The sequence below is a fragment of the Apis florea genome, unplaced genomic scaffold (genome assembly GCF_048593485.1).
Source record: "Apis florea isolate Af1SG1 unplaced genomic scaffold, ASM4859348v1 contig_2293_pilon, whole genome shotgun sequence".
Classification (NCBI taxonomy): Eukaryota; Metazoa; Arthropoda; class Insecta; order Hymenoptera; family Apidae; genus Apis; species Apis florea.
This window is the reverse complement of record NW_028256554.1, coordinates 5,327,034-5,471,212: the sequence shown is the minus strand read 5'-3', so window position 1 is coordinate 5,471,212 and position 144,179 is coordinate 5,327,034. Positions and strand designations below refer to the sequence as shown.

The 144,179-nt window shown below is 33.1% G+C and overlaps 7 protein-coding genes and 4 long non-coding RNA genes across 13 annotated transcripts in view; 6 read left to right on the top strand and 5 right to left on the bottom strand.

Moving 5' to 3' along the window:
• Window positions 1-25,561, top strand: part of LOC100872459 (uncharacterized) — a 147,582-nt gene extending 122,021 nt beyond the window's left edge. For both annotated transcript variants that reach the window (XM_086903938.1, XM_086903939.1), the window contains 8 exons: window positions 18,085-18,278; window positions 19,066-19,245; window positions 20,117-20,442; window positions 20,645-20,805; window positions 21,216-21,785; window positions 23,243-23,415; window positions 23,723-23,872; window positions 24,131-25,561. In XM_086903938.1, coding sequence (XP_086760064.1) covers window positions 18,085-18,278; window positions 19,066-19,245; window positions 20,117-20,442; window positions 20,645-20,805; window positions 21,216-21,785; window positions 23,243-23,415; window positions 23,723-23,872; window positions 24,131-24,250 — 1,874 coding nt within the window. In that variant the 3' untranslated portion in view covers window positions 24,251-25,561. The remainder of the gene's footprint in view (window positions 1-18,084; window positions 18,279-19,065; window positions 19,246-20,116; window positions 20,443-20,644; window positions 20,806-21,215; window positions 21,786-23,242; window positions 23,416-23,722; window positions 23,873-24,130) is intronic.
• Window positions 25,562-27,943: 2,382 nt separating this feature from the next.
• LOC100867571 (uncharacterized) lies at window positions 27,944-31,421 on the bottom strand. The gene is made up of 7 exons (XM_012487989.3): window positions 30,942-31,421; window positions 30,783-30,861; window positions 30,165-30,708; window positions 29,725-29,980; window positions 29,588-29,648; window positions 28,785-29,516; window positions 27,944-28,569 (listed from the first exon to the last, which is right to left on the bottom strand). The coding sequence occupies exons 1-7, from the start codon at window positions 30,969-30,971 to the stop codon at window positions 28,196-28,198; spliced, it is 2,076 nt and encodes a 691-aa protein (XP_012343443.2). The 5' UTR covers window positions 30,972-31,421; the 3' UTR covers window positions 27,944-28,195.
• On the top strand, window positions 31,325-32,334 carry LOC100864313 (MICOS complex subunit MIC13 homolog QIL1). The gene is made up of 3 exons (XM_003694663.4): window positions 31,325-31,463; window positions 31,572-31,731; window positions 31,962-32,334. Exons 1-3 carry the CDS (start codon window positions 31,450-31,452, stop codon window positions 32,130-32,132), a joined length of 345 nt encoding a protein of 114 aa, XP_003694711.1. The 5' UTR covers window positions 31,325-31,449; the 3' UTR covers window positions 32,133-32,334.
• Window positions 32,335-32,522: 188 nt separating this feature from the next.
• Sf3a1 (splicing factor 3A subunit 1) lies at window positions 32,523-36,678 on the top strand. Its single transcript, XM_003694670.3, has 11 exons — window positions 32,523-32,780; window positions 33,330-33,660; window positions 33,735-33,894; window positions 33,974-34,255; window positions 34,340-34,450; window positions 34,518-34,689; window positions 34,816-35,499; window positions 35,800-35,861; window positions 35,994-36,101; window positions 36,175-36,348; window positions 36,460-36,678. The coding sequence occupies exons 1-11, from the start codon at window positions 32,666-32,668 to the stop codon at window positions 36,559-36,561; spliced, it is 2,301 nt and encodes a 766-aa protein (XP_003694718.2). The 5' UTR covers window positions 32,523-32,665; the 3' UTR covers window positions 36,562-36,678.
• LOC100867694 (xylulose kinase) lies at window positions 36,571-46,210 on the bottom strand. The gene is made up of 12 exons (XM_003694612.4): window positions 45,719-46,210; window positions 43,550-43,632; window positions 43,165-43,318; window positions 42,410-42,589; window positions 41,218-41,319; window positions 40,167-40,298; window positions 39,445-39,598; window positions 38,481-38,625; window positions 37,998-38,287; window positions 37,746-37,843; window positions 37,443-37,583; window positions 36,571-37,361 (listed from the first exon to the last, which is right to left on the bottom strand). The coding sequence occupies exons 1-12, from the start codon at window positions 45,770-45,772 to the stop codon at window positions 37,290-37,292; spliced, it is 1,605 nt and encodes a 534-aa protein (XP_003694660.1). The 5' UTR covers window positions 45,773-46,210; the 3' UTR covers window positions 36,571-37,289.
• LOC116414554 (uncharacterized) lies at window positions 41,464-43,530 on the top strand. The gene is made up of 4 exons (XR_015290870.1): window positions 41,464-41,752; window positions 42,086-42,363; window positions 42,457-42,620; window positions 43,027-43,530. It is a non-coding gene; the product is annotated as an uncharacterized LOC116414554 (long non-coding RNA).
• LOC116414553 (uncharacterized) lies at window positions 45,374-48,818 on the top strand. Of its 2 annotated transcripts, XR_015290872.1 has the most exons (3): window positions 45,400-45,617; window positions 46,665-46,754; window positions 46,995-48,818. It is a non-coding gene; the product is annotated as an uncharacterized LOC116414553 (long non-coding RNA). The 2 variants fall into 2 exon arrangements; XR_015290871.1 differs by lacking the exon at window positions 46,665-46,754 and having other exon boundaries at window positions 45,374-45,617.
• An 11,863-nt stretch (window positions 48,819-60,681) lies between these two features.
• LOC147658267 (uncharacterized) lies at window positions 60,682-61,733 on the bottom strand. The gene is made up of 2 exons (XR_015290874.1): window positions 61,564-61,733; window positions 60,682-61,276 (listed from the first exon to the last, which is right to left on the bottom strand). It is a non-coding gene; the product is annotated as an uncharacterized LOC147658267 (long non-coding RNA).
• Window positions 61,734-63,291: 1,558 nt separating this feature from the next.
• On the top strand, window positions 63,292-128,998 carry Dad (Daughters against dpp). Its single transcript, XM_003694672.4, has 5 exons — window positions 63,292-64,321; window positions 76,294-76,344; window positions 89,394-89,480; window positions 126,762-126,962; window positions 127,120-128,998. Exons 1-5 carry the CDS (start codon window positions 63,430-63,432, stop codon window positions 127,467-127,469), a joined length of 1,581 nt encoding a protein of 526 aa, XP_003694720.3. The 5' UTR covers window positions 63,292-63,429; the 3' UTR covers window positions 127,470-128,998.
• Window positions 124,351-125,703, bottom strand: LOC116414555 (uncharacterized). The gene is made up of 2 exons (XR_015290873.1): window positions 124,758-125,703; window positions 124,351-124,652 (listed from the first exon to the last, which is right to left on the bottom strand). It is a non-coding gene; the product is annotated as an uncharacterized LOC116414555 (long non-coding RNA).
• Window positions 128,999-134,954: 5,956 nt separating the features above from the next.
• LOC100867813 (synaptic vesicle glycoprotein 2C) lies at window positions 134,955-143,948 on the bottom strand. Its single transcript, XM_086903943.1, has 10 exons — window positions 143,561-143,948; window positions 139,396-139,452; window positions 138,736-138,897; window positions 137,964-138,126; window positions 137,741-137,862; window positions 137,265-137,503; window positions 136,860-137,041; window positions 136,367-136,647; window positions 135,999-136,286; window positions 134,955-135,853 (listed from the first exon to the last, which is right to left on the bottom strand). Exons 1-10 carry the CDS (start codon window positions 143,592-143,594, stop codon window positions 135,810-135,812), a joined length of 1,572 nt encoding a protein of 523 aa, XP_086760069.1. The 5' UTR covers window positions 143,595-143,948; the 3' UTR covers window positions 134,955-135,809.
• Between the last annotated feature and the right edge of the window lie 231 nt (window positions 143,949-144,179).

Below are 144,179 nucleotides of genomic sequence, written 5' to 3'. Positions count from 1 at the left end.
GCCTTGGAAAATATCACGATTAAGGTATTGCTTTCCAATCGATGACAAGATGAAGTATAATTATAAGCATTTTTATTTGTTTTTAAAGTTCTGTTTCTCGATAAAAAGAAACATTTGAATCGAAAAAGCGACGAATAAAAAGAATTTTTTTTCGTGAAATCGATATTACGTGTTTCTCTTGCGAAATATCAGATAAATTAATAATCACATCGTGAATTTATTTTTTCTTTCTATTTATTCAGAAAATTGTTGAAGTTATCTCTTGGATTCCTATTATCGTGTAAAAATTTATCTTAAGTTCTTTAAAGATGAGCGATATCTCTTGAACGTCCACTTTCGCGCTAGTTTTATTTCTCGTTTCTTTGATCGATCGACGTGATCGATCAGAAATAAGAAATTTCTCGTTGAGGGAATTCTGGAAGAGTTTGAAAGTTATTCCACTGAATAATCGGAAATAAACTTTTATGAGATAATTATTTTTAAAGATAGATATTAAAAATATTTTTCTTTCAAGCGTTTAAATCAAGTATGAAAAATGGACCAAGAGAAATTGTCAGTCCAATAATTTTTGTCGTCACAAATCCCTTTTAACTCCATTTTCAAAAATTCAACTAATCTGCCAAACAAACGAACCCTTCAGTCCCTTAACCCACTCCAAACCCACTCTTCAAGATTCTGCATAACCAAGAATGTGAGAATACCAACGAGGAATTTTCGGCTGCTTTCCCGCATTTCGCGCACGCCTCGACAAACCCGAAGCACGTACGTGTGCATTGCTGCGTTCCCAAACTTTTCAAAAACGTTCAAATCGCAATCTTCGAACCTCGCCTTTCATTAAAAATGAAAACTATTCGAAAAAAAAAATCAAAGTTAAATTTCAATTTTTAATTTTCAATAAGTCATATAAAAATAAGAATTAACTCAACAATTCTGATTTGGATAAATCTTTCGTCCACTTTTCGTAACGTGATAATCACAATCTCTGTCGAGCTCAAGATGGTAAGAACGTCGAGGCGAATTTCAATTGGAACAGGATCGAAAATGCATAAACGCAATCCACTTTGCGGATAGCAATCTTTGGGGGATAGAAACGAGTGGAGGACGATCTTCACGGGCCGACTTTCATATCGAAACACGCGAACTCGAAATACTCGGATCATCTTCCCTGCTTTTATCCATTTGGCAACGTGTTATCACTTTGGCGCGTTAACACGCGACAAGGAATAGCGTTGAAAGATATTTCGCAATGTTATAAATTCCTGTGTCGATCGATTCTTAAACGTGTTTTATTAATTTTTGTATTGATATTTTTCTTTTGAATCCGAAAAATTATCCCTTGTAAATTATTTATTAATTAATTAAGACTTTTAATACTAAGGGATTATTAATTAATTAATAACATAATTATGAAGAAAATAGAATAGATTCGATTGCACAAGATAAATAGAATAGGTCAATCATACTGTCAATATTATATCTCTGAATCTTTCGGAACGAAAACAAAAATTGTCCAATAAACGCCACTCTCCACAAAACCCAAAATTTTCGCAACAAAAATTCTAGAGAAGAAATACGTAATAAAATCCTTTGATAATAATAAAAAATTATACGTATAAATAATACATATAAATTAATTTTCTCGTATATTCATGTAGATTTGTTTCTTATTTCTACATATCGTTTATAATAAAGAATTGTGAAGTATATTTTTCACCACAATCGACGAGACAGAAACGCCTCGCCCATCGTTTTATCTCCCTATCTCGGCTACCCCGGCCGATAGAACAGAGGAGTGACAAGTGTCTTCTCAGCATGCCGGTCGACAACCGAGCCAAACCACGAGGAGTAGCTTACCCTCGCGATGGCTCCCTTTACCCACTCGAGACACCCACTCGCCACACAAACTTCTCCCGCTGACATTGTAAATTTTCTGAGTCAAGAATTCCCTATCGATCCGTGCTTCTTACCTACCTGCCTTACCTACCCGAGGAGCAAGAACTCGGCCAGTTCGACGTGTTCCACGTTCTGCACGCGCTTTCCTCCCCTCCCCTCGCCCATTGACCCATTTATCCCGTCAGCAACATTGTTGCTAGAAATCCTGTTACCTCCCCCGAAAAGGGGGTACAAGTAATGAAAGTCATTCCTCGGATTCCGTGATAACCAGATCGAGATCGAGGTCGATCAAATTTTTCCTCCCCCTGCCCTCCTTTCCTCGTCTCGGTTTAATTATCAACCGCACCGCCCCTGGATTTATTATGAGGCAATTATTGCTTCGTGCGCCGCGAGGTTGTTGATGTAATTGAACCAGCTTCGTGCAGAGCGTGTGTAAAGGGAATGGATTAAATGGTGGAACGATTAACACTTTGAGCCCCTGTTTATCTGGGTTTTTTATTATGCGTGTTGAACCCCTTTCGTTTTATGCAATTTGAGTAATTTTCGATTGAGTACGTGAATTATCTTTTTCTTTTTTTCTTTTTTTTTTTTTTTTTCGTATGACATCTCAATCTTTTTAATAAAATTCCGTTGAAACAGAGTTGGAATTCTATTGGAGTAAGTGTGAATGGAATGGATTAAATGGTGGAACGATTAAGACTTTGAGCCCTCGTTCATCTCGGTTTTTTATTATGCGTTTTGAATGTCGTTTAATTTAAAGAATTTTCAAATTATAAAATTGTGAATTTCACGATTGAGATTAAGAACGTGACTTATCTTTTTTGTATGACATCGCAATTTTTCTAATAAAATTCCGTTGAAACAGAGTTAGAATTCTATTGGAATAAGCGCAGTGTGAATGGAATGGATTAAAATGGTGGAACGATTAAGGCTTTGAACCCTCGTTTATCTCGGTTTTTTATTATGCGCTTTAAATTAGTTTCGAGTGTTGTTTTATGCGATTTCCGTGAATAATTTTTAATCAAATTATAAAGTTATGAATTTTATAATTGAAATTGAGAACGTGAATTGCTTTTTTTTTTTTTTTTTTGTATGCGTGATATCGCAATTTTTTTCAATAACTCCATTGGAATAGGAGAACTAGGCGCAATACAAAGAAAATGGATTAAATAATGGAACGATTAACACTTTGAGGACTCGTTCAATTTATTGAGTATGATCGATAAATATATATTGGATTTTTTTATCATTCCAAGTTTTATTGTGCAATTTGAACGAATAATCAAATTTTAATAAAGTTTCCATGTATCTTGCTGATTGAGATTGAACGTGAGTTTTTTTTATAACGTCAATTTTAACAGCAATAATCCCATAAAATTTATATCGTGTAAATGTAATGGAGATCCATATACTAGAATAATTATTTCTGTTCAATTTCGTTTATGAAACATACAATTTTATGATCTGATTAAATAATATTTACTTAGTTATTTGCAATTGCAATTGATAATAATGTACAATGGATATTTTATTAAAGGGAATTTAATTTATCGAGTAAAAGTTAACGTGTTAAATTATGATTATGAAAATGATAAATATCGATTCTCTAATGAATTTAAAAAAAATATTTATTTAAAGTATTCATGAATTTTATTTATTGTTCTCGATAAATGTGAAATATCTATTAACATAATGTACAAAATATTACAACCGACAAGTAATAATAACGTGTAATGATTATTCCAATAATTATTTACAATAATTACAGGATTGGTATTGCATTACGAAGTAAAACAATCTCGAACGAAAGCTTGATAATATACGAATAATATACATCATTGGGAAAAAAATTACTTCATTTGTAACACGTCGATTCACATATTTTAAACACTCAGAAATAAAAGTGACATTCCCAATAAAATGTCATTATTCGATATCAATCGATGAAATATTACATTACGTTCTCAAAAATTGATTACCCCATTCACACTCGTGTAAAGAGAGAATCGTTGAAACGTTTCGGGCCACTTAGAATATCCGGGAAATATACGATTTCATTGGAATTTATAGTTAACGATCCACTCTGTAAATTTGATTCTTTAATTTGCAAAAAGAAATATCTCTCTGAAGAGAAGAAAAGAAGACAGAAACAAGGAGTTAGGAATCAGAGTTAACAATTTCACAGTTCACGATCATCGAGTAATCAAGATTGTTTGGAAGCAATTAGCCTTCTCCAGTTAACTAGAATCGGAACGATCAAACATCGACCGATCGTCGGTTAACTCGGTCGTTTCTACTTATTACTCTCGTAGAATCTGCAGTTTCAACTTTATCCACAATTGGACATATCCGAATAAATATTTAAATATAAATCAAATCAAGTAACGCAGTTGTTATATACTTGATATATATTATAACTCGATTATATTATATCCAAATTATTATTATACATATCTACTGCATCGCGTTATTAACAGAATCAAAATACTCATCAAACGAGATAAAGTATTTTCTATTCTCGCCGAATACAGAATCCGGCACGAATGGCACGTATCCAAGTGGAAACCGATCAAAAACATATTGGACGACGCACGATCGCCGATTTAAATCCAACTTTGCCTCTCCCATACCCTGAATTCCAGGAAATTGCGACATTTGATTTCCATATTTCGAATTGGCAAAGATCGATGGATCCCCAGTTCGTCGATCGTGAAACAAGCCGTGAAATGAGAAAGAGAGGGGGAGAGACGTAGGCCAAAAAGGATTAGTGGGTGGCGAGCGGGAAGTGTATAAATCGCTCTGCGGGCCGATTCGACCGAGAAAAACGTTTCGCGATCTCCGGCCGACAAACGAAACCGTTCCATTAAAATTTTTTCCACGCGTTCACCACGAGAACGAGAACCGCGTTTGTGATCGTGCTCGATTATTCGCGAGTTGTGAAATGGAAATGAAGAATGATCGTGGCGAAGACGAGTTCGCGGATCTCTTTTTTTTTTTCGTCATTTACGATCTCGTTATTTCTTGAATTTTTTTTTTTTTTTGTTCCTTTTTTCGTTTCGCGATTGTTTAAACGATAGTTTGAGCGTTTGAGATATTTCGAGAGATTTAACAGAGATGAAAATTTTAGAATGATAGAAAGATTAAGTTTTTCGATTAATTTTCAAAAAAGTATTTGAGCAATCAAAGTTAATTTCACTTTTTAATGTGTTATCGTTATGTACTAAAATGATCCATGTTGATAAATTTGATGAGTTTTTACACAATTTTGATCCACTGATTATGTTTTATCAATTAAATTTCCAATTTGAATCGTCAGGTTTATTCTAGTTTTATTAGTACGATTAAATAAATATAAACGTTGCTTTGTCAAAAGGAAACGATCGTAAGAATGGTTATTAGTGGCGGAAACTAACGATTCGTTTCTCGTTCGCGTGATTTTTCGTGTTTACTTCCTTTGAGCACGAAATCAATTTAACTTCGATCCGGTGGCGGCTATCGAAAACTTTTAAACTTGTCCCTTCGTGAAGTGACACTGCTCTCTTTTGCGGGAATCCTCTAATTTTCCCTGATTTTTTCGATCAACCCCTCTGTTTTTCCACTCCGCTTAACCATGTTTCTTCTGATTTACCTCGTTCGATCGAAATAAATCAATAATCTAATTGACACGAGCGAGTAATTTTTAAAATATCTATTTTATTCTTTGCGAGTGAAATACGTATATTCGCAATGAAATTTTTTTCATTATTTTTTTCAAATTCTAAAAGTATCGCACGCTTTGAGCACAAAAGTGGAGCACAAAAGAGAACAACTAAAAAAAAAAAAAAAAAATGACACTATGCACGATCATTAAAATTAAAATTGTCAAGTAATAAGTTCTTGCGAGATAATTCATGAATAGCTACGTTCGAGTGGATATAGAAATTTCCTGAGTTTGATTGGCTCTGCATGAATTATAGCCACGGGTTGGTGCACGAAATGGGTCAGTAATTAAGCATGAGAGAGAAGATCTAAATTCGGCTAAAGCGATAGTCGAGGAATCGTTCGGCCGCGATAATTGAATTAGAAATGCGATTCGATCGAGCTTTCCTTCTTCCCTTCCCGCGGTTTTCGTGCTCGAAGTGGCCGCTGAGTTTTCATCAGACAATTCGAGCCGTGTCGAAGAAACGAAGATGAATTAAAAATTGTCTTGATATCTCTTATTATTGTATCTTCTCTCTTCTTCTGTTAAGTTCAAATCGAAATTGACTGGAAAATCAACGCGATTGAAAATCGTGTTAAAACAATTTTTCTTACCAATAAGTATTCTTATTAGAATTAGATAGAAATCTATCTTCCATTTTTTTTTTTAAATCTAAATATTTTCCCATCCGTAAAAAATCAAAGACGAATACAAACTTAAGATTGGATGAAAACGAGCGTTGAATTTTTAACGTTGAGATGAACGTTTTGCGAAGGCGAGCAGAAAGTTTTAAAAAATTTAATTTTTCTAGCAAATTTTCTCGTTTAATTTGATAACGGATAATGGAATCCATCCACGCACGCAGATTCCTCCAGTTTCGCATTTCCTTCAAACTTCCGCTCGACTATCTTCAGGATAATCGCGAAGGGGTGCAAAGGCTTTGGACGAGGCAGCGGAATCGAGAATAATCGGTTCCATCCCCGAACCGTTCTTCGAGTTTCTGCCTCCAATTAACTATAATTTCCGGTTTACAACCCCCTGCAGCGCGAGTGAGCAATAGCGCAAGGTAGAGAATTTCCTAAACTTCGGTCGTGCATATTGGTCAAAGTCAGTTACCACAGCCTTGATTGCCAATAACCCCGATGACAAATATTCTATCTCCAATCTTCATAATATTCTCCGATATTATTTTCCGTAAAAATATTTGAAACGGTGAAAACTTCGTCAAAATTGGTTCGCGTTTTCAATATAGGTTACTATATCATATGATGACATATTATTAGAAGCGAGGTAACAGTCCTACAATTCTCTGCGGCATGCTAATCTATAATTTTCGGTCAACGTCCGCTCGCATTGCATGTCAGAAACCTCGAAACAGTTCTAATTTACAATCGTATACCATGAAACCCGCCACCACCGCGTAATAAAACCACGCGAACTTCTAAATCCGAGAGAGGAAACTATCGATTGGTATCGCTGGGGACTAATCGCGAAATACCGTCGTGAAAAGAATTCAACCCTTTTATAAATTAAACAAAAATTTGCAATAAAACATCTAATCGAACGGACAAAAATTATAATCCTAATTTCATAGAACATAACAATATATTTCGATTCCAACTTATCTCACTCTTTTTGAAAGACATAAAACCGTCCTTCAATTTAAAAAGAAAACCAAAAACCATTTCTGTCGATCAACCATCCTCCCCTTCCAGAACCGTCTAGCACAGGAACTCGTGTTCGCCGGCGATAGACCAATCGCAAGGGTGGCATAAATAATTTTACTATTCCGCCTGCGGGCTAATTTACCCCCTTTAGGCAGGGTTCCGTACGTGGAGGAATTTCGGACGGTTGGATGGCGTGGCTGGCGGTGCACGCCATTCTGGTAATTCCGAGCAGGTTGTTATCGGGATCCTACGTCGACGGAATAGCCAAACGGACATCCGGTCGGCCACGACAGGGTTCCAGGTACCGAGCAATCCTCGAGCCAGGGGGGTAATTCATGGCCCCGGTGTAATGGGGGATCGCGTTATCATGGCTTAATGCCCTTTTCCCTGGAATTCCCCGCTTTTCCCTCCTCCCCTCTTTTCCACGATGATTGTTGGCTTCCATCACGGAAACGGATGATTGAGCGAGCCGGTCGAACGAAACGGGGGGAAATGGAGATGATGATTCGTGCGTTTGACACTAAAACTACCACGGCGCGGTCAAATGATCGAATTTTTAAAATTTCGTTTAGAATTTCTTGTATACAAAGTTGTATACTGTATCGCCGTATATGATTTATTGATTTTTTCTATAATGTAGATACAACCCATTTTTCAATATTCAACAACTTTCTGTATTGTTTACTTTACGAATCCAATTAGCTAAAATCTCTTTCTATATTAAGATACAAATGTTTTTTGTCATTTGGTGGGTTTAGTGTTAAACGGGTGGAATGGGAAAAAATGACGTGCTAATTTGAGGTTGAATTTTCATGGAATAATGTGATGTAGGTGTGTCAATTGTTTGAATAAAATGTTATCACGTTTGGTATATTTAAAACTTGCGGTGATGTCGTTATTGGGATACCAATATTTATATCTCATCGCTGGTGTATCTAATTAACCCGTTGCTTTGTTAAAGTGTTAATTTTCGGTAATGATCATAATGTCCAGGGACCATTTTCCAAATGTGATTAATATATTCGGAATAAACGGATTAATGCTCAGTTTTGTAAAGGAAATAAATAATTTAATACTGTGTTTTCGTCTCATTTTTCATTTCCTTAAAGTGGTGACAGAATTTTTAGTTAGAAGTAGCGGAAAGGATCCGAAAAATAGTTCAATTTAAACCGATTTCTGTAACAAGCTAGATAGATAACAATTACTCTCGTCTTCTATTCTAATCGCAAGAGGTTGAACTGATAGCAACCTACGCAACAACGCGTACTTATGATATTTAATATCCCATTGAGAATAATAGCACCGTTGACAATTGCAGTTTGAACCAAATTTACGATATTATAATTTTATTTAAGAATCTATATATACAAAACATAAGATATAAGAAAATTATTTTTAAACGATTTCATTCACGAGATCCTCCTTGATTTTAATAATATATGAAAAAGGAGATTCACGAAACGAATGAAACTCTTAGAATAAGAGAAAGATAAGATAACAATTTTACGAAGGAAACGAGCTGTTTTTTAAGCCTCGAAAGTGAACTGTGCCATCCAAGAGAATTGGTCGATTCTTTTTTCGCGAATCGAATACGTACGTGCAGAATGGAGTCAAAAATTGAATGAAGTTAATTAGGCGAAAAAGTAGTTGACTTTGAACGATCGTCCGTGTAATAAAAATTCTCGCTTTATTGGTTTTCAAGTATCGTTGCCGGCTTAATGGGTTTGATTAATTGCATAAAGAAAGGGATATCATTAATCACAAATCGCGATGCGTAGCCACGCTCGCAGCCGTGTTATCATTACGAAATTGATAACCGATCGCATATTCGATCGATCATCCGCAAGTTACATGTATAAATCATGACGTAAAATGGGGAAAGATTCGAACAGTGTGACGTGTACCGTATAAATATTTAAACCTACCACATATTGCTAATCAAATTCTTTATTTTTTTACAACGAAAATCATTTCTCTGAGCAAAACAAAAAAATATATATGTAATCAAAGATTTAACTTAATGATAATTTTCATTAAAGAATGGATATCGTAATAAAATGTAATAATACAATATCATTTTGAATAAATAAATCATTAAATGATGTTTGGAAGAACGTTATGAAGCATACTATGGATTGTTGATGAGACACATATTTCCAAGTCATTTACCTCACGCTGTAAATTCCTTTAGATCGCAAGTCGATCCCTTAAGGATCGTGCATCATTAATCACCGACTTGAGCGTGATACCTACTTACGTCGCTCGCGATGTGTTATCGATGGTATTGGATCGATGGTTTAGTGAACCAAATGTCGGTCGACGACCCTTTTCTTTTTTTTTTTTTTTTTGAACCTCGTCGTTTCAGCGAAATTTTTTCCAATTGTTGAGCAATTGACGTTCGACGTGTGCGTAGATAGGAGAAAAAAAGGTAAAAATAAAAGATTGATATTTACCTGGTGTAAAACCTTTTATAATTTTGTAACACGAGCGATTGAACGATTTTTATCGTTTGTTCGCCTCATTTTTGCTCGAAAATAATAACGCGTATAACGATCGCGTGTTCAAGAGGCGTTCACCGAATCGAAATATAAATTCAGATGGATTTATTAATACGATGGTTAATTTAATCCGCCATTGGAGCGGAATATAATCAGAAAACTGGAAAATTGCAGCTCGTTTAATCCACAGACTTTTTCTCCATAAGATTATCTCCTTCCTCCTGGAAAAAATTCATCGAGTATTGCGCGTTAACAACGGATCATATTTAAGGGATATTTTGATGAATTAATATTATTAATAATGTAATGCATAAATTAAGATTTTTCGATCAAATTGGTAATTAATTACAGAATATAAATAATTTTCGATCTAAACAAAATATTGCGATTAATTATGATCCAAATGGAAACATTTTGCTCAAAGACGAAAATGTGACGTGAAAAGTTTAAATTGGTCGCATGGAAACTAATATCGAACTATTGAATTAAGTCGTAAGGTATTTCGAGTACGGTTTTCACTGAACAACTCATAATTCGGTTACAGAGTGTTATCGGACTTTAACACCCCCGCGTTCTTTTTCATATCCCAGAACTTGGAACGAATGGACCAACTTGTGCAGAAAAACCCTCGCCACTTTAACAACAGTTTCTTGTTGTGTAACGTAATGTATCGACTAGATGGAATTACGCGGACGATGGTGAAAAGCGACCGGTTTCTTTACCTACTTGGGAAAAGAGATCTTTTTGAAAAGAGAAGTTCTCGATCGAGGATAATAGAAATCGACAAGTTTAATTTTCTCAATGAATGGATACACGATAATAATAGTTGCTTTATTAAACGAAATTTTTAAAAAAAAAATTGGTAAATATTAATATTTCTAATATCGAGAGTACAAATTCTGATTTACGTATGGTCGTAAGCAATACTTTGCTTGATTTTATACTCGTATTATTCTCAACCGGGAGAAAAGAGAAAATGATTATTTCTAGTATTATCCAGAGATTAACGTGTTCACGAAGAATATAATTTAATCTGGCTCCACTTAAAACGAAAATTTTAATTACGTTTCACACAAGTTCCATTAAAAATAAATTTCACGAATTACAAGATTTCCCGGACCAAGATAAATTTTTATCCCTTCTAATTTCCACGTCTACGATTTATTTTTCACAAAAGACAAAGTTTCCGCCACGAACTTCGAAATTACTTACTTCATTATATTAGTTTCCAATCTCCGATTAATTTTCCAATTAATGCAAAGTTAATATTCCTACAGGCATTACTTGAAAATTGTTCCTCCAAGTTTTCACTTCCGTTCCTTAATTCCTTAATTCCTTCCTGATATTAAACTAAAAATTCTTATAAATCCATTCGTAAAATTGTTCCTACTCCTTACAATCCGATATCCAGTTCACATTTTTCGCTTTCTTAAAAATTCCACGTAGTCCTTGTACAAAAATTATCGAATATTTCCTCTCGAAAATATTTTCTATGAAAAACCGAACGTTTCATATCATCGTTCGACAAATCGCTCGATATCAAAGATCAAACGAAAACAATGTATTCTATATACCTTTAAAAATATATCTTTAAAATAATACCTTTAAAATATCACACATACACACACACACACATATATATAGACACATAATTTTAAAATAATACCAATCCGCGACTCGAATATTCACACAGCTTCGACAGTTGATTTTACTTTTACTCGCATCGTAAATTATTTATCACCGTTCGACGGCCATCACAGCTTTCGAAATTACTTTGAAAATAACTCGATGCCGTCCACTTCTGCCCATATTTACGATCGCACGTCCAATCGAATCTGTTGTGCCCTGCTGGATAAATAGAAAAACGTCTCGTTGCCAGTTTCGTCACGATAAGCAAGTGCACCGGAGGATTACGCAATAAATCGAGGGCGAGATAAATTCGTGGGACGAGGGGAGACATGCATCTTCGTTTCCGGAAAACGGGAAAAGCAACAGCGGCCAGGCTTATCGCCAGATATACGTACGTAATTCTGCTCGAACTCGACGGCAACTTTCGATACAGGCGGATAAAATCTTTTTACTTGCGAAAAGATATTTTGCGAGTTGTGAAAACAGGAGTTGCGAGACAGGAATATTAAAAGTCTCTCTTTGCATTATATTTGAAAGATACTTTAGACACTTTTATTGGCTGATAATTCATTAATTATTTTCCAGATGTATGAATTTAAAAAAGATTCTGATTAAAAATTTAAAAAATGAAAAAATTTTGTAGGTTAATTTTATCGAACGATACTTTATTATATAAATACGTAACACATTTATAAGATATTTGCCCGATCCATCTATCTATTAATAATATATTAAATCAAAATTACGGTCAAAGGCGCGAGAGACAGAGAACTAATGAATATCAGGATTACGCTAATAAGATTAAAATCCAATCGAACCAAGCACGAAACATTATTTATACAACATAAATCTGGAACACACCTTCTAACTATTGATTCGAACGCTTAGAGATAAACGATATTCTCAATTAATCACAACAACAGGTGTATCGATTCGCTGGAAGCCCAGATGATGCCAAGATACCAGTTTAGTCGGTATCGCGTTATAATCCCGTTATCAAAGTGTCGAAACTATGGACAATCGACAAACTCTATATTCCATACTCGACACGGTATAGTAAAGCGCAAGATCCGCCACCCATCCACGCGACGCAAATCAATCTTTCAAAGAGCTCCGTTTAATTATCCGTTGATCGACGAGTAAAACACGGAGGATCTTCGAGGAGGATCTTCGACTGTCATCGATAGTTGTTCATACATGATCTGCAAACAGAACGGATCTAATCTCGAAACTAAATCGAAACGTCTGTCGAGTGGAACGGTATCAAAGCAAGGAGGAGCTAATAACCACTTTGCACGAGATTCGAGCTATCACGGATATTGCCAACACTTGAAATCACAGGAAATAGGAGCGCGATCGTTCCTCGTGTCGCGTCGTGGTCGCGATCTTTCGAATAATTGACCGCTGCCAACGAAATGAATTCGAGCGAGGTTATGTTTGTGGATTATTGTTGTTTGCCGAATTGTTGTAGGTGAGATTGAAGTGGAAAAAGGGAATATACGTATAAAAGTATAAGCAGTATAAAAAAATATTTGAAGTTATATTAAAATAGAAGAGCGGAATGAATTCGAGTGAGGTTATGTTTATGACCTGGATTATGATCGTTCGTCGAATTGTGATATTGGGATAGATGGATAGAATTGAAGAGGAAAATGTAGAAATACACGCGCGTATGAAAAGTGTATAATCTAGGATCAATGTTTGATTTGATAAGAAAGAATGAGTTAGTAGAATAAATCGATATGCGGAAATATGGGTCACAAGAAAAAAAAAGAGGAGAGAATTTTCTGTTAAATCTTATCTAAGCCGCCGTGGGAAGTATCAAGTGGACTTCATTGTAAAACAGTTAAAATGATTATTAAATATGCAAGAAAGCTATATTTAAAAAAAAAAAGAAGAAGAAAAAAGATGAAGGATTTAAATAAATCTTGAAAAAAATTTCACTGCAATAAGGAAACTTGTATAAAAATGGACATAAAAAGTTTTGAATAAGATTTAGTATTATTTTAATAACTTTTTCTTTTTAACAATGAAATATTAACATATCATTATGGGTAGAAGATATATTTTCGGGTAAAATATGAATTAATAAATATCACGGAAAACATCGCCCGCCATATTAAATGCGCGCATCATTTTTTTTTTTTTTATTAAAATGTTATATTCATTAACGCGGGAAAATTTGATTTTTCATGTAATGAAATACATTTATGCACACGAGTCTCAAATAAATACTTCAGAGAGCGAATATTTTCGTTGTATATAACATTATACATATTAATGAATTTCCTCGCTTTTAGCCAAGTGCATTCAAAGTACAATAAAACTGTGATTAAACGAGCAATAGTGATATAAATATTAATAAACGAATAATAAAAATAATATCCGTGAATTAATGAATAACTCTGAAACGAAATCGGGGGGAAAAAAAAAAAATATTGCGCGAAATAAAATTAGCAAACGATTAAAAGGGGTAATTAATATAATCGTCTAATTAAAATTGATCGATTGACAAACAAAGAGAAAATGAATGGGATTGAAAAACGGATACTCTTCGATTCCTCTCATCAAAGGTGAATAAAAAATTAAATTAATACGAGTTCAACCATACCTCTCAAACTCATGGATCATAAATTTTGACCGGATACTTTATGCTATTTCGTTTTTGGCTCTGGGTTTTTCTATTTAACGGTTGAGCCTTGGATTTCTCTTTAACTGCAGATAGGATTGCTTAAATTAGTACTCACGCTTTACCAGAATTTCGAGAGCTTGCTGGAATTAGCAATTTGGCAATTGCATGCATATATAGATTGCGTTACATTCAGTCCATTTGTGTATTTTTATTACACGGTATGTTCACGCTATTTCACGTATCGGTAAGTTTTTTTTTTTTTTCTTATTATCAAAATTGTAAAGTAGATATATAAGAAAATATTTTGTGGCATAAGTCATGGCCATTAATTATAATTTTTCAAAAGAATAAAATAAATAATAATTAATGATCGTGAAGAAAAAATTTTAAACCTTTGAATCTTTCGCTAAATTGTTTTTGTTTTGAACGTTAAATGGTTTTGCAAATATGCAAATTAAACGTATTCGATAACGCACACATGCTCACCATGCCCAATTTAAGTATAAAATTATTATTAAATAATTGGGGTAATTACCGTTGATGCAAAAGATGCGATATTATTAATTTCGCAGATATGAAATTCTGATAACGTATATAGTTCGGTATAATACAATGTTTCATGCCTAAGTTACCTATAAAATTCTTTTTTTCTTTTTTTTCAAAGTATAAAATTGCAAAATAAAATGCAAATTAATATTTTTAAGCAATATCTATTATTTTGCATATAATATCGATGTAATTTGAGATCGATCGTCTTAAAATTATATATCTTCGAGCATTCTTATTTAAAATTTTTCTTCTAATAAAGTTTAAAAAAATTCTCCAACAGGAAATTCATTAGGGGAGTTAAGTTACCGCGAATAATAAATTCAAAAGTGAAAAGGAAAAAAAAGAACATTAATCTTCTTGAACTGGACTTACGCGTTCTCTTCTTCGTCCGTTTCCATTCCATTAATATTACACGTTGTTCCTTTAAGCGTGGACGAACATTGGATGTTTTTCATTCTACCTGACAAATTTCTTAACACGAGTCACGATCGTGTTTTTTACGATATGAAACAACCGATTATCAATTACATGAGTATAAATTACAAATTCGTTTTCTTCTTTTTTAAAGAATAAAATTTCATAATCCAAAAAAAAAAAAAAAAATTAATTTCGAATAAAATCATGTAGCGCGATTCAACGAATGATCACGATTGTCCAGCCCACGCTACGTTATCAAGCAGCCAAGTTTCTATTTAAACGATATTAGCAATGATATTAGCAGCAATAACGATGCAACGTGCGGGATACCACGGTTGAATTTTACGAGGCGTTTATCAAACGCCGACAAAACCATCCACTCCATTACTTCCAAACAATCTAGCCGGCGATAAAACGAACGTTTTCGGCCGAAATTCTGAAACTACGAAAATCCGTGGTATTAAAATGAGATAGTTCACCGGAATAAAACGCAATTTGACGTTACGTGCGGATTCTTCACGCTTGAGGATTTCCCACCCGATTAAATTCCCGCAAATCTGTTAAATTTTCGAACGACGATGCACATATTATCGAACACAATTTTCCCACGTTTTCATTTAACGTGTTATCCGCGACAGAGGGAAATCAAAAAAATTTGTTTGCACTCGCTTCTTCAAAAAGCTTCGTCGCTATCGTTATCGATACGTACAAATCTCCTTCGTTCCTTTTTTTTTTTTTTTTTTTTTATAAAATAACGTCGAATCAATCGAATCGTTATATCACCACTTTCTTTACCATCGTTTAAACACAAATGTAAAATATCGTAATAACGAGGATCATTGAGTTATAATTTTATTGATTAAAAAGGCTTTTCATTCGTTCATCACGATTGCGTATATTTAAAAAGGAAACGATACACAAACGTCGTTTAATAAACTTTTATCACCGTGAAATACCTTTACTTTTCCCATTCTCTCCGATTCTACCCTCTTCCTATTTCAATACAATTCCAATTTCTGCAAGCTCGAGAACCCGAGACCAATTCTAATTTTTATCTTTTTTTTCCTTTCCTTTCCACGAACACGCGATTAAACCGGTCCAAATGTTCCGCATTCGAATTTTCTCTCACTCCCCTCTCCCCTCCGTAACCGGCGATAATGACAGATGGCGAGCCGTAAATCGTTCGGATATCGATTTCTTAAACTTGGCCGCTGTGAAACGTTTCGAGAGGATGATCAGTCGTTCGGGATATCCACGATTTCGAAACGATGGGCGAACAATGGCCGATGCTCTTTCGGTGGGGGATCGTCACTGCGCGATCCCGGACAATAAACGTGACAAACGTAAATTACCCGTTGAGAGGGGAACCGATCTGAATGGGGAACAAAGTGAACAATACGCGCGATATGTCGTCCGGATCGGGTCAATATCCGGTAAAAGGCGAGTCATTTCGAACTGGTGCTAAGTTTATGGTCGGAAAAAAAAAAAAAAAGGGAAAAAAAGGAGGGAAAAAGAGAGATCGAAAGCGGTTGAAAGCCGCGATCAATTTTATCGATCTGTCTTTCACGAAAGTAAAAGATGATGGATGTTCATGAGACGATAATTATCGGTATCGGTTGGGTTTGCGGATCGAAGATGGAAAATGTATTTATTTTGATGATGATATATAGATATTTTTATTTGGGAATCGAATAAAATTGTTTTGTTAAAAATGTCGTATCATCATATTTGTCATTGTGTTTTTCAAGTTTACTCAGTTTGATTTTTGTTTCCTGTTCTGTTCTAGAGGGGAAAAAAAAAGAGAGGCGTGGTAGGTAAATAAAAATCTATTAGAATGTATGCGTTACATAGATCTCTGTTAACAAAAACTTCTATATATAGGAAAAATTGAAGCGAGCTATTTCATGATATACGGTATATATATTTGACGAATACAATCTTTTTCGAAGATACACTTTTTTCAATACTCAATACCAGATATATTTACACAAGTTCAAAAACAACGTTTGCAAAAATATTTGCGTATCACATTCGTATCTTTATATAATATCTCCATTTTTTTTTTTTCTTTAGCCCCAAATTCTTATAAATTTTAAAATCTTTCTTTAAAAAAATTATAAATCTCTATCCCGAACCTAAAATTTTCCTCGACGAGAAAATTTACATCAGAAAGATGTAAAATAATCATTGCTTCTTTCTAGATACTTGAAAAATTTCAAATGGATTTCAAAATTTTCATATTTCATGGTGGAAATTATGACCAATCGGGCCTTCGTAAAAGTCGTTATAACAAGTGAAATATTCAAGGCTCGGTGCATAGAAGCGAGATTGCACGGACGAGAGAGATGGAAAATAATTGTTCGAGTTCCAGGCCAATTCCAAATATTAGGTCATGCGTCAGAGAGGCTAGAGGATCGTAAATTACAAACGGACTACAATTTTGGGGAATGTAGACCGGGCACAGGTAAAAAAGAACCGGTGTGCTCCTTCCTCTTGTTCGCGATATAAATATTTACGGAACGGCATGCTCTGTCTTTGCAGTGTAAACGAACGATTCATTCGCTTTTTCGTTTGCTCTCTTTGTACCCATTCGATGGAAATAAACTGGTCGAAGTATGGTGTAGCGCGAAACGAAACGTTCGATCCGTGTTTTTCGTGAATTTGTTCCAGGTGAAATCGTTCAAAAATTGACATATGTCCTCTCCGTTTAAGAAGAATATCGAAGGTATTTAAGCATATTGATAAATATATTTTGATTAAATTTGATTATACGTGAATATTGAGGACGGTGTTTAAATCGGTAATTAACCAAAAATTATTATTATTTAAATCATTCGTTTAAAAATTTTGGAATAATTAACAAAATTGAATTTAAATTAATCGCGATATTTGTTCAGGTTAGAAATTTACTTTATTTTAGACTACGATGAAATGCATAAACTGTATTTCATTCAAATCTAAGGATACATCCATCCGTTCGAAAGACAGCAATTATAACTTCGTTATAATCCTGGTCGTTAATTCGAAGCAGATTTTCTCCTCGGACATTTTAAAAAAGAAGAAAAAAAGCAGTTTGAAGCAGTTGCTTTGGAATTAAACGGCACTTTGTATGATTTTCAGAGAGCACGTTCCGAGTGACATTGCAGAAAAGCAGCCGAGGACTTGGCTTAAGCGTTTCCGGCGGTGGGACTGCCGGCCCTGTTAGGGTAAAAAGACTGTTTCCTCAACAACCTGCAGCCTTATCCAACAAACTTCAACCTGGCGATATACTTTTGGCTGCCAATGGGATTCCTTTAACCGGTCTCACCAACTACGTAAGCAAATCACCATATATACAGCGTTAACGAATTTCTCTACTTTTTTTTGAATTTTTCCTAAATCAATTAAATTAAAAAAAGTTGTCGAACAATGGCGTGGTGTCGAAACTCATATTCGTCCTTATATCGTGCATTCCATTTCGAATCGAATTATTAAATTGTCGAACACAAGTTCGTGCATAAGATTTCGAGGTTAATAATTAATGGGTTATCTCACGCGTCCGAGGGCCGCAATATTAAACTGATATCGCATCTCGGGGGAGCAACTGCGCGTAAGATAGGCAACTCGATCTTTACTCCGGACGTAGCTGCATTATGCTAATCAAATGCAAATCTCGTAAGAGCTACGAGAAGACAAACCCGTGGCTCCCATCTAAAGCTATAGTAATCGCTATTTTGTCGCAGCCAGCTCATCGCGTTAAGCGGTGAGAATAAGTGGGATGGGCCGTGCCACGTGCAAAGCTCATCATATTCTATACGCTACTAAAAAACAGAGAATTCTTAGGTATTATATTGTATGTTTGAATGTATCACGTTTCTAGGAAACGTGAGGCGTTTAAAAAAAGATGGTATTAAAATTACGTAATTTTCATCTTTTCGTCTAAAAGTAAAAAAAAGAGAGAGAAATTAAGAAAAGAAATTGTTGTTGAAAGATTATTATTAAATTTTGATAATTTATTATCGTAGCGAAGTTATATAAATATAAATATCTTTTTCATGTTGTGGTTATGAATCTGGGCGGAGATAGGAGAAAATTGTTAATTTTATCTGCAACTTGTTGCAGGAGGCCCTCGAAGTTCTACGAACGACGCCCAGCACTGTCGAGTTAGTGGTGTCCCGACTTCCGGGTGATATGAGCGTCACACCACCGGGTGCACCACCGCCACCCCCAGCAAGGCGTGAACCACCACCACCATTGCGAATACTCAATCCTCTGCCACCCCTTCAAATCGAACCCTGCGGCGTAAGTAACTTTTATCAGGAAATCCTAGATAGCCGAATTTCCTGCACCAGTGAATCATGCACCACAATTTTCCACTCCTTTTAAAACGAGAGATTGAAATCGATGCGCGATATCTTATATCGTTAAAATATCACCGCCGTTATTATTATCAAACGAGAATAATAACAACATAATTCAATTTATTCTCCCTTTTGCAAGATTCTCCCTCTTTCTTCTCGTGCCTCTTTCCAATGTTTCAAACGTATTCGACGATTAGCGAAAAATTCTCTGTTCATTCCTGTCATCCATGTCGTACAAAATGAACAAAACGAATATGCTATCTGTTACTAGAAACTTCCCCTCTCTCCCTAAGAGGAATACGAAATTCGATCAAAGTTCGTTTACAATTTAGATTTCGAGGTATTTCCGAGGGGTATACACGGTTTTCCGATGCATTTATAATAAATCCCTCGTGTTCCTACATCGAACACACGAACGAATATGAATCGGACGAAAAATCGTATTACGAAGCAATTTATATATAACTTTTTTTCTCGTTACACGTATTTAATCATAATAATGTAAAATATACCATTTTTCCTTTAATTTCCCAAATCCAAATTTAATAATTTTCCATTTCAACCAAGCACGCGCAAAAATATGCACGCGTCCAATTGTATTTTAAACGCGCAATTTTAATTTCGTTTCTTTTCCAAATATTGGAAAATAAGGAAATCCTTGTCGGGAAAGTTTCAACAAAATTCTCATTTCCGAATTTCCATACCTTGCTCTTTCATTTCCGCACGAGGGAAGCGCTAATCCCGAACGATTCGCCACAGAAGGGGGGATTAAACGAACTAAACTCTCTTTCGTTAAACCCTCTCCCTGCCAGGAATTCGACATAGAAATGACAAAGGTCGGTGGCAGTCTGGGTTTCACTCTGAGGAAGGCGGATAGCAGCGCGCTTGGCCATTACGTGAGGGCGTTGGTGCGCGAGCCGGCGTTGAGCGACGGACGAATCCGGCCCGGGGACAAGATAGTGGCCGTGGACGGTGCACCGTTGTCGCCCATGAGCCACGAAGAGGCTGTCCAATTGCTGCGACAATGTGGCCCGACCGTGAGATTACGACTGTACAGGGATCTCGCGCAAACCCCTGTCTCCGCTCTTTCACCGACCGAGCCCGATCACCCACTCCGTCCACCACGTACCAGTTTGAGGTATACACTTAACTTACTTGAACCTTCGTTGGGAGGAGGAAATTTGTCTCGTCAATTCGATTCTTGCCTCGCTCTTTCTTCGAACAATTTCGAAGAATTTTCGACAAATTGATTTTTCGAAATTCTTGATAAATTCTTTCTACTCGCTGAATCTTCATCTCGTTAAAATTGTTGATAAATAAGATTGGTGAACGATTTGCAGACAAGAGGCCGTAGACATGCTGTGCGATCTGGCGGTTCGAAAATTGTCACCGGGTACATCGAGCGGGTCTAGTTGCAAACAATCGTCCGGAACATCTTGCAACTCTCCGAGAAGGCTACGTCGTCTCGCTACGCGCACTCCTACTGCCGATCATGATCAAGGTAATACGTTATTTTTGGAGGAAAGGATGGGACGAACGAAATTATTGTTAACGAAAATTCTTATCATCAATTAAAATATTCGAGTTTTTTAATCGTCTCTCATACTTTGTTTCCTTTCGTTGAACGAAGATTATTATTAAAACTCTTTTTCAAGTATCGAATGGTGCACGTCTCTCCGGGGCAAAAATTCATCGTAAAATAATCTCAATCCGGTAAAACTAAAAGCCATGTCAAAGCTCGTCCCGCTTCGAATAAACGAAAGCTAAATATACCTTGTGCAAAGGCGGTGTTCATCAGCATAAAAAAAAAAAAAGGAAAAAAATAGAGAAAAGAGAGGTCGGTCCATCTGATCGACTCCATCCAATAACTGAAAAAACATGGTCTAAGAGAGACGATATCCATCGTTGCAGAAACTGTGGAGAAGCATCCGAGCGTGCACACGACATCGACGGCCAGCCAGGCGGAGACATCCGATTCCGACCAGTGCTCGATCAGGACTCAGATAACGAATTCCCAGCCAAATACACCTGGAACTGACATAATCGATCCGCCACCCCTGTACGACGTCTGCGACTCGAGCGATTCCTCCAAGACACCGGCACGGCCGAGCTTCCTCGACTTGTCCGCGCCCCAGGGGAAGCCTCACTTTCAGTTCTGCAACCTGGACTCCGATCTCGATTATCCCGGTGTCGGTGACGCGATCATCATCGAGGACGAGCTACGCACCAGCACCGCGTCGGACGGCGATTACGAGAGGATCGAGCCCTCGTCCGTGTTGTCCAGCAACGAGCACGACAACGATCTACCCTCGGAGCCGGCCTCGATGCCGCCGCTCCTCTCCTCGACGAGCAGCTCGAGCAACGCCGCGTTCAGTTACAAGAATCCCGCTTATCAAAGCGCCAATCCAGCCTGCGGCGCCGGCATAGACGCAGCCGTGACGAAAAACAAGGCCACCCACTCGAGCGACCAGGACATACCAGGTTCATCGATATTTCACTACTTCGGCGAATTTCTAGTGGCTTCACTTTTAGTGGCGCGAACGTTGATGCCTTGAATCCTGACCACTCAGGGGACCCGTGGTCATAGGGGATTATTGAAATTGCGGAGACAGAGTCTGTATGGGGAATTGCTTCGATGCAAGAGGAATAATGCGCAAGGCGAAATTTCGGTCGGGATACGAGGCATTATCGTGGTGGTATTTTGTTTTTTCGGGAGGAGGGGGGTTTAATTTCGTTAGAGTTGGCTGGAAGAAAAGTTGTTACGCTTCGGTTTGTTAAGGGGAATTTGTTTCGGGTTAAAAGGATTAGGGTTAGAATTGATTCGATTTGGAATGGGGAGTCAGTGATATTGATTTCTGGGATATTGGATTGATTTTCGTTCGAAATGTACGTTAAGTTTAAATTAAGACGAGATTGGCGAGGGATGAATATTTTCTGATGAGAGCAAGTAGTCTTTCTTCATAATCTTCAAATTAATATAATAGTCCATTTAAATTTTTGGGTAATTTTTCTCTACAAACAAATTATTACGCGAACAAAATTTATCCTGTAGTTTTAGTTTTTTAATACAGATGAATGAATTGATACATTTAACTAGCTAGTTAAATGAAAAATTGTCTGTTATTTAAATATCGATATAAATTTTTTAATAGGTATAACTCGCGCACGTATTAATTTTTTCTTATTATATTTTTAATTATACTTCTACGAATTTATTCCGAAACATTCACCAAATAACGATAACTTGATTAAATTTAATATTTAAGAATATCGAATTTGATAAGAATGAAGAAGAAAGTAAATCACGCTACTTTAAACGAAAAAAAAAAAAAAATATATCAACGTGAAACGAGTAACATTTCGTTATCTTATCTTTTTGTAGCGTGCGAACGTGTATATCTTGTTACCATTATGCATATCGAGTTGTCACCTTGATTTTGCGCACAACAGTCAGTTAAGTTTCTTGTACACGACCAGTTCATTAAATAATATATAATACCTTTATTCGATCTCAAAATATATCGCAATAAAATAAATCTTATTATCTAATCTTTTTTATCGTATATAAAAATAATCAATAACTCTTAATACATACGTTATAATTCTACTCGTGATAAAAACTGGCGTGAAATTATATCGTATATTATAATTAACGTAAAAACTATACGTCTCTGTTATATAATTTGTCTTTATTTATTTGTATTGTGAATTGTTGCCGCGAATATATTTACATATTTTTTTCATATATTATTTTTCACAATTGTCGAGATAAAAATTCTGTAAAAAAAATAGATAAATAGAATAACGATCGATTAATTTCATATTCATAACTAAAATAATTAAATAATAGTTTGCGCAATCATAACCGATACTGAAAATGAACTGCCTGATACAAACTTTATATCATACATTGTGATTTAATTTTATGTACCGCACAGGGAAAATCTTAGGAGTAGAAGATCCGGGTGGTAGCAAGGGTTTGTTGAAGTGGAAAGGCGTGATGTTCGCCCCAGATGATGGAATAGATAAAACTAAAAATGGAGAGGAGAAGACCGGGAAAGACACCACAGATTCAGCTGCCCTTAATAAAAATCTTGAACAAGGAATCGAGGTGAGATTTTCGTTTAACGAATTATAGTTTAATTCCTAATTCCAATCATTTGAATATCATTTGAAAAGCAATTGTTGGATAAATAAGGAATTCAAGAAAAATAATTAAATAAAATACGAATGATAAAAACGCTTTGATTTGAGAATGTTATTATTAATAGAAAAAAAATTAAAATTACTATTACTCTTTAATGTGTAAAGAAAAGATTGAAGAATTTGTGAAATTTTTCAAATGATAAACATTCGAATTAATAAATTTCTATTTGTAACAAAAGTTGGAAAAACTTAATAAATTATTATTATAAAAGGTGTTCATGGTAGAGCTGACACGTGGTTGGAATAGTCGATTGGGATTCAGCTTACAACCCGAAGGAAACCGTACAGTTATATCGGTGGTACATCCTGATAGTGTTGCAGCTAAGGATGGAAGACTAAAACAAGGAGATGTGCTTATGATGGTAATTCCATTCCTAATTGTCATTTCTTTTCCTATTTTAATTTTTCTTCTTTCAAATGTAAGAATACGCACACATAGAGATCATAGAGTGTCTTGTTCTTATTACTTTTTATGAAATATTTTTATAAAATGTAATTTCGAAATTATTTCAATTAAATTAGAATAAAAAAAAAAGAAAATAACATGGTTAAAAATTTTTAAATAAAAAACTGTTCTTAAAATATTCTTAAAATATCATTATTTATTATTTTTGTTTCAGGTAAATGATGAAAGTGTTGAGCACATGACGACAGCTGATATAATAGATCTGTTACGAAAAATAAGAGGTTCAATAGGTATTACAGTGATGAGACGAAGCAAACGAGAAAACGTAACGTGACGTTAATCAGGTTAATTGAAGAACTTGATTATTGAACAAAAATGAAAAAAAAAAACTTTCACGTCCATCACGATATCATGTTTCTTCAAAACTAACATCCAATTTACGAACGAAATGTTACGATATAGGTCAATTCTTCGTTCTTCGTTTTCAATATGAATTTTATTAGCTTATTAAAAGACAATTTATGCGTTAACTATTTATAAATGGAATCGATATGTTGATCGAGTGCAATATACATATATAAATGTTGCTGCTGTGAATACAATTGTAAATATAATATACGAGAATCGAAGCCTTAGACATGATTACTTTTTCAAAAAGAATGCAATTCATGCGATTAGCGCATAATTAATCAATGTAATTGCATTCGTTATAACACTCCATCTAATACTTAAATTTAATTATTGTATATTTCAAAAATTACATTATTGATGTAGATAAGATAAAAATATCCAATGCGGTTTATTGAAACGAGCTTTTTTAGAGTTCGTTTGAAGTAAAGTAATAAGACTGCTTTAAAAAATAGAAAATGGCGAAGGTATATATGAATGATAGTTGTTTGCCATATAGATATTTATTCAATAAATGCGGAAATATGATGCTCTTTATTTTTACGTAATTTCTTAAAAATTATAAATCTCATATTTGAGTATACATAGATATATTATCGGTTGTAAAAACATTAATATTTTTATAAATTTTCCCTCTGAGCAAACCTCTCTATCTTTTAGAGGATTTGAAACCATAAAACATTCAATGTATAATTGTAAAAAGTTTATATTATATCTAACTTGTATGAATATCTCAAAGATACTATTTACAAATATTTTAAATTTTAATCAAAGGTATTTTAATATCATGAAGAATATCTATGTTGAAATTTGATTGTAGAAATTAGACTGAATTAAATTTATAATGAGAAATTCTTGTTGCTATCAATTTCCTAGGCAAAATAAATATATGTTTTTAAAATTCGTTAGGGGAAAGCCTTTAAATATAAATTTTTAAATGAGTAAAATTGAAATTCGAAAGTCTTGTGATTTAAAAATTTAGTATGATAATTAAAATTTCACTGAAAAGATTAAAATGCACGGTTTCGAATCCTACATCCATTAAAAGTTAACAAATTCGTCAACACGACATAAATTGCTTCTTGACAATCCAACGATTGTCCGCTGTAATTGAATGAAAACTTTCTTGAATTTCAAGAAAAGTGTTTACAATGTGATTCATCGTGATAATCTTTTTGAAAAAAAAAAAAAAAAAAAAAAAAACAATAAATGTGTTAATAAAATAAAATTCTATAAATAAGTATTCCAATTAATAACAAAATATTCCTTTAATTGTATATAAAATTTCTTCAATCAATGTCTACATATTTACATATAATGTCTAATAAAACAAAAGTGATTAAAATTTTTCAAAATTTTAATGAAAGCAATAAAACAAAAAAAAATAATAAATCGAATTTGATAATCAAAGAATTAATCAAAAAAACATAGAAAATATAATACCATATAGGAAAATTAATAAAAAAAATTCTTTATCACATCACTGCACTATGTAAATAACTGTAACATAATTTTATTTTATTATTATATTTTTAAAATTAGAAGACAAGATATAATTCGAATACTTCGAACATATCGTTGCAGATTATATTACATACTGCACGTATTTGCGAAGTGTAATGTGAAATATGCTTGCAATCACAAATATGCTCATAAAATTAATATATCACATTTTCTTTCGAATAACATGTTCTTGATAATTTTTGTAAATATAACATTTTAAATGTTGTGTAATATAAATAAAAATGATGTATTGTTTGAAAGAAAGTGTGATAATTATTATGCAAAATCTTTTATTGCAATAATATTGTTAACTAATATTTCTCGAAACAAAATTATTCGTGTATTATCTATAAGAAAACGATAAAGAAAAATTGTATGAAATAAAATCATAATCGTATTATATTAAAGTCCTGTGTCATAGAAATGACTTAAGGCTATTTGAATTTTAGCGTCATTCTTTAGAATGTTCACATGTAGTAAAATATTTTCGCTTTGCGCGGAAAAAAGACACATAAACTACCTAGATTAATTATAAATCTTTACTTTCTATAATTTCATAATTTTAAATAATCAAAAACCTTTTATCTATACGCTATTTTTTCTTAATTATAAATAATGTTTATTAAATATTGTTTGATACTAAATTATTGAACAATGAAAATAATAGCACGAATTTAAAATTATCAGTTCTTAAAAAGAGCGTAATTCATTAGGAATAAATTTATAAATATTACATTAGATTCTAATTTAATTTTACTTTTTAAATCGATCTTTATGTTTCAATTTCAATTTCAAAAAACTGATTTATTATTAAATGAAAAAAAAATGAAAATAGGTTATATTCAAATATTTTAGATATTTATAATAGATATTTCAAATTTTGAAATTTAAAATATTACTTTTATGTCTTTTTTTTTTTTTTTTTTTTTAATATTCTTTAAAATTATCATGGATCTCTATACACAGGAAAAATTGCTTAATATATTTAGGAGTACAATAAACGTTGAGTAACTACCTCGCGTGATGCCATACTATGCAACAGTGGTTCTCAAACTTTTTATGCGTAACCATTCAAATAAAAAATAAAAAGTAATTATATAAATCAATCAATTATTCAATAGTTAATAGAATAAAATATTACAAAAAATTCTAACAATTTTTTATCAAAAAAATAGTAAAACAAGAAACATATTTTTAACAATAAATTTATTTTTGAAATGTAAACATTAAAAAGATTATAAAACAGAATAAATTATTTATATAAAAAAAAGATATAATATATAATCATTTAAAATGGAAATAAAACAATATACGATATAACAATTTAATCAAAATAATAATTTAATTGTTAGAAAAACGTAATATTAAATAATAAAGAAATTTTTTTCAGATACATTTATAAAAATGAAATTTATGGTTATATAAATTTTTAGAATATATTGGTTTCGCAAAGAAAAAAAGTTTCAGAAACATTGTCACTAAATATTTAACATCAAAAAATTATTAGCGCAACTCAATTAGAAAAAAATCATTAAAGATTTTATTCCTATTAATATATGTTCCGCTTATATTTATTCAAAAATAATATACGAGAATATGATAAATCATTATAATTATAATAGTATATTTAAAAAAGAATAAAGTATATTTAAAAAAAAATAAAATGTTTTTCATAAATGTGATAGTCCATTAAAATGTTAGAAGCTTTTAAAGTTCTATATTAGAAAAAAAATATTAGAAAATATAATTAGAAAAAATAAAATGTATATAAAATTAAGTATATAAATGATACCAAAGTGTATAAAAAACAATATATAGAATAAAGACACATATTTTATGCCTAAATAATGTCAAAGACAACTATTTTAGTGTTAAGTAAATCAAGCTTCTTATATTATTATTATTATCAATATGAAGCTTATATTATTGTTAATATCTACATGAAGGTGAAATGTAAAATTTTGTGTTTGTCATCATTTTACCATTGTTGATCTTTTTCAGATCAAAACATTACAATAAAATTTGGTGTCTTTGATAAACAGTTTTGTATTTTTTTCTTCTTTATAATAAATATATTTTATTAATATATTTTATTAGAAGGAGAAGGAGAATAAAATTGTAGATATATAATTGTATATATATTAAAAAAATTAAAGTATAATTATTTTTTTTATATTTAATGTAAAATAAATATATATACTTATTTATTAAATATTTAATAAAAAATATATAATAAAGTCAAATATAAAATATAAATTAATACAAATAGTTATTTTTTTACATCATTATATTTCAAAATTTCAAAATTAAATTTCAAACAAAATAAATCAAAACCAGAAAATCAAAATATTTAATTTAAAGTTTAATTTTATGAATTATTATCTTTTATTTTTCTTCTAGTAGATTTTCTTAAAACAGATATATCTTCTGTAATATTTCGCTCTCGTTTTCTTAATCGTGATTTACTTCGTAAACATTTAATTGTTTCATCATTAGAGGTACATAAAGATTCTTCGATATTTGATTCTTTAGTCTCAGGAGAATAATTATGAGATGATTTTTTAATTTTTTTTTGTATATTTGACATCATTTTATTATCAGTTTGTATTAAATCGCGTGTTCTCTTTTGAAGAAATTGAATTCTATTACATTCAGGAGAAGAACTTATATTTTCTTTTTCCAAATTTGAAAAATTGATTACACTATTATTTAAAAATCCATAATTAGTAGAATGTAATTCTCCTGTAAGATTATTTTAAAATAATAATTAATTCAAAAATATATGATTTTTATAATAAATCAAATTTTTTTATGGTCAAATCGAAATTATATAATTTTTTTATTTCAAGAATGCTTATATTGAACCATATGGATCACTCAATAGAAGATATTATATAATATCCATAAAAAATATAGAATAAAATTTGATTAACTTTTAATAAAATCTTATTACATACCACAATTAAATTTACTGTCAGTGCTATCATTACTTGATAAATCACATGCAATATCTTGCAAGATAGATTTTGATTTCTCATCTTGTCTTTTTTCTTGATCTAGAGTTCTATCAGAATCAAGATCTTTTATGTTTGAAGTAACAGAATTTATCTGTTTTATTTCATTTTTTGAAGATAATTCTTTGTTTCTTCGTAACTTCTTATACTTGGAAGTATTAGATAGATCTTTAGAATTATTTGATACATTTTCACAAATTGTTGATTGTATCAATGGATCATAAGTAGAAATATCATTAAATGCATTTGAATTATCATTTTTTTCCGTTTTATTTATAGGTGAATGATTAGATAACATTGATTGTTCTTGATCAATATTTTTCTGATCACTTGTCTCAGATTTATTTTGTAAAACAGTATTATTAGAAGGAGATAATTCTACATTAAAAAATTTGTTTGGCTCAGAACTAGAATACATTTGTAAGGGACAAGTAGAATCTGAATCAGAATCCTCAATATATACATCAGATTTTAAGGAATTAAAATCATTTTGTTCAGTATAAATCATTGAATCATCTAAATTTTCTGTTGTTTGACATTTATCTGGGACATCCTCATTAATCTCTCTTTCTATATTTTCCTTCAATAAACTACGTCTTACTGATGGTCGTTTTGTAGTATCAATACGTTTAATATTTTTAATTAAATTGTCAAAACTATCTTTATGTGCTTCCACTAATAAAAAAAAAATAATTATCAAAATATTATATACATTATATAAAAAAAACTTAAAAATTTAAACTTACAATATTTTTTTCTTTCATTTTCTATAACATTTTGTTCTGTATTTCTAGTAAAATGTAGTTTCTGAAATTTAATAATTTTAATTAAAATATCAAAACATTTAGAAAATTTAAATTAACATAATATAATGAGTATTTACATTTAGAAATGTTTTATTAATTTTTTTTTCTAAATTTTCTTCATCTTCACATTGTTTTACTAATTCTGAAATTGATCGTGGATTTGATTTATCACATTCTGCATTATAAAGAATAATGTATCTTTGTAATCTATTCTCCATAGTCCTTCGATCTCCTTGTAATGATAAACCAAATTCTTTTAATTTTTTTCTTAATATAGCATCTTTCATTAAATTAAATACTAACTTTGGTAATGGTTTACGTATTGATTCTTTTCTGTAAAAATAAATAATCCTTTTATGTATATATATATATATATATATATATATATATATATATATATATCATATATATATATCTGATATAACAGAATGTATATATTTCAAATTTTTGTTATTATGTAAAAAAAAAAAAGATTATAAAAATAAATGCAAAGAAATTTAAATTTGATCGCTCTTACATTTGAGGTTTTTCTTTCATTGATTCTCTTTTTAAACAATCATCAAGATGTCTATTTATTTTTATTTCTGAAATAGTAACTTTACATACTGGACATATAACAACCTTAGTTTTTTCTATATTTGTTACTGCTGAACGTTTATGACTTTTAGGTGTAAACATTAAAGGTATTCTAGGTGTTCCACTTGTACTGGGACTAAATATATTGTTTTGTACATTTATAGATGGTGATATGTTATTTTCAGAAGTAGAAATATTAGTAATAATCTGATTACACATAATCTTATTTTCTTGTTCAGTTATATTTGTATCATTACTTTGATGCAATAATTTTGGTATAGTAGAAACCTGATTGTTTTCATCAAATTTTGTAAATTGAATATGAATTTGTAAAACTCTTTTTAACTTATCTTTAATTTGTGAAAAATGTGTTATTATTTCATCTAAGATTTTATTTTTTCTCAAGTCCTTCTCAAAAGTTTCTGCAAAACATGCAGGACATTGTGTTTTATAATGTAAATACTTTCTAATACATAGAGAACAATCTAAAAATTTAAAAGAGAAATAATAAAATACATAATTTTGTTAATTTATAAAAAACAAATATTTTTTATCTTACAATTGTGAGAACATAATGTCATAACAGATGTATCCATAAATTCATAACATATTCCACAAATTAATAAATTTTCTATATCCTGTAAGGAAAATCACTTAACGTAATTATTTGCATTATAAATTATAAATAAATAAATTTTCATGATATAACAACTTTTACCTTTAATGCTATATATTCTTGAGGCCACATTATATTATGATATATAATAAATATACAAAACAATTTTAAGGTTAATTTTAATAATTTTTTTATAATTATAATAAATACATTTTTTAAAATAACAAATAAACAAATTTAGTATTATATATCATCTGTTAAAAATATAAATATAAAATATAAAGACATAAAAGATGAAATAGAAATTAGTTTATTATTATATTAGTATTTTTTTTCAATTGTATATACATTGTATGCATTTACTACGTAAACCATAATAATTATATGAAATTATATAGTTTTCAGATATAAAGTATCTTACAATTAAAAAATATTTTACATATTTGTGTAATTGTTTAATATATACATAAAAAAAGATAAAGTAATTAATATTTATAAATACTTTAGATCAAACCGGAAATTGTTAAAAGGTTTTACGTAATTTTCATGTTTCTATATAATAAGCGAAGGTGCAGCAAAACTATTGTGTCAAAATAATTTATTTTATACAATGAGTTTAATTCGGTTAGTAAATTTCTAAATCTATGAAGAATTTTTTATTATAATATTTAAATATAAATATATAGAAATATATAAAGAATTTAAATTTTAAATTGAAGGTTATGTTCTTAGGTTTGCCATAAAATCCAGTATTGTTGGTGGTATCGTATATTATACTTATAAAGAAAGATTATGGTCAAAATCAGAAGAAACTGCTGCATTGTATAGAAAATTAAACGTAAAAATTGCTCCATATGTTAAAAAAAATGTACCTGAAAAAATTACAAAAGAGGTAATTTTATTTAATGTCATCATTTATTATTCAATATTTTAAAAAAATTAAAATTAATATCTTTTATTTTTTATATAAAATGGTATAATGTTATGTCTAATAAATATTTAAATTTTTAACTTTATTATTATAGAATTTAATATTTGATATATTTTGCAAAGAATTAACATATTTAAAATGATTAAAAATTTATGAAATATTTGTTTTCTGAATAAGATGTTTTTATTTAGATAGCTCAACTACCAAGTGTGACAGATATTACAAATTTTATTAAAGTAACTTGGAACAAAGGTGTTATGTCCAGCATGGGATTTGTCTCTAATTTACCAACATATGCTTTTAATAGTGCTACTAGTTTATATGAAACTACACAGAACTACATAAAAGAACTTAATGTATAAAAACAAACATAATTTTTATGTAATATTGTTAGTATTTTCTTCTACATATTTTAGATAAATATTATATATAATTAATTTATAAATAAGAAATTTATTATTTATTTTATTTTTGAAATTGTTTTTATTTATGAATATACCTATGAAATTGCATCAGTATAAATAATAAATATGAATAAAGAAAATAATTAATATATATAAAAAATCTGTTTATTTTTTTTAAGCAATTAAATATTTAAACATATTCATTATTATTATTTTAATCCAAATTTTGTTTAAATCTTATATTTAAGTTTAAAGAAATTATTTTGTGAATTATCTAGGAACATTTTCTATTTTTTCTATTGCATTGTTGGATGCATTGATTAAACTTTCTTGTGTTCATAAAAATTCAGCTTTAGTAAATGAAATGTCAGTGAAAATCATCCTAAATCGACACCATTGTATCATATTTCAGAAGTATGTATATGTGATAAATAACGTAAAATATTGGCTTACCTATTAAAATTAAGTGAATAAAAAAAATATTAAGCAATATGCCTGCACAAGAAGTTGCTGTTGTACAACCACCGGCGACTGAAAATGAAGAAAATACTGCACCATCATCTCAGCCCATTGTAGGCATTATTTATCCTCCACCGGAGGTTAGAAGTATCCTTTGGCAATATATATTTTGAAAAGAAAACAATGTTTATATCTTTATTAATTGATTTTTTCAATGGTTTTGATTTTTCTAATGAAAATATATTTTTTATATGTACAAATATTATAAATTAGAGTAATAATTAAAATAATTATAACATACAATATTGGTTGTGTATATTGATTTATATATTGTTATTAATAAATCATTACATTATTTCTTTTATTTTTATTATATAATTTAATTTCTTTATATTTTACTTTTGTATATTTCTTTTTAAATAAAATTTGAAAATTTATATTATAATGCTTTATTATATTTTAATTATTTATAAATATCTCTAAAAATCAAATTATAATAGTATATTACATTAAATACAATGAGAATATTATTATAATTATTATATATATAATATTATTATAATTATATATAATTATTAAATATACTAAAAATAAGATGATGCTCAGAATAAATTTATATATGCATTTTTGTTTTGCAAAAATTATTTATCTATTGACATTTATTTGTATTGTAATTCTCCTTATGTAAAAATTTAGATATTGTTGACAAGACTGCCAGTTTTGTGGCTAGAAATGGACCAGAGTTTGAATCAAGAATTAGACAAAACGAATTGGGAAATCCGAAATTTAATTTCTTAAATTTTGGTGATCCATACCATGCATATTATCAGCATAAAGTGAAAGAATTTAAAGAAGGAAAAGGTCAAGAGCCTACTATAGGATCAGGACCTGGAAAAACAATTAATCTTAGTGCTCATCAAAAACAGCAAGAAATTTTGAAACAAGTTGAACAACCATTTATTCCAAGAGACACTCCTGCAGAATTTGAATTTATTGCTGATCCACCTTCTATTTCAGCTTTAGATTTGTATATATTTTAATTAAATTTTGTATTTTTTATATATAATAGTTTACATAAAAAAATGACTTGTTTTATTTTAGGGATATTGTAAAACTTACAGCACAATTTGTAGCTCGTAATGGTCGTCAATTCTTAACAAACTTAATGAATAGAGAACAAAGAAATTTTCAATTTGATTTTTTACGTCCACAACATTCCTTGTTTCAGTATTTTACAAAACTTTTGGAACAATATACTAAGGTAATATAAAATTATATTCTTATTTTTATGATTAGATATTAATTCTGAACTTTTTATTTAAATTAATATAAATTTATAGGTATTGATTCCACCTAAAGATTTATTACCTCGTTTACGTGAAGAAGCTTCTAATATGGATAAAATTTTAGAACAAGTTAAATATCGTGCTGAATGGTTAAAGTATCAAGAAGCTCAAAGACGTAAAGAAGAAGAGGAATTAGAACGCGAAAGAGTTGCATATGCACAAATTGATTGGCATGATTTTGTTGTAGTCGAGACCGTTGATTATCAACAATTTGAAGTTGGTAATTTTCCAGCTCCAACAACGCCTGACGAAGTTGGTGCTCGAGTACTTATGCAAGTAATAAAATTTTACAAATTCTATTTTATTTTAAAATATTCCAATAAAATTTATTGTTTCTTTGTTAACTTCTTAAATTTTTAGGAAAGAATAGAAGAAGGTGAAGATGTAGAAATGCAGATTGATAGTGAAGGAGAAGATGAAATGCAAAGTCGTACAGAAGGTGAAAAAGATCGTGCAAAAGATAATAACCAAGTAAGTATTTCATATATTTAAATAAGATATTGATGTTTTGGTATCAATAACGTATTTATATTATAAGGTACAAGATATGGAAGAGGATTCAAGTGATGAAGATGATGTATCACCTCCAGGTGATACTCATAAATTGAAAGAACCGAAACCACGTGATAGTAATAACATGCAACCTCCACCATTGCCACCTACTCCAGGAAATGTTGTAGTAAAGAAGGGATATGATCCTAAACAACATGGTAAATGTATTTATAATAACAACATAAAAACGTGATAAATAATGATAAAGATAAACGAAAACTGTTTATATATGTGAATTAAAAAAAAATTAAAACGTATATATATATACATATATATTTTTACAGCGAACAAAACTGCACGTCCTGCTGCTCCCGACGAATACTTGATATCTCCAATCACTGGAGAACGTATACCTGCAAGTAAAGTCCAAGAACACATGCGAATTGGATTATTGGATCCACGTTGGGTGGAACAAAGAGATAAACATCTTGATAAGTTGGCTCAAGAAACAGTATTTGCACCTGGTACAGCGATTGAAGCCAGTTTGAAACAACTTGCTGAAAGGCGTACCGATATTTTCGGTGTCGGTGATGAAGAAACTGCTATTGGTAAAAAGATCGGAGAAGAAGATAAAAAGAAAGATGACAAAGTTACATGGGATGGACATACATCAAGTGTTGAAGCAGCAACTAGAGCAGCTAGAGCAAATATTACTTTGGAAGAACAAATTCATCAAATACATAAAGTTAAAGGACTTCTTCCAGATGAAGAAAAAGAAAAGATTGGTCCAAAACCTGCTAATCGTGCAGCTGAGCTGTCGCACATGGCAGCAGCTGCTTCAAAACCTCAAGCTACATTAAAGGCACCTCCAAAACCACCAGCTCCAAAACCAGTACCTGTTCCCACACAACCACCACCACCTCCTACTATGAGTATGCCTACTATGGGAATCCCTCAACCAATGATGCCGCAAGCACCGATGATGATGATGGCTCCTATGCCTCCGATTCGACCACCACCGCTTATGAGTAATTTTATTATTAATTAATTTTTAATGAAATGTTAGAAATCTCATAATCAAAGTTAATAATATCTTCTTTATCCTTTTTTGCATAATATTATTCTTGTTTTTTGTAACATAATGAATATCTTCTTATCATATATTCTGCTATATTAGTAGCAAGTCTGAGCGTTCAAGTACAAAATGTATTTGTAAATGTTATTAGTATTAAATTTTTCAATTTTTTTTTAATTATAAGTTATAAACATATATAATATATATATTAAATATCATCAATTTATTGTAAATTAAATGTTTTTATTTTTAGCACCAGCAATGTCGCCATTTATGCCAACACCACCACCTATGCAACCACCAATGACATCTGCTGTAACTATCTGCGAATTATAATTTTTAATTAATTAATATTTTAATTGTTTTAAAGTAGATTTTTGTGTGACATTTATTTTAATTGTTTTAAAGTAGATTTTTGTGTGACATTTATTTTAATTGTTTTTTAAGATTGGATTAAAACATGCTACTGAACCTATGGAGGAAGAACCTCAAACTAAGAAACTTAGAACTGAAGATTCATTGATACCAGAACAACAATTTTTGGCTAGAAACAAGGTATATATCAATGATTAAAATTAAAAAAAATATTATATACAAACATACATAAAATATATATTTTATTTTTCAGGGTCCTGTACAATTAAATATTGCTGCACCAATGATGACAGAAAAAGCAGAATGGAAATTAAATGGTCAAACATTAAATATTACTTTGCAATTAAGTGATACTGTGGCAACAATGAAAGCTCTTATTCATGAACAAACTGGCATGCCTCCTGGCAAACAAAAATTACAATATGAGGTATAATATAAGTGAAATTTAATAGTATAAATTATATTCAAATATTTATTCGAATTATATTTTTCTAATATTTTTAATTTCATATATAATGGTTATTAATTTTTTTTATAGGGAATGTTCTTTAAGGATAGCAATACTCTTGCATATTACAATTTAACATCTGGCAATATAATTAATCTTTTACCAAAAGAGAGAGGTGGTAGAAAAAAATAAAACAGAAAATTTTTAAATGTAATTATATATTTACTTAAAAGATTAAAAAAATCGATATATTAATAAAAATATTACAATTGCTTTTAATGAATAAAAAACATCTATAATATTAATAAATTTTCTTTTATTACATTTCTTTTAATTCCATAATTATAATAAGTTATGATTGTAATAAATTAATAATATATAATAAAATTTATGAATATATAAATATAAAATTATTTTTATTTATATATTTAGTTTTCATTTAAAAAATTGCACTTAGATCATCTTGTACTTTCATTAATAAGGCATTAGCAATATAACTAGCTATATTATTTAATAAAATATTAAAACAGCATTTGCAAATTATTTAAAATATTTATATATATTTTTTTATATTTATATTTTTATTTTAATAATATATAATTTCTTTAAAAAAGCATTGCTTTTTTATTTTATATAAGAGATTCACGATAATATATTCGATTCGAATATTTCTAATTAATATCTTCGATTCGTTATAATCGAAATATTTATAATTCCAATATTTGAAATTTAAAAGCAAATTTTTTAAAATTACACAAAAAATATTATATACAATTTTTTCAGAATAGAATTTTGTCAATATTTTAAGTTATAAAATATTCTAAATGTGACAATTGCTTTTATATTTTAAGCTAATATTATGCATTATTATGCATTATTAAACTTTTTGCTTTTGCTTTATTTTATGCATGTGTAACCTTTCATTTTGTACTTATTTTGTTTTTAATTTGTTCTATAATTTTCCGATAACGTACAACCATTGTTTTATATATCTAAAAATAATACAAGAAAAAAAATAATTAAATATATATTATTTGGAAAAATATAAAATTGAATTTTAATATATCACTTACTGATTCTGCATCATCATAAGGTCGACATATAAGTGTTGGTTCTGGTAAACATCGAGTTATTTCGTCAAAATTGCATTCATTTCGTAGCAAAGCATATTTCGCTTGATAGGCTGCACCTATCACAGCTGAATTAACAACTTCCTATTAAATAGAAATATTAAATAGAACAAAAATATTGAAAAAAAAATTAAATAAAAATATAATTATTTTTTGAAATATTATTTTTGAAATAAGAAAATATTAATTGAAAGATGATACTTTATTATATTAATATAAAAATAAAAATAATTAAAATAGAATTACCGATATATATACAGGTGAATTAAAAACATCAGCAAGTACTTGTAATATAGCTTTGTTCGTAGATGCACCTCCAGTCGCAATAATACGTGTATTTGGTCCTATAAATAAAAGAATTATTATTACTCTGATTTTCTATTATAGAAAATACTATTTATTTCTAATAATTTATAATATTTTTAATTATTATATAAAAGAAATTGGAAAATTGTAGATATTATTTTATTATATTATTATATTATTATATTATTTTACCGATAACAAAACCAAAATCTTCAGCGTGAGCTCTTTTCGCAACGAATTGACCTTCGATTAAGGCTCTTACTTCGACTTCTTTTGAACTATAGCGCGAAATCTCATTATTCGCTTTATTGAATCTATGATCGCCAATAACAAATGGCAATATTTCTTGTGTGTCAAAGTATAAACCTAAATTTCCAAAATTACCACGTGGAGTACTTTCCAGCAATTCGTTGAAAATTTGCCAAGAGCTTTGTGCTGCGCTGTCACGTATTCTTTCGCGAGTTAGAGATCCATTTTTAAAGCTGAAAATTTAATAATCAATATAACAAATTTATTATAAATTCTTATTTTTTCAACTAAATCATATATACACATTTATATATACATATTTTATATATATTATATACATATTTCTACTTATCTACTATAATTTTTTCTCCAATTATATTAAAAAAATCTTATTTTATTGTTAAAATAATATTAAAAAAATATTACCAAAGTAATGCCATATAAGCTTTATCGTCAAGAGGATTGCAAAAAGTATGTCCTTCCAAAGCAGTTTTCGGTTTATTTAACCATAAAAATAAAGTATCACTTGTTCCCAAGCTGCAAGCAATATCTCCTTCTTTCAATCTCATTCCTACATAATAATAAATATATATACATCTATTATTTGTATATTATTTAATTATTAACTTATTTATTTATATGATGGATATTCTTAATTTACAACTTATCACAATAAAATCACAATAAATTTTACAATAATATATTTAAATGTATTCTTGTTCAAATTGAATTATAGCATATTTTACAGTTCATTAAACTTGTTGCAATTTGTTGAAATATTTTAATATACTGTATTCGAATATAAAAAAAAAACTGGTCGAAAGAAATTTGCATTTATGTATATTCTTGCGTAAAATGTAATCTCTCAAAAATCTCATTTAAATATAGAACTAATTTTAAATGATGTCATTTAAAATTGTACTTTAAAATGTAATTATCGAATTTTTAAGAAAAATATTAAACATATTACATATTTAAACATAACAAAATTATCTAAATAATTAACATTTTAATATATCACAGTTCTAATCAAATATAAATATAAAAATTATAAAAAAGAAAAAGAATAGAAATAAAAATTTAAAAAGATATATTGATAAATCAATTAAATCAAACGATTCAGAATTCATTCAACAGTTTCCTTAACAGTAAATTGCAAATTATAATTGACTCGAAAAATCTCATTAATCATTCCGTACGGGGAGCGAAAGTTTATACGTATCTATATACATCAATTGGATATGTATCTACATGAATATTCATGAGGGTATTCGGTACTCAAAGAATCGAGACTTGTTGTCAAAAGACGAAGTAGCGCGTATAAATTAATACTGTCGGTCAAATAAAAAAAAAATTATTCATGCCAGATTAGCGATCTTGTTATGCTTACCTATTAGAGAACTGGAATTGTCGCCTGTGAACGCAATTATCCGACATGTCTTGTCGAAGCCAAATCTTTCGACGAAATAGGACGAAATTGGCCCGATATCGGTGCCCGGAGAAACTGGTTTCCCAAGTTTTTTTCGTAAATCAAAACCGCAAGCCTGAAATAACGATTCGATGAATATCGAAAAAATAAAGCGAATATTGTGATTTGTATTAAAGAAATAAATTGTAATTAATATTGAGATTATTGAATTTTATGTGTTTTGTATTTTTGAAAATGAACTTATTATTAAGTTGATAATAATTTTGTAAATTAGAGAAGAATTATAAAAAATTATAAAGATAATATTTTAATATACAATATTTCCACGATAAATATAAAAAAAATTTTCCAATGTATGAATTTTGTTTAATATATATAAGCAAATGCTTCTTCATTAATTATTCTTGCATTAATTATAAAATTTTCTAACTTTCTATTTTAGAATCTCAATAAATTTTCCAACCGCAAATGTATTGAAAATTAAATTGAAATGGAATCCATAAAATTCAGATTTATAAATGATTACGAAATATTTTCGTGTAATATCACAGTTTTCCACGAAATTATCTTTGAAATGTTGAAGGAATGTTTATTTTTATTCTCAAATAAAAATATTTTATTATATTATATTATATTTTAATATATTTAAAGGTAATCTAATAACCATCAATAATATCATCTACCTCTAACAAGACGTCATCCCAATCTTTCGTATGAATATTTAATAAATTCATTCCAGAGCCATCGGACCAATCAATGGGCGCAAAATCTCCCAAAAACAAGGAAGCAAGAAAACTGCTAATCAAAGAGATTCTCTGAAAGAAATATTTAGAAACGATTTAATATAAAAAAAAAAAATGGTTACAGAATTTTATTTAAATTTTACTTCATAATGTAGAATGCGTATTAGTGACGTATATATTATCTCATTCTCATTGACATTATTAATATTAGATATCTTTGTAAATAGAAATTTTAGCAGCATTAAAAGGAATATTCTAAATATTCTAAACAAGCAATGCTTGATACAATTTTTATTAAAAATATCAAGACTGATCGAAATAAATAAAAGTAGTCAAAGTCATTGATATTGCGATCATAGAAAATAGTTGATATTAATAATTTATTTATTTTGTTTCTGTTTTTAAATAATATTTTAAATAATTTTCAAATAACAATTTTATTATATTTATTATTTTAATGTAATAAATTAAATATTTAATACACAAACTTAATCCTTAATTAGTAGTTTCTATCTTATTATCAATTATTTAAGAATTATAAGTCTATTTAATAAAGATTTTAAAAAACAGTCTCAAATATTCAACCACGATACGATTTACAAAAAATTTTTCCATTTATTTTATAACAAACAATTATTAATGACAATTCTAAGATTTATATCTTTGTTAGCGTTATAGCTTTTAATGTCACTAATTTTTTTATAATCGCAATAAAACGACCTAAATAGAAATGACATCGAGCTAGACGTTATATCTATTAAAAAAGAACAATTCAAACAGGTGAGTAATCATTGTTATCAGACTACCGTTAGTATTATGCATCTCTACAAAAGCTACGGATCACCAAACCATCATTCATCATCACACAAGTATAAAAATCTGAAATAAATGTAATGCACGTGTATGTGGAATAGATCCACACTTATCGAATACCTCGATCAATCGGCGTCCCGAAATTTGTTCAACGAAGCCGTAAGTGTAGTGGATATACCTTAGTAGAATTGTAGGCTTCCGGTTTGGTGCGTGCTATTTTCGCTATCTGAGGTCCTGAGAATCTTTCGTACGCTCGTGATCCCGTTATCTCTGCTAATTTCTGCAATAAGCCATTATGACAAATTGTATAAGAATAATTGATTAGCATATTAAATTAGCGTATCGATTAATTATGAATCAATTTGATTTTCGCCATTTTTACTAACGACACCTTCTGTCGGCATTATAATTTATGTAATGTTATAACATCGACGCTAGATGTCACGTCGACATGTTCTATTTAGACATCTATTATCGAGCAATAATTTTGTTCAGACATTTTGTTCAGAAAATGAATGGATAAAAGTCAATAAAATATTATTTAATTAATCATTAAAAATCGGTCGACGTCGACTTTTTAATGAATATCTTGTGAAACAATATTAGGATCTCTTTTCTATTATATTTTTCTGTTTAAAACATTTGGTGAATATCAAGAAACATCGAGAAAAAATATATGAATATATTGTTTATTTTTTCTACCATAAACCAAGGTAATCTTTTATCGAAAAAAATATTTTTTAGCAATTTTAGCAATTGCCAATTGATTCAAAACTTATTAATTTTTGTTTGAAATATTTTTTTTTATTATATTATCATTTGTTCGAAAAATTATGTACATAAATTTGCTAAAGATTCTATATATATATATATATATTGAATGGATATGATCGAGAACTTGCAAAATATGCAAATTGCCAATTAATTTTTTGATTTGAATGAATATTCATAGAAATTCGCAATCGAAAATTTCTAGAGAATGATATGCATTTTAAAAAGTTTTTGAAAGAATGCTTATTTTTAATAAATAAAATAAATCTTTCTAGGTTAGGCTTATAGATGGAAAGATTAAAATAAAAAAGAAATCTTGGCTTCTTGATTGAATACGAAAGAAATTAAAACTAAAATCTGGATATTATTTTCTTCAGTATTTTCGCATTGTTAATTTTATGATACATTTTTTTTTAACATATCCTAAGCTTTATTATAATCAATTACGAAATAGTAAATTATGATACTGATAAAAAAACTTGTAAAGATATGTAAGAACAAAATGCAGAATTTTATGTAGAATGAAATTCTCGTGGTTCTACCTTTTAAAAAGGTAAAATTTCTATATTATTCATAAAACAAAAAAAAAAAAAACATACTTCAGGACCGCCTATGGCTTCTTCTAATATTTTACATTCTTCGGTAGTGCTGGAATCCATCCACACAGGTGATCGTGTGACCGAAAAAGCGACTATTAATTGTATGGATAAGAATTGCGCAGGATCCAATTGCTGCAAATATTTTTGACTGTCCTTGCTCCAGTAAACTGTGCCATGTTGCTATGTCACAATAAATAAAGATAACATTATCGTTTGTATATGTTTTTACAACAGTAAAATGTTTATGAGAATTTATAAGAATTATATATTGCAAAATTTCATTTTTGAACAATTGAAAACATAAATGTTTGAATTATTGAATTTTTAATATGAAGCTTGAATTAAAATTTTATAATTTAACAATATCGAAGATATTACGAAAGTTTAATAAATAAACGATTTATTTGTGTCAAGCAAAGAAAAAATATTACATATAAGACTAATTAAATCTTGATTTTATGTTAATCGATTTTTTTTATAATCATTTATGTCAGTGATTCTTTTTGTTGCATCTAAAAATAACAAATTTACTCATCTATTAAGTCTTAAAATGATAATATATGAATATTTCATAAAGAATGAATATTAAATATATATATATTTTTTTTAATTTATAGCTTTAATAATGTTACATCTTGTGGCAAAACTTAATTGACGTGAAAATAATTAGATCGATAGATTTACTACATGTATTATATAATTTATAAATCGTCATTTTAAAACATTTTTGTCTCAATGTTTGGATATTATTTTACCTGTGCGCATCCAGAAATGGCTGCCACTTTGCTAAAATCAACGCCACACACACGCAATTTATCAAGAATCATATCCAGAGCATTGATCCACATTACAACAGGAGCTACGACTACATTTGGCTCATCTTTTTTGTGAATGACGCCTCCATATGTTCTACAATCATCGAATTAATAATTAAAATAATTAAATGAAAAAGAAAGAGAATTGAATTTTTACAAAAAATGAAAGATTGACATGAAAATGAATAATTTAAATTTTATTTAAAAATTTATGTAATATATCAATGCTCTAATTCAAAAAAAATATGAAATGTTAAAACTAAAAATGTGTGAAAAAATATAATTAAAAAATATAATACATAAAAACATAATGAATGAAACATACCTAAATCCTGGCAAATCAGTATCGAATTGTACACTGGTTTCATGAAGAACAGCGAGATTGTTATCAACGACAACTGCTTTCAACTACAAATACCAAAAAATACTTGTTAATTGTTTTTTTCTTTTTTTTTTTTATATTTATTTTCATACTGTTTTTCGATTTCTTATCTTTGGTATCAAAACTATCAAATAAGTCACGTGTAACACTATGTGAGAATAATAAGATTAGAAAATATATCTCCTTACGACACGGTCAATTAGTTACGCTATGTTAGAACGTAATACGAAATTTATTGCGTATTCTGAAATTCAAAATTTGTTCGTCTATCGAATGAATAAATATACGCATAATATTTAATATATACTTTTGATCATATAATCAAATGAAAAATCATTTAATTAAATAAAAAACGTTTGAATATAATATCACCTGTGAGTTTAAACATACATACAAAAATTGTGAAACATGTAAGATCAGGATAAAATTATGTGGTTAAATAAATATTATTATTATGAAAAGAGATTGTGAAATGAGATACAGCAAGAATTATAAATTAGGACACATATTACAGAAAAAAAATATCAAAAAATTAAGAAGAAGAATTTTATAATTACAATATAAAGTTAAATTCAAAAATTTTGAAAAGTTTTTATTTACAAATTTAATTAAAAATTTCTTCAAATAGGTAATTTAAATAAATAAATAAATTTTAATCGCTTTTAAATTTAAACAATAATTTATAATAAATATTATATAAAATCTTTTAATTTTAAAAAATGATATATAGCAAATAAAAATGATGTCTCATAGAATTAATTACAATATATCATTTATAATAGTATATCATTCATAATTCAGTTCTTTCTTCCTTTTTGAAGGATGACTAATATTGCATAAATAAAAATCGTATTCGTTGCGAATTGATCATAACGTCTAGGTATGATTAATGAATTTTCAAGCAATAGTATTTTGCTGAGACGCTTTAGAATTTCAATTATCATTTCGTTCCTAATGTTCCGCGTTTTTCATTGCAAACAGAGAGATACACTTTTCTTTCGCCCGTATCGTTCCAATGCTTAATGTTATCATTACGTTAGATAATAGTGACCCATTGGACGAGCATCATGCTATGAACTGCTTATATATTAATCAACGAAGACGAATTTTCATGTCACTTTGGTAAACTGATCATAATATTTTTCTAAATGTAAATATTTTAATATAAATTGTAAAAATATAATTCAATACATAAAATTATTTTTAAGTTAATTGTAACAATTTAAGTTGATTAATATTATCAATTATTGTTCTGAAAATATTCAGAATTTTAATTATTATATTTTTTATACAAAAAGAGTTACATAATTAATCTAATTATTATATAATTAGAAACTTGAAAATACGATTTCAAATATTTACCAATAAAAATAATGTAAAGTATTTTATAATAAATATTTCAAATTTAAAAAACTAAAATAGATTAGACATTTGAATTCGATATTATAAAATCAGAGTTTGACTTAAAAAAATTATGATTCATATTATGATTTTTTAAAATACCATAAAAAATGAGATAATTAGTACTGAGAATGTATGTTTTATTTAATTCGATTCTTTGGATTTTAATTCGATAATTGGATATTTTTAATTATTATATCCTTATATTTCTTCCTTTCATTAAATCTATTAATTATACTTATGAAAAATAACTATTCATTATTAATTTATGTACGTAATTAATTTATTATTTTCTTCTAATATGACATTTTTATAAATATCTAATTTTTATAGATTTAAAGAAAACGCGCGTTAACATGAGCATGCGCAATAGATGATGCGCATAGAAAGCCAGTAAGTGAGCGTCGTTACGTGAGCATGAAAAAATAAATTATACTTCAAAGTAACAAATGTCGATTTGTGATTTATTATATAATTATAGTGACTGTTTTTGCGTGAAAAAGAATATATAAAATCGAGAGCAAATAGTAAAAGGAAGAAAAGATAAAAAAATTAACCTTAATTAACAAGATTGTCATTTGTGTTTCGTGTCGACAAGTACTTTCATATGGTGAGAAAACATGTCATTCGTCGATAAGTATACAATCTTAGCAGATGTTCATCGTATGATAAAAAACATGCTGTGAATTATGCAATTTTTTAAGAGTTTACCTGTTGTGTACTGAGATCAAATCCTAAATATGTTGCGTTCGAAGTAGCACTCATATTCTCAATTGTAACTGCGTCAAAATCGCGGAATAAATTCAATATAACAAAGATGCACTAGAATAATCAAGTCTTAAAAAAAACTAATACACTTCACTATAAATTCATACGTTTTTTTAAAACACAAGAAACTAATGTTTAAATGATCTAGTCTGTACGTGGTCTACACTCGTTCTTAGTAAAAGCCGTTACGCGCTGTTTCGCGTTCATTACGCGTCTCAAAGTGACTAAATGGGAGTAATCTTATCGTTATTATTAATAATAATAATGCTATTCGTTACGTAAGGCAGATTAATGCACAGTAAAAGTTCCTCGAATTGAATTTATTTATCTTTTATAACATTTTCATAATATTTCGAATGCAACTGACAATGAATCGTTGTTGTACTGCGATGAAGAGGTTAAGTTTCCGTCGATACTGATTTTCTCTCTGAGTATACCGAATTTCTTTACCGGCTGATCTATTGCATAGGTATATAGGATAAATTCACACTTGTATTTCACTTGCTGAGAATTTCTCACAAGATAATTAAATAAGTATTAGCCATTGTTTAAATTATGTACAAATTAATGGGATCTAATATTTTTTCACATACATCTATCTTGTTGAATATAATACATATTACATTCTATAAAATATCGTTGAATTATAATATTATTTTATATTATAAAATAAAAAGTATATATGACAAAAACATGAAGAAGAATGTTATTATTATTATTATTATATTATTTATGATGATACTATACGAAAAATTATAAAATAAAAGTGTTACATAAAGTTATATGTTGTATGTATCATGAAAATTTAAAATTATTAAAAAAAGTAGTATATGTATTTTGATATTTTTTTAAGAATTTGAAATAAAAGTAAAATTCTTTATATTAATAGGATTCGCGATACTGGTTTTTAAACCGGTTTGGCTCGTTACTGCGCAAACTACATAGACGCGTCTACAACATTCTACTAACATGAAAAAAAGTAAATAACAAAATGATTTAATTTTTAATTTGAATTTTTATACAAATACTATAATTTAAGTACATACTAATACTTAATTAATAATTCAATACATTGTAAATTAAATTCAAATATTGTAAGTTAAAAAATTAAAAATTTTTTTAAAGATAAAGAAACAAAATATTAGCATTATAAAATTTCATCAATAAATGAGACAAAATTTAATAAGAAATTACAAATTTTTATGTTTTTATTTTTTAGTCGTTATCAATGTTTTCACGGATTTAAAAAATATGGGAGATCAAGCAATTATTCTAAAAGTAACTCTAACACAAACTATCCGACAAGAACATAAAATATAGTTTGAAGTATTCTTTCGTTCCATCGACGGTGGACAGGCGGCGTATGGTTGTCAGAAAGCAACGCGGGATAATCGCATTGCGCAGACCGAAACTAGCAAAAATAAACATTTTGCTGCGAGGCCATGAACCATTATACTATGTATAGTTCGTTCAGAGACGTATCGAAGTCATAAATTATTATATCAATCGGTTGTACGATTGTCGCTATAATGATATTTCTTATATCGTCGGAACATTTTTCTAAATTGATTTCATAACCTCTCTATGTCTTTAACAGATATTAGTGTATATACGTATATTGGAATATAAAGTTTGCCCAAAAAACAATTATCAAGAGTCAGCATATATAATATTTTACGGCAGCATTACAATAATTTACGAAAAATATCGTAACATCGTTGTAGTATCATTTTCTTCAAAAGACGAAAACGAGCGAAGGCGAGCGTGCATTGACGCCGCCCGATACTGGGTGGTAAGTCCATCGGTGCATCGTGGTGCAATCAGTTGTAGCAACAACGATATTATATTGGTAGTGGTGCATCGTTTACGGTAGAGGGGGCGAAAGTATGACGAGAAGAGCAACGAAATGGTTGAAGGGTGGGAGGAAGAAGGAGATTGTTAAGTTATGTTAGTCGATATACGGGTTTGTTTGCGTAGTCAGTGACGGTGTAGGAGAGCGCGCAGCAACTGGGAGAGTAAAACGGCGCATGAAAAGAGAAAAAGAAGAAGAGGGAGGCGAAGTTGCGACTAGGGTGCCAGGGGGTCTGGCCCAAGCCTGTTTGTCGGTCCCGTTGCCCTATAATCGTGGTATACGGATAATGGTTTGGGTTAAGGGGACGTCAGGATGGGCCGTGCTAGAGGGGAACACGAGAGGAAAGGGATCAGAGTAAAGAACGTGTATAGAAGAGCCGGCAGCAGCGGCGTCGAGACAGAGTAGTCTCGAACGTCCTGTACTTTCGTAGACGAAAAGGACGAGCCGACGCACACCCAATCGAGCGAAACTTTCGCTGGCTCGGCTTACCCGTCGTTTGGCAAAGCTTTTCTTTCGATCTTGTCCTGTCCAGAGAACCAAGCGATGATTTCTGGCCCAGCTATGGTAGCTTGAAAATGTAATTACCGAGAAAGCCCAGTGGAGAATATTCTGCTGATGCTGGAACACTTGAGGAATAGCTGTTGAAAAATATAATATTTTGCTCGTATTTGGCTGATTCAAATACATTTTTATAAAATTTGAATGATGTATAGTTTTATTATACTGGAAATTAATTAATTCGGTGAAGGATGAATGAGATAATAGATGAAATAATTTTCGTGATTTACATGCTTGCATAAAATTGATTCAGAATCTGGTATGTTATAAGAACAAGATATATTTGATTCAAGATATTAAACATGTTGGTTAATTTCTATAAAAAAGATTCATAAATTCTCTAGAATTTTGTTTTTAGAAAGTTATGACAGTTATAAAATATGAATCTATTAATTTCAATTTAATTGTTCGAATTGCGTCATAATAAATAATTATATATTATTTTTAAGTTTATCAAAAAAATAATGTACGTATGAATCAATTATTATATCATTTATTATATTCAATATATTAGATTAATTTCAATTTATTATTTCATTTCCATTTATAAGTACATTTAATCAATGTACATATAATTATATGAAGAAATAATAAATAATTCAATAAAATGATTAATATTATTAGAATAAAAAACTGCTTTTTATTTAATATCTTTATTAAAGTTGCTTTCTGATTCATGAAAATTGTAACAATCATTACCATAAATAATCCATATTACTATTAGTTTTCAGGAAACTAAAGCCACGAGGAAACTTTTTTTACAATTATAATTTTTCCATACATCAATACAAAGTTTTATATTACGAATAAGGCACAAGATGAAAACAACCATGTATGAAAGATAACATCAGAAGAAGTTGTAGCATTGTCCATCATTGTCCAACAGTGAGTTGAATGCTTGTTTAACGCGTGTACGATACGCGAAAGAATTTGCCGCGAGTTGAGAGGGGATTTGCTCGATTGGCTCGATGTTTTCTACATTGACAAACACGGTGCTAGCGCGGGAAGAGGGTTGGATTCGATCGTGAAATTTTTTGGAAGAGTAGAGTTTCATTATCTAAACACATCGTCGTCGAATATATTGACAGGGAGGCGGGAAAAAAAGGGAGGAGGAAAGGGATGATGGGGATGGTGGAGAAGCGGCGGATGGCGTCGGCGACAGCCGGCAGAGCCACGTCGTCGCCGTTGAACGGACGACGACGAAACGACGGGCAGGCTCTCTCGTGCAGACGAAACGTGTGGAGTGAGAGACGGAAAGGGAGAAAGAGACAGCCGGGCGCCGATTCCAGCGACCGGCCGGCGCTAACCTCGACGCCAACCGTGGAACGTCGCCGACACCGTCGCCGCCGCTGGCCGACCCACGACACCACGACGAAGACGACGATGACGACGAGCACGACGACCACGACGACGATGTCGACGACGACCACGACGTCGACCAATGCAAGAATACTTCTTCTGTTGGCATCGTGGCATCGTCACGACGGGGGTGGGACAGTGTGCGTCGGTCGCCAAGCAGGAGGGCGCCCTTCCCTACTCCCAGCCTCCATTCGCATCTCCTTTTGCACACCGACGCACATGTTTGCTTTGGTATTGTCAGCTGAATTTCCCGATCCCGGGATACGTCAATAGCGTGATGTTTTGTTCGGGAATAATTATGAATCCGTGGACTTACGTGGCGAGCGGTGCCAGCGCGTCTTTACTATCTCTAACGGGGGTTCCCTTCGTTCGCCCTCCTCTTTAGAAAAACGGAACGACGATCCCCCATCCTTCCCTTTCGCTCGATCGTAAGAATCGTTTGTTCTGGGGGAATGGCGTTTGGTTTTATGGTTCTTACGGAATTCATGTAATATCGATCAAGCTACGAAAGAAATGTTTTCAAAACCTGTTTACTTCGAAAAGTTTTCCTCCTCGAATCCGTTTACTCGCGATTCCTGGGATAATCGTAAAATAGATCAACGATCGAAATTAAGGCCGTGTCTGTCTGGACGCGTGAAAGGTTATTAGTTTTTTTCGTTTTATTAATCAAAGAAATGCAATAGTGTGATGTATACTGTGATTCATATATGAGGTATTGTTTTTTTGTCCATCTAATGATATTACTATTAGATAAATCTGAAAAGAATTTATTTCTCATTGAAGTGCATATCTTTTATTAAAGTAATTTCTTATGCATTCTGTATGCATTGAACATGATAAGTAACTTCGTTATAAAAGATAAGAAAAAAAACGTAATATAATCGAGACATAATTTGTTAAAAAGAATATAAAACTTGAACAAATGGCGATTCGAACGGTTGAATTGCCATGAGTACTCCTAGATCCAGCACGATAACTCATTTTTTCGGCGGATAGAGACGGCGCCTGTGTGTATAGAGGATGTTCCCTCCCGGTACCCATGTTTTAACCCATGCCAGCGCCTACCCCCCGGCATATCCACGAAAAGTAGAAGCGAGCCATTGGGGCGGAAGATGACTACGACGGCTCCAGCGAGGGGCGCCAAGTGTTTTGATGCTTGTTATGCGAAGGGGAGCTTGATAAACAACGAGTTGGAGAACGAAGCCGGACCTAGATCGTCACCATCACCTCTTCCACCCACACTCGAAACCGACATCCGACTGACTGGCTACGATTGTGTCATTACAAGAGAATTGATATCACGATACTATAACCGTCCCTTCTTGCTTTTTCCTCTATCGTATATACACGGGAGGAGGGTACGACTCGTAAAGTGGAATCGCTAACGCGCGTTGATTGCTTGGCAACAAATTGAAATCGCCCGGTACCGTTACAAATGTGCAATAATCCGTGGAATCTAAAAGTATCCGGTAGACCTTGTTTCGATTTTCTAAATAAATATTCGATATTATGGATATTGATGAAAATTGATTGAAGGATTATAGGTGACCGTAACAGTTGCAAGAACTAACTAGTAGTTTTGAATAATCGAATTTTTTTAGAAATCTAAAAAATTTAATAAACCATGGAAAAAGATTAAAACATTTTAGCTTTAATCAATTGGATAAATTCTTGAACATCGTGTATATTAATAAGTTTAATATTTTCAATAAAACAAATTTGAAAAGATCAATATTTGCCAGAAAAAGAATAAAAAGTATTAATTATTCTAATTATCAAAAAAAAAAATAGTATGAAATATGAATTTAACATGTAATAAATTATTAATAAGATAAATTTTGAAATTTTGTTTAATTGAATTTCTTTAAAGTTTGTGTGAAAAACTGTTTAATAATTTAATTTTAAAGAGTATGTTAAATATCTAGCACATCAAATAAGAAATAAACGATGAGTTAAGTGAATGATGTTCGAAAATACTTGGATTTTTGGATTATCAAGATTCGTTGGATAATTTATAATGTTGCATTCCAACGCTACGGAATTAGATGCACTAATGATCCTTCCCACACACACACACATACGCATCATTCCGTTTCACCCCATCGCTATCATTATCCGCGTTCCGTTCTTGCGGCCCGCCCAAAACGAAGCATGTATTTAAATGCATGTGCTCGCTAGAAATAGTATTTGACTTTTAACGAAACAAGCAAACATACGTTTAGCATTTATCTGCGTACCTACTTAGCACCAGGAAAAATACGAATACGTAGATTATAGGTTGGTTAACTTGCTCTGTCCGAAAATATAATTCACTTGTCGTTTTAGTAACGAAATAGATGCAAAATGATATGATTTATTTCTAGAAATTCTTTCTTGAATAATTAAAATTATAATTAAAATTATTATGTACATTTTTCAATAATTAAAATTATTGCGATAGTGTATAATTATATGTTTTAATAAGTTTAGCCTTTCCTATTAAAATAAATTGAAATTTATTCTTATTGCTCAATACATTTACATATTTCCTACATATTTTGAATAATAAAATGCAATAATAATAAACAAATAGAAGAAGATATAAAAAATAAACAAGATATAAATTATATGAAAATATATAGGTTATGTAACCTCTCAATAACACGATGTTATATAGGATTAAAAACCAAACATGTTTACTTCATTCTAATGTAAACAAAACATTGAAATACATACACAAATACACACATTTGATTCTTACATGAATTGCTAATAACATCAGTAGTAAAAAATCTTTCATCAGCTAAATAGCATAAACAATTTAAGAGAGGAAACCGGTCATGTTTACGACAACGAAGACTGTCGATTTAACCATGCTTTACGTTTGCGAGGGAAAGAACCCCGATTCGGATACGAGTAGAGGAACGGGGGAGGGGGAGGGGAATACTAGCACAAATGACATTGTTTATCTCCAGCTCGGGGCAAGAAAAGTCTCCGTATACGGTTAGTCGTTCGACTTCACTCGGTCAAGCACCTTCGTGTGTACGATTGCCAGCGTGTTCTCCTCGTTGGCCATGCATGCACGTACATCTCCCTCTTATCTAACTATCTCTCTTTTTCTCCGTCTGTCTCCGCCACCCTCGTCTATGCGCCAATAGTACGGTCTCGTACGAACACAAACGAATCGAGAGGGTAGAACACGTATAGGGACGCATACGTGTTCACGGAATGGCGTCAAGATCCGCGTCGCCACGTTACTGGCGCGCCACTGCTGTGTCGCCGCGAATTCGCGCCGGACGAGGCCGCCCTTAGGCAACAGACAGCCACAGGGGTGAGCAGACAGGCTCCAGTCGTCCTCTCTACACTACGCTACATATTGCGCGGTCGTCGGGCTTGCGGCCAGTCGACGTTCGACGATCGACGCAGTCGGTCTTCGATTGTTAATTTCTTGTCTTCGAATCATCCATCATTCTGAACGAATTTCGTTTCACGGATTGTAATTGCGAGAAAAATATTACAGGATGTTGACAAATTCCGGCGGTACGCGCCATTCGAATTTCCCGCGCTACGCGAGAACGCGATATCGTAGTTTGAAGTGCCGATACATGCCAATCCGTTATCGTGGCCTGTTTTGAACAAACTTGGAAAATTTTTACGGCTACGGAGATTCTCTGCAAAGATTCATGGGAGACTTATATTGTTCGGTAATTGATTGAAAGATTAGTTAATATGCTTATTATATGCGATTGATAATTGCTTATTTGAATTTGCTAAAGCGATTCGAGTGCTATCCGACGGCTTCAATTTATGTTACTTTCATGATTTCTTTTCGTTAATTTATCCGTTGATATATAAAAGTAGAAATTAATTTTGTTTCAAAAGATTATTTAAAATATGAAAGATATTGTATAAAAATCTACAAAAGATATGAATTTCATTTTTAAGAAAATTTATTCTATATTTGAAAAATTTTAGAATAAAAATATGAAAAATGAATTAAATAATATTAGATTAAATACCGTATTATTTATAAAGAATAATAAAATAAAAGTCAAATAATATGAATTAAATTAATGAGTTATGTGTATGTATTTCATTTATAAATTAAAATCAAATTGCATTATGTTTTACATTTGGCGCATTGAACTTTAGATTACGGAAGTTGCTCATATAAATTCTAACTTAAATTCTGACACAGCGCATGTGCAACAGTTAACCAATAGCAGAAGGTTATCGTTGCAACAGGTAAGAAATAATGCGTGTAACAACCACGTGGTTATATCTGTCGGAAATATTGTATTTAAAAAAAAAAATACAAAAATTATATTAAAAATATATATATTTCAATCGTATCTTTAACTTTTAATCATTTTCATGTAATATAATTAATATATAATATAATTTCTGCATATAATTTTTATTTAATTTATTTTTTATTTCTTAGAATTTAATTTGGTTTCTTATTTTTTTTTTTTTAATAAAAAATAATCTGTATAAAAGTAAATTAAGAAAAATTAATTATAATCCAATCTAATCGTATTTTTATCTATTCTTCTTCTTTCCTCAAATTTAAAGTTCAATCATTTCTTTTTCTTTTCTTTAAATATTACGTTATTTATATTTCGCATTATGTTATTTATATCCATGATCTACACATGAACGTATACAGATACGTATCAGAACCTTCGACATTATCGTCACGGTAACATTGGCATTGAGCTTCTCTCATCTTGTGTATACAAGGCAAATTCTGATAAATAACGTTGAGAGAAAGCGATTTGTTTTATATAAAACAAATAGTACTTTATGTTTATATGCTTATATTTATTAGACTAACAATGAATTACAACGTCGTGTCGATAAAATTTATTATTGGACGTTAAATTGCACACAATCCAGTCAATAAAGTTCAGGAGTTGTTCGTTTCTAAAAGCTGTACACGTTTGGGAACTCTGATTTGTAACACGACCTTTTCCGCTCGAGCTTTCATTTTGCAAAAGGTCTCCATTGAACAAAGCACCGTTAACATAAAGGAATATGCAAATATTGCATACAGTACACGAAGGATGCGTTACAGTTCGCGAGATATCGCATTGAAAATCGGCTTACCATAGATTTAAATAATTCCAACGGCATCGCGACTTCAAACGTAGCCGATGAGTCCTCCTTTCAAATATTAAATTCCCCACTGTCGATGGTGCATTTTTGCAATTTGGTATGCATGCACCTCGGCCATACATGCTTACTACGTGCTCTCTACGGCATCTCGCCTCCCGTCAACTACCCAGTGTGCATGAATAAAGATGGTGCAGGTTTTGCTAGTAACATCGTATGCTTGTTTGAGAAGTGGCGAGGACACGTAAGAAGAGTGGAATATAGCGATGGGATCAATCCTGTATTCGAAACGTTCAAACAATTTCTGCGGCATACGAGTTAGTAGCGTTCGAAGTGAAAATAAGTATTTCCGGAAGAAATTTAATGCACCGGAAAACGAAAATTAGAGATATAAATATTTCCTATCTAATTATTCTCTAACACTTTTTCCCATCACAAGTGAATCCTTCGTACGTTTTCGAACCTTATCGAAGCTCAATTCCTTCGATTTATTTTAATTCATCCAATCCTTCGAGAAGACTTCAAACCTCCAATAATCCGATAAACCCGAAATCTACAATTTCTAATTCCCGCCCCGCAATTTCTTCCACGTGTCAATCGCGATTTCGGGCGCGTTGGTCCCATCGCTAGCCGGGAAGGCATTCGTACGCGTTATGGCAAAGAGAAATGATGGACGAAGCGGGATGAGAGGGAGAAAGAGAGAGAAGTGGAAAGTGGCGAGGGTGCACCACTCGAGCGGGGGGAAGGGGAGAGGTACGGGACGGACAGGCGCCTATGGCGTGGATCCGAGTGGCGCCACCGCTAACGTAAGCGTCAGCGTTAGCGCCGGTCGCGCGTCCGGACCGGCCGATATTATCCAGGAAGTTACGAGCCGCACCTGTCCCATCATACCTCTCCCACCAATCGGATCCCCACGTCGTCCTCGTCGTTGTGCTTTTACACAGGGCCGTCGCAACGCGCTCGAGTGCACAGCTGCTCCACGTGCGTATCGCTAACTCGTCTATCGCATCGCCGATTTTCGTGTATCGAGGCAAAGTGGGATCTTCCGGTCTCAACGTGTAACCGGAAGATGGTCTCGCATCCGGTTGAAAAAAAAAAAAAGGAAAAAAAGGCGGCGGATGTAAGGTCGAGTTCGGCCGGATTCCTCGAATCTTCGCAAAATGGGGGGAGAAACGCGAGGTTGGTCGAAATAATGGGCCACGAAGCGAGGAGCGAGCGTGACGAGGCTCCTCGCCGCGGCTCGGTCGAGCGATCACCGAAATAGAAACGAAATAGATGCTTTTATTTCGCGCGAAACCTGCCCATATCCCGGACTCGGGTTTCAGGTGTACGAATTATTCCGATTCCGATCAAACTTTGCAAAGTCTCTGGCGCCTTGGTTATCAATGGGGATCAAAATTTCTCGTTTCGAACCGATTATGACAATGAAAAGTTTTGTACAGCACTTTCGAAGCTGAGTCATCCGTGTAACTTGGAGACCAAGTTAAAAGTATTTCTTTCTTTACTAAGTACATGTTCACGAGGCGTTCGAAACTTTCAAGTCGCTTTTTAAATCTATATTCTCGATAGGGAAGTTGTTAATGTTGTGGTCGTATTATATTAGCAGTGCATACAAGGATAGACGTTTTTTTTCTTCTAAAAACAGCGCCAACCGGAAAAATAAATGTCGCACCTTGTTTTACGACAAAGAATCGAGTAGGGATAGGCGCCAGCGATGTAGACGATTACGCACGGTCCGGCGAGCATGTCTCCCACGGCGGACAACCAGCTTTTTCCATTCGCGAACGGATGTCGTTAATGCTTTCGAATTTCCATAAACGCCTGCGAACGAGCCACGATGACAGGTTAGATTAGATATCTCATCCTGCGAGTACACAGAAGATCTATTAATTATTCTATATACGATCGGACCGTTATTCGAAATTTCCTACGATCACGATCACGTATTATTCGATAATATTTTTCATATCAAAAAGAAAAAATGATCAGAAGTTCGAGATAAAATCATTAATAATTAAAATGACACCGTGTAATTAAATTAGTTATTAATCGGTGTTCAGATAACTGACGATAGAATAATACGAGGCGAATAGATACACGCGTACACTTTCGTACAGTTACGTTACCGTTATAAACGATTTCGAACCTGTTCCAAACGGACCGGTTCGAGTTGTTCGAGAAAATGGGGAGAAATTTTGACGATCGGTCATTTCGACACTCGACGCCCAGGTTGATCGGGGGAGGGTAGAACGAAAATCAGCCACCAACGGGGGCCAAGAATAGCTTGAAACTGTACGGTTCGCGGAAGATGAATTACAGTGGAATCATGAGTAGCCGGTTCGAAGAACGAAGGCGATCGCTCTGGTCGTCGTCGTGGTAGGAATTTGGAGCGTTGACAGCGGCGCCGTCGGGGGGTTGGATCGCGTCATCCAAAGAAAAGTATCATGTCCTTACTTTGTACGGCATGCCCGGACAAATCCAATGAGAAATATTCGCACGCGTGTTCCGCCATGCGCCTGTCACGACTGCCTTTGTCGCGTTCATTCTTCCTTTTCGTTTTCCCTACACATCGTCATGCGAATCTATTGATCTACTCTACTCGAACGATATTGACAATGATTCTGGGATCATATACTCTGTTAATTCCTTTCGAAAGAGATCGATTGCGAAAAAGATAGACTAATTTTCGCAACTTTAATTCTCATTAATCTTCTTACTAATTATACGTAAATTGCACACGTAAGTAATGGATAAAAGAAGAAAAAAACACGTGTCTCTCTTTTCTTCGTTGCTAACATTTGATACATTCAACAAGTGCAAAAGTGGGAAATAAAGACTTGAAACTCGAGACTCGTAAATATCCCAGGTGAGATCACCGGATCTCCATATTCCGTTTTCTCACGCGTGACGTTCCTCTCTGTATTGTTCCACGAGGCGCCAATGTTTATGTTAGACCGGTCGTCGTCCGGTTCATTCTCGCGGCCGTTTCGCGTGCATTACCGCAGTCCGTTCAGGCGAGTGGCATCAGCCGTGATACGTCAGGAACGGCGCCATACTCCATACTGGCCGGTACGTGAATAATTCTCGTGTTTGGAAATAGAACGAAGCAAAAGTGCGCTCGACCTGTTCCGCCGTTGCCTACGCTAGTGCCGACCCGTTACGAAATGCCTATCTGCGGCGGCTTATAATTTTGTACCTTGACTCTCTGGGCTCGAGGCGAACGTATAATCTGACCGGTCGAAGGGAGAGTCGGGAGGGATCCCGCATTTTGTTTGTTTAGCAATTCGTTAATAATATCGTGAAGTCCAGTGCGCCTCGATTTTTATTTTTTTTCGTTCAGGAATTCACACGATCGTCGTATAATCGATCTATTAAGAGTACTTGTACGCGTTCTGTTCCTTGGAATTCTTGGACGTTGTATTTTATTTGCTTAGGAATGTTAATAATATCGTGGAACGATATCCAATTTTGTCACGCACGAAGTTGGACAAGCACGGTTTAGTTAATGACGAGCCGTGATCGTGTCCGATTTTTATCTTTTTTGGCCAAGATGTTATTACATGGTTGTATAATAAACATTAACTACCTAGAAACGATGTTTCCTCCCGATCCTTGATGCCTATGTATCGCTCGGCTAGGAATGTTAATAATATCATAAAGCGCATCCAATTTTGTCACACACGAATCCCGAACACGATTTAATTAATGAAATCCTGTTCGAGTTTTATTCTTCGATTTGGATTACCATGTTTTTATACGTGATCGTATAGAAGATGATTCCGTATACGATTTTTCACTCTCGCTAAGAGTTCTTTTGAGAATGAATGAATATTTGGTATTCGGATTAATTTTTTTCGATTTTATATATTTTTGATATTGTATAGCGTGCATTAATTTAATTATTCGTCGCCAATGCATTTTAGAGTAGAAAAGTCATTGCGTGTATCATATATCGAGCGAATGACTGATAATGCAAATGTGACGAAGGAGGGAAGTATTTAATGATAGGATAAGAAATGAAGGTTGAATAGTTTGTAATATTGGTTTTAAAAGATAATTAGATAAGCAATTTTGTAATTATTAACGATGAACATGGAGGAATTTTTTACATATATTTTTTGATTTCTTTTAAACAAATTTTCATTTTAAATTGTAAGAAAAAAATATTTACGATCGAGAAAATTAAAATAATGTATGGGGTGTAAAGTATACGCGAATAAAATCAAGACGAGAGCAAAATTTCTCAATGCCATCGGGTAATTGGTTCATCGTTCGTACGCACGAAACAGCTTTTATCCTCCACGATGTAATCTTAAGGGATACAAGTTAGAAATATACACTCGTTTTGTGTGATATGGAAGTTGAAGCGAAGGGCACCTTGATCAACACTTTAATTGGACCAAGACACCGAGGCACCGAGAACGTGGACGGCCCTGGAGAATTTACCAGGCTTTACCGAATGAACGCACGATAAAGCGAGACAAAATCAGAACAAGAGGAAAGAAGAAAAAGAAGGGAAGGAGAAGAGGGGAGGGGGGAGGGGGAGATGGTGAGTGGCGGCAGGCGAAAGAAAGAAAGAGAAAGGAAAAGAGAGAGAAGAAGAAAGAGCGAGGGACAGTTTGCGGAGGCCAGGCGCCTGATTACTAGCCAGCTCAGGACGCCAGACATACATAACTAAATAACTTCCTAAATTCTATATCATTTCGGAGCGGGTTCCAACGGTGAAATAACGCGTCTAGACGTTGCTGAAGAAAACGAACAACGGACGGCGGCAAAAAAAGAGCGAGCTTTAATGCGTCAAGACGCTGATTTATCCTTCGAAGTCATTCTCAATATGGGCTCCGTGAAATAAATTAATGGCGCCTCCGTTAGCTTGCAGGGGGACGGTCGATTCAGATTTTCTTATCTTTCCAGAAAACGATGACAAATACGGACGAATAATTCGAATGAATGAAATTTAATACTGATTTTTCATTCCTCTTTAGAACACAATTTATCCTTAATTTATAAATGATAATGTACGGATGATAATTAGTATCGTTATTAATAAAAATGTAAACAATTAAAAAATTGATAGAAGAAACATTAAATATTTAGTACGAGAAAGTGTGAAGTTTATACAAATATTTTGTAGTATCATAATATCTGATTCTTTTGTGAATTTTTATCAATCAAGCGTTACTTTCAAAATATTAATCGGTATTATTAATATTAATGAGTAAAAAAAATTTGACTAATAACAATAACTAGGTTATATATATAAAAGAGTTTTAACAATAAAAATCACGTTAACTCGCTTTAACCTTCGATATTAACAGTTTTCATAACCCACATACTTTCATTTCAACCAAAGAATACAAACGAAGTATTACCGAGTACAAATTCAAAATTCTGTTGTAGATCCACCGATGAACTCGCAAGCATTCGTTCCTGTGGACTGAATCTAAAATCGCGTGAGTATATAGCAAAGAAATATATCGGTATTATTCAGATCGAGAAGCGTTCATCTAGAAAGCGACTCGATGAGGCGAATTCTTTCCTGTCTGACCGATAACCGTTCTTCTTTAACATTCTTTCATCATTCGATGACGATGACACGTTGAAACGGATGTCTCCTTTACGAGAAATATCATGACTGAAATTCATCGTGGAATGTTGACCCTCAGGGTGGAGTACTTGTCGGTGACTGGCGCTGGCGCTAGGCAGAGGCGCTGGCGTCAGTCTGCTCGAGTAACCGCGACCGGCTGACGCCCCCCGTCTTCAGACGAGTCCACCTTGCGTTTTGCCCCCCTTCTTGCCTCGGATAACCTCCCTTCCTCCTGCCCTTGCTCGCTTCTTTCCCTCACCCTCCGTCATCACCACCTTTCCCTTCCGCCGCTTATTCTGCTTCACAACGTGTTCCAGTTGCATGGATCGCGAGCTAGAAGGAGATTTATGATCGATTGATTATCATTCTCAAAGTTTCCCGAAAATTCATCTGTTTGGATATGAATTCATCGAATAACGATTATTCGTTTTCTGTGCAAAAAGAAGAAGCTCTTGGTTAGTTGAAAGAAATATTTTTAATCTTTTTTTCGCCTGTTATAATATTTACAGAATTTTTTATTTCATTCGTCGATTCATCGAATTCGAAGATTCTCGTAGCTGATGTTCCTCGTAGCAAATATATTAAATAATACTTTCAATTATTTGTACATAAATGTGTGAATATTTCTATTCCATTGATAATATGTGTGCAATATCGATCAAAATATACGAAAGGAGAGAAAATGAAGATACGTAGTATGATTTTCAAAAGTACATTTGCGGTGTATTTGTAATACACGTACGAGTGGCGCCTCTTGCGGCGAACGCGACAAATAATGGCGCGGCGGCGACGGCCATGTTTAACAATCTCCCTTGTGTGTTTAGTATGCTGCGGTCGGTGTATCGGCGCGCCGAGACGAGACGGACGGGACGAGACGAGCGACGGCGGCGACGAGGAGGTGGAGGAAGAGGCGGTGGAAATCGGTGTGTGCGCTCATGACGGAGACCTCGTGCGTACCAGTCGCGTCGTCGAGCGGAGCCGAGTCGAGTCGTGTTACGGCCGTAATCGTGGTTATTCCTCGCAACAGTTTGCTCCGTGACGACGTCAGTATCTGTGCGCGAAGACAAGAAACGATTACCAGTAGAAGAATTTAAAATAGTTAAAAATCAAGTGTAACAAGTCGCGGTGAAACTGAATGCAATTCTTTTCCCTACTACACCCTAACTTTTTTTATCCGAGTACGTATCGAAGTTTTAAACGTGCAACCGAAGCGCTACTCTCGTTCGACCTCTCTCGCCCTCCGCGAGTTATATATCCGATCTACGTGCGCTAGTCCTCCCTACTCTCTTTTTCTCGGTGTATATTTTGCTCTCTCTTCTATCTGTCCGTCTTACTCACGCGTTATCCCTCCTTATTAGTATCTCACTCGTTCTCGCTGGCTCTCCGAGCAGCGATTTCAAGAATGTGACAGTGCGCGTCCTCGCGGTCGCCTCGCGCGAATAAGCCCGCAGGCCGGCGACGGCGATGGGTGACGAGCGACAAGTGTTACGGTGAATAGTGAGAACAGTGAAGAAGTAGGGGGAAAAGGACAGACGATGCAAGCGGAAAATGTCACTCGGTGATACGCGTATACGGATGACGGGGAGTGATCGACGCGACAATCTCGAATTTGAGGTTAAAGTGTCGTGGTCGTCGTCGTCGTTGTTCTTGTTGTTGTTATGTGGTGCCGGTGCGCCGGCATTGGCGACGGCACGGGCAAAGGAGTATCAAGAACGAAAACGGCACTATCGTATTCTACAGGGCTTAGCAGCCCGAGATTCGAGGGACATTGATCAAGCGCCGTGGTATATTGTTTCCAGACTCATCTCGTAAACGAAGGAAGCGAAAAAAAAGAAAGATTCGCAACGATACAAAACTTTTCGTAAGGCGATTGTGCCAATGTACGTATTATATACGGGCGCGCGTGTGTGTTTGTGCTTATGTGCCGGGTCGTGAGGTTAAGGCACCACATCGCCTGTCGATATACAACGTTGAGGAAAGTCAAGAACCGGTGTCGTGTGTGCGCGCGCGACCGATTCGTGCTGCTACATCTAACGGATAAGAAGTGTATCGTGATACTAATAGTGCGCGTCCGTAACCCCGCCGGCGACCGTTGCACCGTGCACATCTACGGACAACCAAAGCTGACGTTCGCGAACTGTCGAGACATCGACAAGTAGACAATCCTCGTGCCTTTTCACTTATATATTATGCGCTACGTTTTTTCGTTCTCGAAAAAATCCTCGAGCACTTTTTGTCTCCGACGACAGCAGCTCCCCTTGGACACCAACTTATCCAACGCAACACATTTTCTTCAATGTTGTCACTTTGTTATTCAGACGCGAAGAACATAAGATAACGTTTCAACGTTCGGTCGACGAAAGCAAAAACAGTCATTTCAAGGAAATAAAGTGACGCTTTAGCTGATATCGTGGCATATAGGTAAATGAAGATTCAAGGTTAATAGACAATATTTGTCTCAACCTCGTTTACAACGTTTCGTATGAAAAAATTATTGTCACAAAGGTAATATCATTATTATATCTGTTGATCCGTCCCATCACTTGTTACGCGTCACCTTTAGTTGGAAATATTTTCGTTTTCTGGAAAGAAAAACAAGAACGAACGACATTCACGAAAACTAGAGTGTCGCGCGTATCGGATCTGAGCATTTGAACCAGTTTTAGCGCGAAACGAACGCCATCGTTCTGCCACAAGGGGACTGTCATACTATTTCGGGACCGTGATCCAAAGTGCACGAGATACGTAGAGAGCATAAATAAATATACGCGCGTGTTCTGGCCCCGTCAGAAGTCTCGAGCTGGGGACCGTCATTCGTCTGTGATTTCCTTCGGTCGTATGTGTGTTGGCATAAGGCGGCGTTGTTTGTTTTTTTTTCTTGACAGTGTATAACCGCCCGGTGTATATACTTCTCGTGTTCCGTTTTTTCGTCGTCGTCGTCACGTTGGCGAAAGAGGAGCGGCAACGGGGAAACTCAGCACTGCGTAAGGGAGAGAAACGAGGCGCGGGTAGAGGAAATTTGTGGAGGAAGAAGAGCGAGAGGGGACGGTGGAGGTGGTGGAGGGGGTGGTGGAAAGTGGCGTGTCCAGTGCGCGGTGGTGTGACGGTGTCGCGTCAGGCACCGATTCCAAATATTTCACATTTTCCGCGCGGCTACGTTGAAAAGTACTGGCCCCCAAATGCACGTACCGCAAATCCTGTTTCATGTTCATGTTCTGGAGCAAACGGACGGCGCTCACTAGACGTCTCCTAAAGGCCAAGGTCCGTGGAGAGCATGAAACCGAGTGTGAAGCTCAAGAGGATTCGTCACGTATTCATCGCGCAAACAACACGAGTGGCACCGACAACGACACGACGAGCAACGTGACGGCAACGACGGGCCAAACAACCAGAGGAGCGCGTGGAGCGTCGTCAGGAGGTGCAGTCGGCGGCGGGAGAGGGGGAGGCGGTGGAGGAGGAGGAGGAGGAGGAGGTAGCCGTATCTCGTCGAGTAGACTACATCAAGGTTGTTGCGGCGGTGATCAGAGCCAGGATGATGACGAGGATCCCGTTCGTTTGTTGAGGTGCAAGGAGCTCCTCAAATCGCTCAAGGAAAATCAACTAGAGATGTTACTCACCGCCGTCGAAAGTTGTGGTGCCGATCTCGGCTCGTGCATCCTCGTGCCACGCCAGCATACCGAGGACGGTTACGATACCGAGCAACAATCGCAACAACAACAACAGCAACAATGTTATCGTCATCATCGTTACCACCATTGTCATTACTATTATCATCATCCAACGCATCATCATCACTATCATCATCGGCATCATCGAAGACATCATCGTTCCTCGTCCTTGGAGAAGGACGACGATCAAAACTCTGAATCAGAGGATTCGTGCGCGTCGCCAATAAGACCAGATCGATGCAGAGTACCTGTTCGTGGCTCGCTCGACAATATGCCAATCGATCCTCACCTGCTCTGCTGCCAGATCTGGCGGTGGCCGGATCTCGCTCATTCGTCGGAGCTCAAGAGACTTCCTGTCTGTCATTCCGCTAAAGACCCTGTATACATATGCTGCAACCCTTACCATTGGAGCCGGCTCTGCAAACCCGGTAAGTAGTTTTTCTCCTATTTTTTTTTCTCATTTTTTTAAAATGTTTTTTAACGCGTAATTATTTAAAATTAGCAAAGTTGTGTTATTTTATGTACACACATACATACTACATATATATATATATATATATATATATATATATATATATATATATATACTATATACATGTTATTGATTTTTATGAGTAAATAAAAATACAGATGATTTTCTGATAAGTTTGGAAATTATTATGCTTTATAAGCATAATAATTTAATTATAGAAATGAAATAATGCTCTAGCTAATAGATTTTATTTGTTTTGATTCATGCATAGATTGTAAATTATCATCATGCTCGCGCCATTATTTTTAGAATAATTACATCGATCTTAACCTTTCGTGCACTTTCAATTCTATTATATCGTTTCTTGAACTATATTAAATTAAAATAAGTAGCATAAATATCGAATAGAATACAAAGAAAAATAAAAAAGAGAAAGAAATTAAAATGCAAAATAAACGTATAATTCTTTAAAATTCTTCGTAATTGAATTTGTGATTGATATAGGATAGTTTTCGCGTTTTATTACGAAATATTGAACTCGTGTAAAATTAGATGTGAAAGAAAACGTTCTCATTTAATTATTTCATTTAATTTTCAATTAATTTTTTGACATTGATTGCACGATAAATCCAATGTTCGAACGCAACAAAATGGAATTTGTGTTTATTAGAGAAATTGTAATTTCCTAATGTAGAAACGTAATTGAGATATGTTCGTATTAAACGGCAATTGAAGCAATTCATTTACAAATTATTTTTCGTTAATTTTTAAATTTTGTCAAGACACTCATGCACAATTAATTTCTCAATTAATTGTATTAATAAGTTGATTAATCGTGTTATAAATATTTCTTTCGAAATTTAAAAATTTCAAAAATGGATTATTATTCTTGACTTGATTCTCATATTTGACATTTACGCTCTATTAAAATGGCGGAACAACACGCGATTTGTCACAATTGACAAATACATCGGGAGACCACGTTTAAACATCGGAACCCATAACTGAGAATGATTTTAAGCGTCGTTAAGATGTCTCGGAAAATCAGCTGTCACCACCATAAATTCCAGAAATAACAGATTTATGAAGTCATCTGCGCGTATGTACGTATTATACCGTGAAGACATCGTAAATATAGAATTCCAATAAATTAGCAAACTTATGGCAAACAATGGCGCGTTATTGTCTCTGGCAGCCAATCCACAATTATATCGTAAATTGCCACCGAGACGTATTGAATAAAATTGTTGAACGAATAGAGTAGCATAGCAGCGATTCCATGCACGGACACCTGGACACGATCGTGACAAAGTTGATCAAACACCGATAGTTGGATGCACACGTGGAGTATCGATGGTCCATAATAGTCGACAGAAGTCGAAAAATTTTACGAAACACGTATAAATATATTAAGGCACGTTTTTTTATTGGAAACCATTTTATTTTTACAAACAGAAACAAATTTGAGGAATATTTATTTTTATTTTTCTTTTATGGTGCATTTCAATTATATCTGTCCGTAAAATACTTTGTTTCTGCTTAAAGAGACGTATTCAAATATTTCAAAAATATCTTAGCAAAGAATAAATTTTGGTATTCGAAGAACAGCCTTGGATAACAATGGCGATCTCCATTAAAAATACGGGTTAAACGCGCGATGATAGTTTCACGTCTTGCACTCGATTCCGTTTGGAATCGTCCAGAAACGCGTACACCACCACTTGTTCGAGACGACATAAATACGTCGAGCGATATTTCACGCTCATTCCCGTACAGTTCACGCCGTTCTGACAACAGTGGCACAAAGCTGTGCTTCATTGCCGATTCCCATGGCGAAGCAAAACCGTCCGCTTTCATCAAAATTTATTACTTCAACTGTTGCTCGCGACTGCTACCGTGAGGGCAATCAAGAACATTTACACGTATCGATACCATTCACTATTCCGCTCTTGTTTCTTTTGTCGTACACTCAGGGTTCAGGCTCGCAAAGAGGCTCTGGCGCATTCAAACGGTGATATTTTTTATTCAGTCCACGAACGCGTGTACTCCCATTTACCTAGGAACCCGACACCAGCTGGACATCGACTAATCCTCCTCGCTATCGGTAATAAATTACTGGTTTCACATTGACCCGAGGCTGCGGGCTCGTTAACGAGCCTCGTACAGGTGACGATTAGCATTTGGTTCGCGGCACGTTGTCGTTACAATGTCGGCCTTTCACGTGCTTAAATTATTCGCACGTCTCCGAAACGACGCTGGAGGTTTCACACGTCCCAAACACGAGGCGTTCGGATGGTTTAACACGTATCCGTATAAACGTATTTCTATAGTCTTAATAGCTATTAATAGTTTCCATTCGAGTAAAATAATTACTAGAATGTTCGATTTATAAATATTTCTCATAGTCTGTTATTGTATTTGAGAATAATTTTTCCTGTGTTTAAAATATTATTCTAGAATAATATCTTCGAGTATATTCTAATGATCGTTGGTAATAACAATCTTAATGATAATCTGAAACGTAAATAATATTGTCCTTTAGGGATAGATAATGATATATATCATAATAATGATCAGTTATCAAAACAAAATATTTAATATTGTTATAATATTGTTATATATATATATATATATATATATATATATATATATATATATATATATATCAAATATTTTATTTCATTTTTCGTGTAGTCGAAAGCGTTTGAAAGAAAATACGCTTGAACGATTGAGTTGTCATATTAGGATTGAAGAATAGCAGCCAGACTTTTTCTTTTGAAATAAAATGGTTGTCTAGCAGGTAGGCAATACCTGTTATCCCATCTGCTGGACGACATTTTTTACAGGTTTTGAATGGTGTTCCATTGTAAACTCATAGCAGGTACGATTATCTTTCCAATCGAAATCACCCTAGACCTATCAATTCCGTTTCATCTACTTTCTTTTCAAGACTTATGATTCCCTCTATATTTTCAGAAAATGCCCATTCATCGCATATTAACATTGGAATTTAATCTTAGTTTCCTTATTTTCTCTACTTTCTACTTTTTTCCTAACATGGATATACAGGAAATAAATTTTTATTGCAATTAAAAAAAATTTGTTTATATTATAATTCTAATAAATATTATTATTTTAAATTTTGATTTTAAACAATTCTTTTCATTAAATATCGAATTTTTATTTTCTTCTCTGAAAATAAACGATTTTTTATATTTAGAATTTTTCATCAATACGATTAATAAAATTATCATAAATCATTCAGAAATTTAACATATTTTCTTCAAACACTTATCTATTTGCATTCTCGTGAAATAGGATCCAATTGCATACAGAAATAACAAAATCATCTGGTATATAGACTCGTGTCATTATCTGGCATCTTGCATAATCGTAAAATTTATTAATTTCGTCGTCGTTCGTGTGGCATCGCCTGTCTGCTCATTGGCGACGCAAATTCAATTACAAAAAAAAAAAACAGTCGCCTTCTATCGATACAAAGACGGTGTTGGAGGGAAAGAGAGGGAGTAAATATGAGGCGCCAGCAAAACGCGTCTTTACGTAACTCCAACGAGTATTTAAGTCGGTTGTTGCCTGACTTTTGAGAAAAACTAGATGATTGATTAATCCTGATTGAAAATTTAAAACGAAGTGATGCAAAGTAATTAAGTAATTTGATTATTTTATTTGATTCTCGAATGTTTTTATTATTAAATCGTCAGAGATCTGATTAATTGAAAATTAACATAATCAAATTGCGTTTGTGGAAGATTGAATATTGCATATGAAATTAATTTAATGAAATAAAATATATATTAATATGGGTAAAGACGAATTAATTATGAAAATGATTATATTTTTAATACATATTATAATTATTTTTACATTTATAATTATTTTTTTTTTCTTGCAATATCATGAATATACATGTGAATGACGATAGTTTATATTATCATGATTTATTAAAATGATTCAATCTTTATCGAAATCTTAATAAATTATTCAAATTACGAATATATGTAGTTTCGGTTTTTTTTTTTTTAAATATTTAGTATCATAGAATTCTCGCTTAAGATAAATTAATTATTTTCTATGCTTTATAACGAAATATATATATATATATATATATATATAAAAAGAATTAGAGAAATAAAAAGAAATTGATACGAATAAAAAAATTAATGAAAACTTTTGTTGCTATTCGAATTCAATTGCTGTTATTGCTTAATTTTATTACGCTTTCAGAAACATTGAATGGAAACTTGGAAAACGAACGTTTAATACAAAATACATCTATAAATTATGAAAATTTATCGTTGCATTTCTAAAGTGTCGTTAGTATACCTAGCATCGAATATCGGTCGGCATATTTCCTCCCGAAAATATATAGTATATATATATTCAAGAGAGGTTCTATTTATATTAAAATCATGTACTTCTAATCTTATTTATAATACGGCGCCAGTATATTTAATGTGCTCTAAATATCGTTCTGACGCGCAAATATCACCAACCATACGCACGACAGTAGAAGAAAAACATCTCGAAATGGTGCAAAACTCGTAATTCACAACGCGGTCTCGATCGTGAATTTATTATAAAATAAAAAAAATCTATTTGTAGCTTATCTCAATAAAATCAACGTAATATAAGCGATAATATAAGATGGGGAAAAAAGACGGTTTTAAAAAAGATTGTCACGACATTTAGGCATGAAGCAATAGAAAAGATATGGATACAACGGCCGCGATGATAAATCGTATCCACGTATATTGGACAAATGATTATGGGAACATTACTCTAATCGGTTTTATGGGACCGCCTTCTTATATTTAGAATGTCTAGAAGAAACTCGTAAACTAATATCTCCTAGCGGTATTGCAGCAATATTAATATAGGAAACCGAGAAACTGGCACTGTTCTCGATTTCGCGATGACGACGCCGATTCGTCACAGTTCGCCGCGCTGTGCGAGATCTATCGATAATCAGGAGCGCCGGAAAATGTGCGCGTGCAAGGTAAACATAGTGGCGCACGACGCGTCGGTTCAGTTTCCTATTAATAACTTATAGGAGCGACGAGGCGGCGGATAATATACGTAGCGTATCGCCATGAATCGTGACAGAAATTCGGCGAAATGAAAATCTTTATATAGGAAAATAACGAAATCCTTCGGATTCCACGGTGAGGTTTCTACGTCTAATAATAGCGGTGGATCGCTTGCGCCAGCGTTCTCTCGTATATGTATGCGTATGTATATGAAGAGAAGGCTGACGCGCATTTGGGAAAAGAGAATGAGAAATAACGCGAGGAGAATTACTCGCTTGTGAAATGAGCGAATAAATGCGTCGAAAGGGATCGATGAGTAGAATGATGACGATAGCGAAGGATTTGAGTCATACGAAAAAAAGGATAAAAAGAAAGCGAAAGCAGACGGAAAAGAAACGCGAGGAAAGAGCCAACGATACTATCTGTTAAACCTGTTTTAAGGAGTTGATGATGGATGATAAAAATACGTATACCGGCGACCGGCATTTATCAATAGCCGTACAATCGAAGTTATGGTCAGAAGGAAATGAACCTAAAAATAAAGCGTATATTGGGCGAGTCGCGGCCTGCCAAGAAAGAAGAAAAGAGAGCAAGCATAGGGAGGGAGGTCGAAGAGAAATAGAAGAAAGAGAAGAAAAAGACGTGGCAGAGGGAAAGAAGAGAAGAAAGATAGAGTGAAAGAGAAGAAGGGAGGAAAAAGAAAGATCAAGTCGAACGATACGCGAAGAACGAGGAGGAAAAGCGGTCTGAGGACGGGGCGCCGTGGAACATGTGTGGTTTCGAAAGGCGGCGGGGTGAGGGAATGGAGCAGTTGGGCGGAAAGGGTATTAGTGGGGAGAGAGGCGGGAGAAGTTGGCGGGAGAAGATGCAATGGGAGGGGGTAGAGAGCGATAGCGGGCGGGGAGAGGGAAGAACAACCCGGCGCCGCTGCGTGTCATTGCTGGCGCCAGCTAATTGTCGAGGCCAGTCGGCATTAGCCGACGAGCTGACCGAACCTAACCGAACCAAGCACTGCGAAAGCAACTCGGTGCTGCATCGCGCCGGCTTCTCTCGGTTGTATTCGCCGGCCAGTGCCGCGCATACGATCATGCGCGCCGAATCAACTCGATGCTTTTTGATTCCATTCGAATTCTCCGTTTACGCTATGTGGTCTTAAAGGCCAAGGATATTTCTGGGAATTGGAAGACTCGTTGGAACAAAAGAGCCGCGTCTACAGGTAGTTTTCAGGAAGCGATTCCAAGAGAGATTTTTCGTCGAGATATTCTATATTGAGTGGGGTTTCAAATCGAGATAACAGGTTTCTTTCTTGAACGGAGAAAGTAGGAACTTGAAAATGGAATTATCTGTTACTTAGGAAGACAGGATTGAACATTTTATGCGTTAAAATGTAGTTTTCGAAAGTATGAGGAAATGCATGTAATATTTAAATTCAAAAGAAATAATAGTTTCATGGTATATGCTTGATTATCGAATGAATAACTAGAAAGTACGAAAAATTAATATTATATATATATATATAAATGTATATAAAGATGGTAATGATGATTACAAAGTACATATTGAATGATGTAAAAAAAAAAAAAATAAATAAATAAAATATCGATAGTGTTTTCCGGTTATCAATTTTTATCACATACCTATAAAAGTTTTTATAATTTCATTGAAAAACACACAACGTTAAATTTTTATCCGAATAATTATATCCAATATAATTTCTCTTCGATCCTCACGAACAAACAAGATACTTCAATATTCGCTTTATCGAAATTGGGACATAACATAAATTAATCATCATTTTCGTCACGTCATCATTATATAGTTATTGAATATTATATATTTTAAACATCGTTTATGCAAAATATGATCAAAATTTCAACTCAATGTTTGATTTACTTAATTTCAAGGATTGGTTTTGAGAATATTATGCTTTAAATATGTACGAGATGAGAAAACAGGTTTGCCAAAGGAATTAAATTATTTATTAATGCCACGTGGATCAATGTTCAATGTCTGGGAGGGTTATTTTTTTTTTTTTTAAGGCGATATTGCCTTATTTCGTGAACGTGTTCACCGGATCTGAATACGATACTCTATCGTAAACATTATCATCGAGGATTTTATAGTCGTCGAGAAACACGGTTATAGCGTTCGTCGACATTTATCGAAGGTGAATCGCATTCACGGTGGCGCCTTGTTTTCGCAACGCACAACGACACACAAAGGGGACAGACACCGGTGTGTGTTGTTGTCTTTATCTGTTTTTGCGTCCGACAGCGTTCGAATATTGGCGGCGTCGTTAATAATTCACTTCGACAAATCGATTATCATCAGCCAGACGGCGTCATTACGCAAATTGTCGCACTTGTACTATGTTTCTTATCATTCCCAAGTTTATTTCGTATTTAGAATAATTTTCTCCTCTTTGCATCACGTTTGCATTATCGGTTTGCTCGATTTCCATATTTTTTTTTTTTATTTCGTAGTATTTTCAAACGACAAAAGATACAATCGTTCTTCGTCGAGACGAAGATAATTATCGTATCGTATACTTTATTTTTTTGTTTTTTTTTCAAGAGTTTTTATATTCGTGATATTGAAAATATAATTTTCTTTACAACAGATGATCGCGTTAACGTACGTTATCGAAAATTGGGGGTATCGATTTTAAGAAGTAATGTAAACGTGTAATATGCTGTTTCTATTAATAGTGGAAGATATGTGTCTAAAATTTCAACACTTTGGCACCGTACTATAATTCTTCGCGATGACATTAAAATTAATGGAGGAAGAGATATTATTTGGGAGGAAAGAAAAATGATAACCTTATTTAATCGATAAGAACGACTCTTTTTTTTTTTTTTTTTTTTTTATTTTGCAAATAATCTTTTTTAGATTTCTCTGAAAAAAATATTATAAATATTGTGACTGATAAATAAAGTTAAGCAACAACTTTTTTATATAACGAAATTTTTGAAAGATATAAAATTAACGGGAATAGGTAAACTGAATTTTCTTGCACTGTATAACTGTACGATAAATTTAAAACAAAGGTCACATAGTTTCAGGGAAATCACTTTGACAAATGTAAGTTTGAAAATACAGTTATTTTAGATGTTATTCTAGGCCATTTCAACCTTACGCTACCTAAGTCTAGGTCATTTTAATCCCAGTCTGCTACTTAAGTAGTAGTCATATATCACGTTACATACATTGTAACTCTTAAGTCTTCATTATGTATGAAACTCCTGATTAAGCAATTTAATAATTTCATCTTTTTAAATTTAGCCAAGATGTAATCTTATTGTCACCAATTAATTTAACTTCAATTTCTGTTATTTAGTCCTTTTTTTTTTTTATATATTTTACTCTGCAGGGAATTTATAGTTAGGAAATAATTTTCACGATTATAGGCAACTTTGATGTTGTATGATTCATCTTTCAGAAATCATTTCATCTTCTTTTCATTCATTATTTTTTTTTATTTAATTCTCCTTTCTAAAGATTAGTCATATTTATTAATCTACTATCATCCATATAGTGTAAATCTATTGTATCCAATTCTATAGTGTAGAAATAATCATTCTAATTTTCATTATCGTACAATACAATTTTATCTTATCTATATATCATTTTTTCATTATTCATTATTTCCACTTTCTTCACTCGTTTCGTCTAAGATGACACAAGCGTGAAAAACGTCGAAATTTCGACACTGCGATGAATATTATATTGAAAATGAGTTTTCGATAATAATTTTTATTCTCGAGATTTGCTCTCGTGTGAAGATTTTGGACAGCTATTATCAAGGGATTGCTCGCTTGCGACTTTCGAGAGAATTTCAATTTTCAAATTCAGAGCCCACACTCGTTTTTTTTTTTTTTTTTTTTGATATTTTGACGCGTGACTCCGATTTAAAAAGAAAGAGTGGGCTCGTACACCACCAACGATCGAATCGACACGCGACATTCGGGTTTTCTGCACCGTTTGTATCGCAACCTGCGCAAATATGTAGCGGCCATTGCCGCCTTAAGCTTTAACACATCATTCATACCTCGTGCGAGCGTGCAAGGCGAGGCAATGGCAAACAAGGTCATCGTGTTTTGGCAATGTGGAGGAGCGCCGGTTCAGAATTTCAAATCAAATGAGTCAGAAATTTAATTTTAATTGATACACCGCCTCGATTCGATACCGCGTACGAGAGAAATCGAATCTTTGCCTTCGAATTTATATGTGTTACGTGATATTAGGAGAGCGATAGAAAAACAAGTTATGGAAAAAAAAAAACAACCAACATTTTCGTATAAGTATAAATAAATGTTTAGAGACATTATTTTGAGGATCGTGTCCTTGTTCTTACGTAATTGACAATGGTGTACTTATATGTATTTTTTCGGAATATTCTTTCGGGATATTATTTTAAATTTTTAATTTTTCTGTATGGTTCGGTAGATTTCATGCTTATGAGATAGAAATCGTAGATATCGTATTTATTTTGTTAATTTCGTTATTGGAAATGAAAATAAATAAAAAATAAAAACAAGAAGTTAATTTGATCGATAATAGAGAGTTAGAAGATTATTCGAACAAAAAAAAAAGTTACAAGAAATAAAAGTAAAAAATTATGAAGGTAAATTTTATAATTTATAAAAATAATTCATGAATTTGTTGATTCGTTTCAAGTATAAATAGAATCGCAGCAGTTGAATCTTTGTTATTGTTCGTTTGGAAATTGAGGATTGGGACAATCGTGACGGAAGATTCGTGTAGGCGCCTCTGTCAGCCATATTGGTTGTTACCGTTCAGGAATTTTTGGCGTTAAATATATTTCACTGTTTGTTACAAATGCACAGATCGAATTCCATTTACCTATGATATAAATCTCAAATTTAGTTCTCTAATTTGGGAGTGTAAATAGAACATACAACAAACTTTAGTATCTATTTGGCAAGTTATATGTAATTCAAACATCGTTTTATTACGTTCAATAATATTTTCCTCCAATCCTAATTCTTTCTACGAACCAAGCAATACATTTATTTTCAATTTTAACAATTATAATTTATAATTTTCTTATATTACCAATCGACATTGATTGCAAATATCCCCACTATATTCTCTTTCCTTCTTTTATTACCCATTATCTTTCTCACATTCGTTTCCTCGCATGTCAAGTAGATTCAGATTAACCCCTTCGCATCCGCGGACGAGATATCTCGCGACACGATGTTGTTTATGCGACACATTGGACAAGATATCTCGCGACACGATGTCATTCATGCACTACTTTATACTCATTTACAATTCCATGTTATTTCTTGCAAGAAAGATAAAAAAAAAAAAAATAACAAGATGTCCCTTACTTATTCCTTTATTTACAATCAACATTTCGTACCATGATGACACTTTGTTTGCGAACAAATTGTATTATCTATTACAAAATTAATCAAAATACTATATAATATAATATAATAATAACGCGCTAAAAATTTCTAAAAACGCGCCAAAGATATCGCGTATAATGCAATTTTTTCGAATAATGCGCTATATACCGATTTCCTATAACAGCGAATTCATACAACACGTATATAACGCACCATACGCGAGGAGTCCATCGTATCTTCGATCTATTAATACATCCACTCAACGTTTTCCAATGCACGCACAATTAACCGAGTGATCAACAGTAATCCATCCTCACAAACAAAAGTCCTCTCTCCGTGTAGAAACCGAGTATATAATTAATACGGCTTGGATGGTTTGGAAGGAAAGGACTCGTTAACCCAGTATTGGACGGCCTTGCGTTCGCCTAATCGTATTGCAGATTCGAACGCGTTCCTTGAGAATCCGTTGGGGCAGACGCGACTGCGCGTCGCGTCGATGGCATCTCGATCCGGTAGAGGCGCCATGTGTAATGTACGCCACGGTTACCTTGACGGGCGTGCAATTTTGCTGCGGAGCGAGCACGGTAGAGATGATAATACGTAAAAGGAGGAAAAACGTGGTACCGGTTTTCGTGTCCAATCCAATAATAGAATCGTCCGCTTTTGGAGTGTTCTAACGGGCGCCAGGCCTCTCGTTTCCCATTAATCCCGCGCTTTAATCGGAGCCTTGAGTCGGTTTCTAATTTTCCTCGCGGCGGAGACGCGGCGAGGCCGTCGCCGCCTCGCGGGAATCCGTTTTGGATTAAAGCGGGAATCGGGACGCGGAGCGCGTAACGAGATTCCCACGAAAATAGATCGATCGAGGTTTGGCGCCTTTAATGAATGTGTTCGTTCGCTTTTAACGATCCTCGCCGTTTTTCAACCGCCGCTCATTGCGAAACGAACAATGATTCTCGGTGGATGTTAATATTATTTTATCTTCATTCGTTTATACGGGATATGTACGGGAGAGCCAAGTATTTTTATCAAACTTTTTTGTTTTTTTTTATTTCTAATTTTTAAGGGTTGTCGTGTAAATTGGGAAATAATTTTCTGAAAGATATTTCTTTTTTTTTCCTTTTTTCTTTCGTTTAATGCCATTCTTGCGGTAAAGACCACTCGATATGCTTCGTAATAATTGTCAGTTGCGTGACCGCCATGCGTAATTTACTGCTTTTAACGTTTTACGATATGTGCATGTATTCTGTCCTCCTTAGGTAAAATTTCTTATCTGACGAGCATTTTCATTAAGTTTTATGTTGACAATATATTTTTTTGTCCTTATATCCTTGTATTGTTATATCCACTTAACAAGCAAATCTTTGTTAAATTTAAATAGAACGTATTGATCAAACTTTTGTAGGGGAAAAGAAATAATGCAATTTGTGGTGAACAAATAATTTATTGATTAATAATAATCTCGAAAGAAATTAATCTATCGTTCGTTTTTCTCATTTCAGAGTCGCCACCACCCCCGTACTGCCTTATTGCCGACAGACTGAGACCCGAGGGTGAGTGCATTCTTCTTTTCACATTTTAATCGTATATACACACGTACGCGATACGTGTATGATCACATTCCACAGTTGTCCGTACGTGAACACATGGAATGTAACCCCACGCAATCGTTCGAGCGATAACTCATGTTTATTACTCACAAACGTTTAGCATTCGAGTCGCGGAGATCGTCCTTTAACGCGTGTCACATCTCACGACCTAGCTCAAAGCAAAAATTCTACGTCGACTATCGCAGCGGACGTTGTCTCACGTTGTTTGAATTAAATTCCTCGAATTAATTCAAACATCATTGTGCAAAACGTTTTAGCATAATGTAATGGTCGTGAAAGTTTTCTTTAGCCGGTTCAAAATAAAAAAAATGCAAATCGATGTATGGAAATTAGTTTTGAAACAAGATTTATTTTCTATTTGAATTTTTTTCGAAATCATTTGAGACTTGAAAATATTTGTTGAACGAGAGTGAAGAATTGAAAATGCAGGAAATACATACAAAGTCGCAATTTTTGCTTAATTTTTGCCTTCGCTAAAATATCGTGGATAATTTGAAAATTTTCGATAGACGAAATAAATTAATAATTTTTCCGTGAGGACTTGTAAGAGATTTAAACTGATGGTAAACTTAAAGTAGAGCTTCATAATTTACCAGACAGATAAATATCGATCGACTTCCATCGAGTAGATCGATGTTTGCCGGTGTGTCTACGTCAACCACGGAAACGGCGATACTCTGAAACCTATAGCCATATGGTTCGTCGCAATCAATAAAAGATCGACTTACAACACGTCCGTTCGAGTTATAACACGATCTTTTATGCAATATTTGACGATGCTCAATGAAACGCGGCTCGATTTTCTCCCTCTTAATATTTCAAAATTTTAAACAAAAAAAAAAAAATCTTCCTCGTTTATTTATAAATTACACTCGCGAAAATCGAATGCAAAAATTTTATCTAAAATTTATTTCGTGAGCACTTGTCTGAAGCATATTTCTATAATATCCAACCAAACCAGTCTTCTCTTCTCTTCTCTTCTCGGTCCCTTATTTTGGAAAGAATTTTTTCTGAACCCCAAAATTATGCTCCTTGCTATTTTTACGACCAAACTTTTACAATGCCCGGTGGTTGTGCGGCTGGTTTTGACTAGCCGGCTCCCTGTTTCTTCCTTTTCTCTTTTCGCTCGTCCGATCCTAAACTGGTTCTCGATGGGGATCGATACGAGGCACGGAGCCACACGCAGATCCCTCGGCCATCGATAGATTCGCCTGTTGTTCGAGAGAGGAGCTCTCGTTGGTTGCGTAATAAAGTTGGCTATAGCGAAATCGTCTTCGGAAGATCGATGTCTCGGTGTCGTCGCGACTTTCAATTAAGTCGAGCATCGGACTAGAAATTATTTCCGACGATGACTCGGGATGGTTGAATTAATTGGTATACCGACGATATTCAATGATTTATATTTATGAATGTAGGTGATTTGTTTCTTTCGTTCCATTACTCGGAAGGGAAAAAATAATATTGAACGTAATTTTAATTCAAAGAAAGGGGGGAAAATCGATCGTACACACGTTCGAAATCGAATGAGAAAGCAGTAGGAGCGCGTAAAATTGAGAAATTTTAAAATCTCGATATTAAACTTTAGATTATCTTGATTGCGCGATATAAAAAGAAAAGAAAAAAATTTAAGAAGTTAGAAAATTGAATGTTAAGATTGTCATTTCAATTCTCTGAAAAGAATAATTGCACAATTTAATTACAGACAATTAATTTCACACCTATTAAAAGTTCCTTTCGTAAAATCAATTACCAAGCACGATTATTTGAAATTACAATTTTCCATTGAAATTGATTTTCCGCAAGACTTTGTTCCAACAAGTTACAATTATCTATGACAAAACAGCTTTTGTTTCCTCGTAGAATCTCTCGTTTTCAGAAGAATTCAAGCGGAGTTACACCGTTGCTTTGGAAAATTCTATTCGCCGTTTTTGCTCGTCTATTTCTCCCGTCGTCTCGAAAAAATTCTCGAACTCGTAGCCCATATACACGCGTGTCAAACGCAACACGTTGCATGCGATTAATACACATTGTGGGACGGTTGAAATCGCGCGATAACTTGTATACAAAATGGCAACGTTTGTGCCAACCACGATGTGACGAAATAATAGCGCCTTTGGCTACGGGAACTGTACATCCGCCGACGTTTAATATACGAGTATAGACGTACGACTGCTTTCGGCACACGCTTATAAATCGTCGATATAGAAATAACATCGGTTCCCGAGTTATGCCACTTGAGGTGAATATCTCTTGTCGACATTGTGGCCGCACCAAAGCCTGTATTTATATAAACCGATCCTGTCAGGGATCCAACGTTCTTGAAGGTATAATTAAAGTTCTTGAAAGCTGCGTATAGGCAACACGATCTTTCTTGTTTCTATAAGTTTAATCGTTGGACGCGATACGAAATTACATCGTTGAACGGTTGAAGGGCCAATAAACGGTTGAGTCGGTCGATCGTTGAAGTTTATAAAGGGATGAAAGGAAAAATTGCACGATGGAATGGAACGAAAGGATTCGAATTTTCTTAATGAAAATTAAATATAAATTTTTTTTACTTTCAATTAACAAACAAATTCAAGTTGCTCTAACGAAACGAGACAAAACAAAAGAATATCAAACAATTGCAACGTTAAATAAAATTAGAGGAGAAACGAGAACAAGGGAAACTAATGAAAAGTTCATACTCGATTGACACTGTACATCATGATCCACAAAATAATTGTCAGAAATGCGGACAAAGAATATCGGTCAAAAAACTTTCGAAAAGAAAAAAAAAAAAAAAAAAAGGAAAGAAGGCAAGCAATTAAACGCGATAAATCGGGAGGAAAACAAATTAAATCGCGTGTAATAATCGTGGACATAGTAAGCGCGATGAGGTCATAATTCAATTAAAGAATCATAGAGAACGAATTCCCTACGTTTATCGTTTTAATTTTTACAACGATAATAAATAATCGAATCCTTTTCGATCGAGTTAACACACTCGACAGCTTGTGAATCGTCGTTTTCCCGAGGAGGAGAAAAAACACTCGAGGCGATAGGAATATTAGCACGATAAAAATCAGAGATCGCTGGCGTTATTCGTCGTAAACGCGGAAGAGGGGGGGAGGGGGGGGAGCGAAGGAACGAGAGGAAGGAAAGAAAAGGAAGGGGAAGAATTTTTTTCGATCGCGATTCCTCCTCCTCCTCGAAGAAGAAAGAGACTCGTTATGAGTTTGTCTGTCACCGAGGCGGTAGATGTAGCCACGTGTGATAGATTTATGCTCGAGGAAGGAAACTGGGCCAGCACGATGGAGCAGAGGAGATAAAAGACCGCGCGCATCGCCACTTGTTGCATTCACCCGGGAAATAGGAGAAATTTCTTCATTCATGAAACTCGAACCGACATTCCGCAATATAAGCCGGACTATGAACCGAGATGGCAATTAAATCGTGGAACGGTGGAACTGGGATGTGACGAGAGAATGGAATTTATAGGGAAGGAATGTTCGTAATCCTCTTTCGATTCGAAAACGGAGAGTTAAAAAATTCGTTGCGTGAACTGCGATCTTAGATATCGCGTTCGAAATTTTTTTTTCTTTTTTTTTTTTTAGCCAGATCGAATAGAGAGATACGCAAGGGATTTAAGGGATTTTAGAATTTTGTGAGAAAATCTATGACGGACGGATAAAAAAAAAAAAAGAATGGTAGCCGTAATTTACTAACGAAAGTGTTAAAAGAATATCTGATCCTAATTTTTTCATCGAGTAGTTGTCGAAAATAGATGCAAGTCGACGATATTCGAGACTTGTCGCGTTCGAATTTACCAGAGTCAAAAAATTGGAAGAAATATTTACGGGCGGGCCTCTCTCCGCTGTCTCATTAATTTTTTTCCGCGAGATAATTATGGAAAAGATGCGCTGATCGATAATTTTTAAAAGTCATTCTCGATTAATTTTTCGTAAAAGGAAAAAAAATAGAAAGAAGAAAGAGGGAAACGAGAAGCATGTGTAAGAAGAATTTCTGCGGAGATACGATTTATTTCCGCACGTGCTCTTTGCACGCGCTGTCAGCGACAGAGTTCCAGCAACGGTTGCGCAAATTTCAACGAATACGACGAAGGACATGGCACAACGCAGTCCGTGCAGTCCCTTTCAAACGCACGAGGACAAATCTTGTTCGTATTGCGTTACGCCGCGCTGCGTTTTTAAGCTTCCCGCTCTCGATTCAGAGCCCGTCCTGAATCACCGTATTGTTCCACGGCCGAGACGACGGCTAATGCTGATGACATTCTATCGTTCCTTCAATTAAAATGGCAAACTTAACGGCTGCAATTACCGGCCTGTTGGAATAAGGCATTCTAATTTTGTCGAGAACATTTTCACGTTTAAAAAAAAAAAAAAAAATTACATATCTGTCGTCGTTTTGACAGGTTTCGATAGATCTATCTTATTTTTAAAGTTAAATTTTTTTTTCTTTTTTTTTTTTTTTTTATTTTCAAACCGTGATGAAATGCGTGCATACAGATAATCTTGGATAATTTGACTGCGTCGTTTGATATTCCGCGCGTCTTTATTATTGTATCGTTATCGTTGCATCAGAACTTTCCACGAAACTAGATTTCAGATTGCAAACTCTTTTTTGTGTACACTCGCGTTATATTACCAGTGCTGAAACTTTTGATTTATAACGTTCGATGTTATTTGTGTGCATTTAATTATTATCTGCCCAAAGGTATTCGCGATAATCGATGGATTGCTTTATTCTCTGATTGGGAACAACAATAATAAGTGTATTTTTTTTTTTTTTTTTTTAATTTCGTTCGTGCCTGCTATTACTCGATCATATTTTCTCTCTCTTTGTTTCGATAGAATTTCCCGAAATGGAAATTTTCGACGTAGAATTTATTTATATATACGATTTGAGAGACGTTTGAAAGTGTTAAAATTTTATCGATTTTTAAAAAATAATTTCAAAAAATATCGATTGCGTTATTCTTGAGTTATTTAGATTCTAAATTATCATTGTTAGGTAAGTAAAGATATTTAACAACGGTAAACTTATCAGTTAACAGTAATTTATGAATTACTAGATATACGTATGTTGATACACGTGGACTTTTTTCTGAATATCGCTATGCATTTATGCATTTTTTATGCATTTTCAGCAAAAATCATTTTCCATCTAATCGAAGAATATTTATCGTCTCACGATATCATATCCGATAAAAACTCCTCCTCCTTTATTTTTTTACAAAAAACAACAAAGAAACGAAATCGAAATCCGAGCTAGAAATTCCAGCTTCTTTCGTTTCTTTTATACATCCTTTCTACGAATATATATTCTCTCCAATTTTTCGTCATATTTCACTTCGACGAGCCATCCCGTAGATATTTTTAAAACCCGATCCTGGTCAACAGCTGGTCAACGCGCCATACCTTTAAATTTTGCGCGGGATCACGTGTCAGCGACCGAAATTTGCGCAACCTTGAAAGAAGGAAATACCCGTGGAAACGGGAGGAAAAGAGAGAGAGAGAGTGAGTGAGAACGCTTGGCAGCCGGTACACGGTTAAGGGCAATACACGTAGCAAGGCGCCTTAGCGCCATCCTTAGGAAGGGACCTGGTACCGGTAATACGAACCTCTCCAATGCACACAACGTGGCGGGCGCCTGTCGCCTGGCTTTTATGTTTCTCTGCTCGTTTCGTCGTCCTTGATACGCTTCTCTCCTCCTCTCTCACTCCTACTATCGCGTCTCTTCTCGATCTCTGTCTCTTTATTCCTTCTCCAACTCGCTCTTTCCCTCGTATATATATACACATATTTGTTCTATCTTTTTCTCTCTCTCTCTTTTTCCTTCTCGACCGTCTTGAATCTTTCTCTCTCTTGCCATTCGAAGTACTCCGGTCTTCCGTCGCGCTTACGCTATCTCTTTTTTCCTTACGCCTCTCTCTCTCTCGCTACTCGAAGTACTCCAGCCTCGCTATCTCTTTTCCTCTCGGCCGCCTGAACGCTGCCCACTCGGAGGAAAGGAACGAGCTGAAAAGTACGCACTCTTCGCCTGCCTCTCGATCGTTCTCTCCCTCTTTCCCGCGACGACGTCCCTCGACGAGAGCTACCCGGAGTCGTTCTCTCGAGGAGACGAGGACTCTCCTTTCTCTCCCTCTGTCTTTCGGCCTGTAGCTCGGCCGCCGCTAGCTCGGTCCCAACCCGTGCCTTCAAAGAGAGGCGGGAGTGGCTCGAAGCGCATTCCGTTGCTTCCTTCACCGTCCCGATCGCGCCACGATCCTACCGAAAGCGCTGCGCTGGTTTCCGGATTAACCATACCCGATACGTCTCTATTTAATCGATCGATCGATCCTATTTCTTTTCGAAATTTTTCTTCTTTTTTTTTTTTTTCCAGAGTCGAATCTTTGGAAATCCGTAGTAATAATAATAAATTTGAAAGATTTTGCAAGATTTTTTTCTTTCTTTTTCTTTTTTTTGCGCGCGAGATAATTAAAAATTAAAAATTCAAATTTTGTGCTCGAAATTGTGTTAATAATTGGATTACACGTTGGATACTTGTAAATTTTATTTTTATTAATTTATTAATTTAAAAGTTTTGAATGTGAACAGGAAGTGAGGAAATTTCATTGGTAGGAATTAATTCAAAATGTTGCAAACGACGATACGCCATTAGATAGCATATGCTGTTTAATGCTTGTTAGTTTCTGTAAACTCATTGGTGGGTCGTATTGAATGAATTGCTACTTCTAATATTAAGGTCGGCTCGTTTCTCAATCTCGCAATGAGAGAGAGCCTCGGTGTTTGATAAGTGGGTTTTCTTGTACGTGTATAGGACGAGGAATTACAGAATCGCCATATTGTTTTATTATGTATTATTATAATGACTTTGAAATAGCAATAGAGATAATAGAATAATGTATTTAGTGTGCGAGGTGATTACTTATATACGACAGCATTTCTTTGAATTCCTTTGAGAATTAAATTTACAAAACCCAATCCATCCAATCATAATGATTAGATAAACGTTATGCGTTTCTTTGTACGTTTATCGCTCGAATTTTCTTTTTCTTCACAAAGATGTCTTCTGAAATCTGTCTATAGACTCTGATCCATCAGTCAAAGATGTTTGCTCACGTATACGTAATTTATAAATAAATCTCACGATTCTTCTCGATACACAAAAAATTACGCGGATCCATAGAACAGAGAAGAAATTAATAAAGGCAACGATTTTTCATTTGTTCGTTCACTCAGGCCAGCAACGATCGATCGAATATCGAATTCTTGCGAATCGGACGATAAACAATAATAATTTCTGACAATTTGAGAGGATGAGATCAAGCAATGAGATAGGTTTGGCTGAATTTCTTCGTTCATCTTCAACGAAGGTGCGCGAAGACGATCGAAAACACTGTGCAAACACGTACATAAACGTATTTGCTCGCGATCAACGCAGTGGTAATGGGTTGCCAAGTTTACGTGTCAATTTATTCCTTATCGACGAATAAATATTTGTACACTGATTGTCCTCGATCGCCCCTCGTCTCCACGTTTTGTAATACCGAAGAAATTTGTATCATCGACTGGGAACCGTTTCTATCTGTATTTTATAGAATTTGCGCGCTTTGCCTGTTTTCTTCGACACATTTTATCTTCTCACAAATCTCGATTAATTATTCGACTCGTTAGGATAAAATAATCCGATAAGGTATTTTTAAAACTAGAAGGATGAAGTTTCGTTTAAATTTATTCTTTTTTGATTAAGATCTTAAGAGAGATATCTTTGGAAGAAAATATCAAAGTGTTGGCAAATTTAGAAACTTGTGTGCTCAACGCATATTAGAATTATTTTTTTACCTTTTAAGTAGCAATTTATAAGAGAATCGTTTCAAATTAAAAATGGATTAAAATACAAAACACGAAAACTTTTCGTCTTTTGAAAAAGAAATAAATATATTTTTGTACGTTTAAAATATGTCTAGAGAGAGAGAGAGAGAGAGAGAGAGAGAGAGAGAGAGAGAGAAAGAGAGAGAGATGTTTCTCATTTCCTGACCTTCCTTAAAATAAGAAGAAAATAAAGAATCTCTAAAAATATTTTGCGATTCGATAAATCTTTTTTTAAATTTCTCCCAGCTATTATAATACGAATCTCTTTCATATTCGCTTAACAGATTAGTTCGATTATTTCCCTCCACCTCCTTCTTTTTCTTTTTCGACTCGAAATAAATTCGCCGAGAATCGAGTGGCGAAGGAACGAAACTATGAGGCCGAAGCGAGCTCGTGACGCATATTGGGACCGAGGATATTTCCATGAAATCCCTCCTAAAAATACTTGACGGATGTTGAATCTCGCGGCTACGTTTCTCCTTTTGCTACTGTTACTGCCTTCCAGCTCTCTGTTAGCGGCAGGAAATGCTTCTCTCCCGTAGGAACGAGCCCCAGGAATTCGAGAAGAATGCGACCGCCCTCTCGTCCGACTTGTTGTCCTCTGACGTCATCCTCTCTTTTAGTCAATGAATCCCATCTACCACGGTCTCACCCTAAAACGATTAGTCCTTCGGCGATACTTGGGATCGTAGGAATTGGAATCTGCGTGAAAAATTTCGTCGTCAACCTCTGAAAGCGAAACCCACTCGAAAGCAATTTGTATAAGATGTCGAATATCAAAATAATAATTATATTTTTGCACAGTTTTAATAAACGATTCATAATAATTCTTTCCGATTTGAATCAAGTTATAATTGAGTGGAATCGAAACGATTATATTTTTCTCAAATTTGTATCAACTTTTTTTAAATTTAAATCCGAACAATCTTTCCTCTTTTTAACCAAAAGGATTTTCATTGTTCAAGATATTATTATTCACTTTCTTGCGCGATAAAATGTCTCTGCTCTCTTTTCTTTATTTTTCTTTTTTTTTTTTTTTTTTTTTTTTCCCTCAACGACGACGAAAAACTGTCGGTCGCGTGATCGGGCTCGTTTCGCCCGTATAAAATTATGTGGCGTTACATCGTGCTGTTAATAACGCCTGTAACGTTTCTCCTAAAGTAACCTGGCTGTAATGATCTTTAAAACAACGCTTTGGTTGGCTCTGATACGAGGAAAGTATCCGGTATTCTTGTCGTGGAACTCCACGTGTGTGGCTCGGTTTGTGCCTGGAATCGATTCGTGCCTGGAAATTTAAGATTGGATAAGAAAGATTTTACGAGAAAGAAAAATGAAGTTTATTGCATGAAACATTTTTATGAATCGAAACGAGAATTCAAATCATATTCAATTCTGACGTGGCAATTCGATGACTGATAACTCGAGAGTTTATTTAATCAATTGTTTCGTACGAAAAATTTACATTTACCAATTTAATCAAAATACTTGACAAAATTTTAGGCGAAATTTGCGAAAACAATGCGTTACGAATGTGTTTATCGAATAAAGACTTAACGCTAATGGAGAATCTTAATTAAGACGTAAAGAGTAATAAAATTATACAGCCATATATTTAATTTATTCTACGCCTGTTTTTTCCTCGATCGAGGAATAGCGCTTTAATGAAGATGAATAGCGTCTTTTCACATCAACCCACATTTTTAATAATATATATATATATAATGAAAATTATGCATCATCGTTGTAAACTTTGTTTGAAAAATATCTACATTAAGGCATTGATTGAACGTGTGAAAACGTATGCTAACGTTAGTTTTCATCATTTTGGAAGAATCGTCTCGTATTAATCGTATTATTATCTCGTAACAAGATGCGCGTTTCTATTGTAGTTGGAATAATAGATAGAAGCGTGCATTTAACTTTCTTTTACGGAGAAATTGTGAAGAAATTATGAAGTTTGAAATAACATTCGTAGAAACGTGCTGCGCACGCACGCGTGTTGGATATATCTGCAAAAGATAATGTTAAATAAATTATGTAAACTTAAAATTGCACAAGCGAATGAAAATACAGGATCGAAGGAATGTGTTGGAAACATATTGTTGCGTAACGTTTTATTATCTTTGCGAGCGGAACACTTAACGATTTCATCTAAATTTCAATTAATCATCCCATCATTGACGATCGATATTCTCTTATTCTCCAATAATACGATTTTCCTTTCTGAACTTTACTCGGTCGCGCATTGATTCGTTGCTTACACGAAGTTTTAACGAAGCATTTCATATCTCAAAGTAAGATTCGAATATATACATGGAGACATACGCGACAAAAGTAAATAATTTTATGCTAATGTGATAGTTTTTTTTTTTTTTTTTTTTTTTTCCCTTTACAATGTATCGTTGTATTAATATCGAGATTGAATAAGTTTCCATCGAAAAATTGTCGATCGACTCGAGAAAACATGTCTCCGACAATGGAACGCAGTTCTTCGCAGGATAAAATGAAAAACGAAATCCCCGCGATTATATACGATTGCATACCGAATTCCTTTCTTCAAATCCAAATCCCAAAGTAAACAATTAATAATCAATGAAGCGGACGTACAAGTTCTCGAGAGGAGTCGAGATCAGAATTTCTAACGTGGACAAATATAATCGAGCCTACGTGGTGTCGTACAGGTGTCCAAGATGGAAGATAGGCATTCTTACAAGTGAATCAGTTGGTCGTTTCGAATGTTAAACCAGAGAAGCGCTATGTGTTACGCTGACGATGAATTATCCACCCACGACTGGCCATTATTTTAGACGATACACACTCGTCACCCTTCCTCGCGGTTCATGGATAAAATTTCCCTCGAGAATCTTCGCCGAACCTAGGAATTCTTGGAACTATCCTTTACATCGCGTCGCGTCGTTGCTCCATCTCTCTTCTCGATCGCTTCGAATTCTTGCAAATTACTTCCGTCATTAATCATCTGTCCTGGTATCTGGCAATACCGTAACACTCGCCCCTACGATGCATTGTAAAAATAGCTTTTCGCGTGTTTTCTACTCTGATCCAATGATTTCTTTGTGGAGTTAGTACCGATATTCAGAAATATCCGTTTTATTTATGTTACTCTGTCGATTTAAGTGTTTCCCAATTTTTCTCGAATTGAATTTCGAAATATTTTATTTTCATCATTTTTTAATAATATCGAGATTGGATAGACGATTGGATAATTTTTGAAATATAATTTTCAATTTATTAAATATTGTTATCTCCTTGTTAGTTTATAAAGTATTTATAAAATAAAAATTTCAGTGTCGAGAAATTATATTCAGTTTGATGTCATCTATATCTATCTATGATTAATATTAAAAATTATTCAGGCATGTAGTAGATCGATATTAGATTCTATATTATATTACGAATAATTAGAAAAATGTTTCTAATCTTATCCTCATCGTTTCGAACAAAATTTCCTATTTTCCTATTAACTATCTCGCTGCAGGAATTAAAGAAAACAAATTGGCGCCATATAAACTAACCTAAAAGCTCACCTAATTTTACATCAAATATTTTGAATGTAAGCTAGCCTTCCATTTTATTAAAATAAACGGGTAATAAAATAAACTTCTCAGTCTCAAAGACTACCTTCAAATTCAAACTTCGTATCAAAAATATAACATCGAGATTACACGAGAGCTGGCCGCTTAATCTTTTCAAAATTTACATTTAAAAAACACCAGATTAATCTTTTTATTATTAACGCATCGCGAGGAGGAGAGGAAGAAGAAGAAAAAGAAGAAGAAGAAAAAATACATTAAAACAGGAATCAACAAAAGAAGATATCCTTTCAATACCAAGGCGAAAAGGCCAAACGAGGAAATTACCACCGGTGCTATTAATCATCGTATTTGCATTTTCCATCGCTAACTACGATATTCTGCCCATGGCAGTTTTTACGATTATGGCATTACTTGGTAGCATTAAGTAGCATTCGTCCTCACTGAAATGACAATAAAAAAAAAAAAAAAAAAAAACCTTTTGTTTAACATTCCTCTTCCTTATATTTCTTCATATCTCTTCGACCAATAATAAAAATTATTATCATCGAAACAGAAGATATTCAATATACACTCTCGAGAGCGAAACAAAACAAAGTCTTAAAATTCGCATCCTCCTCACCACGAACGAGCCAAGCGCATCTTAAATTTAGATTTGAAATTTAAATAAAAAAAAAAAACAAATTTTTTTCTTTCCCTCGCTTTACGGACAAAAGAAGTTTTCCACTAGGAGAATAATCCCAGCCAAGAAAATCTTGGTTCGATGAGGATGCGGCTTAATGTTTTCGCGCGCAGTTATATACGCGTTATATACACGTTGTTTGCATCATACTGGTTCTAGGAAGATTCGTAACGCTTCCCTCTTTCTTTCACGTCCATAAATAAGACGCGGATCCCCGACATTCGCGATCGAATATTCGCTCGGCTGAACCGCGACACAGGATTCCACCACGGCCTATTCCATCTCTTGGGATGTTTTAGCACTCCATTACCGATTCTTCGAAACACCGGTCGCGGTGTTTGGTTTTCTGGTCAGTTCGGGATACGAAACTTATAAATAGAACGCGTTGATTCTATATTCGAGCTTTCAGACGTTTCATCCCCTTTCGTTGTTTAACCCGTTTTAACTAGTTCCAGATGGGGAAACAAACGAGTTTGGGACCCAATCCTTCCCAATTCGCGTATCTGAGAATTTCTGTTCGAATCGATTGATCGATCATTGGATTCGATAAAAACTTTTAATTTATATTCTATTGGTACAGTTCTCCTGAGTAAGTCTCGAAGATCGAAGATGAAGCATTTCACAAAAAAAAAAAAAAAAAAAAGAAAATCCGCGTATTCGAAATTTTAATAATTTCGTATCAATGGTCTCTCAGATTACAAGTAGAATTGTAGAATTTAATTGTTTAATCGGATTCTAATATTGTTGAAACCAACGATTTTTCTTCACGAGGCTCGTGAAGGGACGGTTGAAAACGAGAAATCGAAAAAGAAAAAGAAGGAAAAGCGAGAGTGATCCTAATACACGAGGGAAGATTCTAAAGGGGTTGCCGTTTATTTTCAGATCGTGCGCCCAGCGAAGGGGATCAACGTCGGTGCAAAAACAGCACACCCCTGCCGCTTCCCGGCTCCCTTACCACCAACGGAGAAGGTAACTATGTCCTCAAGGTTATACATACCCTTTCTCGTGTCTATCTCCGTCGTCTCGGCCGTATACACGCGCGAAAGAAAACACAGATTGCGTAGAAAAGGAAGCCGCCAAATATCCCATCTCGTTCATCTTCCTTTATTCCTTTCGGGACGAGAATCTCGTGTTTTTGAAAAATATTCGATTAATCGCCACCGATATATTCGATTCATTTTAATGAATTTTATTTATCATCGAGATTAATTTTCGAGATATAGATTTTAATTTAGATAAATTTGCAGTCGATTCTTTTTTGTTTTTTTTTTTTTCGTTTCATTTGAACAAATTTCTTTGCCAATTTTTACTGTGTAAAAATGTGAAAATAAAATTTGCATTTGATCGATGTACTTGCAAAGGGATGCTTAAACGGATGACGGATGATAGATCGCGATGGGGATATGATATTTGATAATATTTAATTTTAATTACAATCGTTACAAGAATTGTTTATAATTGAACTTTGAATTCTTATCTTCGCGTTTAAACGAGAACTGAATTTCTGCTGGATAGATCAATCTTTTAAAATCATCGGATGGAAAGAAAAGGATTATCAGGTTTATCATCTTTATGCAGTTCAAAAAATTCAGTCGATGACTCGTTTGTTCACCGTGTAAAAAATTCTGCTATTTCGCAAATCATCGGTACCGGTTTGAATATGCAAAAGTGGAGTTAATTTTAATATTTTGCTTCGCGATGCTTGGGCAAGCTCGATTCGTTAATTTTTTCTTTTAATTAAAACGATAAATTGTCGCAAGTTTTTTTCGCATATCGTTTAATTTCAATCAAAATCCTTTTTCTCTTAATACGAAATATCTCAACGGAGCCGCGATACACCACGGAGATCACCGTCCTTAACCGGCTTCGTTTTGAAATCCGTGGATAATACTCGAGTTGCTTTGTTGGCACATGGCCAGAATCGGAATAATAGCGAGTTTGGCTAAAAATAACAGGCGGGATGAGAATAAACACGTAGGGAAATTTCTTGGAAAAAGTGACACCTGAATGTACGACGCGAATCGACAGAGTCAACAGAAGCCTCGATCCTCGAAAAGGATCTCGGAACGAGAGATCCGGGCGGACGAACGGTTAATAATCGGTCCTGTGTAAAAAATGTACACGGTGTAAATGCCGTTCATTAGGCTTAACGGTTGTTCGCTGGGTACATCGATCCTTGGGCTACGCCATTGGTCGGTGGCTACGCCTATATCCACGTGGTTAACCTTGAACGATGCTACGAACCATTTCTTCTCTTCGTCTTTCGCCGCGTTTTTCACTTCCGTGTCCAAGAGAACAGAGCATCGGAAAGATTCCCGGCTGAACTGGTTTGCAGGTCCGCGCCGGGACTTTCCGTGAGTGAGAGAAAGAGGAGAAAATGAGAAAGAACGAGAGAGAGTGAGAGAGAGAGAGAGGAGAGAGAAATGTTAAAAGAATTACTGACCGGGATACGGCAAAAATTCATCTCAGAAGAGTGGTCGTTGGATCGGGCCGTATTCCCTCTTGTATATTTCACAAGGATGATGCGTTTTTGCCGGATCCGTTTAATTTCTCGGAAGAATGGAATATCGTTGTGGGAGCATTGCGACGAGAGGAATCGATCGTGCACCATCGATGACCGCGTTTCTTTTCGTTCATTTTTTTTTTTTTTTTTTTTTTGTTTCGAGTATTTTTGCTATATTTTTCTTCTTCTTCTTCTTCTTCTTCTTCTTCTTCTTTTTTCCTTTTTTTTTTTATCCTCCTTTCGAGAGTTATTGCAAGATAAATATTTGTTTTAGGTTTTAACGTATGAGATTCTCTTCCTTTTTGCTTTTTTTCCTTTTTCTCTTTTTTTTTTTCTTTTTTCCTTGGTTAGCAAGCCTGCCGAAGCACGGGTGACACGGGTCAAAAGTGACTTACGCCGGTTAATTCAATACTTATCTAATTTTTATTGCACGTGGCTATTTACCTGTGAAATTCGTTTCTTGCTTTTTCATACGGTTAATTTATTTACATATTTTCAGCCGAGCGATAAGTACACATGTGTTTCTCTGTAGTTTTATGTACAAAATAATGACCGTTAAAAATTGAAGTCATAAATATCAAAAGTGTATAATTATGTAAATCTAGTAAACACGAAGGAAGAAGTATTGTTCAAGGAAGTAATAAATTCAATGATATTACTTTTAGTATTGTTATTTAAATGAAACATATATCGTTGAAACATTTTAAAAGCTAATTCCTTATTATTTTGTAACTACAATTTCTCGATATAAATAATTATTGTATCTCTTCGTTACACGATTATTTAAAATTATCGTCGCGTCACCTACTTCGACGACTTATCTATTTCGAAAAAAAAAAAAAAAAAAAAAAAAAAGAACTATATATATATTTAAGAATAAAGCAACGCAACCGTTTAACACGACACAATTATCATCTCTCCAACCTATTCAAAATTACAAAAAAAACTACCGAACTGAAATTCCTTCCTAAAACTTCGAATTCCTCTTCAAAAAGAAAAAAAGAAAAAAGAAATCGAATCTCAATCAAATTTCCAAATTTCCATTACACGGCTCGGCTCCATCCCCCGCAACGCAGAGCGCAATCCTCGAAACGCGAGATCGAACACACGATCAACCACCTCGATTTCGGCCTAATCACTCGGCATTTTCCCACACTCTCCTCTCCCTCCCCTTCGACATTACGCTTCGGTCCGTTTAACACGCGCCGCGATGCAAAGCCGCGATTACGCGGAACGGAGGATTAGCTGGAGACGCGAGGTTGCTCGGCAAGGTCAAAGATCGGCATCCTTGCCTGCGATTTAACGCTCACGACGGCTGCATAATTCCGAGCAATATCTCCAGCCGCTCTAAAAATACGCGTCCCGTGAGAGAAGAGAGAGAGAGAGAGAGAGAGAGTACTCTTCTTCTTTCGTTCTCTTCTTTTTCCCTCTCCTCTCTTCGCTCTTTTTAATCCTCTCGTGTATCGTGCGTGTATACTTTTTATCATCGTGGCGAAGTTTCACCAAAGCGTATAGATCGATCGTTATATAATTAGCTGATCGACAATCTAACTTGAATTTTCGGAGGAAAGAAAAATCGTTCGAGAAGAATTAATTTAAAAATCAATCTTACCGCGTGAGATGAAAGTATATAAATATAATTGGGTCGATACGAGTGCAGAAAATTATCGCATTTAACTAAGTGTCATTAAATGGCGACATCTGTGCGTGTATACATATATGTATGAAAACGCGTGAGAACGAAGTGGAAGTGGTTTCCTTTAGCGTTCCAGAGAGGTGACGCGCGGCCAGATTTTCACGCGTGACGCAGCGCGCGCGATTTTCGTTTTTCAATACGAGGCCGGTTCGCGGAAACGAGGGAAACGACGCTTTTGGCCACGATTAGAACGAGGAAAGCGGCCGACCGATTCTCACCGCGCACCGCCCTCGAGATCGTTCCACGAATTTCTGTTATCTTCGTCGAGGAAGATCGACCTCTCCAACTTTGCCTGATTTTTGATGGATGAGCATTGAGGTGGCGGAAAAATTTCCTGCTCCTTATTTATTTTTCTTCTGTACTTTCGAAAAGCAGCAGCGAGTTTGGAAGTTTCGTCGGATTCGATGAAGTTATTTCGAAAATTAAAGAAAAATGCATGCTTATCTTTCGTGTTTATTCCTTTGGTTGAAAGATTCATCGAGAAATTAAATTTATTACGAAGGCGAAGCGAGAAATTTTGAAATAAATTTCGCTGGTATTATTAATTAACGCGAGACACGTACATCGAACTGTAATCGTAAAAGAGTGCATCGTTCGCGAGAAACGTATTAAGCGTGAGCAACGTGATGCGTCCGTAAATTGCTCAATACTCGAGACGCGGTCGGTGAGATAATTTTTAACGCCTCTTTTGATTGTCGTTATCTGACGATGTTGCATACTTTGTTTTTATCACCGTCGGAGGAGACAAGCTCCCCGAGTTTTATGAACTACGCGAATCGTTTTCGTCGACTGCGCATCGCTTCTTGTACACTTGTAACTTGTCTCTTAAAAATCGAGTTGCGGAAGAAAGAGAGAAAAGAAAAAGGAAAAGACAACGATGACGCGAGATTAGAGAAGGAATATTAGCAAAAATTGTGGAAAATTCGAGTCACGGTCGCGTATCGAGAGAAGCTTCGTGCTATCTGGTTTTACCGATGCAAAGGCCACTGCTCTGTCGACGTCACACGTACGCCAAGCTGGCAGTAAATCGCAGTTGTGGCGAGTGTTCTTACGCGTATGGGAAAAATGCCTGAGACGAGAGGAGGAAGAGGAATGTATTCGATGCGAATTCTCGTATTTTTCTTTTTTCCTTTTTTCAATTACAAATGAAATCTTATTGCGCGTTGTCGTCCTCTTAAAATTCCTCTATTCCTATAGAGATCGAACAAATTTACCACCAGATCGGCGTAATATTAATTATAACGTGAATCGCACGATATGCAATTCCACGAGAATCGGCATTAGAGCATTAAAGCGAGTTTAACTCTAAAAACGTTCTTACCACGGTTCATCGCTTTCGATACGCCGAGTCGTTACGATATCACGTGTAATTTGCTATAGAGAACGTGATACACGCTTGTTTCCTGATTCGTTGGTACTACGAATTTCATTTGGCACGAAACAGCCGAACCGCGGAGCAAACCGTGTACTCGATAAAAAAGAAATCGCGGCTTACTGTTTCAATAAAGCGTGACATAACATCATAAATTATTTTTAGTGACTCGGGTATGTACATTTCTTTCGTGACAAATTTGCCAACTAAACAAAAACACCGACAGAAAACACATTGTGTATCTGCGAAACGATTTTGTTATCATTTAACCGGAATAATAACCGGAATTTTATTTGTTTGCGGATAGATTGTTCCTCTATTCGCTTGCGAAAAAATTTAAACACGCAAAAAATCATAAATAAAATATTCTTTACGATACTTGAAACGAGTATCTCTATTTGATATTTCGATTTCTTGAATTTCTTTTGCGGTATAGTAAAAAATTAGAAAAAATTCGAAACGATGGAAACGGAAAAGAAAAGAATCTTGGCTTAGGAAATTTCTGACAATTAAATAAGAAACAAATTCAATCGTCCGATTCGTGCCGTTATTTCTCCCTTAACGACGATTGCACGCCGTTGCATAAGTAAAGTATACTCATTAATTTCGCACGGCCAAAGCAAACAATGATCACCTATGTTTCAGAAAGCATTCGTTCAATCCGCTGGCAATCGGTCAAACAGCATTTCATAAACAAGAAACGACATATCTGACATGCCCAGAACCTCTTTTGTATCAAACGTATTTTGTACCAGCACGTAGTCGAACGAAACCTTGTGCGCTTCTGTTATATTAATTTTCCGATATAACAACTTATACGTACACCTTTCAATTCTACAGTTTAAAGCAAAGTATATTAAAAGTACATAAAAAAAAATAATAATAATAATAATAATAATAATAATAAGAATCTCAAAATTTCAATTCGCAAAAAATCCTCCAAATAAAACAATACTCATCCATTACTCTTTCCAAACGCAACGAAAGTCCAACCGCGCCAACGTGCGTTCTATACCATATACGTTCGAGATGCACCACGAACGAAACAAAGAGCATTAATAATAAATAATGACGTCAAATATCCATCCGTCAGTGGCAAACGGAATCACGATCGTGTCCAGTTTCAGGACGAGGCGGCAGGTCGCGAGGAAACGTGGTGCATACACCGATAGGCCGGTTACGGGTAGGAAAGAGAGAGAAAGCCGGCTCCCGGGATGCAGGTTTCAGAATGGCATAATAGGTCGGCTAAGGTGGGTGGCATTCGGCGCGACTGTTTGAGGGAACAGGGGGACCCTGGCGCCAGACAGCTGCCGCGTGTCTCGACCTCGCTCGCTCGCCTCTCCTCTCTCCTCTCCACCCTTTCTCCTTCCTTCTCATCTCTCTCTTTCTCTCTCTCCTCCTCCCTCCTTCTCCCTCTCTCCTTCTTTCCAACCACCTACCTCTGTAGTCTTCTCTCTCTCTCTCTTCCCTCGCTCTTTCTCCTTCTTTCTTTCGTTCCGCTGTTCTCTCTCTCTCTCTCTCTCTCTCTCTCTCACTCTCTCCGTCTCCGTCTCGTTTCCAGGTTATACGTAAGTATCTCTTCCTTTCACCACAGCCGTACGCCGAGCATCTTCTCGTCTTTTTTCCTCGTTCGCTCGCTCGCTCCTTCCCTCTTCGTTTCCACAAGCAGAGAGCTTCGCTAGGTTTACGTATGTGCACACGAGAGGCTTCTACATGTATGCGAGACTGACTGACTCGAGCTGAACTCGGTATTTTATTGATTTATTTTGGCGCTAGGCCTCTCTGTCGCGCTCGGTGGCGCGCGGTCGACCGGCGACGATCGATCGAAACGTGTGGTGGCCGTCTCCAGCCAAGAATCGCGAAACGGTCGATTCATGGCTGGTTCGCGTCATCACCGCACTCCATTGGGCGAGAGATCGTCCGATGTCGACTTCCGCTCTCGATCCAAATATATGTGTATTCGTGAATCGATTGAAAAATTTTGTTTCAAGCAAAGTTCGTTCGTGTTCGTTTTGGATTGATACTTTTTGCGGAAATGATCGATGAATTTTTTTAAAAATCGATAGAGAAGATCGTTTAATCCATCTTGATGAGGAAGCATGACTCGTTTCGAACGAGATGAACGGTTTTTTAACAAGAGAAATACCGATTCGTGAAATTGATCGTCGATTTAAAATTGGAAGCGTTTTTATGGATATTCGAGTGTCGATTTCTTGAATCGATACAAGAGGAAAGAAAACTTCCGGTCGAAGGAAATAGACAACACTTGCCGATTTATCGATAAAACGTTCATTTACAAATGTGATATATTAGAAGAGATCATAGGACGAGAAAGAAATTCGTAGATACAGATTCAATTTAGATCGGTATGAAGTTGACAGTTGGATAGATGTTTCGAGGGAATTTCGAGGGATAAAATTGCGCGTAGAGGTGGGATTCTTTGAAATTCCGCGCGTGGTGGCGACATCACCTTGGAAATCTTGATTAAACCCGATCGAAAGGCCGATCACGTTCGAGAATCTCGGTTGTACTCGTCTCTTTTGGCGATCCCGAATAACGTGTGCGGTGTCTACGAAAATAGCTTCATTTATTTTCCCGCCGGATCGTGGGATATGAATTGAATGTTCTTCAACGCCCCGCGTCTCTGTCGGATATGTTCCTTTCGTTAGATATTTTCAGGCTCCCGGTCGAAAATACGTTTTCTGTTATGTGGACTATTTCAAATAATCGGCGGGTTTCGTATTTAAAGGAGGAACACGCTGGATCGTATGTAAAGGGATAGCTGTTTCTAGTATTCTTACGACTATTATTAACACTGGAACTGCCAAAATGATGGATTTTAGATTTCCTTTTTTTTTTTTTTTTTTTCCTTTTTTCTTTTTTTCTCGGTTATTGCAAACGTATACACGCATGAAGGTATAACAGATACTTTTATAGATAGATATTTTTATCGTATTAATTATAATAATAGTTCGCGTGTAATATCATTAATCGAACTCTTTACACTGTGAGATCATCCCATGTCGTGGATCAACACTATTTTTCCAAAGAACCCTCGAGTAGAAAAAGAATTATAAAAGAGGGGAGAATTAAAAATATGAAGATACACTAAGATAAAATATCCTATTTCTATTTTTTTCGAAGCGTTTCGATCTTAACGCCTTATTTTAGAATATTCGTTATCGCTATATTTCATATTCATAGTATTTATTGGCCAATCAAGATCTGCCTAAATCAAGTGTAAAGTTCTCTCGTAAATCAGAAACCAGAGACCGGAAACAATGTCTAGCCAATTTCAATAAATCGTGCACAAAGTATCGACGACTCGTTAATAAAACATGGTGGAACACGGACAATTTCCATCTCGATCAGACGTAAATCGTTCACCGAGGCACAAAGTTCTCGCATGATTGTTCCCGAAAGGAGCGCAACATCTCACGTGCCAATTAGGCATATTTACAACCCTGTTTACCCACCAGGAATTTTCGAATCGCGACAAAATCTTGTGCCAGTGGCCAAGATCGTTTCATTCCAACTCGTGTGTAACGAACGGCCTCCGCGCGTAATGCACGGAAGAAGAAAGGGCAGGAGAGAAAGAAAGAGAGAGAGAGAGAGAGAGAGAGAGTAAGAGAGTAATGGAAATCCCTCGTTTTTGCCAGAGTGATAAATTCGTACGGCGATATCTGATCCAAGTTGCGGCATAATATTTCGTACGAATTTCCGCGAAAGTGTAATCCGGCGTGGAGTATGGGGGTTTCCAACATGTTGCGCACCCTGAAACCGCTGAATAGAGACAGATAACCCGGCATTGTGCAGCAACAGGTTGCTCGTGTTTTCTCTTCTCTACCAGCCGAGGAGATCCCTCGATCTAGGACAACCCTCCTCATCTTTGCTCCAAGGGAAATTGTCGCCACAGCCCGTTTTTCTTCTTTTTCAACGAACCGGTGAACCACTTCTCTTTCTCCACTTCGCTCGTTCCACTCCTCCTCCTCCTCTTTTTCTTCTTCCTCTTCCATTTTTTTCCTCCCCTTTATCTACGTAACCTACGTCTTTCTCTTGCCTCGTCATTTTTTACTTTTACTTAGGATTATTCCATTATTTTATTTCGCGCGACTATCACGTTTTGTTTTGCGGATTATTCGATTAGTTTCAGTTTTCCAATTGCTTTTTTAATGTCGGTCGTCGTCGGTGAATGAAACGATGAGTTTTATTCAGTTGGGAAAAGTTGTAATTGATTAATGACAGCCAATGATGATGCGGAGAAGGGAAAAAGATATTATTTATGAAACGGTTGATCCTCTTCCCCCTCCTCCTCCTCTTCTTCCTTGCCATTTTTTTTCCTTTATCTACTACGTAACCGTCTTTGCCTTAGTCATTTTTTTACTTAGGATTATTCCATTGTTTTACGGATATTAGTTTTCCAGTCGCTTTTTTAAAGTCGATCGTCGATGAATGAAACGATGAGCGTTGGGAAAAGTTTGTAATTGATCGATGACAGGCAATGATGATGCGGGAAAAGATATTATTTATGAAATGGTTGATTGATCCCGCTCGATTTCAATAATTTCGATGATATGCCTTCAAGGCCAACATTTCGAGTAGTTTTAAAAAAATATACGCAAGAATATTTTTAAGTTTTCGTTATTTACAAAACTCGAGATATAAATTTCCAGATAATTTGGAGAATTTTAATAGAATCGTAGGGAAGACAATTCCTTATAGAGATTTCTTCTTTGATATTTATCTCCGCGTAGATCTTGATTTCGATTTCGTTGCGATGCTCCCCCAGTAGGATATCTTTGCCATAGGGTCAAGGACACTGCGGTGAACTCGGATCGAAGTCCTTAAAGGGGAGAGAGAGTTCTTCTTCACAGAAGGATAAACGAATACAAATGTTCTTCCACGCGAAGAAATTTATCCTCCTTGTACGCATGAACGTGATTGTTTATCACAAAACTTCTTCTTTTTCTTCTCTTGTGCAAAATAATTTCTTCAATTGAACTTTTTTTTTTCCTTCCAACAGATAAATTCTAGAATAGAAATCAAGAAAAATCAATCGATTTATAAATTATTTTCCAATTCGCCAAAAATTCTACATCGAACTACGAAATTTATAAACGTATATCGTTTATAAAAATCCAAAGAAGTAATATTCTTTTTCTTCTTCTTTTTTTAGACAATAAACTGTTATATTATATTTGAAAGGTATCGAACATACAACGTATCGGTATAAAACACCTGTTGAAACAAATTATCTCACGAACAACGCGAAACGGAATAGCGCAAAAAAGGAGAGTTTCCCCAATTACGAGATAAAAACGGCGACGATCGTACGCCATTTTACGCATTTTCTTCTCGCTTATTGTGGAACACGGGACTAATAAGCTGAAAAATTAACAGATCGTTAAACATGAAAACAAGTGGAAGTTAAAACGTAGCAATTAGTCCCTCACGAGTTCCATCATTTTCATCATTCACTCTGACTCATCTAATTCGTTGATCTTTTTTCTTTTTTTTTTTTTTGCCCGTCTCGTTCCATCCATCTCGGAAACAATCGAAGATTTTTTTCTCTTCGAAAATTTTCCTCCCCTCGTTCATCTTTGTATCGATCTCTTTGCTTGTTTGGGAGAAAATAGAAATGGATGGGGAGGAAAAAAAAGAGGAGTGAAGAAAAAGAAGAAGAAGAAGAAGAAGAAAAAAATAAGTAAAGAAGAAAATGAATTGTGGCCGAGGTTACGATGCACCGCGAGGGGGAAAAAGCCAAAGGTAAAAAGTTCAAAGTTACATACGCCGTTGCGGTTTGATCGTTAGAGTTAATTGCCGGTGGTTTTGTTTATTTGCATTTTACAAGTTGGTATTGGGAGATTTATGATCCTTGACGAATGGCTTTTTTTTTTTTTATTTTTTTTATTTTTTTTATTTATTTATTTTTTTTTTCTTAAGGAAACGTATACGCTTATGTGATTCACCGTGAGTACTGTGGATAAAGGAAATTGGGATGAAACGGGGGAATACGATTTTATAAAATTGTTAACAAAATGGAAAAGATTAATTTTTTGTTTTTTCAAGATAATTGATTAATTATTTTTTAACGTCAATGAGATGCAAATCAATTTCGAACGAATGAATAGGTTTGTGAAAAGGATTATAAATATTTAACAGAGATTGCATAACCATGTTTTAAAACACGGCGGATAGGAATATTTATGCAAAAAAAGTTAATTCTTTCTTGATTCTCATTTCACGATTCGATATGTTTTTTCAACTGCCGATAGAACACATCGATGGAAATCTTGTGTATCTTATATGATTCGAAAATATATCGATCAATAATGTTAATGAATCAGAGTAAAGATGGATCGTGTCGGAAAGCATGTAACATTGTAATTATTCAATAACTTTTCGCGTAAATATCATATTGTTATCAATATCTTTTCATCAGATGAAAAAAAGAAAAGCATTTGTTTATCGTCGATCGATGCACGAAAAAGAATTATACAAGTTATACAACGAAGTTGAGGATGGCTTTTCCTTTTTTTTCTTTGTTCGTTTTCATTCTCTTCTCTCTCTCTCTCTCTCTCTCTCCCCCTTCTCCCTATCCCATAAAATGAAAATGAGAGAAAGAGAGAAAAAAAAACTCTCTTTTCTTCATTCACGATTAAAAAAGAAAAAAAAGAAGAAGTTTATTATCGAGTTACTGATACACGACGGCCGATGATAATTCGAGATACGGTTAAAAGCGGCTTCGCCAAGCCGATGGAACTTAACTCATTGTGGTTGTGAAGAGTATCAATCGTAGACAGATGCTCCGATCTGTTATCAGGAAATTAAGGTTTGCCACGTATACGCCTTTTAATTCCTCCGCGGAGGATTTCTCGCCTCGTGCACAGCTCGCAGTGCGTGGAAATTAACGCCGCGGCGTGCCAACAGCCACCCCGTGCGATTAAGTTCTCCAAGATGAGGTTGATGTACTCTCAGCTCTCGCAAAATTATCGCCTCTTGCCTTGCAATTGTAATTTTAATTTCAATTTTACGTTTCCATATCCTGCCTATGCATTCCCCTATGTGGCATCCATCTCGAACGAACCATGTTTGGTTAAAAACCTTAAACAACTTTCCTTTTTATGTCCCTCGTTTTATTAACGGATAAAATCTTGCTTGATTAATCAATCGATTAATTAAACACGCCCCGATAACAATCGCATTGATCCAATTAATTTAAATGTTAATTTAAATGTTGTTGGAAAATTGCCAGTCTCTCGATTCGCTGAAGGATCACGACGAGGAGGTTTCTTCTTCGGATTGAAAGGAGGAGGGGAGCGTTATCTCTCGGGGGGACGATCGGGTCCTTGCGCGCGGCATCCGTCAATGGAAATGTGTTACGGTTGTATGCAAAAGAGGGGGCGCCATGAAATCGAATTGGATCAGCCCACTTCGGACGGAATGAAATCGCGGCGCGAATAAGCCTCTTAATAAAATGAGGGATTGATTGCTCGTCGCCGTTCGCGTCGATGACGACGTCCTCGTCATTTGCATGCTCTAACGCGCTGTGATTGGACGACAGTGATTCGTATTTCTTTTCTTCTTCTTCTTCTTCTTCTTCTTATTATTATTATTATTCGTCGAGGAGATTGTGCTAGTTTGCTCTTTTAACGAAGTATGTTTCATTTTGGTGCATCTCTCTTCTCGTTCGTTGTCGCTACTTTTTTTCACGTTTTATAAAGTTCGTATGAAATGTTAAAAAAAATGGTTGGTCTGGTTAAAATTATCGTTTTGTGTCTTTTAATTTGGTGTATTTACTTTGTTTATAATATACATCTAGTTATATGATTTAAAAAAAAAAAAGGTGGAATTACGGTTTTAATCTATAAAAAGGTGTATTGCTGCACAAGTTGAAAGCGTAAGTTTCATTTAGTTGGTTATCAGACACTCCTATGAAACAATGACGATAGATATCGAGAAAAAAAGTATATAATCGAAACGAATATCGAGTAGAACATTATTTACTTTTGCCCGTCACACGTGTGTTCGATTAAAAATTTTCCTCGAAATCGATATTGTTATTTTCCTCCAATGAACAATCTCAACAATGTTTCGTTTTACTGTTTCGTTAAGAAGTAAAGTGGAAAAACATGAATAAACAAAGTATAAGCAAATTTTTCTTAAAGCAAGATAAGCAAGAAAATAAAATAACTCCCTTCTTAATATTTAAGAAAAATATATATATATATACACGTTATATTTATAAATACACAATTTTTGATTCTTTAACCAAAATCGTTTCTTTGAGTTTATTCAAGCATATCTTAAAAACACATCTTCTCTATATAACCATCCATCTAATTGAACAACGCCGTTGATAACATTATTATTAATCCGTTCCCTTTTTCTTTCGACTTGAAACATCTTTCGAGATTCTCTCTAGCCTCTTCTGCCTCTGTTCTCCGAATCTCTCTCGCTCCGCTCTGTTCTTCCCTCTCGCTTCCACTCGCCATCTCTCTCTCTCTTTCGCCTCCCCGCCGCTCCTCGCTCGAGAGATCCGTTTGGGTCGACGGCCTGAATCTTTCGATCGGGCGAAAATAGATCCAGAAGTGCTCTTCGTCAACTGTATATCGCCACGACATCGGTACGCGGCTCCACCGTGTTCGGACAAACGCGAAAAAATAGAGGCGGTATCACGCGTTCCCGATCGCGGCAACCGAGCCATCATCGTTCTGGAACTCGTTTTCCTTCTCGTACTTGCACTTCGTCAAACGTACTTCAACGCTTTTTCAACACGGCCAATAATCAACGCGGCGGTGGAGATCAATTCGCCATTCTTCTACAAAAAAAAAAAAAAAAAAGAAGAATTGAGAAAGGAATTTTTTAACGCTACCTTTCGCGTTTATAATTTTATCGATATTTCGGTTGAATAGCTACGAAACGATTAATAGACTTTGGCACAAAGAAAGTGACGAGAAAGAAAGAGTCGTTGAATTTTTATTCCAACGATTATTCCACGTGTGTGTATATATAATGATATAATTGCGTAGATTTTTTTCTTGACAATCTGCTCGACTTTTCTTCCACTCGCTCGATTTAATTTAAAAAACTGCTCGTCGCGTAAAAATTCGCTCGGATCAACAATCGTTTATTCAGATGATCCGGGCTGGAATCGGCCAGGTCTCCTCGACGCGATCTTGGGCGACGGATATTATGAAAGCGACTATTGAAGATCGCAGAAACGTATCGCATCTATCTATCGCGCGTAAACGTTGCACACACGAACGAGCGCCAGTTATTATTTCAGACAGAGCGCGAGAGGCGTTTCTTTGGCCGGGAGGAATGCAACATACGTTCACTTTCATAAATTCGTGCCTTAACCGATCCCCCGCGTGAAACGCGTTTCAGCTCATACGAATGAATTCCAACCGATCCGAAAATAATTTCGATCGCTTGTTCCACGTAAACTGGCGAGTTTCCACCTTCGATTCGAACGAGATTGGACCAAGAAAAAAAAAAAGAAAAAAGACCTGATTCGCGAGAGTGTATTGGATTATAGGCACTGCAAGTTGCGCGCCGATCTTTGACGGATTTATCCGGTTTTGCGCGAGAGATACGGCGCTGAAATGAAAGATATTGGAGGAAGTTGAGACTGGAGGAAAGTTCCTCTTTGGAAGGAGAAAGCTGATCGTGGAATCGGTTTCTTTCTCTTTTTTCTTTTCTTTTTTTTTTTTTTTTATCGTTTTATCGAATTCGAGATTGCACAGATTTTAACTTTTTTTTTGTTTTATGGAGAACGCGTTGGAAGAGAAATTCGGGTGTCGAGGAGGATAGTTCTGTGAAATCAATTATTCTCGCGAAATTATTGTATTTATTATTAAAGTGTGTGTTTTTCTGTGTTCGATGCCACGAATTCAAAAATCTCGAGGAGATATTATCTTCTATTATCTTAAATTTCCTATAATTGTACACGTCATAAAAAATGTTTTTACTATTTCAAAATACGAATAATATTAAGATAATTTTAATGCAGCTTAAATAAAGATTTGCTCAAATAATCTATACCCATAAAGACTTCCAAAAAATTGAAATCGAAGCGCTGAAAAAAGAGAAAAAAAATTACGAAATTAATTATAAAATAAGCATCACGCGACGGGATATAAGAGAGCCGTGCGTTAATACGAGGCCATCTGTCAAAGTTCGCAAACCCTTCCAAGAAATTCGCTCTCACGATTCATCCGTATCGCATCTCGTTCACTCGGCCTCTCGAGTGTTTCAATCGGCGTCGATAGAAACGGTTGGCGCCAATCGGGTGGTGCATAAACGCCGTAAAACCTGACTTCTCCCGTTCCACTTGGATCCACATCGTGTGTACAAAGCCGATAAAGCCGAAGCGATACGAGAAACACCCGTTGGAGAATTTTTTCCAATCGGCAGCACGCGATCGATTCCTTAACGATATTAACGAGATTTTCAGTAGATTGAGAACTGTACGTTTGTGTTTGTGCATCGACGAGGGGAGAGGAGAGGAGGGTTGTGATCCACAAACGAACGAAACTATCGACCTGTAACGTGTCATTAACTAATAATACGTTATAAATGGATGATTAGAGGCGAAGCGGTACGATGAAAATAAATATATATATTTATATTTATATTTATTATATTATATTATATATATATATGAGGAAGATGATGAGAATATCGGATGGGATGTTGTCGATATTGTTATCTTGTATAGTAGTATTGTTTATGATATTGTTTTTTACTTGTTTATCGTATGTTATACCGTCGAAATGAAAATAAGCAGATAAATATGTGCATATAGAAATGGCTGTTTACAATATTTTTTTTTTTTTCTTCTTCCTCTTCTTCTCTACATTACTATTTATTAGTGTTATCTATACTATTGTATTATTTTTAAATTACATTCTATTTTTATAAGATTTTTTTTTTTTTTTAAAAATATCCTTCGTTATTTGTTTGCACAAATTCGATTAATTTTTGACCCGTTGACATTTAATGAGGGAAACGAACACTTCGTGTGCAATTCGTGTGATCATCGTTCGGATCAAGCGGTGACAAATGGTGTTTTAATTTAGATTGATATTCGCGTTGTGAGCGAATATTACGCGATTAGATTATTTTATAAAAACGGCAACGTGTTTTATTACACGTCGCCGAGCAAGTTTAAAACTTTCCACTCCTTCGAAATTATTTTTTTATAACGCGATGAATTTTAATCGAAACTCGTTCAAAAATTAAACGAATCACGAGAGTGTACGATGGTGTTACGATCGATCGATCAAATTTAAAAGCGACGTGGAACAAGAAAGAAGAAAAAAAATTTTTTGTCTCGTATCGCACAGGAAGCTCATTTGAATTGAATATTTCTTTTTTTTTTTTTTCCTGGTATTGTGCTCTTCCTCTGTCTCTAGAAACGCGTGTAATCGAATTTCCTAGAGATGTTTACGCCTCGCAATCTCGCTTGATAATTAATTAAACTCGATAATAAAACCGTCAATTCACCTCAAAACTAATGAAAGGAATAATACCAACTTATAAATACCGGTTGATTGACCGGGAATAAAAATACCGCTATTCGATATTTTACAGACGATAGGCGACTATTGTATCGTTCGATACAATCATTCGTAGATATCTAATCGATCAATGTAAAATTAACGATAAGAACGAAATTGTATACAATAGGATTGTCTTCTTTCCATAAACAAGTCAATGATTATTATCACGTACGTAACAGATTCGACTATGGTTACGACCACGTACTTTTTTTCTTTTTTTTTATTATTAGATCATAATTTTGCCGGATCATAAATAATCCGATGATTATTTTCCAGAGAAATATAATATTTCTTTCGACGAAATAATTGAACAGTTTAATCGATTTTCGTTACAGCGGAATTATCATTATTTTAAAAAATATATCGTCTTTGGCAATAAATTGAATTTTGTCGAACGGATTGAATCCTCTCTTCGTCTCCCCTCTTCAATTTCCTTTTTTTTTGTGCATTAAATTCGTCGATATAACATGTATAAAAAAGTGGTTCGCTTTTATGAATGGCGAGGAAGTGAAAGAGAGAAGGAAGGAGAACCTCTTTCGTTAATCTCGTGGTGGCGATTGAGTTTCCTTGCTGTCCTCGGTTAGATATCTCCCAGGATCCTCCTCCTCCTCCTCCTCCTCCTCTCTCTCTCTCTCTCTCTCGACCACGTGTTCCTCCTCTCACGGTGTCTGAAAGCCATTTCGTGCGTGCAATAATAAGATAGCCGGTGCTCGCACAAACGCATCCTTCGCCTTTCAGAAGCCTTTTTATCCTTTAGCCGATTGCACGTCCCTTTTCTGGCGGCAGATAACCGGCCGTGATAAAAGAAAACATCGAGCGTATCGGCGTTTCGTATAATTTGGCCGGCTTGATGTAATCGTGCTGGTGGTAAATTACAATTTTAGCAATTCAAGTTCGATCCTTTTTTCCTTTTTTTTTTCTTTTTATCATTATTATTAATCTCTCGGAATCGTGACAACGTTATAATAATAATAATAATAATAATAATAATAATAATAATAATAATAAAAATCATATTTAATCACCTTACAAAATTGAATCGTGATGATGATCGATTCGTTCGAATTCTTTGATTCTTAATTTATTTCTGAAAAATTATTAAAAAAAAGAAGAGGAAGAATCGGCGATCGACGGATGACACGGATTTTTAAGAATCCGCGCGCTTCCTTGAAGCGCCTCTTTCCGCGATGAGAAGAGACCGTGTGGGAGGGAGCGTATTTGGACTCTGGTAGGCAGACATCGCGTATCGGTTTTACTCGGTTCAGGTCGGTGTGTGGGGTGGAAGCGCGCGGAGAGATAGGGAGAACAAGTGGGAGAGACTGCGAAACAATCGGCAGCGTGTAGTTGGTGGGGCGATGCGAGTAGATAGAGGAGTTAGGTAGAAAAAACTTGGGAATTAAATTCGCGCACGCGTGACAGCAGCACCGTTTATGCGTGCTAATGTTGTAGCCAAATGTTGCAAGTTTTTCGCGATAGGAGAAGAATGTGTAGATATTAGATATTAGAAAAATCTTTTTAGATTTGATAATCGTTGCAAAGGAGAGAAAAGTAAGAGGTGAATTTGTCGTATCGTAATTTTTCTTTTTTCTTTTTTCTTTTGGATGGAGAACTATAGTTCGAGATATTTCGAAAGGGGAATATATTTGAAAAATTCGAAATTCGTTGAAAGAAGTAGTTGGTGATGCGTTTGATTGATACGGATACTTAATATTTTGCAATGAACATGAGCAGTTGGATTTGAATTATTCAGGAAAGTTTCTTCGCAGGAAACGTTGCTGAAGAATCCCTTTTTTTTTTTTCTCCCCCCTCCTCCATTCGTACGGCAATCTGATATGGTACGATGAGTAACAAAAAAGTCAAGTTTTTAGCCGGGGATTCCTTTTTCTCGTTACTCATTAACATGTTTAAAATAATTAAGGAAAAATTTTGGTTAACCATCTTGCTTATTTCACGATGATTATTAACTATACGGGGGGAATAAAACGTCGCTCGAGAATTTCAGTCTTGTTTGCTATTCAATATATCTTATCGAAACATTATTTTCTTCACTCTATTTAACATCTAGTATGTCGTAATTGATCTTTGGATAAAACTTGTTCGAGAATTTTTCAACCTTATTTTTAAACGCTCGTGATCATCCAGAATTCGTGTCCACTGTATTATTGTTTTCGCGATTTTTCAAAAGGATATTCAAAATGAAAATTCCAAAGAAAGCATCCAAAGAAACATTGGACGTATTAAGATAATTAATTCATTTTTTTTTTCCCCCTTCGTTCATAAATCTCATCATCAATGTGTCCTTCCTTAATTATTCCTCTCGATGCGTATACGAAAAAGAATGAAACTATGCGATGCATTAATTACAACGATAAGGAAAAGGCGCTCCCCGACATGGATGGGGATATATAACGATAGTATCGCGATACGATAATAACAAGGAATAAAAGTAACTCCGAACGGTAGTACTCGAGTGAATTTATGCCATCGATTACTATCTCGATCTATTATTCTCGCTTCTTATAATAACCCACGGATTTTTTTTATTATTTTATTATACGGCCGGACCAAGATAGATGCATATCGCTTATTAATCCGCTTAAACTAGCGTTCTGCTCGGGCCGTTTCGCCGCAATAATCAACATCCAGTAACGTAATGCCGGAAGAATTATGAAAGGTCGTAAACTAATTTCTTCGTAATGACTATCATCGTATCTAAGGCAATAAAGATCCGATTTATTATACCACTTATTTACCACAGCAACAATGATATATAAGAAAAATCGCGATTTTTGCGAAGTGGGACGAGTGTATGGAACGTTTCCAATCTTCGCAACAATCGAAAATTTGAAAAGTTCGTTTGTAAAATTCTCCAATTCGATAAAGAATGTAGAAATGAAAATTATTCTTCTCTCTGATTGAAATACAGAATGTTCGTTTCTCTAAAGTTCTTTTAATTTTATTACGAGAGTGAAGGGGGAGTTAAATATCCATTATGCGTTGCACAGATCGTTTCATATTGCTTACAAGAAGCTTCTGCAACGTTTCTCGTGGCGCTTCGCGTATTCGTTAAACTCGTTTCACCGGCAATAATCGGGTACACGTGTCCGCCAACGTGGTCATACGGAATTCCTTGCTTCAGGAACGCGTGGCCCGATGCGGTTTCCGTTCTTATAAACATATCGCGATTCTTGGATTTTGGTACCGTTTTAAAGTGGGCAAACTTACGGTGTTTATGTCTGGAACGTTCGAATCGGGACAAAGAGAGGGATCCTTGACGAAAAAGAATTCCTCCCGGCATTCCTTTAATGTTCCAAATTTGATTGGAATTTTTTTCGAGTTGTATATATGAAAAGTTTTCTTCGTATCTTCATTTTTACTTATGAAAGCGATCGGTGAAATATTTTTATAGTGATATTTTTAGAGAGTTGAAAAAAAAAAACAAATTTACAGGCATTAAAATTTAAATTTAAATTCACGATAAATTCGTGTTTCGCACAATTAAACGAGAGAACGAGCAGAAAGCAGCGAAATTCTCGTCGCCGTGATACGATTCTTCTTTTCGCATAGCTTGACTGAAAATAGACAAGCATTCCTGTCGTGCGCGATGCACGTTCATAACGTCTGCATAAAGAGCATATATACCGCGTGATACGCGTGTCGCACGCGAATACACACGCGAAAAAGGGAGGGAAAAGAAAAAAATATGAAGGTCGTTCGCAGGAATTCCGAAGGTGCAATGACACTGTCGCGGAACCCGAGGATCGATAGGTTTGTTTTGAAAGCTGCTATTCACCGCGTAGACCGCGACCAATGAACTAGAATGTATGAGCGATCTTTGGCTTGACCAGTTTCTTAAGTGGATTTTATGATCCTCGTCGAACAATGCCCCTCGAAATGATCTTCTCGATGTATCTCGCTCTTCTCGAGTTTTATTTAAGGTAGATGAGCGCATTGTGAAATCTTTGATAGAGATGTCACGAGAATTTATTAGGTTGATGCGTTGGAATAAACGAACGGTTTCAGGGGGAAAGCGGTCGAGTTTTGTATTCATATACCTAGGGATCCCTAGATAAATCTTCATTTAGGAATTTGTGCCTATATTTTTGTTTTATAATTTTGTAAATTTTATGCAATGTTGAGATAAGATCCAGACCCTCTAATTTCTAGTAAAATTGTAATTGTCGAAAGATTTATCGGTATGTAACAATTTAACATGATATATTAATGTATCGATTGCAGTTTTTGCTTTGACAAGTGCAGGATGACGTCAAATTCTGGATATGTGGCACAATTGTTGATGAATTAAATTTCTTGTTTCGTTGATGGTAGGAAAAACATATCTAGGTTTAAGATAAGTCAAGTGCAATTGATTCTACCTTACTATGCTCGCGTGCAGCCTCAATATGTCTCAATAAAAATACTACACATAGTTTTTATAGTTACAGAAATAAAGTAGATCGTTGTATTCGAACCATTTTATTATTGGTGAAAGAAAGCTTGCTTTTTTTTTTTTTATTAAATTTCCTATTAGATATCCTATCGTATGTTAAAATTAATTAACTTTCGTTATAAATTACTTCGAGTTAAAAAATCGAGATAATATTCGTGCCAAGCGCATTTTCTCCGTTTGAAAATCGGATATCGTTATTATAGGTTAACATTCCATTTCTAATAAATTTGTAACCATAAAATCCAACTTGCTCGTGAACGAACTTGTTACGTTGTCCAACGTAGTACCATTCTACAAAGTTGCAAAAGTTGGGCGGGATTTATATCTCGTAATTCATTTGCAAAGCGATAAAACGTGACAGTGTCGAAAACATTTTCTTTCGACGATATGTAACGACTATGTATTAAAAAATATAAAAAGATATTAATTAACTCGTTCGGTATCGCGAATGTAAATAAATTTCTGTCGAGTGTTTCGATAGCCATTTTTTTTTTATCAATTAAAGCATCGAATATTAATTTAAATTTTTATTACTTCACAAATTAAATATTTTATAATTCTGATTATTCTTCGTTTAAATAATGAATTGTCTCTATGATATTCTATGCAACCATAATTTTGACCTAATCTGTATAAATTATGATATTAAGTCAAAAATGAGATACAAATAGATAAAATAAAATTGATTTAATGTTCGACTTGCAAGTTACACATACAAGTCGTGTATCTATATTTCTAAAAATTTTTTCATTTGTCTAGCGTAATTTGTAGTATTGCATCTCATAAATATTTATAACTCGTTAATATGTAATATAACTAATATATCATGTATATAATGCAATATATATAATCAATGATATATAGCTAACTAATATGTAATTAATATTGCATGTATTAGTAATCTATGGCTATACGCATAAAAAAAAAAAAAATTCTTGTTTCAAGACCTCCCCGTTGTTCACCATGCATACACGATCATCAAAATTCCAGACAACGTAACAACCAACGCCCCAGAAGAATCTCCATGCGAGACAAGCTAACTCCTCCCCACTAAACGGGGAAACAAGTAACGCAATCATAGGACTTTCGATAGGCGCAACGCATGCGTGGATGCCGTGTGTTTGCATAGGGTTCGCAAAGGAATTGAACAGCGGCGAGTAGGTATGTTATATACACGCGGGAGGTCGTAGAAGGACGTAGAGGTAGAGCACGAAGCAAGGCACGAAGAAAGGAGAAGAAAGGTAGCTTTTCAAAGGAGCGATCGAGTACTCGTAAGGGGCCAAAGAACAACAAAGAAAGATCGTGCATGAAGGTAAAAGAAGAGCAGAGATAGAGAGAACGGCCGATACGATACGATGGAGTAGAATGGAAGAGATACAATGTAAGAGAAAGAAAAGGATACAAGATGTGAAAGAGAATGAGAAAAGCATATAGAAGTGCATGGTATAGAAACGAGAAAGATAACGATACGGTGAGTGTTCGAGCATAAGAAGGATAGATAGAAACGAGAGGTTAGGCGGCGCCTGGTATGTGGCGCCTTCACTGGCGTCGGGCCATCTTTTATTCTGCCATTACAAAGCGTCAACACGTATCTTATATAGGCAAGACATGGTTGGAGAGCTTCAGAAACGTTTCTCTAATGTCGTGTATGTGCGTGTGCTTTACACACGCCTCCGCGTAACACTTTATCTCTCTGTCTTTCTTACTCGAGCATGTGTCTCACGCGATGCAGACAATAAACTGCACACGCGCATTGTCGTCGTTCCAGCGTGTACGCACGAGCGCCGAGACTCTTGACCAGTGAGAGGTTTCCGGAAGATGCTGATGGCAACAGCTACTAAACGCTTCTTCGGTGTGTTTCACTCGTTTAGACTCCATTTTTTTTCTCGATAAATTCGACCGGTTTTATACCGTGGCTATCCGTGTTATCGGACCGCGTTTGATTTTTTTTTTTTCTTTTTCCCTCTCCCTCAATCCGACCGTTTCTTTTTCTTGTGTTCAGTGATTTGCGTTCGTTTCGTTGCACCTCCTACTCGTGACTCCTTATCTCGCTGCCGCGGATGCATTTTTCTTGTGAGTCTTCGTTCTTTTGTTGCGCCGTCTTAACTTCGAGATTACCGGGTTTCGGATCGTTTTAAGTTATTTGTTCCATCGTAAACGCTTCTTCGAATAGTCGGTTTTTCTTGAGGAGATCTTTGTATCGTTTCTACAATTTTACGATACGGATATCAATGTCTTGATTTGTTTTTTTTTTTTTTATTCCTTTTTGGTTTTGGTAGATTTAACATTATTTCGCTTTTACATTTTATCATACTTTTTCGAATCTTGTCTAAATTTTAGTTTAGTATTAGTTTCATTTATCTTTTCTTCAAAATTGCATATAAAATGATCGCCGATTTTAATAGCTTCTCATATATATTTTGTGCTTTCAGAAAACTTCTTTTTTTTTTTTTTTCTTTTAATTTTTACGTATTTGCTTTTTTATTTTATTCCAACTAAAATTATTTATCCCGTTTGGAATGCAGTTTATTCTCGCATCTGTTCCCTGATTCTATCTTGAATCAACATCAATCTCCGCAATAGCACGTTTAATTTGATTTTGGATCATACACACGTTCAATCTCAATTTTCTAGTTCTGTGAATGAACGTTATAACTCGATTTTCTACGTCAATCGACTTCTTTGAATTTAATACTCGAATAACTTTCGACATAATTTCCTAAATATATAAATCCTATGGTGATGAATTTTAATTGTAATTTTATTTATTCAAATATGCATTCAAAATTTTATTCATTTCGATTTAACTTATACGTAAGAGGTATATAGCTTTTTTTAAAATCTAGCGCAAATTAAATTTATCCCAACCCTCTGTTCATGGAACTACGTATGACGTACTGTTACAAATTATGTTCTGGCAACGTCTCGAAGCCATTTCTCTCATCCAAGATTAAATTTTATACATCGTGTACGACTCATTATCTTTGTATAGGTGCATTGCATACACATTTCTTCATGGAAATCCTCTTGCTTTTCTCTTTCATCCGATGTAATGCTTTTATGTAACATCAAAATTTCTCTCGACCAAAAAATGATAAATATATAGATATTAAATTTTTCGTAACAAATCTTTTTTTTTTTCAAATCTTCAAAAGTATTATAATTCTTCCACAAACATAATTTTACTTTAGATTTTATTTTATTAAACCTAACTTTATAATGTTAAACAAAATACAAAAAAAAAAAAGTGACACAAACTTCATAGGGCTGTATCGTGTATTTCATGAAAATGACCCACGTTACGTAACACCTACGCAAAAACCGTTTCCTCTTCCGCGTCTATTTCAATATTAATCGTACGAAGCGTTTCTCTCATGGTGGTACCATGTACACGATCAACATGGAAGGTAATGACGACCATTATCTTAGCTCGTGATACTAGAATCGAGAGTTTAATGGTGGCCCATGTGAAAGAAGCCTTTGTAGTTGTAATAAACGTTCATGAATCATCGAGAACCAATTAGTATCCGAATCAGTGCTGCGAATCAAGTCCCTTGCATGACTTCTATTTTTAGCAGCCATAAATAAGTACAATAATGTTCACCGATACACGGACCTAAGTGCAACAGATTTGTCCTAGATTTTCATTTAAATTTAGCGTAGAAGAAACGATTATTTAAGATAATCAATTATTGGAAGAATAACGACGTCCGTTCTACAATTATGATTCTCATTTCGTGCACAATCTTTCTAATTAATTTCCAATTGTCATTTCTTTCGCGCCATTCATCAAATCAATTTTCTTTTTTTTTTTTTACAAATCTTCAATGAACGATTCGCGTCGATAAACGCAGCTATCAATTTTACCAAATTGGCAGTCGTAGCAAAGTGACCGTGGCAAAATTTCCGCCTCACGTCCAATTCGATCCGAACATCACGCGACAAAAAGCACATCGAGCTCGAAGCGTGAAACGAGCGCGAGCTCCAACGATCCGGGCCACCACCGTCACGAAATGGAAAAGCTAAAAGCGTCGCGTGAAAACGCGTTTCCCACCCAGGAAGCGTGCATTGTATATACCGTATTCTGGTTTAGTGTTTCGCCGTCGTTGGTATGGATCGATAGAAACAGCTGCGAAGGCGAAAAACGTTTGTGTCGATCGCGGGATGATCGCGTGGCCACACAAGTGGTCGACCGACAGGTGACCTCGTCAACGAGTCGCCAGTTCGAGGACGAATGTCTTAACCCTTTAACCAGCATGCCATTCATTGTGTAATTTATCGATACTTTACATTTTTTGCCTGGATCCATGAAACGAATCAATGTTTTTTTTTTTTTTCTTTTTGCTATTTTACAATTTTTAATCGAACTTATTTTGGAAAATTTTTCGATGTATTCGATGTATTCGGTGTCTGACAATTGCGAAATTATCCACTTAACAATTCTTGTACTCGTGCAAGAACGATGAAATACGTACAAATAATGGGAGTTTAGCAGAATATTTTAGTATTGTATTACGTTGAGATATACGTGTTAGCTGCATTACCAGAGCTACTCGTGTTTCTCATATTTATCATACTTTAACGATCGCGTACAAATGGAAAATAACCATTCAATATACGTTTCACAAATATTATGTACAAAATATTTGAAAAAAATTACACGAATATCATTGAAGCCAAGGCACTTATCTTTATTTTGATAAAGTAAAAAAAATGTCCAAATAAAATTTCCAATAATAATAAAGTATCATAAATTCAATGTCTAATTGAAATTTTTAATTTTTTCAAGCTATCAGATGATCGTTAAGATTTTGTTAGATAAAGAGTAACGAGTATAAGAATAATATCAATAATATATAAAAATCATTCACGCGTATTTAGATAATACTACGTAAAATATTATATGATATTTAATAATTAAAAATCGTTAATACCTTTAAGAATTCTTTTAAGTAATATCATGTTCTGTATACGAAAATGGAATTAATTCGAATGGCATTCAGTCTGATACCAATAAATGTTCGTAGTAATCACGATTACGGGCGATGGGGTCTCAGGAATGCTGCGTGTCCTGGAAAATAACGTTTATGCAAATTAAAAACGTCCCATGGTCGGAGGTCTTGGTCCCTTGAGGACTCGCCTCAAGGCTAGCCACTAGTTTCATATCTTACTCCGTTGTCATCTAGTTTCTCCTAGTTTCCGATTACGTATGATCACTATGAAAACGACTCTTGGTTTACCTGGCCTGCTAACACGACTGGCAGAGATTGATCGATTTACGAATGAATTGGAAATAAGAACGCAATTTTATTAACTGTACACCAAGATTCTTGTCGTGCAACAGCTAGTTAAGAATCTTTTTTTTTTTTTTCTGCGTTTTCCTGTCTATTCTTCATGTGATACATTGCTCGTTAACAATGTGTCCGTTTACTTTTTTCCCTCGATTCTTTAGGAATGTTTTTAAATTAGATCAAGATCAATTTGTTTTTCAGTTTACTTTTCTTTGAAATTTTATATATATTCTTATAGGGGGAAAAAAAAAATAAAATAAAATAAAATAAAAAGTAAGTGGTTATTGATAATGCTTGTGTTAAAAAATTTTCTAAAATTTTTATATTGTAAGATTTGATTATATTGTTAATCGGAAGATCAAGTTCTAAAAACTTCTACTCTTAATTAGCTAGTGAAATACTTTTATCGTACTTTTATCGTACTTTTATCGCGAGAACAATAAATAGTTGCAAATTAATAGCGTAGAGTGGTTAGTGCAATTCTAATTAAATGAATGTTTAACGACTTCTACTGTTCACTCGTAATATCAATTCAAGCCAGAAACTATGGCTAGCAACTACGTTATATCTATATGTTATAGTGCAATTCGATCGTATCATTCCACCAGTTATGAATCATTTCCACACAGGAATCTCAATTACGATATTAACCTACATATTATTTCTTAATTCTAATGTCTCAATTAATATTGAATGTAGTTTAATATATTGTATCTATCGTATAATTGATCTTTAACATTTTTATAAATTTCTCCTTTTTTAAATTCTAATGCGATTGTGCATTAAATTTTGAATAAACTTAATTATCGTATATTTAATGATTATTAGAAGATTGTATAAATAGATGAATTGTTGCAATTTCTGCGAATTCGTCCTGTGATATTTCAATTAAATAAAACTATTACCTAAGAGACTATTTTAAAATATACCGCTCAGAACAATTAATATGTCACGTTTCTAGATAATTTTGGAGGATGAACATCAGAGTAGTTGGCATAATAGTAAATTTATTTTTACCTTTAATACCACTCTAATTCAATTTCTAATATTTAATTCATCGCACAATAGATTTTTCTTCACATAATCATCTCTTACAATTGTTCTACTTATTCTTGATCATTCCATCTTAACCTAACCTAACCAAAAAAAAAAAAAAAAAAAAAAAAGAATAAAAATTATATCTAAAAATTTCATACGTCAATTACGTCTCTCTACGTACAATTATTGATATAAGACAATTTTATTTCTAACTTAAGTCTTTGCAAATAAACTCTCATTTACTGAATTTCTCGAAAATCTCATCGAAGTAAAGCATCGTCGAATGTTCCTTAACTTTCTAGCCCCGTCGTCGACGTCGAAAGAGACAGGAAAAAGGGATTGATAACAAGAGTTGGGCTTAATTACACTTAGGCGACGGTTAATTTTAGAAAGGCGCGGGCCAAACAAACCGAGAATGGTGTTGCATGGCAGCGTGCCCCGGCTTGATTCGTCACTGGCTGCAACATAGGCGCCACTGGCCGCGTGTACATCGGCTGTTATCGCGGGTAAACACCGGTTGGCTCTAAAACCCTCTCTCGACGGTGGTTCCTATCGCTCGGTCTCGCCTCGGCTGTTCAATTAAATGCACCCACACGTGCACTATATACGCGTAACGTGCTCGTACACACGGAAGAAATTCTCCTTGCAAGGTGACCGACTGATTTTCCTGGTAATATCGTGTGTCCGAAGAAACTGACCTCTTTCGTAAGAGCGAGAAGTTTATCGTGTGCTTTACTTACGTTTTGAAATTGTTATGAATACGATTGCACATGGTCGTCGTTTGAGCGAATGTTTCCTCTTTTTTTTTTTTCTTTTCATCTTTATTCTTCCGAATAAAGATTCTTTTGAATATTAAGATTAGCCCCTTTGAAGACAACTCGTTTCAAATTTTTCGGGATTTATTGCGATTTATCTTCTAGTCCCCGATGTTTATTGTGGATTTATTTTTTAATCTCTCAGACTGAAATTGTTACACGTGGATCGTTAAATATATCCGTAAAAATACAAAAAATTGTAATATGTGCGAATGTAATGTGTGGGATCGAAGAATTATTTTTAAAAATAATTATTATTAACAAAATTAACATTAGTATCCGTATGTGTTAAGTATTTTCAAAACTTGACATCTTGTCATCGAAGTGAAAATAAAAAAAATCTCGATTATCACTCGAATCGTACAATATTAGATCAAGAAATCCACTCATTTTATCATATCGAGCGATAGAATTCCAAGTTCCACGATATTTTTCACGATAATATATCAAAAAGCTCAACTCTGGACGCCATCTTATCGCGTCAAGCTTACAGTAAACGAATCTGAATTTTCGATTAAAATTTCAACATAAAAGATATATCAAATAGTTCAACTTCAACATCTTATCGTATCTAATTTAAATTGAAAAAAAAAAAAAAATCTCGGGGAAAAATTTCGTCTCATTTCCCAATATTGACGAAAATTTCGCGATAATAGAAGGCGGAATATCTCCACAGTTTTTGATACAGCCTGTATAGAAGCGCAGAGCCGGCAAACAGGCACGTAGATCGAAAGGCAAACAATCAGAAGTTTACCGTCGGTGGCCGGCTTTCTCGTGCGCTACGCGTGTCGTTAGGTATGCGACACGTATGGTATACCTACACCGAGGCGCACGGTCGTAGAAAGGCCGTTTGAAGGACAAGGGTCATGTCTGACGCCGATATACATATATAGGCGACACGGCCACTGCCTTTACTGCTTTACCTTTACTACCACGCGACCGACCACATGTGCGTGCGCCTTTCTGCCTTCTGCCGCACTCTTGCTCCAGCTGCACTCCCATACGTCACGCTGGAACGGTCCTGCGAGATCTTTTCACGGATATTAAAGATAAAAAAAGGAAAGAAAGAAAGTTTTACTCTTGATAATTGGAATTTAACGATCGGCTCGTTTGAAAGAAGAATTATTTTTCTTTTCAAGTTTAAGCCGAGGTGAGAGTGACATTTTTTCCCAATTTGATAAGTATTTATACAAAGATCGAAAGCGAAAGAATTTGGACAAACGTTTGAAGTTTCGAATTATTACTTCTTATTCGATATTTCGAAATTCTGTCGTGTGATTTGCGCTTTACTTTAAGTTCTCGTTAATTTTTGAAACTAACTAACTAACTTCTCTTGTCGATATATATAATCAGCCAATGTAAATAATCGTTTCAAATTTACCGCCTTTAAGATCTCGTACTGGAGATAGGGATATAGGGATTTTCTAGGAATATTAAAAACACCTTTTCTACAATTATTACAATGGAGAATGACTTTCTTAATTTCCTTTCCAAACATCGCGAATAATCTCGATCCATCTCGCTCGTGAATCTTGAGAGGGGGAAAAAAAAAATCGGGCCGAGGAAAGTTAAAATCCTAACCTCAAACGCTCAACTTCAAGAGAGAATTTCGAGCGGAAAAAGATGCCTCCCGTGTATTTACGATACGCGTTATCGCTTGAAACAACACACCACCACTATTAATAACAATTATATATCAGCAGGCCAGTAATGCTATTTTCTTTCGCATTCTCGCGATTCTTTCGTTGGTGATAGCGGCGCGTGCGCCGACTACGCACCGCGATCGCACGCACCGTGTGCATCGTGCGTGCGTACACGCGCCTTCTCTATCGCGGGTGCACCTACATACGTAACGTAGTTAGCCGGCTTGGCCGTGCCAAGGTTGGGAACCTTATCTAAGAGCTCAGGGTGTTTGACCCAACTGGGAAAACACATTGGCACTCGACGGCGTTGCACACACTTCTCGTCACATGGTTTCACGCTCGATTCTCGCACCGAGTCTCATTCACGATCGACCAAGGAATTACAAGAAACTACGAAACCATCTCCTCTCTTTTTCCTTTCTTTCTTTCCCCCTCTTCGTCGTCGTTGTATTCGTAACGAACGTGTCGAGGACGGGAGAGAGGATAGGATGGAGTAGAATTTAAAACGAGTATTTGAAATAAGGGAGTAAAAGCTAATTAATGGCTAATGTATACTTTTTTTGTTCTTGAAAATAAGGAAAAAGAGGATTTTGTGAAAAATTTATTGATTATCGTAAACAGAAAAAAGAGATATCTCGAAAATGATGAAATGTGTGATTATATATATATATCGTAGATGTAAAATTGTATGCAATATGAGAACTCTAAGCATTCTCTTCCTTGGAAGACGAACAGTTGAGGTCTGGCCATAACAGAATTATCTACTTAATTCTTTAAATCGCTATGGGGATTAATTGTATTTAGAAGAAGATTTTATTATTAATTTTATTGCAATAATTTAAAAACTTAATGATTATTTTGATTGATTGGGGTATTTTTTGATAACAGTAGATTATTTTAAATTTAAATACAAATTTGATATAAATGAATATCGATTGAAATGAAAACAAATTAAAGATTATATAAAGATTTAGTTAAAATTTTTATCTCGAGGTCTGATTAATATTGATATTTTCTACTTGCACTATCATCAAGTATAAGATTATATAACGTCATAAATCAAGAAAAATATATTTGATTATTGCGCTAAATCTAGTGTCAGTATTATTCATTAATTAGTAAAATTAATAAATTAATAAATATGCAAAATATGATACATTTTCTTTTTTTATTAAAAGTAAAAGAATTTTAAACGAGCATATGAAATTAAAGAACTGAAGAAATTTATTAAAGAGAAATAATTTGTTTCTTTAAGTACGAAAGTCTATTTAGAATGATAGCAAATCTAAAAGATAGAATCATTGCAATAGATTAGGAAGTATGGTATTTTTTAATACGGATTTATCGTCAAGGCTGTTCCTGTAGGTCGTGAGAATTTCGAAATATTCCACGATAAACTGAATGATGTACACTATCTCAGACGACAGCGATTAGCTTTATCAGGTGAAAACATCATCTGTAAATCTGTGATTTCATCAGAAAGACGATGTGGATACGCCGATCGATACAAACAGATAATTATATTAATCGCAGAAAACTCGAGACTCGAGGAATCAAAGAACCTCAGTTTGATTAGTTTCACCAGAAGACAACTTTACGCGCGGTACATCGATTGAAACAGATGTTTAAAATTTTCTCGTATATTTCGTAATTGCAGATAACGATGAACTTTTTACATGAACTGTTTACTTTCGCTTCTTTTTGCAACGACGAATCGATTAAATAATGATTATTGAAATCATACTAACGTACCAAAAATGCATCTCTTCAAATCTTTTTAAAGGAAAAAATTTTACTTCGTTTATTAATTTATCAACAAAGTATCTCTAAAAATTACTAAATTATATAGATTAAGTAATAATTATTATATAAAAAGAATTTATTTCATCATTGCGAATTTTTATCCTAAAAAAAAAAAAAAATTTAATTCTTTTCAAATTTCTATATTCACGATGTTTATACTCACCTGTATCGCGCAAACATTTCAAAAATGCAGGGATCATAATTAAAACGTTGTTTTCGATTGCCTGGCAATCGTTGATACAAAGTGTTGGAAGATTGCCCAATTTTGGTCAACGAATTTTCCGCAAGTAAAGATCCCCGCCCGCATCCATAAGTGTGTAATCGCGTTCAACTCGTCGATTTCTGGCAAGGATTTCCTCGCGGGGCCAAAACTAATTTCGATCCCGCCACGTGCTTCCTTCTTTGCGCCCTTCTTCCTCCTTTCCCTTCGCCGCCGGAGAATTTATTAGCAGTCGTTATTTACCCCCTACGAATCTTCCGCTCGTACACAAATGATTTATGGCCGCTCGTTTCTGCGAATTCTCGGGCGATACGCGCTTTTTATACCATTTCAATTTATCCCCTCGCGACGATACCCTCGAATCGGAAGACTGCCGGACCAGAAGTGGCTCGACTATTGAAAATGGTCGGGCGTGGATCACATGCTCTTAATTGCGCTAAAAGCCATCCATCATCCCTACGTTTCCCCCTTTTCTTCGTTTCGCGAAGAAGATTTATATGGCTCCGCTTATATACGCAGCTTCTTTAGATATCGATGCCTTTCTGCAAGAATGAAAATTGAAAAAATGGGATAATATTTGTTAAAGACGAATCAGAGAATCAGTTCTTTAACATTAGAGAATTATTACACTGGAAGTAGTTTACGACAAAGAGTTTTCTATGGATAATAATTGCAATTAAAAATAATCGTGCACATCCCGAAAAATACTTTGCAATTCGAAGGATTTCAACTGGGAGGCTGTTACGAATGCAGATCTTAAAATCATATCGCAATAGTGTCTCGAGACATCGTTGTTTTTTTCCTCTTATTGGCGTTTTCACACACTTTGGTGCGAATAATTGGTATGCTGTTGTAGAACAGATTCTCGGGGATCCGCGAACGTCCACGATTTCCTGAACCGTTAGAAAAATTTTCTGCACCCATGCTGGAGAGGTCTCGAATCGCTCGATGGTCGATTGATTATGAATCGCGCGTTGCGAATCGTCTGGCAAATGGCATCGCGAAAGGAGGCTAGTGTATTTAGTACTTCGTGAGGCCATGAAACCGTAATGCCATGAATTTTTTTTTTTCTGTTAATTCTGTTCAATTATTGAATAAATTACTATTTATAATTCGTTCCTATATGTAATATTTATGAAATTACGATTGATCGATCTCGTTTATTTTCCATCAGAATTTTGTAAATTAAGTTGAATTTGGGAAAAGTTATTGATAGTAAATGATAAGACAAGTGAATTACTATATATGAGCCAAAATTTCACTAGATTTATCAAAAAAGATTCACAATCATAAGTATTATCTATTCAGAAAAGAAATATTCATAAAAGAAATATTATGTAAATATCGATTATGCTCAAAAATTAGGAAATAAAAATTTTATTGAAAAAGTAAAAATTCAGAAACAGGGTTAAGTCGAACGCGGTTGACGAGTGATGAGTCGCCATTTAGTCAAAGGAGGAGAACGATCCTTCGAATAAAATTGCTAGACGTATAATCTGGTTGGAAGACATGAAATAATACAGGACGGGTACACAAACGAGGACAGTTAACTGCAAGCTGCAGCAAATTCCACAATTGCTCTTTTATCATGATCTTCAGAGTACCAGGCAGAATTACTTTATTACAGGGCTCAATTTGCTTTCAATTTTCCAGAGTTGCTCGCATGAGAGATGTATGCGAATGCTTGAGTACGTAATCCTTTGCTCAAACTCATTAAACCGTAATTTTGTTAGGCGAACGTTTTGTTGACAACTACACGCGAATTATAAAAAAAAAAAAAAAATTGAGAAAGAAGAAACAATTTATTTTTTATTTATTTTAACAATATATTTGCATTGACTTATTTAATGATGATGTTATATTTTAATTCAATATATTATTTAAATATTAATATTATAATTTTAAATATTTTCATAGAATTATCTTTTTATTGAATTATTATAAAAAGTGTGTTATTAAAATTTAATTAACATTGAAAAATATAAAACTATATGTTTTGTCATATAATGCAAGCTAAATTAATTTCATCAAAATTTTTCACTCTATTTGCATAAAATATCAAGTACAATTTAACATATAACTATCAAAGTTTGAAAAAATTCGTTTTAAAAGAATTAAAGCAGACATAAAACACATAAAAATATTCAGTAATCACGTGATAGAAAATTGCAATGTCAGTATGCAGTATTCTTCATAAGATGTCAGGATTAAGTGTCCATTCAACACACATCACACTAGAAGGATATAATATTTTTATTACAAACATGACGAGGAAGTTTGAAGAGGTTATGGTAGTTTACTTCAGTTATCAGATCAACACAGTAGCATAAATCATCTTATTTAATATTTAAAATATCATAAACGATTGTTTATGATTAATATTTGCTGAAAATCCGAAAATATCGATTAAATCTATTACTTTGTAAGAATACTTTTTTTATTCGTCTTTTATTTCTACTGAGGTTCATAGTATCGTCGGTAATCGATAAAGCTAGTCTGAACATGCGAAGCTCAATAATGGTAAGTAATGTTGAATGGTCGTTAAATTATTTATATGTAAATATAAAATGAGCAAACGGCACTTATTAATAATTAATCGTGATATAACGGTATTCATTAGATTATTGTAAACGAAATAATTGAATCTTCAATAAAACATTTAATTTTTTTAATTAAAGTATGATTTATTTTTTTAATTGGAAATTTTTATTTTTTGAAAAGTTTTATTAAAAAAAAAAATGTAATATTTACAAGATGATAAAATTTTTACTTTAATTTTTTTAATTACATTCATAAGAATACGAATTTGCATAAATATTTACAATTTAATCATAAATAATTTTTATCGCGATTTCATAAAATTTAAACACGTTTGAGAAAATGAATTCTATTTTAATCTATTACACGCTTTGATAAACAATCTGCCATTTTATAGTAAAACAATCGACAAAACGCCAATCATGTTATATTTGGTTAGCTTTGAGCTAAATTGATGTAGAATAAATGCTATTTGGCAAAATAGCACATATTTAGTTAGTAGGTAATTGAAAGATTTTATACATTTAAAATTGACCAATATCGAATATTTTCTTCGTGAAAATCTATAATTGATCAATAATCAATTATCGATAAATATAATCGTATTGTACATAGAAGAAAGAAATATTAAAAAAAAACAATTTGATAACAACTTGATATTGAAGAATGTAATAGACAGATAACAAGTTTTTAATTATTGTAATTTTTTTTGATGATCAATATTTTTAAATATAATAGAATAATAATAAGCAATGGTGAAAATTCTAAGATAAGATATTATAAATTATTAGTATTTAATGTTATTATAATTTCGATATTATACATGTTTCAAATTATTTTTTTTTTTATAAAAATATAGTTTAATAAAATTAAATAAAAACTTAGATAACTTTTTAAAGAAAATTTTTTTTAAATTAGATGTTTTTATTAAGATAATATCTTACTATATATTATAAAACAATAATATAATTTGTAATTAGCATAACAAGTATAACTGATCTATTCAGACATCAGAGTCTTTTGCCTCCGCGAATAAATTTATATAATTTCCATATCATCCATGTCAGCATACAATTTCAAAATGGGATGTTATATTAAAATTTTATGAATAATAAAATTTTCTAAATAGCAATTCATCTATTTAATTAAACAGAGATCTTTGCTGTCTTTATTCATTACTTTAGTTTTACTTAAAAGCATTTAACCTATAAATTTTGATCGAATATTTATTACTTTTAAGAGAATAAAAAATTTCTGCTGATATCAAGCTATATTCAAAAAAAAAAAAGAAAAAGAAAGAAAAATCAAACCTCTCAACAAACTTGAATAACATTTGATGAGAATGACCGTGTATATTTAGCGGCACGTGTGTCCATTTGCAGTCAAAACGCCATGATTGAATGGGGCGAGCTACGAGTTTGTCGAAAACGGCTAAAAGCTGGTTATGGATGATCATAGATAGACACGAAAATTCGTGGTTCGTCACGACAACGACGACGACCACGACGACGACGGCGACGGCGGCGGCGACCGACGCGACAAGCGTCCTTGCTCCAACCACTCGCGCTACTACCGATGACGTAATCGTCGCGATACCCCGCAATCTTGGCGCCGCGGTAAACTCGTAATATCTATTTTTATCTGGTAGAAGCAGGGGCCCCGCTCTGTCTCTTTCCCCTTGCGCACAGCCACGCTAGAACGTACTCTTCGACACACCCGTGTTCCACCGCCTCTCTTCTTCCTGACTCTTAACCTCTAAATTCAGCCTCCGCGCGAAATGACCAGTTTCTCGAACTCGACATGGTCTACCATCTTTCGTTATCTTCCTTCGTTTTTAAAATTTCATTTGCTTTTTATCGTCTTGCATAAATTCTTACTTCATTAAATATTGGTAATTCAAATTTCTTTCGAAATGATGGAAAATTGTTAAATTCAATTGAAATTGTGCAATAACAATTATGCGAAATATTATCTACTGCTGAGAAGTTAGCAATAAGTTGAAGTTCGCGAATCCGTTGAAAGATGGCGTAAACACGTTTTGATCGGGAACAGGTTAGGGTAGGTTCGGACGCCAATGTCGTGGCGACACGTTAATTATAGCAAAAAGTTACGATCGATTTATTGGTCAAGCCGTTTATCCTCCGCCTGTGTTTTGCATATTTAAAAGCGTTTTCGATGTTTCTTTTTAAGACTGTCTGATAAAATGGCGCCAATCAAGTCCACCTGTAATACGTTTTATCTGCCCCAGAATACTCTATATCTTATGAATGTTGACCGGTGTTATTAATCATCAGTTAAAAACGAAGAAAAGATACTAGTTGAATAATTTATGATTTAGTAAATTTTTATGTTGGCTAAATCGAATATTAACACCCGATATGTTCTTTGCAATAATTTTTATTTCTTCTATGAATAAAAAATAAATTGATATTGGTCATTAAGAAAGATATCATGAAACTATTTTTCATTTTATTGTAATGAATTAATTTTTTTTTCTTATGCTTTGTTTCCATTATGGTATCTTAAAATCAAAAAGATCTATTTTTTATCCGAAAAAAATCTTATTTTTGTGCCTATTTAAATTATAGTATTGCTTAATGTTTTGGAAAATTTTATCATTTTGATAAATTGAAAATATCGTTCGTTATATCCTATTCGTATATAAATATGTGTAACTTTTCATTTTCTGCGTCGTAGCAGATTCTTTTTCCTTTCTCCGTCTACTCTCTTGTCTACTCTCGAATCTGGCGCCGTCGTCTTCCCCACGACGGTTGGCGAGACGCGTGGGACTTTCCGGCGACAAGTCCTTTATGATACCGCTTGTACGCCCGCAGCCTCTCACCGAGTGAACACTTTTACTGAGAAAGAAAGACTCCTCGTTAATGACAGATCTCATCTTGTTTCGAGGCATGTCTGTATCGCGTTTCATGGAAGTTCTTCATAAAAACGGCAGATTAAATTCTTTGATGCCCACGCTATTGAGAACTTTCAATTAATAAACTTATAGTTGAATTTAAGTTCTTTCTTTTTATAAAAAGAAATTTAAAAAAAGATAATCGTTATTATTAAAATTATATCTTTATGCCATGTATGTATATTATGCAAATGCACTTTGCCATATCATAATGTAAAAGAAGTTTACAAGAAGTTTACATACAATTTGTAACATTTTATTTTTAATAAATCCTAAAAAAGATAAAATTAAAAAGGTGGTGTATTTCAATTTTTGTTACTTGTATTTCATACAATATTTATTAAGAATTATGATAATGATAATAATGATAATAATTTAAAGTAATATTTATGTATTGCAGGTGAAACAGGACAAAAAGAATGGTGTACATTAGCATATTGGGAATTGGGTGGTAGAGTAGGTCGTCTGTATCCTGTAGAACCTTCAACAGTAAATGTTTTTGATTCCCTCCACGATGGTGATGGCCTTTGCTTAGCAACACTGGCTGAAAATCATGTTGCACCACCTGCAGTCCAAAGAACAAGAAGCAAAATTGGTCTTGGTAAGATTTTTTTTCATGTAATAGACATATATATTACAGTAAAAGTATGAAATAATTTAATAACATTTAATTACATTATCAATAAAATTAATGAACATAAAATTATCAAAGAAAAAATATTGTTGAAGATAAAAAAATATCAATTACTTATTTGTAGGTTTAATGCTTAGTCAAGAAGCAGATGGTGTGTGGGCGTATAACAGATCTGAGAGCCCAATCTTTGTGAATTCACCTACTCTGGATGATCCAGAGTCAAGAACACTACTTGTCTATCGTGTGCCTCCAGGCTTTTGTCTGAATATCTTTGATCGTACCAAAATTCTACAACTTCCATATGGTAATGGTACCACAAGAACAAGCAATCAGGCTTCAGGCTTTGCCTCTGGTCCTGTTGATATCAACTCCGTCCGTATCAGCTTCGCCAAAGGCTGGGGACCCAAGTACTCAAGACAGGAAGTCACCTCTTGTCCATGTTGGCTCGAAGTACTCCTAGCACCATGCAGGTGATCCTTACAACTTATTATGAAGGTACACAGTCTCGTCCGTTTGCGCCTCTTCTTCCTCTTTGTCGTCCTCCAAGAGGACCGATCTGTGAAACTGACGCAGCAGCGACGAAGCTCCGTCCTAAAGGCTGCCAACGGATACTCATACGACGTGGATCGCCGCCAGCAGTCTTACCAAAGTACGCCGCCATACATCCAGGAACAGCGTCGTTTTATTAACAGAAGAAAACGAGAATCATTTGACAAAAGCGTTTTATATTCTTGTGCCTATGAACGGAAGACACACAGTTTATACGTGGTACTCGATTTTCATTTACCCTAAAATTGACTAATCATTGACTACATTATATCGCATATTCTTTTTGATTGGTCAATAATACTGTTGTACTTTCTTGATAATGTTAAATGAGATTTTATAAAAAGTGAAGCGGTAATTCCCGCTAGGTCTAGTCAGTGGTATTTAATGTTTTTAAGCTTGATGTTAATGTGTCTTGCATTAAGAATATTATAATATAAACAACATTAACTGAAATCATGGAAAGTGCGAGAGTAAAATTGACGCGTCAATAACATCGCTCTTTTTTTATGATATTGATCATAAGTTTAATGTCTGTACTGTCTGGCCATGTCCTCGTTTATGATTAATCATTGTACTGCAAGGAAGCAGAAACTTGGGCTTCCGGTAAGGTCTAGTCAATGGTGTTTGAGAATATGGAAAACTCGTTGGTTACATGGATTGAAAATCCATTTAAATTATCAAGAAACGAGAACACTGCCAACAGAATCAAAGGAAGTACTTAGTGTTTTATGTTACCTTTAAAAAGACTTTTACTTTAATGATTAAAATAACAATATTTGTAATATAAATTTCCTGCTTTTATATTGAATTTAATCAAATACGAGGAAAGATTTGTTAGTTAAAAAATATAAAAAAATTTGCTCGATTAGAGATATCTTCGTCAGTTTATTGCCTATCTAATTAAGTTCTGCCGAAGATTTTTATTAATCGATGTTGAGAATATGAGAAATTTACAAAACTTTTCTCAATTTCTTTAATTTCGTATGCTGTAAATCGGTATTTCAACATTGAATTGTAATAATCTTGTAATGACATTTTCATGGACATTCAAATGTCGTGTACCACAATTACTGTTGTCTCCGATCGCCGTTCGGTGCTGTACATACGTATATGTACATACACTGTGCCTTCCCAGCTTCCTTTGTGGTGCAATGCACGAGTGATAGAACGAATGCATGTGTGCGTGTATCTAAGAAAAGTGAGAAAAAATGAGAGAATTCCGCGTGCCAGCTACGTTTCGCACCAAAATGCCCGAGAGCTTCGTACTACAGTAATACGATACTGTGATAAAAGTTCGAACCAGGTCTCTTTTTCCTTCCTTTTTTTCGAACGCGTTTATGAAGCACCGACGATAAAAGAAAAGCAATCAATTTGTTAAAAATGTGTATAATATGTGCAAAGAGACAAACACATGCTTAATAAACAATAGTCCATAGACTTGAATCTAGAAGAAATGTTGAATTTATATAAAAGTACTGTTTTCTCGGTTAATTTTGTACAGTTTTGAAAGATATGACGAAATTAGTGTAAGTGAGTGGAGTTTTACAAATTTTATCGCGAAAGTCTTCATTAAGATCTGCCTCCAAATCCAAATACGTATATCAGCGTGAAAGAAAGGAACACATTATGCAAGTTAGCGGTTTGCGCATAGCGAAAGTAAAAAAATGTGACTGTTATGAGAGAAAAAAATGCATGTACAGTTCGGAACGATGATGTTATTATACGTGCATACGATGTAACATGTACCACCAGTCATACGTATTCATCCATACGCATACGCAATACAAGCATCTATAAAACACAATTGACTGATCGAATAGTTTTTTTTTTTCGAGCTATTAGTTATTTTTTTCGTACAATCGCTTTTATCGATATAAAAGCGGAAACATATGGATTGTAATCTATTGCGATACGATTCATGTGACACGCCGAACGATATATTGTGATGCGTATATTGTCGCTTAAATGTTATATATTAATGTGTATACATATGTATACAAAAATGTTTATAGGTAGCTAGTTATATCTATTGCAATGGTGAATAGTGATTCTTAGATCTATATATGAGGTTAGAAAGTTGGCACTCTTAGAATTACATGATATCTATAACATCGTTTTACGAAGTATCGTTAAACAAACAATGTTAACCTCGAAAATACTTTTGAAACGATTGTAATTATGGAAATGTATTCTTGGAACGCTTTATATATAATCATAACATATATTGATCTAAGAATTGCTGATGAAAATAACGACAAAGAAGGAATTTTTTGTCGAAAAGTCGTCTATTTCGGACAGCTACGTTGCTTTTTATAGTTTTTTTTTCTAACTTGCTGTTATAGTCGAGGTTGGCTCATCGCTAGAATTGAACCAAACGCGTGTGGTCAGTCTGAAAACGATTTTTCGAAACGATCTTCGGGTAAATTCGGAGCGCAACACGACGATCCATATAATTTGTATAAATATTTTATTTTCTTTCGTAAAAATTCGATTAAAAATAAGTTTACTTATTTGTGAATTATATAATCTCCATTTTGCAAATCAAAAAACAGGTATTCTACGTATAATTCGTGAAATTTTTTTTTTTTTTTTGTTATAACAACCGAAGACAAAAAATTTGGTTGTGTCTGTTCATAATTATTACCGAGACACAGTTTCCATAAACATTATATCAGAAAGGATGTATAGCTAACGGTGTACTTAACGATATTTTGTAATTAAACGTATGCAAATTTAAACTTTGCTAGACCCGGTCGTAATCATAGTCTTGTTAAAATTAATTGACAATTGTTAAAAAGAAAAAACATTTCGACGGACGAAATATTTATTCGTACTCTTCTCAGAACAAATAAAATGATTAGTTTATATATAAAAAAAGAAAAAAGTAGAATCCTTTGACACCTGTATCTCGATTTAATGAAAAATCGATTGTTCTTCAAAAATAATCTCATTTCACATCATTCATTTCTCACTTGTTGCTAATAAATATTTTGTATAAAAATTGTTTATTATATACTATATAAAATAACATTTTGAATAAGACAATCGTTTGAACGTATTTTCTTGGATAAATTAATTTAGCAGCATGAACAATATTTTTAAACTGAACATATAAAAATTATACCTCTTTAAAACAAATAAAATTTGAAATATTTTGTATAGTTATGATGCATTACAATGGTTAAGATAGTTTCAAAATAACTTCACAAGAAATTTTTCTTTTCTTATTATATCTTTTCGTTTTTATTATATTATCTTCATTCTCTTCTGTTCTGTTTTATATTTAACACTTCTTTCGTATTCCTTTTCGCGAAATCAGCTGATCATATATTTACATAACAAAATATAATGAGGTTAGTATTAGTGTTATGAAAATTATGTTTGGTCATCTATCATCGGTAGATTCAACGAGTGGCATTCAACTAATTTCGTAAGTATTATTGAAATTTTGAGGACATATACATCATACATCATATTTTTTTTTTTTTTGGTTTAATATATAAATTTTATTATTTTTTCGGAATTAATTTTTATATCAATTATGTATCATATTAATATTAAAATTTTATTGTATCAAATCAGTTATTGAGTTATATCACGAATTCAAATTGATGCCAAAAGTTTCCAGCCAAACTATAAATCTATTTTTAAAAAAGTAATAATAAAATTTTTATTAATAATAATAAAATTTCTTTCATGAAAAATTTGATAATATGAATTTTATGAATCTTATAAATTTAATAATTTAATAAGTTGTACTATTGTGTTTATTATTTTATTTTTTAAAAATTATTTCAATAATGATTAATAATACTGTAATTGGAAACTTCTAGCAGCCATTGCATATTGTGATTTATATATTTTCATGAATATTGAAACGTGACTATTATATTAAAAATTCGTATACATCAATTGGAATTCAAATTTCAAATTTTTAAACTTGATAATATTTTTGATTTTTATTTTTATTAAAATTTTTGTTTTTGTTAAATTTCTTTTACAAATTACATAAATAATAAAAGTTTGAAAAATTTTTTAAATAATGAGATTTTCTATATTGTTTAACAATTTTAATTTATTAAATTTAAATTCTACGTAAAATGTACTTATGAAGTTCCTCGTAGCTTTTTAATCTACGTAAAGCAATATATGAATTTAATAAAACATTAATAAATATTTAATTAACAAGTAAGATAGTGTATTTTGATGTGAAGTATAAAATTTTAAAATTAACTGCCATGCTACTCGTATTTGACCAGTTTATTTTATATTTAAAGAAAATCGAAATATTAGAAAGAAATTTTTAATATTTCAATTAAATAGTAACTACGTTAAAATATTAATAAATTGATTTGTATAATGGTATATAATGATAAATTGAAAATAAAAATAAAGGAATACTTTATAAATAGTTGCAAATACAATTATACAAATATGTAAGTAATATGTAATTTTTCTCAAAGGCAGACATACATAGTGGGCCAAAAATCATGATGCAGTGAACAAATGGGATAAATTCAAAGAAAGAAAAAGATAAAAAAAAAAAGAAGAAATATAATTCAAAAATTGAATTTTAGAGCTACATTATACATTATTTAATAATCCATTTGATTAATAATAAAAAATAAGAAAATTATCCTATTTTTCATTGTACCATTTTAAAATAAATATTCTCTATATTCAAAAGATGGAAGTTCTTCATTTATCCGCAGGAATTATCTGTGAAATATAGTGCCTTTCTAGCCACTTACAGTTAGAGCGAGAAATTATTAATAATGTAACACGCATAGTGCAACGATTAACAATTATTAAAAGCACCTTGCGTCTTTTCGACGATATTGCAAAATTTAAAAATAAATATTGAATATTGCTATTTACTCTTTGCTTTAACAAATAATTTTCATGCAAGGCAAAGTACTGTTCTTTGTCTTCCTGCTTATAATTAAAAACTATAAAATAGCGCTGAGGATCAAGCAAAGTGTTCAAAAAAGGAATCATATTAGATTTTATGCAACCATTTGATAGAATTTCTGTCAAAATTTAAAAATCTTTGATAACATATTTTTTTGGTAATTATTTTAGAAAATAGAAATTTTACATTACTGTTCGAAATGATTAAGAAATTAACGATTAATAATTTTTAATAGAATTATATAAATAATTTTTTTTACATTTTTAATAAACTAAAAAATTAATAGTATTTATGTTACTTGAACAAACATACGACATTTTTTGCTATAATGTAATTTTTTGATCGTTTCGAGCAGTATATATTATAGCAATTAGTACTACAATATAATATATATTAACAATACAAATTCAAATGAGCTTCGTGCTCTTTTCTTTTCTTAATAAAGTTGATCATACAATAATTCTAGTGCCTTACACAAGAAGTCTTTTATTTGGAAACAAATAGCTGCAAATAGCTGCAAATAAAATCTTTTTCGTAATTAAAGTCACTATCATAATAATAATGCAAAATTTTTTTTTAATAAATTTCAAAACTTAAAAAATTTACTCAAAATTAGCAATACAATAGCGTTTTTCTAGTTAATATATAATAATTTCGAAAACAGATATCTCTATTTAAATATTAGGATATCTGCTCATATATAAATGTGATCACTGATTTTAATTGAAAAAATAAATTATTTGAAAGAGTCTTTGGGAAATAATGAATAAATAATTAATATTAAATTTCACAATTAAAATTTTATATATATATTTAAATTAAAAATAATATGATCGTAAATTATTCAATGAATAATTATTCAAAGAATGCAGCAATAATTTATAGAAATTATTTAAATTTTATTATTTATTATATAAATATTTTACTTCCCTGATGTAAACCTGATGAATTAGGAAATTTACAAATCTGCAAGAAATCTAATATTTTAAAAAATTTCTATTTTTAAGAAGACTCTTCAAATTTAATTTAGATTAAAAATTAATTACGTAAAAAAATTAAGAATTAAAAGATAATTCTTGAGTGATTTTTCGAATAAAAACATGGATTTGATAAGGAGGAAAAAAGATTTTGTAAATAATTTTGCTTTGCTTTATCAATAATTTTTTGCTTCACGAATCTCATTGCGATAATTCTGTTATAATTAAGATAAGATGTATAATACATAATGTAAATAAGAAATAACAGTAGGTCCAAATAATTAATTAATTTAATTAAAAAACCTTGAATGATGAAGATTTTAATTGATGAATCATAACGAATCGAACCAAGATTATTAAAAATATTATTATCGATGAAAATAGAGAATTTTGCAACTTTTATGATATGAAATTTCAAGGTTTTTGCTATAAATAATTTCAATTGTGTTTTACTTAATGCTACTGATGTAAAAAGCATATTGTACATATATTTCCATATATTTGTTGTCTGTGTAAAAGAAATATTTAACAGATTGTTAAAAAGAACATAAAGTATTATTTAAAATGATACATCGCAAACTTATTGATATTGAGACAAATGACATAGATCACGATGCATTACATTTTTAATGGCAATTTAATGTTTTTGAAACATTTTAACGGAATTGAAAATCACAATAGAATAAAGTGTCTTTAATATATGTATAAAACTTTTAAAAATCACCAAATTATGAACATTTTACAATTTTTTTTTTAATCAATAAAAGGATCGATGAAGTGATATAAATATTGTATATAGATACGACAAATGTGTCTTGGACATTTATGAAGCGTTTAAATGTAAATATAAAAAGTAATAAAAAATGTTTTAAGATATGCAGTATTGCATACAAAAAAGTGATTTCTTCACAAATCATTGTGAAGAAATTTTATAAAAGGTAATAAAAATTGTTTCACTATGTGAAAAAAAATTTCACTACGTATTATTTTTTTTCTAGAAGAAATCACTTCAGTTTAATGCAAACTACTTATTTTGGAACATTTTATATAGATATACGGTTGCGCCGATGACCAGCAATGTTATTATTACTTACAAATAAAAGAGGTAGTAACAAGAATTATAATTAGTAGATATGTAATAAAGAGTAATAAAAATGATTGATTAAGAATGGCAGTGTAAAAAATATAAACAATGATATTATAGTCACCTCTTCTGAGAACTTGTATTAATGCTATTTTCAATATGTAATTGTATTTAGTACTGGGCAGAATAATCATACTTATGGCGACGATTATGTATACCGAAATGCTACAAAGTTCTCGCCTTTCATTTTTACAAAAGAAAGAAATATATGAAGCTGCAAATTTTTACGTGACTTCGTTATTTACTTCACCTTTCAACGATTGAAAACAACAATCTAATTAACAATCTAATTATGTTAAAATTAGAATTTTTTTCTTAATGAATAATAAGGTAAGTATATAGGAAAATTGGAAGAATAATATAAAAACAACGAAAAATAATTTGTTTAAAAAATTTTTTATTCTTTTGTATGTATTCTATTTGAATTTTTCATTTATTCATACAACACATTCGCATTTACACGATCAAAACATATTTTACATATCTGATTTATGCACACATATCACACATACGTACAATAATGTTTCATTTACAGAACAAATAGATTTTAGAAAATAATTATAAATTTCTTATAACAAAAATTTTGAGTTTAAAAATTTAGATTTAAACAAGAATTTTAAGTTACTAAAAAAAATCTTATTATAAATCTATAAATCTTATTCATAAAAATAAAATTTGTTAAATTATAAAACTGACATTTGATTAAAATTTATAAATTAATATTTATCTCATTTTTTAAATAAATAATATTCATTTTTTCAATTCGAACAATTGTAAACTTTTGAAATATTTATAAGAAATTTAAAATTCTTAATAGAATAATTTTTATATCTTATAGAAAAATGATCATGATAAATAACACAATACTAACAAATAATATGATCGTAAATACATTTATGCGAACGATATTATCTAATAATTAATAACGAATTAATAAAATATTATTCATGTGATCTAACTCACATGATTATTTAAATATATATGTAAATAATGTTCATGTACATAAATTGTGAAGCTCTATATGAATTCAAGGAAAGACAATTCAATGATATCTTGTATAAAATAGCCATTATTTATTTTTTTTTATAAACTGTCTTTCATTGATATTTATAAAAATACTGACTTTTGAATGATATAATTTATTAATAAAATATGGAATGATTAAATGTCATACGTTGTAATAAGCGTAATCCCTATTCTCGTTTCTTTCTCGTTCTCCTATCAAAAAATATTCAACTTCTTTTCTTTGAGAGAAGCAGTCCTAATAATCCTCCAACTGAAAATTAATCGAATTAATTAATTAATTTTAAAATTTTAAAACCTTAAAAGATTACACATGGAATGCAAAAAAAAATTTATTTTCCATTATTTATTATCAACGTTAACGAATAAAATAATAAAATAATTAAAGAAAAACTTACAGATCACTATGCTACCAACTAAAAAGATTGGCACCTCGCAACTAATGTCAAGTAACATTCCAAAGGTTAGATTACTAGCTATAGCGCCGATTCTTCCGAAACAGGTCATCATACAAATCGCAACAGCGCCTACATGCGTTGGAAATATGTCAACTACTATACTGCTAATGACGAAATTCGCTGTGCCTATCATCAATGAGAACATGCAGCTCACCATGAGAATTTGTAAGGAAGATTGGACAAAATATATCGCAAAACCGAAAATACCAGCTAACAACATGGTTGTTACTGCAAAAAGGAATATCGAAACATTAATATATAGATATATTAAAAATTATTTCATTTTCATTAAATCAGTTTAAAATTACCTGGAATCGTTCGTCGACCAACACGGTTTGCCAAAAAACCGGACATGATGTTGCCCAATAAGCAAAATGCGTTAATCGTCAATGAATTGATAAAAACCATTTGGTCCATGTTAGGAGAACAATTATCCACGTCGGTTGAATTAATTAAAACGTTTTTCACAGTTTGTAGATCAGTCTCGTGGATCAATTTACAGACGCTTACACTTTTTTCCGGAAATAATTTATGATAATTTTCGAAACGATTGAACAATTCTGGCAACCATAAACCGAATCCATAATAACTGTAAAGAACAATTAATATAGGATAAAATAAATTGATCAAAGAAAAAAGTATATAACGCATATTTTCGTTATTAAAATTATATATATAAAATATTAAAAGTATTTATTATTCATACGCATATGTTACAGTTGTTAGTAAACTAGAATTTAATTAAGACATGACAAGATTGTATCTGTAAGAAGAACTGAATATGATTTATGAATAATTTACCCGAACATATTTGCGAAGTAAATGGTCCAACTGAGAAGCGCATATTTCAAAAGTGGTGGTGATGCAAGCGAACGTGCTTGTTGCCAAATATTTTTCAATAATTCCATTAATATTCTAGACGCGGAGAATGATGTTTTACGGTTATTAATATTCAACGTATCGTCAGATAATAAGATTTTTATCTGTAACGTGCACAAACAAATATACATCATTAATAATCATATTCAAAATTTATTTTCATAGCTCGATACTTTATAGTTTATTTATATAATATTAAGCCAATCTTAATCAAGATTAAAATAAATATGAATTAATATACTTTAGAATTTTTAAATTTTATCGATAACATTTTCTTTTCTTTTCTTTTCTTTTTTATCATTAACATTTATTATGTTATTTGCTTACTGGATATTCATCTTCGTCACAACCACTGTTTATCGCGTAGATTTTTCGTAAAATTGTCAATGCTTCCTCCGTTTTTCCCTGAGAGACCAAAAATTTTGGGCTCTCGGGATATCTACTTGCGACAAAAGCTACCATTAGCGTTGGTATTCCAATAACGGCCAAGAAAAGTCGCCAAGAATTATATAATATTCCGTTGAATTGAAAGGACATTGGCAGCGGTATAATGATCCAGGCCAAACCTAATTGGAAATTCTGTTTACTATTTTAGCAATTTTTTTTATTATTTTATATTAATTAAATATTATTGTGAAATCATGATAAAAAATTTATCAACGTATCTTTCAATTATATTTATAAAATTATTGATAAATAAATTTGATAATTAAACTTTTAAAACGAGATATAAAATGTAATTGATATAATTTTTAATAAATAAAAATGATGATAATTTTAATAAGAAGATAAAGAAAGTTTACCAGGTAATATTAACCATGATAGGGTCCAAAAGAATCCAACGTAACAAATAGCTTTTGCTCTTTGTTTCTGTGCATGAAACTCGCCAAGATACGTATAGACTAGAGATCCAGGAGCACCGATACTGAGATGAAAAAAATAATTGTTAAAAAAATTAATAATTCATGTATTATGTATAGTACCATAGATAAAAGATGACTGCAACGAAGCATGTAACAAACTTACAAAAATCCATTGAGACCTCTAAAAATTAACAGCACTTTAAAACTTTGAGAGAAACTTCCTCCAATTGATAAAATACTGTCGCTTAATAAAGTAAGGAGAAGAATATATCTTCTTCCGTAGGCATCTGCGAATATTCCCCAGAAAAGGGAACTTATAACTCCTCCTAATAAAAGAAAATGTTGCAATGTTAAAAATATGTATTACAATATATTTAGATATTAATAAATATTGAATAAATATTAAGTATTTCAATAATGTTACTATCAGTATTTCAATATTGTTTAATTTATGTTTTTTTTGTTTAATTTACATTGCTTCTTAATTTTTTTCTAATCTTGTGTATATTATTTAAAAAGATATAATTAACTTACTTCTTATTATTATTTTTTTATTTCTAATATTTTCAACAATAACAAAATTTATCTTCTATGGATATTATACCTAAGGGAAAAACTAATCAACTTAATCGCACAAGCTACGAGTGGGATGTTATATAAAAAGTGCTCCTCAACTTTCTTAATGAAATAAGTGCTATCAAACGTGTCTAACATATTGCAATAAATGTGCACAGAGAATTGGTTATAGTAGTGTTTTCGTATTTCCAAGATATAATTTATTTTTTTTTCTTTTCATGATTTTTCTTCGCTTTAATATTTAATATTTGTATTTTATATTACTTTAGATAATATAATTTTATGTAGTATGTTATAATATTATATATATATATATATATATATAAAATCTCTATAAATTCTTAAATAGATGGGTATACCTAAGAGAAAGGAGACGTTCAGAAGACCTTTTTGTTCAGAAGTCAAATTAAGATCACATTCTGCGGATGGCAAGATATATGCGTTTATCCCGTTTTGGCAACCAACACAGAGGAACATTGCTCCACAGAGAAGTAGAAAGCCATAGTGAAATTTTCCGTATCCTAAAATTATATATAAAAATATTATAAAGAGATACAATAACATGTAAAAATTTTATTATTTCATTATTTACATTAGAAATAAGGACAAAGATAATATAAATTTTGTTTTCAGACGATAATCTTTATAATCTGCATAAATTATTTCAAGTACTATTGTAGCCAAATTTAAGGGTCCAAGAAATAACAATGGATTATAGTCATATACTTAAATTTTTATGAAGTTGTGGAAGAGCGAAAGTAGCGAAAATAATAAGACAAATTTTGTCCTCTTCTTGAATCCTAAATAGTAATCGCAGGTAATAATCTTTAAAAAGAATGGTTCGATATCCAATCAAATGTCGACTTTTAATTTTGTAATTTTGCTTTCTCTCATAAATTTTATGTTTGAGAAATTGATAATTCATAATCAATCAAAGATAACAGTTGATAGAATAGAAAATTATTCATAAAAATAAATAATTCTTGTTATATGATAGATGATAGAACATTAATTCTTACCACACAGTTTGATTGCTTTTTCGAAATCTGCAGCTCCTTCTTTGCCTCCATTATTGTCTGAAAAATAATAACCAGATGTTAATTAAATATTTATATTTGTATATAATAAATACTTATAATTAATTTAATTTTTGTTGCTTTTTTTTATTTTTTCAATATAAATTAATTGAATACACAAAATTTTGAAATTTTAAAAGTAATACATTTAGTCGTTATGACTAATAAATATACTTCTTGAAAATATCGAGGACATATGTTTCATGTCATTGTTATAGTAATCATTTTCATAAAAAACGTTACATAAACTTACAATTTATTATTATATGAAATAATTTTATGATCTTGAAAATTCACTGAGTTTTTTAAATTCACGAAACCTATTTAATAATTACATAGTATTATATTTCATTAATTGATTATTTATATTAATTATTCATTATATATAGTAATTATGTAATAATTGATTTCTCTTACAATTCATGATAACATGATTTATATTATTCATCACTAACTATATTGTTATTTGTATAAGTTAAAATATTACACTAGAATTCTCGACATTCTATAGGATCGTTTTTAATTACTATTAACACAATCAAGATAGTGACACCAGCAATTAATGGTAAATGCGGTAAGTGAAGTTTATTGAATTTGTCTTTACAAAAGGTCGACATAACTTTAATTATAAAAGTATCGATAAGAAGTAAGAATAATATGTAATTTATTACATTGTTGTTATAAACCAAATTTAAAAAATAATCTAAAATAGATCAAAATAATTTTCTCGATATGATAACATAAAATTCACATTTTGCATAAATTCATCGAGATAAATATATCATATCATAAATGAATCAATGAGATTATTTTGTATTTAATATTACATAATTTAATATATAATGAATCATAAAAATAATCATAAACAGATTGTTCAAAATAATAGTATGATTCCTTGTTTAGAAATCGAGCCAAATATCGAAAATGAAAATATAAAAAACATATCTATATATACATGTTTAATAAAACACAATCTTGATAAATAATTAGCAAGTAATATTAAATATCTTCAAGTTTATTCTGTGTATGTTATAAATAATTTTTTGCAAATTATTTTTATTTTACTTGAAATTTGATATTTCGGTCGATGAAGAAAAAATATATCATTGAAACGAAAGAATACGAACAAACAGATAATCGGCTCAGGGCGTTGGCATAATCGCGCGTGCTTTTCCATTCATCTAAGTTTCTATTTACTCGTGCTTTTCCATACGAGACGAATCATTGCGTTATAACTTGTGTCTAAATATAATATACAATTCGATTTCGCGAACATTTAATTTCAACTGAAAAATGGATGACATGATTACGTTAGGATTTCTAAATTAAAAAATCCTTTAATTACTCTACTGTGATAACAATAATAAGTCACGTTGAAAATCATTTTCATAAAAAACAAAACAATGATTTCGATCTCTGTCACAAAAATGAGCATCCGTTTATCGTGAATTTACATTAATGATCAATTAAGATTTCATTAAGATATTATTATTACATGAATTGTTATAATTTGTAATATTTACGTAGAAAAAATTTTTGAGAAATTTATAATTATTCTTAGTATTCATAGAATTTTTTTTAATTTATAAATTTTCTTTATTCTTAAATATAGAAATATGTTTTTTCTATATTGACGCAAGTTAAAGAATTTGATAATGTATAATAAAATCAAAAATAGAAAAAAAAGAATATTATTAGAAATATTTTGAAGTAATAAATATTTAATTTAATTCAGTCTAGAAAAATTGATATTAAGTAGAACATTTGAAAAATGTGTTCCTTTATTCATGTACTCTTTAGACAAATATCAATTATATAGTTTAAAATCGAATTAACGAAATAATGTTAATCGTTTGATTACTGACATTAACAAGTAAGTAAAATGTAATTAAACAGACAATTAATATTTCGTCTATTATAAAACTATTGTATAGAAGATAAATTATGCAATTCTACATATTTATTAAACAAACAATATTCGAACCGAAATTGCGATAACAAAGATGAAAGGAAGTAATTATCATAACCTAGAGAATAATTATTTTCATGATGTTTTATTCGATCGTTCTTCTATATGGGTATATAATCGTATATAATCGTTCTTCTATACTGACATAAAAATGTTTTCATGAACAGAAACCAATTTGATTTTTTAAGAAAATGAAATATAATGATGACATATGTGTATGTGTTTCTGTTAATTTTTAACATACATCATACTTCTATTTGAATAATAGAAATATGTGAATAATATATAATATAATGATAATAAAAATTCAATTTTATGATAAATTATTTCACAGTTTAGTTCTGAACGATAAAAATGAATTATAAAAATATATATAAATTTATTAAAATAATTATAATTTTTGCCATTACAATTTAATGTAATGTAACAGTCAATAAACTCGCACGATTCCGATAACATTTCCATCAACGAAACACGTACAAAAATGTCATTGACGTTGAAAAAAAAAAGACAATTGGATCATTGACGTAGAAAACCAGGTATATTGCAAGATACAATACATCTAATATGATTGTTTTTTAATTTGATTATCGTTGTACCGTTTAATAATAATATGCATGAAGAGAAATTGACGTAAAAGGACTATACTTTTAAAAAGCACGTTCACACATATTTTTCATTATTATTGGGCGAATTCGCTGAGACACAACTTTTTGATCGAGAGACGTTTGGCAATTTCGAATGCATCAATAAAACTGAATAAAATTAGGTCAATCAAAATTTATTCTTTATCAAAAAAAAAAAAAAAAAAAAGTACGGACCTCTTGATGAAATAATTTTGTAAGTAATCTTATGCAATTTATAAATCATATCACAAGAACAATAAAATTTTAATATCGATATATGTTTAATGGAAACTTCTCGTCAATATGTTTAATGAAACTTTTTTGATATACCATTATGTTATTTCTAGATAAGATCTTTATTTCATTATTTATTAATGAGTGTATTATTTTTATTAAATGAAAAGATAAAATTAATTGTATAATGTTTTTACGCGCTTTAAATAATTTCCTTTCTTTAATTGGATATACATTATTACTTGATCCATTTTTAATATCTTTATACCTTCACGTTATTTAAAAGAGCTACAGATAATAGATATTTTTTTAAACGAACTATTCGATTTGTATAATTAAATTTTATGAAAATTTGATGAAAAATTGCAAATTTTGAACACAAAAGTAGTCCAGTCACATTTACCCTAGAATAATTTGAAATTTTCAAATATCACATATTCAAAATAATTGATACTTTAAATGTAAATAAACATGAAATCCTATAAATGTTTAGATTTTCGACATCTTACAAATAATATTAATTTTTCATTCAATGATCTCAATATTATTAATATGAGATTTTTCATTCGAAGAATAAATAAAAATACTTTTTATATATGAAGAAAAATTGTTATTTGTAAAGTAAATTTCATATTTTTACAAAAGAAAAATATTTCAAAAAGTTATTTTTCAAAACAACTTTTATATAATTTTTTGTTTTGATTTTGATACTTCTTACAATACGTTACGAATATATTGACTTAGCTCCAATAAAATACATATAAACTAGAATTGAAAATGACTCCTATTAAATCTAATTCTAATTAAATCTAAAAATATCATTTCAAATGTTATGTATTGAAAGAGAGAAATATATAATTGATGAAACCACTACATGTAATATATATTTATAATAAATTATTTTTTATTCAACATTATTAATATTCTATACAATATCATCTCAATTATATTCTTCAAAATTCTGATTGAAACATCATTTTAAACATTTATGATAATTACCATACTACCACTAATTACCATACATAGAACTACCGTAGAATCATCTTAATGTAGATTACAAGAATTTCAATAATGAAAAATTAAATCCATTTTAAAATGTCAAAAAAAATTACAAATTTTTAAATTATTAAAATATTTTCAAAGATTATAACATGAATAACATTTCACATTTTTTCAATATCACATTTTTACTTCCATATATCTCATAGAAAAATATGAATGAAAAAAATATCTAAGAGTAAAAATAGAATAATAAAAAGTAACATAACATTGTACTCACCAGAAAATGATAAAGAATTAATACTGTTAACCATAGCGATCACGTTTCACAATATAGACAGTGTGGACTGGAACACTCGTCTTCCTTTCCGTCAAATGTCCGAGCAAAGACTGTTGGTTGATGGAAAGCAGGCAGAAACTCTGTTTGTCAGTCAATGCCCATGGAAAACGTTCCCGCGATCCACGTTCGTGTCGCTTTAAATATTGCCATGCGCTTGCATGATCGGCCACCAATGAACGACAGTTCCGATTCGTCGAACCGAAAATCGCCTCCCCTACTTTTCCCGCCGACGAATACCCACGTGCGAAAATGATTTTCCATTTATTTGTATCGGTTGTTCGTAATACGAGTGACGCACACATCTTTTCGAGATTTCAACTTTGAAATTCTTCGTTCATATACGCAAATATGTGATTCAGGATATGCATAAATGTAAAAAATTATATATATTAGCTTTCCGAAACGGAAGTTATATAAATTTTGCTTCTTTCTTTTCCTTTCTCTTTTTCAATGATTATTAGAAGTAAAAGTTATTAGTTAGTTTTTCTTTTAAGCGAAAAAAATTAAATGAAATTTTTCCTAGGAAATTTATACAATATAATAAAGAACTTGATACATT

What these genes read in the sequence shown, in the direction of transcription:
- LOC100867571 (XM_012487989.3), bottom strand. Translation starts at nt 30,971, where the DNA reads ATGTGGCCTCAAGAATATATAGCATTAAAG. An exon ending in AAGAATATATAGCATTAAAG is followed by an intron (nt 30,862 to 30,941) that starts GTAAAAGTTGTT and finishes TTTTCCTTACAG; the next exon opens with GATATAGAAAATTTATTAAT. An exon ending in TTAATAAAACATTTCTAAAT is followed by an intron (nt 29,649 to 29,724) that starts GTAAATACTCAT and finishes ATTAAATTTCAG; the next exon opens with AAACTACATTTTACTAGAAA.
- LOC100864313 (XM_003694663.4), top strand. An exon ending in CTGAAAAAATTACAAAAGAG is followed by an intron (nt 31,732 to 31,961) that starts GTAATTTTATTT and finishes GTTTTTATTTAG; the next exon opens with ATAGCTCAACTACCAAGTGT.
- LOC100867813 (XM_086903943.1), bottom strand. Translation starts at nt 143,594, where the DNA reads ATGGTTAACAGTATTAATTCTTTATCATTTTCTG. An exon ending in GAACGTCTCCTTTCTCTTAG is followed by an intron (nt 138,127 to 138,735) that starts GTATACCCATCT and finishes TTCTTTTATTAG; the next exon opens with GAGGAGTTATAAGTTCCCTT. An exon ending in AGTTGGTAGCATAGTGATCT is followed by an intron (nt 135,854 to 135,998) that starts GTAAGTTTTTCT and finishes ATTAATTTTCAG; the next exon opens with TTGGAGGATTATTAGGACTG.
- Sf3a1 (XM_003694670.3), top strand. Translation starts at nt 32,666, where the DNA reads ATGCCTGCACAAGAAGTTGCTGTTGTACAACCACCGGCGACTGAAAAT. An exon ending in TCCTCCACCGGAGGTTAGAA is followed by an intron (nt 32,781 to 33,329) that starts GTATCCTTTGGC and finishes GTAAAAATTTAG; the next exon opens with ATATTGTTGACAAGACTGCC. An exon ending in AACCACCAATGACATCTGCT is followed by an intron (nt 35,862 to 35,993) that starts GTAACTATCTGC and finishes TTGTTTTTTAAG; the next exon opens with ATTGGATTAAAACATGCTAC.
- LOC100867694 (XM_003694612.4), bottom strand. Translation starts at nt 45,772, where the DNA reads ATGAGTGCTACTTCGAACGCAACATATTTAGGATTTGATCTCAGTACA. An exon ending in TTGATCTCAGTACACAACAG is followed by an intron (nt 43,633 to 45,718) that starts GTAAACTCTTAA and finishes TGGTATTTGTAG; the next exon opens with TTGAAAGCAGTTGTCGTTGA. An exon ending in GCTTATATGGCATTACTTTG is followed by an intron (nt 38,288 to 38,480) that starts GTAATATTTTTT and finishes TTAAATTTTCAG; the next exon opens with CTTTAAAAATGGATCTCTAA.
- Dad (XM_003694672.4), top strand. Translation starts at nt 63,430, where the DNA reads ATGTTCATGTTCTGGAGCAAACGGACGGCGCTCACTAGACGTCTCCTA. An exon ending in GAGCCGGCTCTGCAAACCCG is followed by an intron (nt 64,322 to 76,293) that starts GTAAGTAGTTTT and finishes TTCTCATTTCAG; the next exon opens with AGTCGCCACCACCCCCGTAC. An exon ending in CCTTACCACCAACGGAGAAG is followed by an intron (nt 89,481 to 126,761) that starts GTAACTATGTCC and finishes TATGTATTGCAG; the next exon opens with GTGAAACAGGACAAAAAGAA.